Here is a 144,179-nt window from a genome sequence, read left to right on the forward strand (position 1 = left end):
CTTTGCTTCTTCCTGAGACTTTTCTACTGCTACTGTTGTTATCTTGCACGCCGTGTCGGAAGAGGTTCAGAGCGTGCATATACATGGAAGGAATGTGGAAAAGCGGAAAGTTGGCGCAAGAAAGGCGCTCAGACCTTGCCATCGTGTCACTTGTGCATAGTGCTCTCTGGACCTACTTGGACACCGTTACATTAGCCTCTTTACAGTTGTAATTATCCGTGAACCCCCGCGAAAACCATTGCAGAAACTCCAGCGCTCAAACGTATTCTAACATACAAATCCTGAAGAGAGGTAGACGGAACGGTTAAGAAGGGTGTTAGGAATGGCGAGCTGGAAAGCAAGATTGCCACACAGTTACGACAGGGCGACAGGATGCGCATCTCCCCCTCACCGTCGCTGCAGCTAGGAGGCGTTCGAAGAAGCGGCCTTTGTGGTGAAAACCGCTTCCTTCCTCCAGCCCCATCGACATTGTGACGGACTAGTTCGGTGTGTGAACAATGATTCCGGAGTTCCCCAACGCGGAGCTGATTTGACACGCATGGACAAGCTGCCGCGGGAACCACGTATTTTTGTGCTTCTCACGCATCGCCGTGGCGCAGAACAACGAGCGACTCTCGATCGGCACCGATAATTCCCGGAACGGCAACCCTCCAACGCCGTCGTTTGGGCTTCGGAATGTGTGTGCCTTTGTGTCTGTAAACTGATCTGCAGAGCAGCGGCGAGTTGGTGATGAGTAAACGAACAGTCGCCGCGTCGTATGACCGGCGGATCGAGTGTATAAAAACAGTGGTTGTGCGAATGCTGAGGACACTTCTCTTGAGCAGTCATGTTAGACTGAGTCACTTCTCTTGAGCAGTCATGTTAGACTGAGACACTACTCTTGAGCAGTCATGTTAGACTGAGTCACTTCTCTCATGCAGTCATGTTGGACTGTTACTCTTTTTCTCAAGCAGTCATGTTAGACTGATTGAATTTCTGTAAATAAACCCTTTTTCCTCGTTCTCGATGATAAGCAGTTCTTCACTTCATCAACGATCTCAGCGTAAATAAGTTGGACGACGGCATGGGCCAGCTACCTTCGAATTCATGCCGTACTCCAATCTTGGCAAAGGACCACGGACGATGGGATTGAGCCCCCAATCCTGACAACTGGCTGACAGCGGTGAGATGGACTTTGCGACATGGTGCTGTATCTGTGGTGAGTGCTTGGTTTTTGCTTTGACTCTCTAGGCTTCATTTTGTGGTTGTTCTGTTTAGAACAGTAGGGAAGCTAGATTGTTGTGTGTTAGCTAGGTTGTGTTTTCCTAGCTAGATTTAGAGAGCAGAATCAAGGCAGTAAAGCAGCGGTCATGGAGTTAAGGACACTGCTGAGAGACGAGTTGTTAATTGTTGGTGAGGAACTTGGCCTAGATGTACGCAAGGAAATGCTCAAATCGGAATTATTGGAGCTAATTTCCGAAAAGGCCAGTGAGGAAGAAATTGAAATGGGGTTTGAACTTCTGAAAAAGAGAGAAGAACGAGAGAGAAAAGAACAAGAGAGAGAGGAACGCGATAAAGATCGCGAGTTAAGAAAAATGCAACTGGAACTTGAAAGCAAACGTTTGGAGATGTCTCAAGGAAGTGAAGGCGCTCTGGGACGATCAAGTGAGGCAGAATCGTACCGCATGGACAGGCTATTAAAGCCATTTGAGGTCGGGTCCGACATAGGCTTGTTCCTAAGCAATTTTGAAAGGACTTGCGAGAAGATGAACTTCGGTCCGAGTACATGGCCACAGCGGTTGCTGTCTATGTTGCCGTGTGAGGCGGCGGAAGTAATCGCCAGATTGAGTATGCAGGATGCATATGATTATGCAAAAGTTAAGACTAGTCTCCTGAAGAAATACCGCCTTTCAGCCGAAGCTTTTCGGCAAAGGTTTAGGAGCACAGGCAAGAAAGATAGCGAGGGCTATCCGGAGTTTGCATATAGCTTAAAGGCCAACCTAGTCGAGTGGCTTAAAAGCGCGGAAGCGTACGATAGCAGAGACATGATAATTGAATGCATGTGTCTAGAGCAGTTTTACAAAACCATCCCTCAAGCTGTGAAACTGTGGGTGCAAGACAGAGGTAATGTAAACACTGTGGAAAGGGCGGCTGAATTAGCCGAAGAGTACGCAACCCGTAGAGAGTTGAACGCCGAGGAGGGAAACTGGGACGGTCGAAATGGACCGCGGAAACCATTTCCGTTCAAAAAGGGTGCGCAAACTAGACGATCAGAGCCTGTAGACATGGCGGAAAAGCCCACAGAAAAGAGCGAGCAGAAACTTAACGGAGAAACCGCACAAAAAGAACAGAAAAGAAAATTCGAATCTGTTAGACCAATTCGCTGTTACAAATGCCACAAACTGGGACATATAGCTGTAAACTGCGAGAAGTCTAGCGTAGTTTTTTCCTACGTGGAGGAAAAAGATGAGAATATGCAACTTTTAAGTCCATATCTCCACGACCTGCAAGTTAATGGAAAACCATGCCGAGTGCTAAGAGACAGTGCCGCCACGCTGGACATTGTCCATCCGTCTTACGTGATGGTAGATGACTTCACCGGAGAAGTAGCATGGATAAAACAGGTTGTAGAAGAACACAGCGTGTGTCTGCCCATGGCCAAAGTCAAAATCAGTGGACCATTCGGGGAGCTAGAGACTGAGGCTGCAGTTTCCAAATTTTTGTCGCGGCAGTATCCCTACATCTTTTCGAATCGTTCGAATCAGTTACTGCGTGACAGAGGGCTCAAACTGGGAGAGGGCATAGTACAGGCATTGACCCGAGGCCAAGCTCGTAAGATCGCGGCGCTTTCGGCTGAAAATGCTCAAGCTCCTCCAGCGGAAGCAGAAAAGGGGATAACTTCAATACCCGAATCCGAGCTAGGCCCGAGGGACAAAAGAACAGTTGAGGAGAACCTGCCAGCTGACCAGCTCAATGAGAGCGTAGCACTAGAGTGTCAGAGTTCTAGCCTGCAGGAAGAGCAAGCAGACGCGCTCCCAAGCGAGACAGGGTCGTTATTATCACCGGCCTCAAAGAACTTTGATCAACTCTTACGCGTGGATAGAGAGTCACTGGCAGCTGAGCAAAAGAATGATGAGAGCTTAGCTAGATTACGTGACACAGCTAAAGAAGGCATTGCTAGGCGCAACGTAACGATACATGAGAGAGGAGGATTGTTGTATCGGCACTACAGAGATCGAAAGGGTAGGATTTTAGATCAGTTAGTCATACCTACTAAGTATAGGCAGGACCTTTTGAGTCTTTGTCATGGAAATGGGTGGTCCGGCCACCTAGGCATAAACAAATCAAAGGAAAGATTGCTTATGGAATACTACTGGCCTGGCTGTTTCAAAGATGTAGAAAACTTTGTAAGATCATGCGACGCCTGCCAGCGTTCTGGTAAACCAGGAGAGACTTGGAAAGCTCCACTGAAGGTAGTGCCCTTAATAACAGAGCCTTTCAGACGACTTGTAAAAGACACGGTAGGGCCTCTTCCAAAAACAAAATCAGGCTACAGGTACTTGTTTACCATGCTGTGTCCGGCTACCAAGTTTCCAGAAGCAATCCCTTTGAAAGAGCTCAGCTCCACCGAAGTAGTAGACGCGCTTTTGACAGTGTTTGCACGAGTTGGGTTTCCAGCCGAAATTCAGGCAGATCAAGGGTCAGTATTCACGAGCGCACTGACTTCCACATTCTTGTAAAAGTGCGGGGTAGAGTTAATACACAGTTCTGTCTATCACCCTCAGTCAAACAGTGTAGAGAGGTGGCATTCGGTGCTTAAGCGAGTTTTGCGTGCGCTCTGTTACGAGCACAAGGAGGACTGGGAGAACTGTCTGCCGGCAACGTTGTTTGCTTTGCGAACGGTTCCACATGAGGCGACAGGGTTCTCACCAGCAGAACTAGTGTATGGGAGGACACTCCGGTCTCCACTTAGAATGTTAAGAGAGATGTGGGAGGAAAGAGGGGAGAGTCCAACCGTGGTTGAATACGTGCTAAATTTACTGGAACGGCTAAGCGCAACCCAGGAACTAGTCGGAAAGAACATGGCAATAGCTCAAAAGAACGCCAAAGTCTATTACGACAAGAATGCAAGGCTTCGTACGTTTAAGGTCGACTTAACGATGAAAGTGGAAAAGTGTAGGTTTTGTTGTTCGCAGGTTACTTATCTGGGCCATGTTGTCGGTCAGGACATGAGACGGCCGGCTGAGCTGAAAATAGCTACGATTGGAGAATTTTCTCAGCCGCGCACGAAAACGGACCTTCGTTCATTTTTGGGACTTGTGGGGTACTATCAACGGTACATTCCGAATTACTCGCAATTGGCAAGTCCATTAACAGACGCCCTCCGGAAGGGAGCACCGAGTAACGTACACTGGGATAAGGACAAAGAGAACGCTTTCCAAAGTTTGAAAACGCTATTGGTTTCTCGCCCTGTGCTTCGCGCGCCAGACTACACAAAGGAATTCATAGTTCAATGCGACGCAAGCGACAGAGGTATGGGCGTGGTACTTAGTCAGGTCGGCGACGATAACGAGGAGCATCCTATCCTCTATGCCAGCCGTAAACTAAATGTAAGGGAGGAAGCCTACAGCGCTCCAGAGAAGGAATGCGCTTGTTTGGTTTGGGCCGCCCAGAAGTTGTCGTGTTACTTGTACGGAGCGAAGTTCATCTTCGAGACCGACCACTGTCCTCTGACGTGGCTCAATCAAATGTCACACAAAAACGGCCGCTTACTCCGATGGAGCCTCACTCTCCAAGAGTACAACTTCTCTGTTAGATATAAGAAGGGAAAGTTGCATAGCAATGCGGATGGTTTGAGCAGGCTAATTTGAATTCTGCGTTTGGGGGTCCCGCCTAAATTTTAGGGTTACTAGTGTTAATTTTATTAAACGAAGAAGATCCCCTCTCATTTGGCAGGATTCCCTCCATGATTGCTGAATGTGTCAGCAGGAATTTGCTTCGGAAATTGGCATAGCGAAATGCAGCATTTTTTTTGTTTCTGCACTTATGTTGTTGTTTTTTTGAAGCCTAGCGAGTCTAAAGTGAGAGCCAATGCACGTCATCGCGGCGCAGAGCCGTGTTGTGGGGTTCATTTTGCAATTGCCTGTCCTTGTTGGATGTTTTGGGGCGGTTACATCAATGCACAAGTGGTCGCTGCGAGCCAAGACATCAATCCCCCCCCCCCCCCCCCCCCTGACCAGCAGCCGTTCTCTTCCTGCCTAGCGGTTGTCAGCGCTAGACTGTCGAGATTTTTCGGGCCATGGAGGCGCTGTTAGGAATGGCGAGCTGGAAGGCAAGATTGCCACACAGTTACGAAAGGGCGACAGGATGCGCATCTCCCCCTCACCGTCGCTGCAGCTAGGAGGCGTTCGAAGAAGCGGCCTTTGTGGTGAAAACCGCTTCCTTCCTCCAGCGCCATCGACATTGTGACGGAACTAGTTCGATGTGTGAACAATGATTCCGGAGTTCCCCAACGCGGAGCTGATTTGACACGCATGGACAAGCTGCCACGGGAACCACGTATTTTTGTGCTTCTCACGCTTCGGCGTGGCGCAGAACAACGAGCGACTCTCGATCGGCACCGATAATTCCCGGAACGGCAACCCTCCAACGCCGTCGTTTGGGCTTCGGAATGTGTGTGTCTTTGTGTCTGTAAACTGATCTACAGAGCAGCGGCGAGTTGGTGATGAGTAAACGAACAGTCGCCGCGTCGTATGACCGGCGGATCGAGTGTATAAAAACTGTGGTTGTGCGAATGCTGAGGACACTTCTCTTGAGCAGTCATGTTAGACTGAGTCACTTCTCTTGAGCAGTAATGTTAGACTGAGACACTTCTCTTGAGCAGTCATGTTAGACTGAGTCACTTCTCTCATGCAGTCATGTTGGACTGTTACTCTTTTTCTCAAGCAGTCATGTTAGACTGATTTAATTTCTGTAAATAAACCCTTTTTCCTCGTTCTCGATGAGAAGCAGTTCTTCACTTCATCAACGATCTCAGCGAAAATAAGTTGGACGACGGCATGGGCCAGCTACCTTCGAATTCATGCCGTACTCCAATCTTGGCAAAGGACCACGGACGATGGGATTGAGCCCCCAATCCTGACAAGGGGCAGGAAGAAGAGGCGAAGAATGGGTAGAACCGGGTTATCCGCGAAAAGACTGAATAACACTCACGCCAAGCTTCGCTCGCAGTTCCCCTAGAACGAGGAAGTGCGGTACAGGGAAATGACGACGTGAGAAGATAACGAAACTCTATTACTATAGACACGACAGTGGTTGAGGGCAAGCTAAAGGCACGGTACTGTACGTGTCTGCTATTTCTGAAAGATGAACACCATGCAAATTTGTCACGTGGACAACTTACACAGGGCATGCAGACTCAAAGCCACAAATAATTGCCGTAGGGTATAGGCGACACTACTGAAGCGCTCACACGCCAAATCAACACTTACGTGACCGACGCGGTAGCTTGACGGCTATGTCATTGCTCGAGGTCGCGAGTTCGGTCCCAGCTGCGGGGAGCTAGATTTTAACGGGAGCAAAACACAAAAATGGTCGTGCACTATGATTTAGGGGCCCGTTAAAGAGCACCAGGGCATGGAAGTTAATCCGGAGTACGCCACTACGGCGTGCTTCATAATCCGATAGGTGCTTTGCACGTAGATCACCATAATTGTGTCCACACGTCCGACTCGATGCGATATGTCATGCGAAGCAGTGACAATGCTCCCCCCTCTCACAGGTTAGAAACAATGGCGCACAACAACGACTCAAGCAAGGATGGCTCGCTGTATGTTGTGTTTTACGCATACAGAGAGCAGTAGTGCAGGCAAGGTAACATTTGGGCCATCAACTCATTATTCTCGTATGGCACTATACGCTGAAGAAATTACACATTCGCAGTCAGGATTACCACTAATTAACGTCAATAAAAACAAACAAGACAAAGCTTCGCTTACATCAATTTGCACAATGCGTGGGATCCTCATATCACTTTTTGGACTATGAATTTATATGCTTAAGAAAGGCGCTAAATAATGCAATATTTTCATCGCAGTGAGCAAACGCGGCCGTTGTGTACACGGTAGATTGATTTAAAGGGCTTCAATCCTATGGCCAGTACATCATTGCCAATGGGTTCGTAGTCATCAAAATGGTATATAAGTGACAGGGAAATCAGGACGTTGATGAACGGAAAGAAATCAGAAGCTTGCACAAGACCTCAGGAAAATCAGTAACTTTTTTGAGCAGTGTGGTCAGGGCGCGGTGCGATGGTTTCCACAGATATTAGAAACCTCCGAAATATGGACAGACCTTGGCCGAAAAGAATGCGGGCATCTTGGGAAAGGTGAAATCGCTGGAAATATCAGGACAGCGTTAGCTTAATTGTAATAGATGACCTGAAAATAAGTAACTATAACATTTGCAGGCTGACGAAATTTCGGCAAAAATAAATTGGGTGTTGAAGCACTTCAGCTGAAACCCGATGGTGCGAAATAGGGCGAGAACGTCGGTAAGTGTGGAGGAGAGGTATAGTACGTAGGTCCTATGGCCGACGCCAGCGCCCGGCAGCTGTCAGGCGACTGCACGTATAAGAGAGACGCGAGGTCGTCAGTCGTTACAGGGTGATTCCGGTCTGAAATGTTGGACGCGCACCCCATCATAATAAATACAGCGCACTCTACGGTGCCATTCTTCGATGGCTGGTACCAATTTTCGGTCAATGAAAATGAGAACTAATTGCCTCACGTGCCGATTTTCACTTTCCTCGAACTGCCAACATTCATAACCCGCCATAGTTCCTTAGCTTTTATTGGGTTCGACTGCTAATCACGAGGTCGCGGAATCGAATCCCAGCCACAGCAGCCCTATTTGATGGGTGTTAAATGCGAAAACGCCCATATACTTAGGGTTACGCGCACGTTAAAGTACCCCAAGTGGTCCACATTATTCCGGAATCCCCCACTGCGGCGTGACTCATAATGAGATAGTGATTTTGGCGCGTAAAACCACAGAATTTGTTATTCAACATTCGTTAAGGATGTCCTTGGCAGTCGCACAACTCTTGAACACAAGTGAGTGTCCGGAGTTAACAGCGAGGTCTTTGAGTATGTTGGTAGCTATATTATATATAATGCATAATATATTATAAACGCGGAACGTTAAACGCTATATTATAAACGCGGGATGGCAACATGGTAGAAAATATGGAGAACAGACAAATCCCGCATGTAATACTGTTCAATAGTAATAAATTTTGGTCTTCCTTCACGCTCGCGCATAACTTGACTGGAGAGTGCTTCGGGAAGTAATTGCAAGTACTGCATATGTCATACCCAAGGGTGTACCTGGCACGGTGCCCAGTAAATGTGACGTAATATTGCGAGCAGCATTGACCATAGCGTGCATGATAATGGACGACGACACAGACACAGTATGCTCAATTCTTGTGTCGTGAGTTTTGTGTCGAGGTGCAAAACAGACATATCCATGTATATGTCTGACTACATAAGCACACCTCGATTTTGAGCTGCTGCAGAAGCCCATGAGTGCGGATAGCAAAGCCGCTAGAGAAGTAATTTTGGGGTGCCTTAACAACATCGATAGGTCCAAATGAAAAGCCTGCCACGATGGCGTCTCTCGTGGACGCTGTGGGATGTTCGGAGGTTACGAATGTGTGCCGACTGAAGAAAGGCTGCTGCGGGGTGCTTCCAACGATTACCCTAGCTTGTTTGCTCCTTAGTGTAAAAAAACTGGAAGAAAAGAAAATAAGGAACCGTATCGAAAGCTCAGATTCCATCGTCGCTCGTCGCGACTAAACGCTCGTAGGATGCTAACTCATTTTCAGGCGACGAGCGGATACGCTTTATCAAGAACACTGATAACAACGGCTAGGCAAGCAATGTGGCGAAGTTTAATGCGCAGGGATAACTTTTCATTATTTTATTTTCGTTTTCTTGACGTCATGACGCGGAAAGTTCGAAAATTTCAAGGTCAGTAGGGCACGTGGTAGCACTCACGCAAACTAAACCCTCGTGTCCAGAAAGCCTGGATACGGTGGCAGATAGCACAATTCTAGTTCATGAGCTGGTCTACTCGAAGAGGTGGACTTTACTTGCACAGAAAACTGAAATGCCTAATCGACCAATTAACGAAAATTCACTAATTAGGTTTTAACTAACTGCCTCATGGCTCATATTGCAATTCACAAATTGCAAACTGGGAGTTCGCAAGGCGGATACACTTGGAACGAGTTCTCTGGATAACATCTGTTTCGAGATAATTCCCGAACTTTGCGGAGAGATGTATTGCCTGTACAGTTACTTTATAATTGAAATGTCGTTTTATGCACTGAAGGAAAAAGTAACTGGACGCCAATGCATTTCAACAGCGAATTCGGGAATCAATATCTCAAAAATGGTGCCATCCTGAGAATTTGTTCTAAATCGATCTGCCTTGCGAACTCCACGGCTAGAATTTGCAACTTGTATTTATTTATTTATTTTATTTATAGTACCCTCAGGGCTTACAATGAAGCATTACAGAGGGGAGGGGCTAATAAATACAGATAAGTATGCAAGAAACGAGAAAGGAAAACACGAATAATAATCAGATGACAATGCATGGTACAACGTAAAAATAACGCGAGAGTGACACGCACAAAAAAGCATATTACGGCAAAAAAATTATTATACAAAGAAACACGGAAAACTTCGGTAATACAGATTAAATATAAATACATGGTATATAGGATAAGTTAGAGTGAGACAATGAGCACAGAATGATAGAAAATAAATCATAATACAACATACACTGTTCGTAGATTAGGTAGATAATAAAAAAGAAAACTTATAAACAATACTGATCAGGAGAAAACGGAATTGCTTCGTTATACATCAAGGCATACTAGATAATATTAGTAAGTGCCTTACGGAAGTTATCTGTGTTAGTTATATAGACTAGTGGATCCGGTAGGTGATTCCATTCCTGGCAGGATTTTGGAAGAAATGAATTACCATAGGTAGACGTTTTGTGGAATGGGATGTTCAACGTATGACGATGGTCCAAGCGTCCAGAAGTAAAAGAGGCTGGCTCGATAAAGCGTGACTTGAGTGTAGGAATTAGGTGGTATATTTTATGGAACAGACAAAGGCGAGCGATTTTTCTGGGTTTGGATAGGAGAGATATGTTGAGGGCAAGTCTGATGTAACATTACAAGTTATATTATAATTTATATATTTGTATCTTGTAATATATGTAATGTATTGCCGCTTTGAGTAGACCACTTGATGGACTATAATAGTGTCTACAATATAGACCGCCTGACTCACCTATTGAATACTTACTAAAATTAAAGCTAGATATGTCGATATACCAGGAAAACAAAGTTCTTTTGATTGGCGATTTTAATATGTCTGGAGTAGACTGGGAACATCTTGAGACCTTTTCAACCAATACCAATCGTGCATATACTGTGTTTGACCTAATGCTCACACATAATTTGATACAATTACTTCATGAACCAACGCATTATCAAGGTGCCTCTAAATATGTTTTAGATTTGATGTTTATTCCTCGTAATTTCGGTACATCAACCGTTGTAATTGATCAAGGGCTGTCTGATCACTGCCTCGCCTCAGTTTCTATTCGCATGGTGCCGCTTTCGCAAGACTGCAAACCCGTCCTTTCATTATGTGAAACACTATACACGTGCCCTTGATGCACACATAATCGACCACCTAGAAACTTGTCTAACAGATTTTGTTAATACGTATGTTAGCAGTTTGTGGGACCAATTTAAACGCATATGCTTCTACTGCATTGAAAAAGTTATACCGTTTAAGCCTAAGAACGTGCGTAAACGTACACCATGGATGACGAGAAGCATCATTCACCTCAAGCGTAAAGCAAAAAGATTAAAGGAAAAGCATGCTGATCCCCAACTTATATCCGACACTCTAGATAACCTTGCACATGCAGTGCTTACCTCGAAAGGCTACTACTTCGATACGTCACCCCCAGACTTCATAAAAATTATCCAAGGAAGTTTTGGAACTATATGACCGAAAAAAAAGAAACCCATATCACAGGTTCTTGTCGATGGTTCATTGGTATCTGATCAGACCGCCATTGCTCAACACTTCAATGACTATTTCCATAGTGTATTTTCTGCCGCTAGTGATTCTCTACTCACCAGAAACATGGACCATGCTGTAAATGAAAACTTTATTTTTTATCGTTGCTATGTTGATTGACTCTAAGGCTAACGCTTCTTGTGGTCCCGGCAATATACCGAACATATTTCTTCGTCGCTTTGACGAGTCTGTTGCTAAATACTTAGTTATTGCTTTTCGTCTCAGCAGAATTGCAAGATGACTGGATGTCAGCCCAAGTTGTGCCTATATTCAATGAAGGCGACCGTCTATTACTACAAAATTATCGCCCGACCTCTTTAACATCTTCGTGTTGTAAACTTACCGAACACAAAATAGCTCACAAATTACACGAATTCTTAGAAAAAAACTGAGTTTTATCAAATCATCAACTTGGATTTCGAAAAGGATTTTCTGCCACAACACAATTGGTTACCATAGTTCACACCATTGCAGCATGTCTAGATACGAAGAGTCAAATTAATGTAATATTCCTAGATTATAGCAAATCATTCGATACAGTCCCACACGATAAACTAATTACTAAGCTTCGGATGAGTGGCATAGCAAAATTATTCACTTCCTGGATTTCAGCATATCTGAACAACCGCAACCAGTGCGTTCAGGTGGGAGAACAACTCTCTGGCTGCCTTCCGGTAACTTGTGGCTTTCCGCAGGGGAGCGTACTTGGCCCTCTACTTTTTTTAGTATATATTAATGATATTGCCAATGTCGTTACCTCCCCCCCAGTTCACATTTCTCTATTTGCTCATAATAGTGTTTTGTTTAGAGATCATGGGTGTATTGCGCTCAGTTTAACACAGACGATATTAAGGGAGCACAGGACCTGGGCGGACGTAGCGCAATTGCGCTACGTCCGTCCACGTCCTGTTCTTCCTTAATGTCGTCTGTGTAAAACTAAGCGCAATAGAGCCATGAACGTTCACCAACTAGCCCCCTTCATTGCTTTACTATTTGTTTAGAGAAGTTACCTGCATTAGTGACCAATATGACCTTAACTATAACTTTGACAATGTGTTGAAATATTGTGAGAAATGGGGAATGCTTCTTAATGCAACTAAGTGTGTCTATCTCCCCATAACGCGCAAGAAAGTTCCTTTAGACTACACTAACAATTTAGCTGCATCACCTTTACTGAAAGTAAACTGTTATAAATTTTTAGGCTAAACATTGACCAGTGACTTCTAATGGAACTTGCACATAAATAGCATCTGCTCTGCCGCTTTCCGGAAACTATGCCATCTGCGCCACAAACTCAAGACTGCTGCGTCTAGTGTTAAACTACTCTCTTACTTTTCCTTAATTAGGCCAAAACTAGAGTATGCTTCCATAGTTTGGGACCCTCACACACAAATTAACATTGAGAACCAAGAAACAATTCAAAGAAAAGCAGTGCGATTTATTTACCGTAAATTTAAGGCTACTGAATCCCCCACTGCATTACGAACCGATAACGGCAATGAACTATTACAAATTCGAAAAAAGAAAAGCCGACTAGAGTTTCTTTCAAATTTACTTAATCATAGGATAGCCTTAGACACCGCAAAATACATATCCCCTTTGATAAGCAGACCCACTCGACACCAATACCCTCATTCTCCAACACCTATTTCCGCAAGGACTGACAATTTTCGGTATTTTTTTTTCAACAAACAATAGATGATTGCAATAAACGGAAGCATACCCCCAGTGCCCGTGAGCTGTATATCATTTGTGTAAATAATGCTGTTATTTGGCGCATTAATTATAGTTGCATTGTAATGAAGTTAAAATTTTTCTTAATCGTCTGCCTGACGACCGAACAATTTGTGTGAAAAATGAGTTACACACTTGTTTAATCTTGTTCTTCTATGTATATCATCTTTGTTTTTGCTCACCCTGCTTGGACTTCTTGTCCACGGTATTACACAAATAAATAAATAAATAAATAAATAAATAATATATTGCCGCTTTGACTAGACCACCTCATGAACTACAATTGTGCTATCTGCCAAAGCGAACCCTTAAGAATTTTTTAAAGTGTTGGCTGAAACACCCAGTCTACTTGTACGTTTCATAGTGTGTGATTTATGACCATAAACTTGTAACGCATTGTTTTGGGTGTTGAGAAATCAAAACAAACACTCCTTCATGAAGCGTAGCTATGTCGAAAAAGACGACGTAGAGAAATCAAATACCAAGCTGTTTACATGCCTCGTGACATTAAGTCAAGTTCAAAGGAATGTGGCGATTATGTGTGTACGTCAATTCTCTGACAATTTGGAACACCTGGAGATCATGATAACCCATCGCATTTAATAGCACCTGGTACATGTAGGAAGTTTGTTTCGATGAAACGGGTCTTGCTCGACGAGAGCAAAAAGTCTGCTTTCTCTGTTGGGAGATCTCTACGCTGCGTAAGTCGTTACCTCTTCCACTATTTTAATATTGCTGGAGTGCGTAGCCATTTAGAATGGAATCTGGGTAAAATGGCACTTATGCCGAAGTTTTATTGTCGAAAACGTACGCTACTGCGTAAGGGTTATTACCAAGCCGGAGGCCGTAAAAAACGTCATGAATATATGCTGTTGCCGCGAAACCTCGTATTTACTTCAACCTAAGTGCTAGTAATAAATGATCTTCCCAGAATAAATGGCGAATAGACAACACTCTCATTCGTTAGACAAATTTATTCCCATGATCACAATTGGGTTTCATTTGGAGCAACAGATTTCGAGCAATATTCCGTGGTTGAAGGGCCATTGTGCTGTTGCCCTATTTCGTAGCTCCCTTGCTGGTGCTGCTTGGCGGACCACTTTCGTTTCTCAGCGGCGCTCCGAAGGGCGGCTACGACTGCTTGGTGCCGAGACACGGCAGCTTTTCGGAGTGCGCAGGCGTCTCCAGCCAAGCGACAACAGAGAAGCAGAACCATGGGGTTAAAGTCGCGCTCAATGGCAATCTCAAGACCTTGTTGATTTATGCGAGCTAGGCTGACGCCATCCACAGCTCGAGGCCGAGATAGTTGGGCCCTAAGGGCAACGCCAGCCGCATGGCCGACGGCGCGGGAGAGGACGGAATTACACTAACAGCGACGGCGAGATCAAGAGCCAGGTGATGACCATGTGGATACCACCGGACAATTCGGAAGGCAAGGTACAGAAAGCGAAGGCAAGGAAACTGAAAGGGTCTACGTACAGAATTTCCGTAGGCTACTCATCATCCACTCGGCCTGCCAGCAAGCAACCATTTGACTTTGCGTAAATACAGGGCGGACCTTTCAAGCTGTTTCGAGCAAGTTTAGTGTTGAAAGATCGGCGTAATTGTAAGACCACGCTTTTCTTAATGTTCTTCCTAGTCAACCGTACCTACAGGAAATTGCCTGTGCAAAAACCACACTAACTCTGTGCGTTTCCTTTATACCATTATATGGAGGGTTTCCATTACCATTATCATGATATGGGTTACCATTATAATATATATACCATTATATATTATACCATCATATTATATTATTATTATAAATGGTTACCATTCTATGGAGGCACTTCCAGTGCCTCACTACCTATGGAGAAGAGAAGTTAACGATTTGTAGCGAGGCATTCGGAGTGGTAAGGGAATACATCTACTTAGGGCAGGTTGTGGCCGGAGATCCGGCTCATGAGGTTGAAATAATCAGAAGAACGAGAATGGACTGGGGTGCGTTTGGCAGGCATTCTCAGGTCATGAACAGCAGGTTGCCACTGTCCCTCAAAAGAAAAGTGTATGACTGCTGTGTCTTACCAGTACCCACGTACGGGACAGAAACCTGGAGGCTTACGAAAAGGGTTCTACTTAAGTTTAGGATGACGCAACGAGCCATGGCAAGAAGAATGACAGGTGTAACGTTAACAGATAACAAAAGAGGAGATTGGGTGAGGGAACAAACGCGAGTTAATGACATCTTAGTTGAAATCAAGAAAAATAAATGGGCATGGGCAGGACATGTAATGAGGAGGGAAGATAACCGATGGTCATTAAGGGTTACGGACTGGATTCGAAGAGACGGGAAGCGTAGCAGGGGGAGGCACAAGGTTAGGTGGCCGGATGAGATTAAGAAGTTCGCAGCGACGACATGGCCACAATTAGTACATGACCGGGGTAGTTGGAGAAGTATGGGAGAGGCCTTTGCCCTGCAGTGGGCGTAACCGGGATGATGATGATGATGATGATGGTGGTGGAGGGTTTTCCCAAGACTTGGTTCTTTGGCTAACTTCACTGACACTACCGAGGGCAGAATAACACATGCTTTCGTTAACAAACCTGAAATGATTTCTTGTTTACCAATATTCGATATTTTCTGGCACGACCACGTTTACAGGCGGCGTAGGCACTTTATAAACGCAGCATACCACAGCTTACGGTATTATGAACTTGTCAACAAGGATGATCTAGAAGTTAAATTCATCAGTTCGTTAGCCTTGCAGCCATCCAGCCAGAGTCACCATCTGTCGGAAGCGCCTCCCTTGCGTAGGATGGGGGATCACGCGGCGCGCTCGCTTGCATCGCTTATAAGAACACCACGCGGCAGCCCTCCTGTTCATTTCTGTAAGTACTGTCAAAACAAGAGAACTTTATTACTGTCGAACTAATAATCTTGGGCAGACTGGAAGCACAGAATCTTTTACACATCTTATCTCTTTACCGAATACGTACAGGGAAAGCCACTGCACGCGGTCGCCCGAACTGGCTTCTTGCCTGAAAGGTCGGCAATCGCACAGCGCAAACCATGTGAAGTATTTTTTACAGTGGGTGGTCTGCATAACCAAATGGCGCATAAAAGAACGAAGCCTCAATGCATGCAGCGATCACACTGGTTTGCGGCGACCGACTGCGCATGTTCATGCATGTCCGCACACAATGTTTTGCTTTCACTGAGAGTGTTTTTGCACAGTGCTGTGAGCTTTAGGCCGCAGGATATGAGTATTTAACGGTCCACAAGCAACCATCGTTGCTCAGACGTTATCAGAACAGTTCAAGCACATTTTCGTTTTAACAAGGGCCTTTGACGCCTACTGCAACTGTGATTTGCGTCGCGACGATTCAGTATTTTTTCTTCTAAATTCTTGGACGTTTCGATATTATTTCTAAAGTTGCGTCGCACTGTATGCTGTCAGCGGGCGATTTCGCACTGCTTATATTTCATAATCTTGTGCATTAAAGGGAAGCTGAAAGCTTTTCCCGAAAAAATGAGTCAAGAGCAGTACGCCGTGGTTTTCAACCCTTTGAATTCGAATATCGCATCGAAAGTGAGCGAAAGAAAGCGCAAACATATTTTCTTTCGACGAAAAGTGCAGCAGCAGACACGCCCAGCTCGCGCGCCTCGTTTCCGCCTGTGATTGGTCGGGTGCCTCGTGACGTCAATAATGGTTTTCGTCCGGACCGACTGCTGCCGCTACCCAAGAAGCACGGTGAAAATTAGTTTGGTGGTGTTTGGCTGAGACGGTCACGGAAATTTTCGAGAGCTTGCGTTTCTCTGAGGAGTTCGGCGTTAAGCCCAAACTTCTTGCTTGCCCGTTGCGAATCTCGGAGGCTTCGCAAATCTTGTACAGCTGCTAATGCTGTGCGGAGATGGCACGGCAAGCGCCAAAACACAGCGAATCAAGTACGTCGCAGCTGCACTTGCAATCAAGAACCAACGAATCAGGGCCTTCGTCACCTTCACATGTTCAGCGTCTTTGCCTCGACAGTCTTCATCGGTTGTGCACCTCTGTTTTCAGCTTAGGAGGCATCGGCCGTCGCGATTCATTGTGATGGTGTTAAGCCTCGGCTAACGCTCGTTTCATTGGACATCGGTGGTGTGGCACAGTCGGACCCAGAGCTTCGACTCGTAGATGGCGTGTGCCCGCGGCACACGCCATCACTTTTTGACTCGCCAAATTTCTGACATGCCGTACTGCTTCCAAATCGCAGTGTACTGTTGCTCTCCTTCACTTTCGTTAGTTCGAACTTTCGGTAATTCGAACTGAAGCGGCTTCCCCTTGCGGTTCGAATTAACGAGCTTTTACTGTATATGCTTCTTTTGGCCTCCTAACTTCACTAAGCCCTATTATATCCCATTTACTGCCCTCTAATTCCTCCAATAGCACTGCTAGACTCGCCTCACTAGATACCGTTCTAGCGTTAAACGTTGCCAGGTTCATATTCCAATGGCGGCCTGTCCGGAGCCAGTGATTCTTAGCACCCTCTGCGGCATCGCAGGTCTGACCGCCGCTGTGGTCAGTTGCTTCACAGCTGCTGGGGACTGAGGGCTGGGGTTTGATTGTGTTGTTCATATAGGAGGTTGTGGCCAAGTACTGCACCAGGGTGGCCAATCCTGCTCTAGTGAGGGAGTGCGTTGCCGGTTCTGGTCACCGGGATCACGCCACACTCCATGCCTGTTCATGCATTTTTATGAACACACGGATTCTCTTTTTTTTATACCGATGGAAAATTGCGGGCACCAGGATTCGAACCACGGACCTCTTGCACGCGGGGCGGGTGTTCTACCTCTACGCCACCGCTGCACATTGGTGCTGCGGTGGTTCGCATTGGTGGTGCGTTAACATTGGTGGTGCGTTAAAGCAGTGTTTTGCTCGGGGATGGGCGGTTATGTAACACGACAGGAGCATGTGGTTTTGCACCCTCTCAGCAGATGGCATATTTACTTGAAGAAGCGCGAAATTTAAAAACCTAAAGCGATTTATTACCTCTGGGGTTTTTAACGCTAATTGGAGAGCGAGCGTCATTCAGATTGTTTTCACGTGCATGTTTTGTGAGGCAACAGGGAAGGAGAGGGAGCATATAGGGGGCGCACACCTTGAGTGTGTGTGCGTGTGCATCTGTATTTGCGTGAGCGCGCATGTTTGTGTCTCAGTATTTGAATACGCGTGCGTACGAAGGCGCGTTTGCGTGTGCGTGCACACGCGTCTTTGTGTGTGCATGCAATTCTGTGTACGCGCGTACATCTTTGTGCGTGTGTGCATGCGTGGGCGCATGTAACATGAATGCGGGCGGGCTTGTGTCGTATCTGCGTGTGTGTGTTTGTGTGTGTGTGTGTGTGTGTGTGTGTGTGTATGTGTGTGTGTGTGTGTGTGTTTTTGTTTGTGTGTGTGTGTGAGCGAGCTAGGGAGCATTTCCCCGCTTACACGAACTCTAGCGGATGAATGGAATAAAGAGGTTATTTAAACCCATATTTACATCTAAGAGACAATAACGAATGACCTTGCATTTAGGGTGTTATCTCTTTCTAAAAGTTACATAACTGGAAAAAAAATTATAATAAAACGCAGTTCCCTTCTACTCTGTGAAAGAGTTTGAAAAGCAAAGCTGTGTATTGGGCCCCTTAATGGGGAGCTGCACATCGGCCGCGGGTCGGTCCGGCATTTCACTATCTTCGGGATCGGCCCACGTTCTTCACGCCTTCGTCACTTCCACCGCGGGTCGGGCCAGCATTGCACTATCTTCGCGATTTTGTGATACACGCGGACACGATAGTGGGGAAAGAGCCCTTAAAGGAAGCTTTAGCTCAGGTGCTCCGATCTAAATAGATGTAAACGGAGAATTCGTTTTTATCGGCAACCACTGCACCAAATTTGACGATGATTGTTGCATTAAAAAAAAACTTGTAATCTAGCGACTTCTGCTTTCGATGATATGATTTAGGTCATACTTTGTTTATTAAAAATTTTCAAAAACGCAAATTTTCAGTAAACAGAACTATCAAGTTTACAACTCTATTTGGCAATAAAAAGTTATATCACACTTTTGTGCATTATATCTAATACTACATATAAAGCGAGCAAAATTGATTTAGTACACATGAATGTAAAAAAGTTAGTAATATCGAAGCACACCTTTTGCAGAAACCTTGCACACAACGTAACGAATTCACTGACATATGGAATTTATCAAGTTTGAATGATCTCGTGGATGACAATTAAAGAACTGCGGTATCTGTTCTTGATGCAGAGCTATTATTTTTTAACTGCATGCTTCTATTTCTTTGCACTTTCGAATTTTTGAAACTTCTTTAACAGAATCCAGCCCTAAATAGAAATTCCGCTTCCAACAGTCACTATAAATTACCTTTCTCTCTCAAATACAACAAATTTAATTGAAATCTGTCCAGGGCTTACCTCAGAAAAGTGTTTCTGCGTTTTACGTCTATTTGAATAGGCTGCGTTGGAGGTGGGCCCGAGCTAAAGCTTCCTCCTAACGGCTTCGCTGTTAAGAAAATAACAGGAATAAGGAGCCTCAGCCGTCAATTTCGCCGCCCCAGATTTCGTCACGATGACACCGTCACCTTCGGAACGGCTCCGTGAGCAGCTACCAAACCATTCACTTTCGTTCTTAATTCCCTTGGCGGCAGCGCATTGCCTTGATGCCAGCGACGCGCTAATTATGCACCATTATTGCGTCATGCATCGCTTCTGCGACCAAGTAAGCTTTCGGCGGCACACGTTCGCTGCTATTTTGACAATAAAAATTTTAACTGCTTGCCTTGGAAAGAACTGCGTGAACAGAAATTGAAAGCGGACTGGCCACAAGGAACATACTATTTATGAGAGCATCAAAAAAGGCAGGGTGCGGTCAGGTTGACTTTGCAGGTTTGAAAGGATCGACCGACGGGCTAGTTGGTTCGTTATCACAGAAAGAACAGCGCTTCAATTTGTTAGCGCAGTATGTATGTGGTTCCTCCTTTGTGTCCCCACTAGAAGCGCTGTTCTTTCTGTGACCACAGGCGTTCTTTCTCGGCGTCAGTTACATTTTCAAAGAACGTTTACTTGGCAAATTTTTGTTTGCATGGCTTTCACCGAAGCATGTTTGACCAGAATTTTTGCGCTCGGCTGTATAATCTGGAGGACGGACTGCAAACTGCTCAGTTTCTTCAGATCTATTATTGAAAACTGAATTAACGCCGTTTTGTTAATTACGCACACAACTTCTCAACTTGCTCTGCATCCAGAGGTTATCAACTGAAGACTCGAATGATAAAATGATGTCATCAATACTGGTATTAGTTCAATAGTTTTGTTTGGGGCAGTTAAAAGCAGTTGGCATATTAATGGTACTATACGCTTCTTATGAAGCAAGCGTGAAAACTTGGACAGGTTATCGTTGTGCCAATGAACTTAACGAGCTCAAGCACATGTGCCCAGCCGTGCACTCCTGCCTTTATAACCGATTCTCCTACATTATGCGAGAAGCACCTGAGCGCTACGGAACATCGTACATGGTGTGCGAGAACATTATGTGATATCCCAATTATATTTCTGAGCATTCGTAGTATCAGGCTCGGTTTCCTGCCGTCATCAGGAATAAAAACTGCTGCCTGGGGGATAGCATTGCATACATTTTCAGTATTTGATAACACATGAATCAGAGCAGATATGTACGTTAGAACAAAAAGTACTGAAATATTAAAACGAGAATTTTGTTGGATATGTTTCGCTGTCTAATGTTAAGATATAAAGAAAATGTACTGTGACTTTATGACAATTATTGCTCACATGAAATATGGGCTCCGACACAGTACCCGTGGTGGAATCGGCCCCAGGATTACAGGGCTGCATTAAACCAAGAAATGCTGGTTTAATGAATACCAGTAATTAGAACGTGTTTAGGTCTTGAAATTTTGGTATGTCGGCGCCTCGGTGTAGTCTTGGGGGCCCTTTTTACCACGAGCACTATGTTTCTGCCAATATTCAGAGCAACTGTACCCTATTTCTTTCTTTCCTTTTTTTTTGGGGGGGGGGGGTGGAGTGAACTTTCTTTAGCGTCTAACCACTGTTCCAAAGCTATCAGTTAGATCAAGACGCGCCTGCATGTGTTTCTAATATCCTGTTTGTTGTCACAGATTCAATAGCGAAAGAGCGTTATCTTATGGGATTGCCCACGTGAAGCGAATGCTGGCGTACATTCTCCATCTCATCTGAGGTCCCGAGATTACGCTGCAATGGACGAGCATTCGAATCTGATGAACCGGTGCCTTGATCCCCAGATCAGATTCAGGGGAAGCACTACTTTGCGTGCCGACATCGTTGTGCTCAGAGTGTTTTCTTTTCCAGCGCAAGCTCACCTTATAGTGAGGTATATCCGTGACTCACTCTTTTGAAACTGCCTTGTTCTTCACATCACTACAACTTGACGGTATCGATGTGTTACATCTTCATTGAGCGAATACTGTGAAATGGACTAGGCCTTCTGTTGGGCGTGTGCGTTTACACATTTACCGCAACAATTTATTTTTCATAACTTACTTTTTTATTTTAGGAGGCTGTAAAACAGAGCAACTTTATCTTAACAGGACGTCTTATTAATACAGAAAATTTAAATGCTTATTCGCTGGCTTTCACCTCATGGTAAGGAATTTCTATAAAGTCATCCTTATGATAATAAAAAAGCCTATCCGCTTGCCAAGGTTTCATATGAGATCCTCCTTTGAAAACTGATACCAACTTGAAGGTGGTTCGTATCGTGGGCTCTTGACATATCTCCAACCGTCAAACAAAGGGTTATTTCGAATGCTTCATTTCAGGAAGGCGTGTTACGCTCCTGCCTTTCACTCCCGTTCTCAAACACGCATAAGACGAAAGTTATGCGTGAAGAGCGTCGTTAGTCCAAATCCACGAGCTACCGTAACTCACCTCGCCTATATCGCTGTCATTCAGGCTTAGATGAGAAATACATATTTTAAACGATGCATAAAGAATCCGAAAAGAGCAAGCCGCCACCAGTCCAGCTAGGTTTCGTTCATTTCGTACTTTGTCCCAGCGGCTAATAGTAACTCACGGAGCAGAGCGATGAGTGTGGAAGTGGCAGAGAACGTTCTCAATACTGACTCGTCACCCTCTAAAAATTCAACGCTGCTCTGCTTGCCATTCCTAGAAAATTTTATATGCAACGCACAGCCATTTGCAGCACAGCAACATTGTTTTACGATGGCAGAGTCCAGGTGATAGACAGGGTGGTTATGGAGATGAAGACAAGCTATTGTCTGCAGGAATTTAGGAATGACTGGATGAATGACTTCTTTTATTGAGAAAAAGGAGGAGCAAACATCGGTGGAGGCACGCCTCAGCACATTGGGAAAGGAGCGGGGGACGAAGGGAGGAAAAGCTGGAGTCCGGGTGGCAGGTGAAGTTGCAGCTTAGGGTCTAGAGAATATAAGCGAGAGTTTGTGAAGCCGGTTGAATTCTAGTTTCGATGTCTGATACGGCGAGTAAGTGATTGGAGCCACCGCCCACCATCGGACTTTCGCTGTAGTATAAGTACCCGCCGTTCTTCGTAATAAACGTTGATTGAAAACCAATATTGGCAATTACTTATTCATCGGCCATAGCTTGACACGTGTTGACAGGGTCATTACAGCTGCGTTGTCGCGAGAAGTTACGACCATACCATGGCGCTTGCGGTCATGGTTGCCTTGTCTACCCACCGGTCGATTGAGGCACCACTGGCCTCTTTGAAGCCCCTAGTTTCAGCGGGAGCAGTGGAAAAATAAACATGTCCGCAATAGGCATTAGTAAGAAACGATTGGAGGATTGATGGAAGAAAATTATGGAAACGACAATAAACGGAGACGTACAAAAGCACAGTTCGCAATAGGCGATCAGAAAATTTGGGTGTGGTAGTTCGTAGCGTTTCTTTTTCCTTTTTATTGTTTAACCTAGGTAGGAAATTAGGCAGTATAATAGCAGAAGCTTGGTGGTGCAACCCACCGCCCCGTTCCAAAGGGGACGATCATAACATCCATTCATCCATCCAGCCATACTCGTGACTCTTTTTATAGCGGGAATACTATAAAAATCGTATTACTGCACAAGTTTGAGAACACAGATTCTATAACGGCGTTTCTTGACTTACATACGCTCAAAGCAAGCACCATTGACACATGTTACGGTGCGCGTCCCTTCGAGAGAGAGACCTGAACGCAAACTTAAGAACGCGTAAGAAGACGGAGTGCCATCTTGGGCTTCGTGCCAAACATATCAAAGCCAACAATACATTAGCACAACTATGCTGTCGTTTTTTTGCAAGGAGGTTATATACTTAAACTTCTCGAGTGCCTGTCCCAGCCGCCGCCTACGCAAGCGCGTGAAGCCGCTGGCGGCGATATTGCTGGAGGAATTGCTAGCAATGTATTGCTAACAATATTGCTAGCATCACAACGCTTGGCCTAATCAGGCAAAAATAAAAAGCATATCGTTAGAGGGTGCCTGGGTGATCTATGTAGATTACATACGACAATAATAGCCAGAATAGGGCATTATTAGAGAATACAATTCAAAAAGAAGTTCACCTATTAATGCACTATAGTGAAAAGGAAGTACTTCCACAGCATAGCTGTCGAGGGCGCAAATAATGAACAGGTTAAAAGCAGTCCTGTAGGTCTGAAGCAACTGGACAGACCATTCGTGTCTTGGCAACACGATAACGTTGCTCCTGAAGGCAGAAGTTTAGCGTGCAAGTCTGCCACTTTGCTCTCACAGCTTAGAAATCCCACAAAGGATGCGCTGACGCCACGACGCCACGCCACTGTACGCAAGGACAGCTATTTTAAAGTGAAGCTTTCTTTGCTTCTTCCTGAGACTTTTCTACTGCTACTGTTGTTATCTTGCACGCCGTGTCGGAAGAGGTTCAGAGCGTGCATATACATGGAAGGAATGTGGAAAAGCGGAAAGGTGGCGCAAGAAAGGCGCTCAGACCTTGCCATCGTGTCACTTGTGCATAGTGCTCTCTGGACCTACTTGGACACCGTTACATTAGCCTCTTTACAGTTGTAATTATCCGTGAACCCCCGCAAAAACCATTGCAGAAACTCCAGCGCTCAAACGTATTCTAACATGCAAATCCTGAAGAGAGGTAGACGGAACGGTTAAGAAGGGTGTTAGGAATGGCGAGCTGGAAAGCAAGATTGCCACACAGTTACGACAGGGCGACAGGATGCGCATCTCCCCCTCACCGTCGCTGCAGCTAGGAGGCGTTCGAAGAAGCGGCCTTTGTGGTGAAAACCGCTTCCTTCCTCCAGCCCCATCGACATTGTGACGGACTTGTTCGGTGTGTGAACAATGATTCCGGAGTTCCCCAACGCGGAGCTGATTTGACACGCATGGACAAGCTGCCGCGGGAACCACGTATTTTTGTGCTTCTCACGCTTCGCCGTGGCGCAGAACAACGAGCGACTCTCGATCGGCACCGATAATTCCCGGAACGGCAACCCTCCAACGCCGTCGTTTGGGCTTCGGAATGTGTGTGCCTTTGTGTCTGTAAACTGATCTGCAGAGCAGCGGCGAGTTGGTGATGAGTAAACGAACAGTCGCCGCGTCGTATGACCGGCGGATCGAGTGTATAAAAACTGTGGTTGTGCGAATGCTGAGGACACTTCTCTTGAGCAGTCATGTTAGACTGAGTCACTTCTCTTGAGCAGTCATGTTAGACTGAGACACTTCTCTTGAGCAGTCATGTTAGACTGAGTCACTTCTCTCATGCAGTCATGTTGGACTGTTACTCTTTTTCTCAAGCAGTCATGTTAGACTGATTTAATTTCTGTAAATAAACCCTTTTTCTTCGTTCTGGATGAGAAGCAGTTCTTCACTTCATCAACGATCTCAGCGTAAATAAGTTGGACGACGGCATGGGCCAGCTACCTTCGAATTCATGCCGTACTCCAATCTTGGCAAAGGACCACGGACGATGGGATTGAGCCCCCAATCCTGACAACTGGCTGACAGCGGTGAGATGGACTTTGCGACATGGTGCTGTATCTGTGGTGAGTGCTTGGTTTTTGCTTTGACTCTCTAGGCTTCATTTTGTGGTTGTTCTGTTTAGAACAGTAGGGAAGCTAGATTGTTGTGTGTTAGCTAGGTTGTGTTTTCCTAGCTAGATTTAGAGAGCAGAATCAAGGCAGTAAAGCAGCAGTCATGGAGTTAAGGACACTGCTGAGAGACGAGTTGTTGATTGTTGGTGAGGAACTTGGCCTAGATGTACGCAAGGAAATGCTCAAATCGGAATTATTGGAGCTAATTTCCGAAAAGGCCAGTGAGGAAGAAATTGAAATGGGGTTTGAACTTCTGAAAAAGAGAGAAGAACGAGAGAGAAAAGAACAAGAGAGAGAGGAACGCGATAAAGATCGCGAGTTAAGAAAAATGCAACTGGAACTTGAAAGCAAACGTTTGGAGATGTCTCAAGGAAGTGAAGGCGCTCTGGGACGATCAAGTGAGGCAGAATCGTACCGCATGGACAGGCTATTAAAGCCATTTGAGGTCGGGTCCGACATAGGCTTGTTCCTAAGCAATTTTGAAAGGACTTGCGAGAAGATGAACTTCGGTCCGAGTACATGGCCACAGCGGTTGCTGTCTATGTTGCCGTGTGAGGCGGCGGAAGTAATCGCCAGATTGAGTGTGCAGGATGCATATGATTATGCAAAAGTTAAGACTAGTCTCCTGAAGAAATACCGCCTTTCAGCCGAAGCTTTTCGGCAAAGGTTTAGGAGCACAGGCAAGAAAGATAGCGAGGGCTATCCGGAGTTTGCATATAGCTTAAAGGCCAACCTAGTCGAGTGGCTTAAAAGCGCGGAAGCGTACGATAGCAGAGACATGATCATTGAATGCATGTGTCTAGAGCAGTTTTACAAAACCATCCCTCAAGCTGTGAAACTGTGGGTGCAAGACAGAGGTAATGTAAACACTGTGGAAAGGGCGGCTGAATTAGCCGAAGAGTACGCAACCCGTAGAGAGTTGAACGCCGAGGAGGGAAACTGGGACGGTCGAAATGGACCGCGGAAACCATTTCCGTTCAAAAAGGGTGCGCAAACTAGACGATCAGAGCCTGTAGACATGGCGGAAAAGCCCACAGAAAAGAGCGAGCAGAAACTTAACGGAGAAACCGCAAAAAAGAACAGAAAAGAAAATTCGAATCTGTTAGACCAATTCGCTGTTACAAATGCCACAAACTGGGACATATAGCTGTAAAATGCGAGAAGTCTAGCGTAGTTTTTTCCTACGTGGAGGAAAAAGATGAGAATATGCAACTTTTAAGTCCATATCTCCACGACCTGCAAGTTAATGGAAAACCATGCCGAGTGCTAAGAGACAGTGCCGCCACGCTGGACATTGTCCATCCGTCTTACGTGATGGTAGATGACTTCACCGGAGAAGTAGCATGGATAAAACAGGTTGTAGAAGAACACAGCGTGTGTCTGCCCATGGCCAAAGTCAAAATCAGTGGACCATTCGGGGAGCTCGAGACTGAGGCTGCAGTTTCCAAATTTTTGTCGCGGCAGTATCCCTACATCTTTTCGAATCGTTCGAATCAGTTACTGCGTGACAGAGGGCTCAAACTGGGAGAGGGCATAGTACAGGCATTGACCCGAGGCCAAGCTCGTAAGATCGCGGCGCTTTCGGCTGAAAATGCTCAAGCTCCTCCAGCGGAAGCAGAAAAGGGGATAACTTCAATACCCGAATCCGAGCTAGGCCCGAGGGACAAAAGAACAGTTGAGGAGAACCTGCCAGCTGACCAGCTCAATGAGAGCGTAGCACTAGAGTGTCAGAGTTCTAGCCTGCAGGAAGAGCAAGCAGACGCGCTCCCAAGCGAGACAGGGTCGTTATTATCACCGGCCTCAAAGAACTTTGATCAACTCTTACGCGTGGATAGAGAGTCACTGGCAGCTGAGCAAAAGAATGATGAGAGCTTAGCTAGATTACGTGACACAGCTAAAGAAGGCATTGCTAGGCGCAACGTAACGATACATGAGAGAGGAGGATTGTTGTATCGGCATTACAGAGATCGAAAGGGTAGGATTTTAGATCAGTTAGTCATACCTACTAAGTATAGGCAGGACCTTTTGAGTCTTTGTCATGGAAATGGGTGGTCCGGCCACCTAGGCATAAACAAATCAAAGGAAAGATTGCTTATGGAATACTACTGGCCTGGCTGTTTCAAAGATGTAGAAAACTTTGTAAGATCATGCGACGCCTGCCAGCGTTCTGGTAAACCAGGAGAGACTTGGAAAGCTCCACTGAAGGTAGTGCCCTTAATAACAGAGCCTTTCAGACGACTTGTAAAAGACACGGTAGGGCCTCTTCCAAAAACAAAATCAGGCTACAGGTACTTGTTTACCATGCTGTGTCCGGCTACCAAGTTTCCAGAAGCAATCCCTTTGAAAGAGCTCAGCTCCACCGAAGTAGTAGACGCGCTTTTGACAGTGTTTGCACGAGTTGGGTTTCCAGCCGAAATTCAGGCAGATCAAGGGTCAGTATTCACGAGCGCACTGACTTCCACATTCTTGCAAAAGTGCGGGGTAGAGTTAATACACAGTTCTGTCTATCACCCTCAGTCAAACAGTGTAGAGAGGTGGCATTCGGTGCTTAAGCGAGTTTTGCGTGCGCTCTGTTACGAGCACAAGGAGGACTGGGAGAACTGTCTGCCGGCAACGTTGTTTGCTTTGCGAACGGTTCCACATGAGGCGACAGGGTTCTCACCAGCAGAACTAGTGTATGGGAGGACACTCCGGTCTCCACTTAGAATGTTAAGAGAGATGTGGGAGGAAAGAGGGGAGAGTCCAACCGTGGTTGAATACGTGCTAAATTTACTGGAACGGCTAAGCGCAACCCAGGAACTAGTCGGAAAGAACATGGCAATAGCTCAAAAGAACGCCAAAGTCTATTACGACAAGAATGCAAGGCTTCGTACGTTTAAGGTCGACTTAACGATGAAAGTGGAAAAGTGTAGGTTTTGTTGTTCGCAGGTTACTTATCTGGGCCATGTTGTCGGTCAGGACATGAGACGGCCGGCTGAGCTGAAAATAGCTACGATTGGAGAATTTTCTCAGCCGCGCACGAAAACGGACCTTCGTTCATTTTTGGGACTTGTGGGGTACTATCAACGGTACATTCCGAATTACTCGCAATTGGCAAGTCCATTAACAGACGCCCTCCGGAAGGGAGCACCGAGTAACGTACACTGGGATAAGGACAAAGAGAACGCTTTCCAAAGTTTGAAAACGCTATTGGTTTCTCGCCCTGTGCTTCGCGCGCCAGGCTACACAAAGGAATTCATAGTTCAATGCGACGCAAGCGACAGAGGTATGCGCGTGGTACTTAGTCAGGTCGGCGACGATAACGAGGAGCATCCTATCCTCTATGCCAGCCGTAAACTAAATGTAAGGGAGGAAGCCTACAGCGCTCCAGAGAAGGAATGCGCTTGTTTGGTTTGGGCCGCCCAGAAGTTGTCGTGTTACTTGTACGGAGCGAAGTTCATCTTCGAGACCGACCACTGTCCTCTGACGTGGCTCAATCAAATGTCACACAAAAACGGCCGCTTACTCCGATGGAGCCTCACTCTCCAAGAGTACAACTTCTCTGTTAGATATAAGAAGGGAAAGTTGCATAGCAATGCGGATGGTTTGAGCAGGCTAATTTGAATTCTGCGTTTGGGGGTCCCGCCTAAATTTTAGGGTTACTAGTGTTAATTTTATTAAACGAAGAAGATCCCCTCTCATTTGGCAGGATTCCCTCCACGATTGCTGAATGTGTCAGCAGGAATTTGCTTCGGAAATTGGCATAGCGAAATGCAGCATTTTTTTTTGTTTCTGCACTTTTGTTGTTGTTTTTTGAAGCCTAGCGAGTCTAAAGTGAGAGCCAATGCACGTCATCGCGGCGCAGAGCCGTGTTGTGGGGTTCATTTTGCAGTTGCCTGTCCTTGTTGGATGTTTTGGGGCGGTGACAACAATGCACAAGTGGTCGCTGCGAGCCAAGACTTCAATCTCCCCCCCCCCTGACCAGCAGCCGTTCTCTTCCTGCCTAGCGGTTGTCAGCGCTAGACTGTCGAGATTTTTCGGGCCATGGAGGCGCTGTTAGGAATGGCGAGCTGGAAAGCAAGATTGCCACACAGTTACGACAGGGCGACAGGATGCGCATCTCCCCCTCACCGTCGCTGCAGCTAGGAGGCGTTCGGTGAAGCGGCCTTTGTGGTGAAAACCGCTTCCTTCCTCCAGCCCCATCGACATTGTGACGGAACTAGTTCGGTGTGTGAACAATGATTCCGGAGTTCCCCAACGCGGAGCTGATTTGACACGCATGGACAAGCTGCCACGGGAACCACGTATTTTTGTGCTTCTCACGCTTCGGCGTGGCGCAGAACAACGAGCGACTCTCGATCGGCACCGATAATTCCCGGAACGGCAACCCTCCAACGCCGTCGTTTGGGCTTCGGAATGTGTGTGCCTTTGTGTCTGTAAACTGATCTGCAGAGCAGCGGCGAGTTGGTGATGAGTAAACGAACAGTCGCCGCGTCGTATGACCGGCAGATCGAGTGTATAAAAACTGTGGTTGTGCGAATGCTGAGGACACTTCTCTTGAGCAGTCATGTTAGACTGAGTCACTTCTCTTGAGCAGTAATGTTAGACTGAGACACTTCTCTTGAGCAGTCATGTTAGACTGAGTCACTTCTCTCATGCAGTCATGTTGGACTGTTACTCTTTTTCTCAAGCAGTCATGTTAGACTGATTTAATTTCTGTAAATAAACCCTTTTTCCTCGTTCTCGATGAGAAGCAGTTCTTCACTTCATCAACGATCTCAGCGTAAATAAGTTGGACGACGGCATGGGCCAGCTACCTTCGAATTCATGCCGTACTCCAATCTTGGCAAAGGACCACGGACGATGGGATTGAGCCCCCAATCCTGACAAGGGGCAGGAGGAAGAGGCGAAGAATGGGTAGAACCGGGTTATCCGCGAAAAGACTGAATAACACTCACGCCAAGCTTCGCTCGCAGTTCCCCTAGAACGAGGAAGTGCGGTACAGGGAAATGACGACGTGAGAAGATAACGAAACTCTATTACTATAGACACGACAGTGGTTGAGGGCAAGCTAAAGGCACGGTACTGTACGTGTCTGCTATTTCTGAAAGATGAACACCATGCAAATTTGTCACGTGGACAACTTACGCAGGGCATGCAGACTCAAAGCCACAAATAATTGCCGTAGGGTATAGGCGACACTACTGAAGCGCTCACACGCCAAATCAACACTTACGTGACCGACGCAGTAGCTTGACGGCTATGTCATTGCTCGAGGTCGCGAGTTCGGTCCCAGCTGCGGGGAGCTAGATTTATACGGGAGCAAAACACAAAAATGGTCGTGCACTATGATTTAGGGGCCCGTTAAAGAGCACCAGGGCATGGAAGTTAATCCGGAGTACGCCACTACGGCGTGCTTCATAATCCGAGAGGTGCTTTGCACGTAGATCACCATAATTGTGTCCACACGTCCGACTCGATGCGATATGTCATGCGAAGCAGTGAAAATGCTCCCCCCTCTCACAGGTTAGAAACAATGGCGCACAACAACGACTCAAGCAAGGATGGCTCGCTGTATGTTGTGTTCTACGCATACAGAGAGCAGTAGTGCAGGCAAGGTAACATTTGGGCCATCAACTCATTATTCTCGTATGGCACTATACGCTGAAGAAATTACACATTCGCAGTCAGGATTACCGCTAATTAACCTCAATAAAAACAAACAAGACAAAGCTTTGCTTACATCAATTTGCACAATGCGTGGGATCCTCATATCACTTTTTGGACTATGAATTTATATGCTTAAGAAAGGCGCTAAATAATGCAATATTTTCATCGCAGTGAGCAAACGCGGCCGTTGTGTACACGGTAGATTGATTTAAAGGGCTTCAATCCTATGGCCAGTACATCATTGCCAATGGGTTCGTAGTCATCAAAATGGTATATAAGTGATAGGGAAATCAGGACGTTGATGAACGGAAAGAAATCAGAAGCTTGCACAAGACCTCAGGAAAATCAGTAACTTTTTTGAGCAGTGTGGTCAGGGCGCGGTGCGATGGTTTCCACAGATATTAGAAACCTCCGAAATATGGACAGAGCTTGGCCGAAAAGAATGCGGGCATCTTGGGAAAGGTGAAATCGCTGGAAATATCAGGACAGCGTTAGCTTAATTGTAATAGATGACCTGAAAATAAGTAACTATAACATTTGCAGGCTGACGAAATTTCGGCAAAAATAAATTGGGTGTTGAAGCACTTCAGCTGAAACCCGATGGTGCGAAATAGGGCGAGAACGTCGGTAAGGGTGGAGGAGAGGTATAGTACGTAGGTCCTATGGCCGACGCCAGCGCCCGGCAGCTGTCAGGCGACTGCACGTATAAGAGAGACGCGAGGTCGTCAGTCGTTACAGGGTGATTCCGGTCTGAAATGTTGGACGCGCACCCCATCATAATAAATACAGCGCACTCTACGGTGCCATTCTTCGATGGCTGGTACCAATTTTCGGTCAAAGAAAATGAGAAATAATTGCCTCACGTGCCGATTTTCACTTTCCTCGAACTGCCAACATTCATAACCCGCCATAGTTCCTTAGCTTTTATTGGGTTCGACTGCTAATCACGAGGTCGCGGAATCGAATCCCAGCCACAGCAGCCCTATTTGATGGGTGTGAAATGCGAAAACGCCCATATACTTAGGGTTAGGTGCACGTTAAAGTACCCCAAGTGGTCCACATTATTCCGGAATCCCCCACTGCGGCGTGACTCATAATGAGATAGTGATTTTGGCGCGTAAAACCACAGAATTTGTTATTCAACATTCGTTAAGGATGTCCTTGGCAGTCGCACAACTCTTGAACACAAGTGAGTGTCCGGAGTTAACAGCGAGGTCTTTGAGTATGTTGGTAGCTATATTATATATAATGCATAATATATTATAAACGCGGAACGTTAAACGCTATATTATAAACGCGGGCTGGCAACATGGTAGAAAATATGGAGAACAGACAAATCCCGCATGTAATACTGCTCAATAGTATTAAATTTTGGTCTTCCTTCACGCTCGCGCATAACTTGACTGGAGAGTGCTTTGGGAAGTAATTGCAAGTACTGCATATGTCATACCCAAGGGTGTACCTAGCACGGTGCCCAGTAAATGTGACGTAATATTGCGAGCAGCATTGACCATAGCGTGCATGATAATGGACGACGACACAGACACAGTATGCTCAATTCTTGTGTCGTGACTTTTGTGTCGAGGTGCAAAACAGACATATCCATGAATATGTCTGACTACATAAGCACACCTCGATTTTGAGCTGCTGCAGAAGCCCATGAGTGCGGATAGCAAAGCCGCTAGAGAAGTAATTTTGGGGTGCCTTAACAACATCGATAGGTCCAAATGAAAAGCCTGCCACGATGGCGTCTCTCGTGGACGCTGTGGGATGTTCGGAGGTTACGAATGTGTGCCGACTGAAGAAAGGCTGCTGCGGGGTGCTTCCAACGATTACCCTAGCTTGTTTGCTCCTTAGTGTAAAAAAACTGGAAGAAAAGAAAATAAGGAACCGTATCGAAAGCTCAGATTCCATCGTCGCTCGTCGCGACTAAACGCTCGTAGGATGCTAACTCATTTTCAGGCGACGAGCGGATACGCTTTATCAAGAACACTGATAACAACGGCTAGGCAAGCAATGTGGCGAAGTTTAATGCGCAGGGATAACTTTTCATTATTTTATTTTCGTTTTCTTGACGTCATGACGCGGAACGCTCGAAAATTTCAAGGTCAGTAGGGCACGTGGTAGCACTCACGCAAACTAAACCCTCGTGTCCAGAAAGCCTGGATACGGTGGCAGATAGCACAATTCTAGTTCATGAGCTGGTCTACTCGAAGAGGTGGACTTTACTTGCACAGAAAACTGAAATGCCTAATCGACCAATTAACGAAAATTCACTAATTAGGTTTTAACTAACTGCCTCATGGCTCATATTGCAATTCACAAATTGCAAACTGGGAGTTCGCAAGGCGGATACACTTGGAACGAGTTCTCTGGATAACACCTGTTTCGAGATAATTCCCGAACTTTGCGGAGAGATGTATTGCCTGTACAGTTACTTTATAATTGAAATGTCGTTTTATGCACTGAAGGAAAAAGTAACTGGACGCCAATGCATTTCAACAGCGAATTCGGGAATCAATATCTCAAAAATGGTGCCATCCTGAGAATTTGTTCTAAATCGATCTGCCTTGCGAACTCCACGGCTAGAATTTGCAACTTGTATTTATTTATTTATTTTATTTATAGTACCCTCAGGGCTTACAATGAAGCATTACAGAGGGGAGGGGCTAATAAATACAGATAAGTATGCAAGAAACGAGAAAGGAAAACACGAATAATAATCAGATGACAATGCATGGTACAACGTAAAAATAACGCGAGAGTGACACGCACAAAAAAGCATATTACGGCAAAAAAATTATTATACAAAGAAACACGGAAAACTTCGGTAATACAGATTAAATATAAATACATGGTATATAGGATAAGTTAGAGTGAGACAATGAGCACAGAATGATAGAAAATAAATCATAATACAACATACACTGTTCGTAGATTAGGTAGATAATAAAAAAGAAAACTTATAAACAATACTGATCAGGAGAAAACGGAATTGCTTCGTTATACATCAAGGCATACTAGATAATATTAGTAAGTGCCTTACGGAAGTTATCTGTGTTAGTTATATAGACTAGTGGATCCGGTAGGTGATTCCATTCCTGGCAGGATTTTGGAAGAAATGAATTACCATAGGTAGACTTTTGTGGAATGGGAATGGAATGGGAATGGAATGTTCAACGTATGACGATGGTCCAAGCGTGCAGAAGTAAAAGAGGCTGGCTCGATAAAGCGTGACTTGAGTGTAGGAATTAGGTGGTATATTTTATGGAACAGACAAAGGCGAGCGATTTTTCTGGGTTTGGATAGGAGAGATATGTTGAGGGCAAGTCTGATGTAACATTACAAGTTATATTATAATTTATATATTTGTATCTTGTAATATATGTATTGTATTGCCGCTTTGAGTAGACCACTTGATGGACTATAATAGTGTCTACAATATAGACCGCCTGACTCACCTATTGAATACTTACTAAAATTAAAGCTAGATATGTCGATATACCAGGAAAACAAAGTTCTTTTGATTGGCGATTTTAATATGTCTGGAGTAGACTGGGAACGTCTTGAGACCTTTTCAACCAATACCAATCGTGCATATACTGTGTTTGACCTAATGCTCACACATAAGTTGATACAATTACTTCATGAACCAACGCATTATTTAGAGGCAAGGTGCCTCTAAATATGTTTTAGATTTGATGTTTATTCCTCGTAATTTCAGTACATCAACCGTTGTAATTGATCAAGGGCTGTCTGATCACTGCCTCGCCTCAGTTTCTATTCGCATGGTGCCGCTTTCGCAAGACTGCAAACCCGTCCTTTCATTATGTGAAACACTATACACGTGCCCTTGATGCACACATAATCGACCACCTAGAAACTTGTCTAACAGATTTTGTTAATACGTATGTTAGCAGTTTGTGGGACCAATTTAAACGCATATGCTTCTACTGCATTGAAAAATTTATACCGTTTAAGCCTAAGAACGTGCGTAAACGTACACCATGGATGACGAGAAGCATCATTCACCTCAAGCGTAAAGCAAAAAGATTAAAGGAAAAGCATGCTGATCCCCAACTTATATCCGACACTCTAGATAACCTTGCACATGCAGTGCTTACCTCGAAAGGCTACTACTTCGATACGTCACCCCCAGACTTCATAAAAATTATCCAAGGAAGTTTTGGAACTATATGAGCGAAAAAAAAGAAACCCATATCACAGGTTCTTGTCGATGGTTCATTGGTATCTGATCAGACCGCCATTGCTCAACACTTCAATGACTATTTCCATAGTGTATTTTCTGCCGCTAGTGATTCTCTACTCACCAGAAACATGGACCATGCTGTAAATGAAAACTTTATTTTTTATCGTTGCCATGTTGATTGACTCTAAGGCTAACGCTTCTTGTGGTCCCGGCAATATACCGAACATATTTCTTCGTCGCTTTGACGAGTCTGTTGCTAAATACTTAGTTATTGCTTTTCGTGTCAGCAGAATTGCCAGATGACTGGATGTCAGCCCAAGTTGTGCCTATATTCAATGAAGGCGACCGTCTATTACTACAAAATTATCGCCCGACCTCTTTAACATCTTCGTGTTGTAAACTTACCGAACACAAAATAGCTCACAAATTACACGAATTCTTAGAAAAAAACTGAGTTTTATCAAATCATCAACTTGGATTTCGAAAAGGATTTTCTGCCACAACACAATTGCTTACCATAGTTCACACCATTGCAGCTTGTCTAGATACGAAGAGTCAAATTAATGTAATATTCCTAGATTATAGCAAATCATTCGATACAGTCCCACACGATAAACTAATTACTAAGCTTCGGATGAGTGGCATACCAAAATTATTCACTTCCTGGATTTCAGCATATCTGAACAACCGCAACCAGTGCGTTCAGGTGGGAGAACAACTCTCTGGCTGCCTTCCGGTAACTTGTGGCTTTCCGCAGGGGAGCGTACTTGGCCCTCTACTTTTTTTAGTATATATTAATGATATTGCTAATGTCGTTACCCCCCCCCCCAGTTCACATTTCTCTATTTGCTCATAATTGTGTTTTGTTTAGAGATCATGGGTGTATTGCGCTCAGTTTAACACAGACGATATTAAGGGAGCACAGGACGTAGGCGGACGTAGCGCCATTGCGCTACGTCCGTCCACGTCCTGTTCTTCCTTAATGTCGTCTGTGTAAAACTAAGCGCAATAGAGCCATGAACGTTCACCAACTAGCCCCCTTCATTGCTTTACTATTTGTTTAGAGAAGTTACCTGCATTAGTGACCAATATGACCTTAACTATAACTTTGACAATGTGTTGAAATATTGTGAGAAATGGGGAATGCTTCTTAATGCAACTAAGTGTGTCTATCTCCCCATAACGCGCAAGAAAGTTCCTTTAGACTATACTAACAATTTAGCTGCATCACCTTTACTGAAAGTAAACTGTTATAAATTTTTAGGCTAAACATTGACCAGTGACTTCTAATGGAACTTGCACATAAATAGCATCTGCTCTGCCGCTTTCCGGAAACTATGCCATCTGCGCCACAAACTCAAGACTGCTGCGTCTAGTGTTAAACTACTCTCTTACTTTTCCTTAATTAGGCCAAAACTAGAGTATGCTTCCATAGTTTGGGATCCTCACACACAAATTAACATTGAGAACCAAGAAACAATTCAAAGAAAAGCAGTGCGATTTATTTACCGTAAATTTAAGGCTACTGAATCCCCCACTGCATTACGAACCGATAACGGCATTGAACTATTACAAATTCGAAAAAAGAAAAGCCGACTAGAGTTTCTTTCAAATTTACTTAATCATAGGATAGCCTTAGACACCGCAAAATACATATCCCCTTTGATAAGCATTCCCACTCGTCACCAATACCCTCATTCTCCAACACCTATTTCCGCAAGGACTGACAATTTTCGGTATTTTTTTTTCAACAAACAATAGATGACTGCAATAAACGGAAGCATACCCCCAGTGCCCGTGAGCTGTATATCATTTGTGTAAATAATGCTGTTATTTGGCGCATTAATTATAGTTGCATTGTAATGAAGTTAAAATTTTTCTTAATCGTCTGCCTGACGACCGAACAATTTGTGTGAAAAATGAGTTACACACTTGTTTAATCTTGTTCTTCTATGTATATCGTCTTTGTTTTTGCTCACCCTGCTTGGACTTCTTGTCCGCAGTATTACACAAATAAATAAATAAATAAATAATATATTGCCGCTTTGACTAGACCACCTCATGAACTACAATTGTGCTATCTGCCACAGCGAACCCTTAAGAATTTTTTAAAGTGTTGGCTGAAACACCCAGTCTACTTGTACGTTTCATAGTGTGTGATTTATGACCATAAACTTGTAACGCATTGTTTTCGGAGTTGAGAAATCAAAACAAACACTCCTTCATGAAGCGTAGCTATGTCGAAAAAGACGACGTAGAGAAATCAAATACCAAGCTGTTTACATGCCTCGTGACATTAAGTCAAGTTCAAAGGAATGTGGCGATTATGTGTGTACGTCAATTCTCTGACAATTTGGAACACCTGGAGATCATGATAACCCATCGCATTTAATAGCACCTGGTACATGTAGGAAGTTTGTTTCGATGAAACGGGTCTTGCTCGACGAGAGCAAAAAGTCTGCTTTCTCTGTTGGGAGATCTCTACGCTGCGTAAGTCGTTACCTCTTCCACTATTTTAATATTGCTGGAGTGCGTAGCCATTTAGAATGGAATCTGGGTAAAATGGCGCTTATGCCGAAGTATTATTGTCGAAAACGTACGCTACTGCGTAAGGGTTATTACCAAGCCGGAGGCCGTAAAAAACGTCATGAATATATGCTGTTGCCGCGAAACCTCGTATTTACTTCAACCTAAGTGCTAGTAATAAATGATCTTCCCAGAATAAATGGCGAATAGACAACACTCTCATTCGTTAGACAAATTTATTCCCATGATCACAATTGGGTTTCATTTGGAGCAACAGATTTCGAGCAATATTCCGTGGTTGAAGGGCCATTGTGCTGTTGCCCTATTTCGTAGCTCCCTTGCTGGTGCTGCTTGGCGGACCACTTTCGTTTCTCAGCGGCGCTCCGAAGGGCGGCTACGACTGCTTGGTGCCGAGACACGGCAGCTTTTCGGAGTGCGCAGGCGTCTCCAGCCAAGCGACAACAGAGAAGCAGAACCATGGGGTTAAAGTCGCGCTCAATGGCAATCTCAAGACCTTGTTGATTTATGCGAGCTACGCTGACGCCATCCACAGCTCGAGGCCGAGATAGTTGGGCGCTAAGGGCAACGCCAGCCGCATGGCCGACGGCGCGGGAGAGGACGGAATTACACTAACAGCGACGGCGAGATCAAGAGCCAGGTGATGACCATGTGGATACCACCGGACAATTCGGAAGGCAAGGTACAGAAAGCGAAGGCAAGGAAACTGAAAGGGTCTACGTACAGAATTTCCGTAGGCTACTCATCATCCACTCGGCCTGCCAGCAAGCAACCATTTGACTTTGCGTAAATACAGGGCGGACCTTTCAAGCTGTTTCGAGCAAGTTTAGTGTTGAAAGATCGGCGTAATTGTAAGACCACGCTTTTCTTAATGTTCTTCCTAGTCAACCGTACCTACAGGAAATTGCCTGTGCAAAAACCACACTAACTCTGTGCGTTTCCTTTATACCATTATATGGAGGGTTTCCATTACCATTATCATGATATGGGTTACCATTATAATATATATACCATTATATATTATACCATCATATTATATTATTATTATAAATGGTTACCATTATATGGAGGCACTTCCAGTGCCTCACTACCTATGGAGAAGAGAAGTTAACGATTTGTAGCGAGGCATTCGGAGTGGTAAGGGAATACATCTACTTAGGGCAGGTTGTGGCCGGAGATCCGGCTCATGAGGTTGAAATAATCAGAAGAACGAGAATGGACTGGGGTGCGTTTGGCATGCATTCTCAGGTCATGAACAGCAGGTTGCCACTGTCCCTCAAAAGAAAAGTGTATGACTGCTGTGTCTTACCAGTACCCACGTACGGGACAGAAACCTGGAGGCTTACGAAAAGGGTTCTACTTAAGTTTAGGATGACGCAACGAGCCATGGCAAGAAGAATGACAGGTGTAACGTTAACAGATAACAAAAGAGGAGATTGGGTGAGGGAACAAACGCGAGTTAATGACATCTTAGTTGAAATCAAGAAAAATAAATGGGCATGGGCAGGACATGTAATGAGGAGGGAAGATAACCGATGGTCATTAAGGGTTACGGACTGGATTCGAAGAGACGGGAAGCGTAGCAGGGGGAGGCACAAGGTTAGGTGGCCGGATGAGATTAAGAAGTTCGCAGCGACGACATGGCCACAATTAGTACATGACCGGGGTAGTTGGAGAAGTATGGGAGAGGCCTTTGCCCTGCAGTGGGCGTAACCGGGATGATGATGATGATGGTGGTGGTGGAGGGTTTTCCCAAGACTTGGTTCTTTGGCTAACTTCACTGACACTACCGAGGGCAGAATAACACATGCTTTCGTTAACAAACCTGAAATGATTTCTTGTTTACCAATATTCGATATTTTCTGGCACGACCACGTTTACAGGTGGCGTAGGCACTTTATAAATGCAGCATACCACAGCTTACGGTATTATGAACTTGTCAACAAGGATGATCTAGAAGTTAAATTCATCAGTTCGTTAGCCTTGCAGCCATCCAGCCAGAGTCACCATCTGTCGGAAGCGCCTCCCTTGCGTAGGATGGGGGATCACGCGGCGCGCTCGCTTGCATCGCTTATAAGAACACCACGCGGCAGCCCTCCTGTTCATTTCTGTAAGTACTGTCAAAACAAGAGAACTTTATTACTGTCGAACTAATAATCTTGGGCAGACTGGAAGCACAGAATCTTTTACACATCTTATCTCTTTACCGAATACGTACAGGGAAAGCCACTGCACGCGGTCGCCCGAACTGGCTTCTTGCCTGAAAGGTCGGCAATCGCACAGCGCAAACCATGTGAAGTATTTTTTACAGTGGGTGGTCTGCATAACCAAATGGCGCATAAAAGAACGAAGCCTCAATGCATGCAGCGATCACACTGGTTTGCGGCGACCGACTGCGCATGTTCATGCATGTCCGCACACAATGTTTTGCTTTCACTGAGAGTGTTTTTGCACAGTGCTGTGAGCTTTAGGCCGCAGGATATGAGCATTTAACGGTCCACAAGCAACCATCGTTGCTTAGACGTTATCAGAACAGTTCAAGCACATTTTCGTTTTAACAAGGGCCTTTGACGCCTACTGCAACTGTGATTTGCGTCGCGACGATTCAGTATTTTTTCTTCTAAATTCTTGGACGTTTCGATATTATTTCTAAAGTTGCGTCGCACTGTATGCTGTCAGCGGGCGATTTCGCACTGCTTATTTTTCATAATCTTGTGCATTAAAGGGAAGCTGAAAGCTTTTCCAGAAAAAATGAGTCAAGAGCAGTACGCCGTGGTTTTCAACCCTCTGAATTCGAATATCGCATCGAAAGTGAGCGAAAGAAAGCGCAAACTTATTTTCTTTCGACGAAACGTGCAGCAGCAGACACGCCCAGCTCGCGCGCCTGGTTTCCGCCTGTGATTGGTCGGGTTCCTCGTGACGTCAATAATGGTGTTCGTCCGGACCGACTGCTGCCGCTACCCAAGAAGCACGGTGAAAATTAGTTTGGTGGTGTTTGGCTGAGACGGTCACGGAAATTTTCGAGAGCTTACGTTTCTCTGAGGAGTTCGGCGTTAAGCCCAAACTCTACGAGGGCTATATTGCGCGCGACGGTAACGGGCGACGGCTTCGAGCGGCAAAACGGGCCGTCGCTTGAACAAATCGCTCGGTGTTGTCACTCGATCGCTCGTTTCTAGAAATTTAGAACTCGTCGCTCGTCGCCCGGAAATGCTATGAGCGAGTAGCCAATTGTGCGAAGCCGAAACTGGATGTACATAACTCAAATACTACTGTTTGTCGCACGGAACGAGCAAACTATTGAATTTTACACATGCAAGAATAAGAACCTAGTGCAAGACTTTCAGATATATTTTATGCTCCTTCTTCAGTAAAATACATCAACTTAAATTGATAAAGCATGCGTCACACTAGTTTCGGCGCGTATATCGCTGCCCTCATACAGAGAAATCGTCGCTCAAAGCCGTCGCTCGCGTGGAGTTCGGCTTGCAGACGACGAGTGAATGCGACAGCCATCGCCTCGCTTGTAGCGCTGTCGCTGTCGCGTGCAAGATGATTGGAAGGGGTTTATACTTGTACATACTGCACGTACGTACATACTTGTACATACTACATGTACGAGCCGATTGCGAAGAGTCGGCCTTTCCAAGAAGCAAAAAATGCTGGTGCAAGCATTGCTTTCCACGCGAACGAAGGCGAAGTGTTAGCATCTCCTTGAGTGGGAAATGTTCTTTTGCTAGTATGCTTTTTGCTAAGCTGCATTCAACGTTCCAGTGAGTACGTTTCTGGGCAAACAACTGTAGTGTTATGTTCCTGCATGCCTCCTCGTAGAAAGTAAGTGGTGATGCGATCTTCAGCGTTTTTGTGCGCTGCCCCAAAGCTGTCGGCAATCTACACAGACGGTTTAAACGCGGGAAAAGTTTACCGGCTGTTGTAGCACGTGTATTATAAAACCTTCATCAGCGCGCCATCCGCACGCTACTCGTAACCGGCGAATTCCGTCGGCTACGTGAGATGGTCGGTTTCTTATGTGTGCGAGAGAAGGGGGAGCGCAGCGTCTTGGCGTGAGCAGGCTTTCTAACACATGCAAACTTTACGCTTGCACTGCGTTATGGTAGCTGCATGCAGACTGTTTAACAACACACGTGCGAATGGAAAATTCGCGCCGCTTGGCGTTGAAACCTGCGTCAAGGGTGGCCGATAAACATGCACCTTCCATTCAGTGTGCTAACAATCTTTTTTTGGGAGAATCCAAAGCACGCATTATTCATAAACTCCGGTAGTAATCGTCACGGAAGTGGTTAGAGCACAACACTTGTTCTTGAGCGCTTGAAGTTGTTTCGCTTCACACCAGCCTCCCACTTAGCTGAAAGCTTCTTCTCTTGCAGGAACTAATGGAACATCAGAACATCGTCGCGGCCACTGGTGTTCGTGTAAGCGCAGGCTGCACAAAACGCCGGCATGATCGGCCTATAAGTTCAATTGATGCTGCGCACGTAAACTACCACTCCTATATACACACTAATAAGGGAATGTAGGGTCGAGCGAACGCACGCAGAAATAGGCCCGGTCAGGCACGGTCGCGGAGACAGCGAAGGAGCGGAACACCAGTGTTGAGGTCATTAAGCCGCGGTTTCCGGTCTCCGCTCGCATCGTCAGCGTCAGCAGCAGCGCGCGGCGCTCGATGGGGGGTGGAGCTACAGCGCAATTTTAACCTACGATTGCGTCGCTCCTAAGTGAAAAATCTCCCCCAAAATTTTACGTTCATGGTTTATAAGGTTCCCGCATCCATATATGAGCGTCTTATTGAATTCGACAGAACCTTCAGTTTCCCTTTAATTCATAACACAAGCAGGACCATATACCATGCCTTTTTTATTGTGGTTCGTACCACTTCCTTTCCATTCCAGTGAACTAGCCAGTGTCTAGCATCAACAAGCTCATAGGTGAAACCCTCTTGACATAAGCCGGCCAGGGAGCGCGGGCGAACTTCTCAGTGCGCGTTTTATGCTACTCACCGAACATCGTAGTCCCGGCGCCGTCGCAGAAATACTGTATTCCTCGCGACTGTGCTTGCTGCATATCCGAGTTGTAGCAGATGGCTGTTTCGCGGTTCTAAGTTTCGCTAGCCAAGTTTCATGGAGCTTCTTGTCCTGCGGCCACGTGTGAATAAGGCTCACACCGGGCTCCGCAGCGAACGTCTGGCACTGCGGCACCGAGCAGTAGCCTACCATGCTGCACGCCTCCAAAGGCAGCGAATACATATTATAATTATTTCAAATGTTGCCAAGCAAACATTCAAGGCGGGAAAGCCTCATCCCATTATAAGAACCGCACCGCAGGTAGGACTTCGAACTTTCGATTTCAGCTCGCTTCGGGACTTCCGAAGCAGACGACGCGGCCGCTGTGTCCACGTGATCCCTCATGCTTCGTGAGGCCGATGGTGGCGCCAGCTTTCCCAGCGGTGGAGCTCGCCCCCAATAGGCACGTGTTATGGGCTTCCGGAGGCGGCTGCTGTTTACCAAGTATGCACATGATGTCCTCCATTCTGTGCTCGTATATAACACGGCCGCGTAACGCAAAACTCTAAGTGCATGGCATGTTTCACTCATCAAAAAACGGCCTGTGGCGTACGCCCGAATTCACGCGCTGGCACAGGCTTGAGCACTGCGGGCCCGCTGCGCCCTGCATGCCGGCTGCTCCGTGTTTGCCGTGTGTTCCGCCGAGCTTTTCCGCCAAGACGCGCAGAGGGCAACACTATCTGGTGGTGTTTAGGGAAGTAAAGCGTGACTATAGCGTGGCGTAGCACTTGCGCTGCATTCTCATTGCTGGACGCGGGCGAGGTAACGCGACTCGACGCGTGCTTTTCGGCTACGCGATTTCCGTAGGCGTGTTCGCCGTAACGACGCCCGCATCCCGTCGCCACGCGTCAATCGCGCTAAAGATTGCGCCATGCGGATCCAGATTTAACCTTGCTCGGTGATTTCAACCTTCCCTCTATAACCACTAACGATCGTCTCCTGACAGCGCTTAATTCTACCGTCGAAAGTGGTCCTGACTAACACGTGCTTCAAGTTTACCTCATCTCAGCTTGCCACACAGCTTACAGTCGAATGCGTCCATTCTTCTATCACATTTTACCTCGTGCCCACAACTCATCATGACAACCATGTGTCACGCGGCTGCGCCATTTCCGCACGCGCATTCAGCTGGAACCGCATGGCGTGATTTTTGCACGAGTGTCGTGCGACTGAAGGGCCGGGGAAGCGTTTCGATGAAGGCGTGCACGAAATTCGCGTAGCAACATGCACGTCCCTCCGCCGCCCGGCAATCGCGCTAAACATTGCGGCATGCTTTTCCGTCTTTGATCTTGCTGGGCGATTTCAACCTTCCTCCAATAACGTCTAACCATCGTTTCCTCACAGCGTTGAACTGTACCTTAGAAAGTGATCCTCAAGTTTAACCCATCTCAGCTTACCACGTAGCCTACGACCCGATGCCGTCATTCATCTATCAAATTAGACCTCATGCCCAGAACTCATCATGACAACATTACTCCGTTTACGCGCCTACCTAGCCGCAATGAGCACGCAGTAGATCACGGTATTTATCTTTCTGAACTATCACACCGTAGTAAAGTTTAACATAAGGGTGAATACGATATCATCACCAAATAATCAAGTTACATTTGTGCATTCTTTTCGAAGAATTTTGACAGCGCTCAATCAACACGCAGTGCTCATTGTTTCAAGATAGATTGAGAGGATTAGCATACGTACACATCTCCATCATCACCCTTACAAAACTCGCTTCAGCACCATGGTTTACCAGCACTTCAAAACAAGAAGACTACTTTGCTTTGAAAAGCAATCGCCACACATTACACATGGAGTAGGTTCTGCATCATTGACAAGGAATTTCTACCTAATGGTGCCAAGACTGAACCCACCTTGTATTTACCCACACTAAAGACTATGCTACAAATATAAAGCTGACAAGTTCTGGCAAATTATCAATCCTAGACCTCTTCTACTGCTATCACTCGGTGATCATCTGAACTTCCCTGTACGCAACGACGACGTCGCTGAACCATAAAATTCGACTTTTTGATCTGTATTTACTAAGGAACCTGTAAGCGTTCTCCGAAATTATCCCCGACTCTGAACACTATGAAGCCCCTGGTATCGCATTTGAAGCTAAAGGTGAATTAAAGATAATTGAGTATCTGAAACTAACATTGGCTGAAATCAACACTGGCTGGAATCAATGTAGAAATACTAAAGAACACCAGCGTGCTTTCGGGTGTTGTTCTATATAACATTCTTCAACAGACCCTCGAGAGCGCCATTCTGCATTACGGCTGGAATGTTGGCAAAGGCACTCCTGTGCAGAAATGGAGCCTCACGCAATAGCGCAAAACTTTCATCCATGTGCAAATTCCCAGTGTTAGTTCTAAAGTAACGGAACAAACAATTTATTCACATGTCATGAAGTTTTTGCTACCTCTCATCTTTTTACCCCAGCCAACAACAACAAAAGAGATGGCCTTTTAGGTGCCAAAAAACACAAATTTATTATGAGGCACGTGGCGTGGGGGGCTTCAGAATAATTTGGACCGGCTGCGGTGCTTTAGCGTGCAGCTAAGTCTAAGTACACGGGTGTTTTCGCATTTTGTCCCCATCGAAATACGGCCGCCGCAGTCAGGATTGAATCCCGCGACCTCGTGCCTAGCAGCCCAACACCTCAGCCAACACGCATTCCTTACCCCTCTAGCCTAATTCAGTAGTAATATCAGCTCCAGGCTTCATATCAACGTACTGTACCCGTCGACGCACTCATTTGAGTGCGTCCACGGGTACGGTACTCATTTTTATGTGACTTCCTTACTAATCGACAACATTTCTTGTGAGCCAACAACCATGCATATCGTAATACTCTGGTTTCACAGGCGCGCCCCCAAGCACGGTTGTGGGTCCCTTACTTCTTCTAGTTTATAGAAATGAGCTACAAGATTACACATTCGTTTATTCACAGACGACTGAAGTTTTAACGAAAGCATCAATACCAACAACGATACCACAGTGTTGCAATGGGATCTTCGTCTCATCGAACACTGGTGTGACAGGTGGTTGAAATCACGTAACACAAAGGAAACTGCGCTTATTTATTTCCATCATCGTTCATCTTATTCCGCATCATCATGCTTTACCACTTGGGGATTACTAATGTCCTCCTTGCCCTTATGCATATATCTTGCCGTGTGCTTGTCTAATGATTGGAGGGTGCGGTCACACATACTTAACATTAGGAATGATGCTAATTGCACCCTTGCTTATTTGCAGGCTATCTTGTTTCACATGCTATCCCCTGAAAAATATACTTACCAAGCGCTCGTACGGTCGGAGCTCTATTCCACCTGCTTGATTTGAAATCATAACCAGATGAACCTTACAAACATGTTGGAATCAACACAATATTGCGCTGCATTCCTAATATTGAGGCGAACGCTTTAAGTGGTTCATCCGTTGTCGGGTGTCCACTGTTGTAAAACAATTGACCACCTGGCGTTGCGACACCACAATTTAAAGGAACTAAAACTGAGGGTAATCGAACCCACGGCCAACCCACGATCTTTGGTGTTAATTAAAGAAAAGTAAATTCAAGCACTCGAACCCACGACCATTGGTGGCAGTCGAACCCACGACCTTTGGTGATCATTTAGGCAAAGTTAATTACGGCACTTCAACCCACGGCCACTATAACCCATGAATTTGGTGACAATTTAGGCAAAGGTAATCGAGCCTACGACCATTGGTGTGAGTCTAAGCGACATTTGGTGTTAAGACGATGTTAACTAAGGCTCTTGAACCCACGACTTTAGGTGGAAGCTAAATCCGCGATCTTTGGTGATAATTTAGGCATAGTTAATTAGGGCACTCGAACCCACGGCCTTTGATGGGAGTCGCACCCGCGATCTTTGGTGTTGATTACGGCGAAGTTATCTAAGACACTTGAACCTGCTACAATTGCTGGGGCTCACACCCAAGACTGTTCGTGTTAAGGCGATGTTAACTAAGGTGCTAGAACACGCGAAGATTGGTTGGAGTGAGATCCTCGACCTTTAAGGGATATTGAGGCAAAGCTAATTAAAGCACTCGGACCCACGACAATTATTGCGCGTCTAACCCCTGACCTTTGGTGTAGGTTGATATGGCTTCGCCTGCTCGCCGTTGGCATGGAGCGGACGCGTTTCTCCGGTGCTCTGTAAATGTTTCATCTTATACGGGTTTATTTGGTGTTGGACCCTCCAGTTTTCGCAAGGATATTCCAAACGCTGATCGACACACGTTGAGTAGGGCCTCTGACCATTGTAGGGTGATGAAATCGATGTATTCACCACTTTCTGCGTAGCCGAGTTTAGGCCTCTTCGCCGGCTCCGCCACGTCGGCTACAGAGCACGACGCCAAGGCGGCGATGCCAGCTGGGACTGAATTTTAGGGAGGAAAGCTCACGATGGAAGTGACATGTCTGCATTTGCGCCTGAGAACAAGCGAAGACCATTTTATCTGTTTTTATCTTTAGTAGTATACGCAGGCGGACCAGCACTGAGCTAACCTAGCACGAGTTCGAGGAAGGAAGCAATATCGAGGTGACGTTTGGACTTTATTCATCATTGCAATGGCCCTGCAACAGAAGATTCGTCATTGTGGCGTCTCACGGTGGCGAGTCGATAATGGGATTGTAGGATGGTTTAAGACGGCTTATATGCACGGTCTCGTGATTGGTACACCGGAAGTCGCCGAAGGGCGTCAAGGGCTCCACAACATAGTTTCCCGGAAGTTTATCGCCGACGTTGCCATAAGAGATCGGTAAAGAGGCACAAGGTTAGTCGAACGACCTGGAACGTATGGCGAAATTTGACAAACAAACGAGGGAGCAAGGGGTGCAATGCAGGATGCCCAGAGTTTGGCGAAACTCGGGATCTTCACGAGCTCTGGCGACACCCCAAGATGAAAGCACAAATGGCACCGAGGCACAGTTTTTCTTTCGACAAGCTACCATTTTCATTAGTTTATATAAATTCACTCTGCGTGGCTATCATTGCTTGGGCGTTGCCTTCTGGGCGGTCGACAAACTGGGGCTCACGTGATCATACCGTCGGTGCATGTTCGTGCCTTCTTTCACTTGTTTGTCGTTCCACCGAAGGCATTACATGCACAAGCGAGTTATAAAACAAATTCGTTATTACTGAGTTAGCATGAGTTAGTACTACATTATTAGTTACTTTAACGTGGTTTAGAAGCACTTTAAAGCTTACAAGATGTACACTGAATGTGTATTAGACTAGTCTTTAATTTAGTAGGCTTCGCGTTATACCATAAGGGAATGCTGTGGTGGCGAAATCACATCCATTCACCGGGCGAGCATGGCATCTAAACATCGAAGAAGCCCAGAGTAAACAAACTCGTACAACGAGCTTGCAATGGGTGACATAGTTATCAGGCTCGATGACGATCACTATTTCTTGGATAGTTCTGTTCCTCCGTGAGCAATCTTTCTGTGCACCCCGTGAGACTGCAACTAGCTTCGGCAATTTTACGGATCTTAACGCGCACCTACTGCTCACGGCGTAATGCTGAAGAAACGACCTGTCCTGTGCTGCTTCTGAGCGCGCTAAGCTGCTCCACCCTACCTGACTGCTAGCGTCACGAATATTACATAGTGTGTGCAGAAGGAAGACAGCCTATATAGCTACGATGCGACAAAGAGGTGGTGCCGATGATAGATCTCGCAACCAGCAAAGTGAAGGAGACATCGACAAACTGCAGATAAGTGTATTTCTACTGTGTCGTATTTAGCATAATAATACTGCACGGATTAAGTCATTTTCGTAGTAACGAAGTGAATGACCAGCAGTTTAAAATGCATTGAGAAGCAGTTAGGGCTCGTGCTTTAACATGCACGTGGGCCCGCGAAAATATGGAAAGGATAAAGGTAACGTTCGCTAACTTGCTGAGATAACAGAAATCCATGAGTGACATTCAGCCCACACAGTCTATGGAAGGGTATATGAATAGCAGGTACTGATATAAAGCAGGAAACTTATACAAAAATTTCGCGGGTTGAACAGCACATGGCAGGCCTTACTGAATCGTGATCGCCACGTTACCGATACCTTTGAAAAAAGTGCACAATCATTCCATTCTACGGGTTATGCAATATGGGACATAAACCTGGAGGTTCCTAAAGAAACTTGAGAAGTCGCTGAGTGTGTAGAAAGGGAAGTAACAAAAATTGTTGAAGATAGCAGTAAGGCAGGAAGGCAGTGGCGTAGAAAACCGTGGCAACTGATATGCTAGATGAGATTAAGAAAAAAAAATGGAATCTGTTCCTTGTTGCCACTTCATAACAGGTGATTACATAAGCGTGACAGAATGGATGTCAAGGAGAAAAGACTGCAGCCAAGGATGGTAGAAAATTGCTTAATGGGACAAAAATATGATATTTGTAGGCATAGGATGCAATCAGCTCGCATAAGACGGGATTGTAGGGAAAGGCTTTTGTTTTGCAGTGAACAAAAATAGGTTTGTGGTACTGACAGTAAACTCGTGAAGGTGTGGGACACCTCAGCTGCTGGCACACTAATCAACGTGACGACTGGCTCTGAAAAAGACAACCCCAGTTATGAAAAATAAAGCAACGTTGTCCCGCCACATTGTTTTATTATGCATACTACACGAGACTTCCACAGTTCAGGACGCTTAGTACCAATAGTGCAGCGAACATATTTATTTGTAAAGAATGGTTTATATGCGGTTGATTCACTCCAAAAATACACTTTTTTTGCAGCAAAACATTCTGTTGCTGGAGGCACTTAACCGCCTGGTGGCAGTAGGCGAGCACCAGGCACGTGCTCTTGAGTGTGGCAGAGGTGCGGAGGGCTGCTCTGCAACAGTAGTATCGGTGCCCTCACTGCTCTCCAGTCGAGCCCCCAGAAGACACCTTATTAGGAACTTTCAGTTCACTATTTTGTTTATTATTCAAGAGCATGAATAAAATTATTGCAGTGGACATTATGCTGTGCATATTAGGACGATTGTAACATGCAGTTGGTATCTCTTCAATATGACCAATAACGTAAGAGAACCTGTGCCACTCTTGGACCATGCAAATGAAAAATACACTAATGCAGCACACATGTGATTGTGCTCTTTGTTCTTTCTATGCGCAACAATACAGTGCGTGTTAATTAGCGCCAATATGAAGGGTGTGTGTAATTCACAATGAAAAGACAGGAAACAGCAGGAGCCTAATAATGCTATCACCGGTAGACTGTGCATATGGATGCAACACTCCCCGATTCAAATATGCCATTACATGCATATTTGGTTCCAAATATTCTTTAACAATGTCATATATTTGCATGTACTAATTTTCACACAGCTTAAACCCTTGCAAAGCTCACTTGCGATGTGTCCATTTCATAGGACAAATAATTGTATACTTTGTCCCTTTCTGTTGCATGAAAAGCGCCATCCACTACAGTCGTATACAACTTCCGAAGACAGATGAGGGCCTTCCAAGATGACCAAAGCGCAGCAGCCGATTGCCTCCACGTCTAAAGAAATGGTCCCTCTCCAACGAGCGGGTATTAGTGTGTCTGGCAGCACGACGTCAGTCTAGAGTGCATGTCCATTCATGCAGGCTTGTGTTCACCTGCCTTTGAAGTGCAGATTCCGCGGCCTCCTAAAGTTGTACCCGACTATCATCATCATCATCATCATCATCATCATCATCATCATCACAAATGCCTCTCCCATACTTCTCCAACAAGCCCGGTCATGTACTAATTGTGCCCATGTCGTCCCTGCAAACCTCTTAATCTCATCAGCCCACCTAACTGTCTGCCGCCCCTTCCTACGCCTCCCTTCCCTTGGGATCCAGTCCATAACCCTTAATGACCATCGGTTATCTTCCCTCCTCATTACACGTCCTGCCCATGCCCATTTATTTTTCTTGATTTCAACTAAGATGTCATAAACTTGCGTTTGTTCCCTCCCCCAATCTGCTCGTTTCTTGTCCCTTAACGTTACAACCATCATTCTTCTTTCCATTGCTTGTTGCGTCGTCCTAAACTTAAGCAGGACCCTTTTCGTAAGCCTCCAGGTTTCTGCCCCGTACGTGAGTACTGGTAAGACACAGCTGTTATACACTTTTCTGTTGAGGACTAATGGCAACCTGCTGTTCATGACCTGCGAATGCCTGCAAACGCACCCCAGCCCATTCTTATTCTTCTATTTATTTCAGTCTCATTATCCGGATCCGCGGTCAATATTGCCCTAAGTAGATACATTCCTTTACAACTTCCAGTGCCTCACCACCTATCGTAAACTGCTGTTTACTTCCGAGGCTGTTATACATTACTTTAGTTTTCTGCAGATTAATGTTTAGACCAACCCTTCTGCTTTGCCTCTCCAGGTCCGTGAGCATACATTTCAATTCGTCCCCTGAGTAACTAAGCAAGGAAATATCATCAGCGAATCGCAAGTTATAAACGTATTCTCCATTAGATCTTATCCTCAATTCTTTCCAACCCAGGTCTCTGAATACCTCCTGTAAACACGCTGCGAATACCATTAGAGAGATCGTATCTCCCTGCCTGACTCCTTTCTTTATCGGAATGTTGTTGCTTTCTTTATGGAGGACTACGGTGGCTGTGGAGCCGCTATAGATATATTTCAGTATTTTTACATACGGCTCGTCTGCACCCTGATTCCGTAATGCCTCCATGACTGCTGAGGTTTCGACTGAATCATACGCTTTCTCGTAATCAATCAAAGCTATTTATAAGGGTTGGTTACACTCCGCGCATTTCTATATCACCTGAATGATAGTGTGAATATGGTGTACTGTTGAGTAGCCTTTACGGAATCTTGCCTGTTCCTGTGGTTAACCGAAGTCTAAGGTGTTCCTGATTTTATTTGCGATTACCTTTGCAAATACTTTGTAGGCAACGGATAGTAAGCTGATCGGTCTATAATTTTTCAAGTCTTTGGATAATGTTAGTGTTCTTCCAAGATTCCGGTACACTCGAGGTCCTGAGGCATTGCGTATATAGGTTGGCCAGTTTTTCTGGAACAATCTGCCCACCATCCATCAACAAATCTGCTGTTACCTGAGCCTCCCCAGCTGCCTTCCCCCTTCACATAGCTCCCAAGGCTTTCCTTACTTCTTCCGGCATAACTTGTGGGATGTCAAATTGCTCTAGACTATTTTCTCTTCCATTATCGTCGTGGGTGCCACTGGTACTGTATAAATATCTATAGAACTCCTCACCCATTTGAACTATCTAATCCATATTAGTAATGATATTGCCGGCTTTGTCTCTTAATGCATACATCTGATCCTTGCCAATTCCTAGTTTCTTCTTCACTGCTTTTAGACTTCCTCCATTCGAGCGAGCGTGTTCGATTCTATGCATAATATAGTTCCTTATGGCAGCTGTCTTACGCTTGTTGATTAACTTCGAAAGTTCTGCTAGTTCTATTCTTGCTGTAGAGTTAGAGGCATTCATACATTGGCGTTATCCGATATCCGACTATGTAATCACGTAAGGTCTTGCACCAGTTGCATAGACTTTAGCAACTCGATTGCACGCAATGATTAGGAACAGAAATGTCTGAATGCATCCAAGCAAAGCTGGCTGGCGACACTTCCACTACGAGGGGCTGTAAAAAGGTCTCGCCAAATATTCCCAAGACGTCCTTGAAAAAGAGGTGGTGTTTTACACTTCTTCAGAATCAAAAACAGACTACAATGAATGTCGTCTAGCACGTCTAAATAAACTGAGCTTGGTTATCTTTACAGCATGTAATGGAAGCTTGTGCTTCACAAAGGAAACAAACTGCTCAGTCTAGTACAATTGTTGAGTCTGGTGTGGCACCGATTACGTCAACAGTGTCGATATACAAATTACGCTTTTCCCAGGCCATTCATTTCACCATTATTTTTGTATGAAGGTTCTTTCAATCAGTGCTTGTATTACATGAGCAGGTGGATTTGAAAAAAAAGGTTTCCTTGTAAACCTTCAGACTTCCATAATTGTGTGGCAAGGCACTGGCATGTTGACGAATAACTCACAGTTCCTCGGTCCTGCACCAAAGAAGCCCAATGCTCTATTTGAAGTTGGATTGCGCAAATTTCGACGGCACACAAAGAAGAGTTACACACACAACAGAGCGTTCTGCTGTGCGTATATCTCTTCTTTGTGTCCCGTCGAATTGTTGTACAATTCAACATCAAGTGTCCCATCGATTGTTGTACAATTCAACTACAAGCTTCTATACCAATACACCCAGTCTTCAACCTCTCCAATACTCTAGTTATTAGGCCACCATGGCGCACATCTTTGACATGTCCCAACACAAATTAGTTCGCCAAAAACTCTGCACAAGTGTTAAATTTTGCAGCACAGGTGTATGTACATGCCATATTCTTTACCACTACACTAACAGGAATCAAAGCGGCATTCCCAGCCTTACTGCTGCCGTTACCATCATCAACATGACACCAATCGAAAGACAATTTCACGTTTCAGTAAAGGGAGTGCCGGAGGGAAAGGCGTGACAGCGAGGCTTACAGTAAAAATAGCAGTTACAAGACACGTTCAATGCCAAAATATGCTGCATGTCGGTTATCCTACTTTTTGCCACTGCGGCAAGCTTTTACACGTTTGAGTATATCACATCCTAAAAGGGATCGCCGAATCCTTCCTCACGGCAGTTCGGCAGCGGTGCACCTGTGTTCAACGTCACTGAGATTCATATCTGCTCTTTGCAGGTAAGCATTGTCCTTTGCTATTCCAAAACAATACCAGTGCACCGCTGCCGAACGCACCTGCCGAATGTACATGTGGCCTAGTCTGCTGCTGATTTACTTGTTGTAAATCTTTGTTTACTTTTGCATCGATTTATTATGCCAGGGGAAACGGCTAAAGCGATTGAGGACTTGCGGCGGGAGCTGAGAGCTGAGCTCAGGGCAATCAAAGATAGCTTGCAAGATGTAAAGACACTGAAAGAAGACATTCAGGACCTAAGGACACTAAGAGATGACATTCATAATTTGCTTCAAGAAAATAAAGATCTTAAAGCTGACAACGCGCGACTGTCACGCCGCATCGAGGAGCTGGAGCAATACCAGAGGGGAAATAACCTCGAAATTAAGGGAGTGCCACTTGATGGCGAGCCAGTGATCATAATTAAAAAGATTGGTGCGCTTGTGGACGAAGAAATTACCGATGCCGACATTGATGCATGCCACAGAGTGCCGACTGCAAGACATGATGAGACAAATATCATCGTTCGTTTTGTCCGACGCACAAAACGCAATGCTGTCCTTCAGAAGGCCAGAAAAATCCGGATTAACACTACAAAACTGGGTTTTGAAGAATCTAAGCCAGTCTACGTGAATGAGCATCTTACCCGTCATGGTAAGCAGCTTCTCGGTGCGGCGACAAAGAAAAAGCGTGAAGTAGGCTGGAAGTTTGTGTGGACAAACGGTGGCAAAATCTTTGCTCGAAGGGACGAACAGTCTGCAACTTTGCGGATAAACGCTACGAGTGACCTGGAAAAAATGTCCCGCGAAACTAAGTGAAGTGATTAACCACATGCCAGAAATAGCAACAAGTAAGAATATGGCAACTTTAAACTCTTCTCACTACTATACTATAAACGCCTTCAATTCTTTGGCAGAGACTACTCAGAACCAATTGCGAGTGTTCCACTTGAACGTGCGCAGTATAAGAAACAAACAAGAAGAATTACGCGACTTCTTCACTTCATTGACCGTTGAATTTAATTTGATGTTATTCACAGAAACGTGGTTAAGAGTTGAAGAACAACCCCCATTCTTTCAAAACTATGCTTATCAAGGTGCTGTTAGGTCGCATGGAAGGGGCGGTGGCGTAGCCGCGTACATCAAACGACCTATGTCTCATGAAGTTTTGCGTGATTTTTCGGTCGTTAACAATGATGTTGAGTGCCTTACCATACATGTGGAAAATAATGTAGCTGCCGTTATCTATAGGCCACCCGCAGGTAACAAAACAAATTTCTTCGAGTTCCTAGACAATCTACTGCGACACCTTACTTGTACTGGTCTGTCTTTCGTGATAATGGGTGACGTCAACATAGATATGCTATCGCATGATGCCCCTTCAAGACAACTGACAGAATTAGTCACATCTTACGCATGCGTAAACACTATCGTCGAAGCAACAAGAGTGACACCCAATACTGCAACTTTGCTTGATGTATGTATTACGAACATACACCCACCGAATTGTGCTGCTGGATTGTTGACGCTAGGAATTAGTGATCACCTTCCAGCTTTTTGTCTTATCCCCTCTTTGTGTGGTAAACGTAGTCATGTACCAAAGAAGATCATCCGCAGGATAAATGATCAGTCATTGAAACTCTTTTGCGTTCTGGTTGCTACCGTTGATTGGGCATGCGTATTAAAAGAAGACGACCCTAGTAAGGCGTACAATATTTTTCTTGATAAACTTATTGCATGCTACAATCAAGCATTTCCAACGGAACTGAGTAGGCCAAGATGTAAAAGAATACGGAAGCCCTGGATTAACAACTCCTTATTAAAGAAAATAACAAAAAAGAACCGTTTGTTCCATATGTTTTTAAAAACGCGAGGAGAAGATGCCCTAATCACTTTCAAACAGTATAGAAATAAACTGAGCAGTGAAATTAAAAATGCTAAGGTAGAATATTATGAACAGGTTTTTGCCAAAATAGGTAAGGATCCTAGGAAAATATGGAATGAAGTAAAAAATCTAACTGGGAAGAAAGAACAATGTACCGTACTAAAAATAGTCACACCTACAGGCACACTAACCGGTCTTGAAGCGGCCACCGCCCTTAACGCCTATTTTGCCACGAGCGCAGTGTACGAGCAGGAAAATGATGAAGAGCATAACTTGGTTGATAACAGCGTTACGATAGTGAACTCTATGGTTCTCGCACCAGTAACTCCTCACGAAATCAACAAACTTATCAATGGGATTAGAAATGATGTTGCTTCTGGTTCTGATGAAATTAAAGCAATGCCAATTAAACATGTGTCTGAAATCCTATCCCCCATCCTAGCAGACATAATAAATAAAATGTTTGAGACTGGAATCTTCCCTGACTCGCTCAAGATAGCCCGTATCTGTCCTATTCACAAGGGTGGTGCTGAAGGAGACATAAGCAACTATAGGCCAATCTCGGTCCTGCCTGTTCTATCGAAAGTATTTGAAGGGGCCATAAATATAAGACTAGAAAAATTCTTTGCGAAATATGGGGTAATAAGTGACATGCAGTTCGGATTTCAAAAAGGAAAATCTACCGAGGACGCACTTCTCAGTATCAAGCATGATATTATACATAACTTTGAGCACAGGCTTTACACGCTAGGACTGTTTGTAGATCTACGAAAAGCTTTTGACTCAGTGTGTCATGATGTGCTATTAATTAAACTAAAAAGATACGGTGTTCGCGGCGTCGTCCTTAAACTGATAGAGAGTTACTTAAGCAATAGGCTTCAATATGTAAGTGTCCACCAAGGAACGACTACAAAAATAGTAATTAAACAAGGTGTTCCTCAAGGCTCTATTCTTGGACCGCTATTATTCTTAGTCTATATTAATGATCTCTGTAGCATCTATAATTCCCCTAAACTAATAATGTACGCAGATGACACGAATATTTTCTTCACTGCACGTACCCTTACAGAGCTTCAGGAGATTGTTAATAAGTATATGGAGTCACTTTCTGACTGGTTACATGCCAACAGGTTACAGTTGAATACTAATAAAACCAAATATATTATATTCGCTCCGATTAACAAGCCAATGAAGAATGATATTCATATTACCTTTCGGGGCACTCCGTTAAAACAAGAGGTGAAGCAAAAATTTCTGGGAGTATGGTTCCAAGAAAATTTGTCTTGGAACACCCACATTGATAATCTTGCTTTGGAGCTCAGTAGATCGCTCGGCTGCTTGTATAGAATAAGCTCACTTATACCTTTGTGGCTTAAAGTTTCTCTTTATTATACTCTCTTTTATTCCAGACTTTCCTACTGTATTTTGGTTTGGGGTACAACCTCTAGTAGAAACTACCTCCGAATACTAAAGTTTCAGAAGCGTGTACTTCGCCTACTCGAAAGATATGCAGGACACCCACAAGACTTGCCAACAGGTCCACTGTTTGTAAAGTATTCTCTGCTAAGAGCTGATGAAATTTATTGCTTCAAGTTATTGCAGTATGTACAAAAACATAAACTACACGCATTTAGCAATCCCGCTGAAACACACACGCTCGCCCTTCGAAGGCAAGAGCGCAGAAAGCCTCGAACACGCACGAATTATGGAAAACAACATTTAAATTACCAAATTCCGGTGCTTCTAAATAAACTTCCAGATGATGTCGACCTCAATAAATCGATTAAGAAAAAAACATTCAAAACAATGGTTATCGAGAAAGAAATTCGCTACCAGTGACATCTCATTTAAAACCATATGTAGCGTTTGTCTGTAAAACAGTGCTCTTTTACTGTGTGTTGGATGTCGCCTTTTTTTTCTCTTTTTTTCATATGTTCGCTACGATGATTGACATTTTGCATTTGCGTTCATATGTTTTTTTTTCCCGTTCTGTCACATCTATGACAAGAAATCTGTTTTATATATTTGTGTGCAGTGAAATGAACTAGATCCTCTATGACATAGAACTGTGTAGAGTGTAACTACAAATGTGTGTGCTGTTTTTCTCAAATCTCTTTTGTAATGTTGTCGAAACTGTATACGGAGGGAGGGCCTCGTCAGGCTAGTAGCCTTTAGCTCTCCCTTCGCTTTTTCCTTGTATTGGAAAGAAACCAATAAACAAACACCAAACACCAAACATCTTGTGTAATCATTGCTCTAAAGCTGTACAAAATGTCTATAATTTTTGCAATTTTTATTTTTATGATGACGGGTAAAAGACCCAGTTTTCATTGGCATCTGCACCAGATTTATCCCGATAGGTAATTTTACCTTGGTGGTTCATACCATCTTCACGCACACCGAATTCTGCAGAGCATTGGACCTGCATTTTTCTACTGCTTAAGAATTAGAGCCCCATTTTGAGACGGAAAACTATGATTTGTCCAAACAGAAAAACAGTGCCCCCCCCCCAAATAAACAAGATACAATGAACCTCTGGCACATGTATCAACAGTGAACAGAGCAAACGATCTGAAGTATTTTCTTCATGCAAACCAACACACTAAGATTCTCAATGCGTTTTCATTTCGCCAAAAATGCATAGGCACAACAGGCTTGGCACAACATCCGCATCTCGTGCTGCAACGAATCGTGGAATGCCTCGCTGTTTCTTAGAGCGGCCGGTAGATGACGCCTGACCAAAATTCATATTATACGAAGTAACTTCACCAATGAAGAACCCCAAGTTCTTTATGAGATTAACATTCATAGTAACTTCACACAATTTGTGATATCCATTTATCTGTTGATACTTAATTAACCTCTTTCCCGAGAATGTGAGCCATTTGGAAGGCGCTTTGACAGATAAGTAGAACAATCGGCAAAAAGTCTCCAACCAGTGAAGAGGTCACTATCATAGGCAACCGCATGTGAGATGTCGGTAACACAAAATTTCAGTCGGCTGCACAGGAGTGACAAATTTGGCAATATGGCGTGTCTAGACATTACTTCAATGCTAATCACAGTAACGCTGACATTGAACACGCCTTAATTCCTACGTACGTTCTGTCGACACACCAGCCTACGCCCGTAATGTTCCGGCGAAGTACGAAGCGTTCTTTTATATATGCCCGCTCAGCCGCAGTCTCCGGGAAAGCCAGCCACCGCTTATGCACTGCCGAATCGATAAGCGCGTCAGACACATCTCTGACACAGCGGCTAAGAGCAGTTTGATGACGTCCAATGTAACGCTCGGCGTCGACGCTTCCCGGAAAACTCCCAGTCCCGTAGAAACAGAGGGCGCAGAGGACTTGTTTTTCGACGGTGAGCCAATGAAGCCCGGCACGCAGTCTCCACAGACGAATCTTCGCCTAGCTCGTCACACATCCAGCCCATTGATGTCTCCGACAGGCGTAAATGACACTGAAACTTCGCGTCGATCATGTACGTGAACGGGTCGAGACGGTCATACTGATGCTTGCTGCCGCTGGATGCAATGACACAGGCTGCTGCAGCCGCCGCCATGTTCCCGAGTTGAACTCGGAGGGGGTTTCCCGATGTACGAGTTTAGCACGAGTTCGCCTGTCAATCAAAACCAGAGGTCACGCCCCGCGCGAGGCACGTAATTCTTGTGCACCGAGTCACCATGGTTGGCCACGCCCAAATTATTCTTCGGCAACAGCGACGTGGTGCCGAGCTGAGGGGCATCAACAATTTTGACCGCCGACATAAAAACATGCACAACGCACTGTTATCGGTGATGTAGTGAGCACCGCTACCAAAAACAAAGCGTTGACTGTCGCTGGCTTATGCATATTTCTCGGGCTGAGATGACCCCACAACACGGTTTCCTTGTCTGAATTGCGGCGACGTAGCGCACAGTAAATAATCATCGGCACATAACTGTAGCTGGTTGCAAATCGTCGATGCGCCGAGGGGGACGACGATGCTGAGGAGTGCGCATCGCAGCAGTCGTTTGAGATGGCTGCACTGTCGCCGGTGATGTATCGGAGCCACAGCGTCGTAAACAAAATCAGCGTCCGAGAATCGCTCGCTTTCCTAGACACAGTGCAATGGCATTTCTTCATCACAAGCACTGCGCACTCAGCAGTTCCAACACCTTCCTCCGTTCGAAGTCTCATTTCATAACTGCACATAAGAGCCCTGACCTGCCAAAATGCTATTGCTGTGGTGTTGTTACGATATCCATCTGCGATTGCTGCAGGCTCCAGCAAAGGTAGTCTGCAGGCACCCTGGAGTCCACAACACACTCAAATAATGCGTGCATGCGCTCAGAAGCACCTCAACTGGGCCAGCGATGACAAGCGATGAATTGCGTCGCTGGGAAGCATGCACTTCTTCGCAATGCATCGCAGAGGCGTCGCGCACAAAGATAAACTGGCACATTTTCACTGAACTACGACACTACGGGCCCTAAATAAGGTACCGCCATTTTGTAGCGACAGCCGTTGCTCCCGTATCTATGACTAGTGTGTTGTTTTTAGTTGGTAAAGTGGGGGCCTTAATAACCTAGTGAAGCGCCTGCGATGAACAGCCGTGCCCGGCGTTGCGATTCAATTCCCCTAATAGACAAGCAGTGGTCATAATTGACTTTATTGAGAATAGCACTGCAGCGCCTCTAGGTGGCATATCCCCCTATGAACTCCTTCATGCGTGCGACCCTCTTAAATGCATACAGTTACTATACTAACTCTAGCGGACAAGCTACCCATGGGGCCCATGGATTGAAATCGGCAACCCCAAGAGCGCCACCATGTTGCTACGCGCCGAGGTTGCCAGTTCCTGAGATGCTTGCTATACTTAGTTACAGCAGTCAGCTTTAATCTGGCATCCGTAGCAGCGTAGGAGCATGGCGTCTCGCTCGTTGTGTGGTGATGTGTGTGCGTGCAGCCGTGTGTTTGGGGCGTTATAAGTTGGTTTTTATTCTATGTGGCGGATGGTGTGGGTGTGGTCCAAGTTGGCCGTGCAGGTGGCAGTCCTGTAACCACAGGATGATCCTGTTGAAGTTACCGGCGGTATGCCGTTTTCAGTGGTCACGCCTTTTGCAGGAGTGTCACTCGATGAGGTTATGAGTTACGAGCTGTGGTCATAGTCCTCGTTTGTGTTCCGTAATTCTCTTCGCATGGGTGCGGTATGTTGCAGAAGCTACTGTCGCGATCTGTCATCGCGACGATAGAGTGTTCTTTTTTATTTTACATTATTACAACTACTGATCCAGCTGTAGCGCATATGTGACCCACAAACGGAAATCTCGGGAGAGCACCTTAGATTATTATAAAGCAGGTGGCGCAGGAACTCCAGGGCACCCAAGGGACAGTGGGGGGATCAAAGCTCGAAGCAGAACGCAGAACGGTACGTAGGTGGCGGCTACCGAGGCAGGTGTGTGCCAAGGAGCGTTCGCACGGACAGCTCATCTGGCACGCGCAGCGGAGCCTCGCAAGGTCGAGTTACTTTAAAGGCACCCGCGCCCATGATCTTTCTTTTGCCTCGGTGTTGTGAGCAGGATTAAGCAGAATAATAAGGAGGGCAGGGCATCCGGTGCAGTCGCAAATGCGAGTCATGGCGAATGTAGCTCGCGTCGCCGGGCGTGTCTAGTAATATCACAGTTAGTTGTATGAACTTTATGCATACTACGCTTTGTTACAGTACCTCAAAGGAACTGGGCTAGACGGCGTTGCAGGTACGTGTTTTCGCACCGCCCTAATCATGTACCCCCCTACAAACACACAAACACACACACAGACACACACACACGCACGCACGCACACACACACACACACACACACACACACCCTTCCACATACACATACCCCCTTTCCATGACGTCTTTACCAGTTCAAGTTGTCAATAACTGCCATAGCAATTACTGTAATAAACACAATTCCACGATCGGATTGTTTACCTTTATTTTTTATTGTAACACTGAGAGCTACATAGAACCTTATTTTGTATATGTGAGAGAAGTATGGGCCTTTTGCGCGTGTGAATATCACAAGCTTAATCCAATGTTCAATACGGAGACAAAGCAGCTGCTACAACATGAACTGCATTGAGGGCCATAGAACACATGCGCAATTAAAGGTGCAAAATATAGAGGGAAGCTTCAAATACTCTCTGTAGCACTGCAAAGTATAACATATGTTGTACGTGTACTCTAAATGTTCAAAAAAAGCAATAGATCAATGTCCCATTTGCCTTCAAGTTTAAATTATCAAGTTCAAGTTTACTGAAGTTTATTGTGAGCATATGTACAACAGGAATCTGCTGACACACCTGCAGTCAAGGTGGCTGTTCAAGATCTTCTGGCTGCCTCAGTGTAAGAAAAAGAAAGAAATTGGGTGAATGTCGACACCACTCCCACTGCTTCTTGCCTCTGACCTGCACGTGCCCACACGGTATCTTTGTTCGGGGAGTCTGAACATATGAGCTGGCGAGGTGAGGCGTAGGAGTCATCCGAGAGAAAGAGTATCGTTTACATCGAAAAGTGGCTGTTGGCATTGCCTGTCGCTTTCCCTCAAATGTTTCCTTGGTGACTAGGTTGACACCCGCAGTCAAGGTGGCTGTTCGAGGTGTGCTGGCTGCCTAAATGTCAGGAAAAGAAATTACATAAATGTCAATACCAGTGCTATTGCTTCTTGCCTCTTATCTGCATTTGCCTCCACGGCCTCTTGGCTTGCGGAGTCTGCATGATGGAGCTGCTGTGGCTAGGCGTAGGCATTTTCTAAGCAAAAAGAAAAGGCCAGTCAAATGGGGAATTATGGAAATAAATGCAGTTCTTATGTCTGCTTCTTGCACTCTTTTTGCCTACAATTTTTCAGACATAGTGTCCAGAAGCCCTGCGACAGCGCGGCCGCCTTGTGCGACCAGATGCGATCAGACTTGGATGCATTCGGGGAGCTCACCCGTCGACTGTCGGTAAACAGAACGTACCAGATACGTTTCAAAGACCTCACAGCAGACCCCCTAAACGTGACGATGCGCGTGTTCGGGAGCCTAGGTCTAAACTATGCACCAACCGTGTCGAAATACATTGAAACCCACACGGCAGCAGCTGCAGCAGCGGAAATGAGGAACTCTCATTCGACGAAGAGAAACTCGAAAGCGGTTGCGCACATGCGGAAGCGGAAGTTGTCAATGCAAAAGATACGGGAAACAGAAACGACGTGCAGTGATGTCCTTCACAGGCTTGGTTACAAGAGCGTGCCGAAACAAGCGAAATGTGCAAAAGCCTAGCGAAACAGCGCTGATTTCGCCACCCCAAACTTTTGATACATTCGCCACGCTGTGCTTGAAATACCAACGAATGTGTATTCTAATAATTCAACCACAATGTGCAAGCCTAAACTTTGGCTACGTCCTCTAGCTAGTGGTGATGGCGTCTGTGCAAGAGTGATCAAAGTGCTAAGTGAAAAATGTCTCTTCGCAGTATAATAAAAGTCGAAGAGGCTACGCTTTGATCTGTACAGCGTTCGACGTACACTCCAGGGACTGCCGCACAATTAGATCCAAGGCATGTGTAAAATGAGCAGTGATGCGCCATCGACACGCTAAGGTAAGCATTACATCAGCACAGATAAACCAGTTTCTTTTGATCCGAACGATAAAAAAAGCTCACATCCAGGCACTTGTTTTCGGCGACCAGCTACGCGGTTAAGTGAACCCTAGCAGCAAAAAGATCTGAGCAATAATTTTGTAATTAACTAAAATTTGCTACTCAACGTTTTTTTTGCTAACTTAGGGCACCTGTTCTAATTAAAGGTAGAAGCCGAGGAGAATTAACGTAATGTCTGCTGAGCAGATATCTTTAGGCTAGCACTACTTTCGAGATATGTGAGCTTAAAATGTCTTGCTATGAAACCGGCGTCCCATTTCAGAGTTTCCCAAAAGTGTGCCTCTAATATTTCGGGAGGATCGTAACTGATACTTCGAGGCATTTTTGAGGATATTTCGGAGATAAATATCCCGAAAGTCCTCGTATTTCTGTTGAGCCCACGTAAGCTTTAATTTCGCCCTTATGTGTGCCCTGAGGTTAGTTAATAGAAGTTGTATGATTAGCACACTCAGTCATGAGAGAAAATTGCCTCAAGGTACTTCTCACTGCTAATGACCCTTAGCCACATAGTACGTCTGAAAAAATAGGAGGGGACTATGTATGGTAATTTTTTACAGGAAAATATTCTCTATAAAAAGAAACACCTGACGTAAGCGGCCTGCGTGACGTAGGGCTGGGAGAATGTTCGGCACCTGTAGCAACAGCGGCACCAACTGTCGGGTTATTTTCCGGGAGTGCTATAGGCTCAATAAGTGTGTTTTTACATTATAATAAATAGTGGTGTGTGTGTGTATGTATGTGTGTGTGTGTGTGTGTTCGTGTGTGTGTGTTTGTTTGTGTGTGTGTGTTTTAGGCTTTGGTTCTCGTTATTTGTCGATGGAAGGTGGTTAACAGTAAGGCCTTGTACTCTCGACGGCGCATCACTGGGTGTATCTCGCCGTACTAATCCCTTATGCCACGTTTATATTTGTTAATATCTTCTTCCGAATGTGGTTGCTGACACCTGGCTCTGGCCTTGCAAACTATCCCATTATAAACCGTGTGGACGTGCAAACTATCTCGGTTAGTTTGGATGCAAGAAGAGGAATAGCCTCGACGGGGCAAGAAATTCTAAATAAAATGTATAGGTTGATGTAAACCTTACAAAACCGCATTGAAAAAAGATGGCTGTAATTGCGAAATAGTGCGGACTCGATAAGCCAGAAGACGAACTGATCTTGCGAATTAAGTGAAAGCCGTACATTGGATGGAGACGGTGAGCGGAGTTTTTGCTGAGCAGACTCGGGCTGAGAACTATGTGTCATCACGAGCTTCGGGAAATGACAATAAATAGGCATCTGTATTTCATTTGAAAGGGTGCGAAATTCATTTCGGAAATAATCAGTGTACACTTCTCCAAGGGGACTCCCCCCACTAGCTTTTCAAAAAATCTGAGGCGATTTCTTAGGTTATGTAAGTTCCCAATTAATATTCTTGCGTAAGCCTGTCCATTTCCTTTTGCATTGGTCACTCAATATGTATAGAATTTTAAGCTTAGTTCTTGCTTTTTTCTACAAGCTAGGCTTTGGTACTAGTGTTAGCTAAACTTGTTTAAGCTGGAATAATTTATAAGACATTTTTTCCTCCACTGCTTCCCTCTGTATTGTTTGATTTTGGGCGTATGATACATAAGTATGAAATAAATGACAAAGTTAGCTAACTCGCGTTGTCATCTGTGCATTGCCTTGACATTGGCTGCACACCAAGATGCGGAGGAATGAATGTTGGCACTTAGCGGAATATCTACGATTATCAATTTATCTCGAGGGTAGGAGTGATATGCCGTGACAATTCGGCGATGATTAACTTCGATGAAGTTGCTCACTACATCTCATTCGCAGCTTTCTCCGCGGCTGCGTGCTCCCTCAGCGCGGGAAGGAGAACTTGTCTAATAATACTGAAATAATGATATTATAATAATAATATTTCAATATAATAATATTGAGATAATACTGATCAATTCTGGCAAATCATCAATGCTACACCTCTTCTACTTATATCACTCCGTGATGACCTGAACTTCCCTGTACGCAACGAGGACGTCGCTGAACCATAAAATTCGACTTTTTGATCTGTATTTGCTAAGAAACCTTTAAGCGCCCTCCGAATTTATCCTCCGCTCTGAACACTATGTGACCCCTGGCATCGAATTTGAAGCTAAAAGCGTAATAAAGATGATTGAGTATCTGAAACTAACGTTGGCTGGAATCATCTCCACCAATGTAGAAATACTAAAGAGCAACAATGTGCTTTCGGGTGTTGTTCTATATACCACTTTTCAACAGACCCTTGCGGCCGCCATTCTGCATCACGACTGGAATGTTGGCAAAGGCATTCCTGTGCAGAAATGGAGCCCCACGTCATAGTGCGAAACCTACTTCCCTGTGTACATTCCCAGTGTTAGTTGGAGTGTAACGGAAGATATAATTTATTCACATGTCACGACGTTTTTACTATCTCTAATCATTTTAGCCGAGCCAACAACAAAAAATGGTGGTGTTTTACGTGCCAAAAACCCTTAAATTTATTATGAGCCAAGCGGGGTGGGGGGCTTCGGAACAATTTGGAGCACCTGCGGTTCTTTAACGTGCACCTATATCTAAGTACAAGAGTGTTTCGCATTTTGTGCCTATCGAAATGCGGCTGCCGTGGTCAGGATTGAGTCCCGCGACATCTTGCTTAGCAACCTAACACCCCAGCCAACACGCGTTCCTTACCCCTCTAGCCTAATTCAGTAGTAATGTCAGCTCCATGATTCATATTAACGTACCATAACTGTCGGCGCACTCATTTGAGTGCGTCCACGGGTACGTTGCTCATTTTTATGTGACTTCTTTACTAATCGATAACATTTCATCTTAGCGAACTACCGTGCTCCTCGTAATACTCTGATTGTCCCAGGCGCGCCCCAAAGCACAGTTATGGGTCCTCTACATTTTCTAATTTATACAAATGATCTTCAAGATCACATATTAATTTATTCGCCGACGACTGCAGTTTTACCAAAGGATGAATACCAACAACGATACCACAGTGGTGCAAAGTGATCTTCGTCTCATCGAACACTGGTGTGACAGGTGGTTGAAATTCCTTAACACAAAGGAAACTGCGCTCATTTAATTCTATCATAGCCATCGTATTCCGCATCATGCTTATACCGTTTGCGGTTCACGAATATCCTCCTTGCCCTCATGTATATATCTTGGCCTGTGCTTGTCTTATTAACGGACGTTGCGATCACAAATAATTAGCATTACGAATAATGCTAATTGCACCCTTGATAATTTGCAGGATAACTTGCGTCAAATCCCATCCTCTGAAAAATATACTTACTTACCAAATGCTCCTACGATCGAAGCTCTATTACGCCTGCGTCATTTGGAACCCCAACGAGATCAACCTTACAAACATATTGGAATCAACACAATATTGCGCTACATTGCTATATTAAAGCGAACGCTTTACGTGGCTCATCCGTTGCCGGGTGTCCCGTGTTGTAAAAAAATTGACCACCTGGCGTTGTGACATCAAAATTCAATGGGACCAAAATTAATGGTAATCGAACCCATGTCCATTCGTGGGAGTCGAACCGACGATCTTTGGTGTTAATTGAGGAAAAGTTAATTCAGGCACTCGAAAAGATGACCAATGGTGGGACTCAAACCCACGACTTTAAGTGATCATTTAGGCAAAGTTAATTACGGCACTTGAACCCGCGGCCATTAATTGGAGTCTAACCGAAGAACATTGGTGACAACTTAGGCAAAGGTAAGGGACTGGAGCGCACGACCACTGGTTGCAGTCTGAGCGACATTTGGTGCTAAGGCGAAATTAACTAAGGCTCTTGAACCAACGACCTTTGGTGGGAGCCGAACCAGCGACCTTTCGTGTTGATTACGGAGAAGTTACCTAAGACACTCGAACCAGTGACTATTGGTGGGGCTCGCCCCTGGAAAAATTAGTGTTACGGCAATGTTAAGGTATTATAACACACGACTATTGGGCAAGAACATTCTAAACGCTAATCGACACACGTTGAGCAGGACCTCCGACCATTCGCGGGCCATGAAACTGATTTATTCACCACTTTCTTCGTGGCCGAGCTTAGACCACGTCGGCGGCTACAGCACTTCGGCGAATGAGCACGACGCCAAGGCAGCGATGCCAGCGGGGTCTAAGTTTGAAGAAGAGCTCATGGTGGATGCGACATGTCTGCATTTGCACCTGAGAAGAAGCTAAAACCGTTTCACGTGTACTTATTTGTAGACGCAGCCGAACCAGCGCTGAGCTAACCTATCGCGAGTTCGAGGAAGGCAGCAATAGCGAGGCGACACTTCGGCTTTATTCATCATTGCAATGACCCTGCAAGAGAAGAGTAGTCATTGTGGCGTGTCACGGTGACGAGACGATAATGGGATTGTGGGATGTTTTTAAACGGCTTATATGCGCAGTATCGCGATTGGTACCCCGTAAGTCGTCGAAAGGTGTCCAGGGCTCTACAATTTAACGGAAATTTATCGCCGGCGTTGCCATAGCGGCTCGGTAAAGAGACAGAAGCTTAGTCGAACGACGTGGATCATGCGACGGAATTTCACAAACAAATGAGGGAGCCAATACGAAATTTTGTAATTCTCTAGCTATCCTTACATGAGTAGCACTAGTGAGCTTGGCCGTAAGGCTCAATGCCCACGCGGTGGGAAATATGTGAAGGGCAAGGTAGTGGTCTTAGCGCACCGGTCTCGCGTTAGGGAGTCAATTTGTGTGGACGGCATGGGATCCAAGCGTGGGTATACTTGCGGTCGCACCTGTACATGCCGCGCCAGTAAACGCTATGACGTAGCTTTGCGCAGTTGATTCCTCAGCACAGCTGCGTGCTCACTCCATGGCTCTCCATGAAAAGCAGCGCAAATGTCAGAGCGCTTGTGATGGGTTATTAGGAAAAACCACTTGCGACCAAATGTTGACACTTCGATGGCGGTATAGCACTGCAGTGGGGCAGAAGATAAAGAGAAAATATCCACGGATCCCTCCGCAGCTGTGAACGCATAGAGCATACGTTGAGCGCTTAGCCAGCGGCTTACTGGTTAGAGAGACACAGATTCAGGTGAGAGCGCAGAGCGAGAACGGCATCTGCGTGAGAATGCTTGCGCCCAGATCTGTACTCGTCTTAGACGCCATACTTTTGCAGTCGAGTTTCTCAGCGGCCAAGGCACCCCGAGGAGGTTTTGCATTGACAACAGCGAGCAAGGAGTGTGGTGGTCCGTAACGACATAAAACGACGGTAACGGGACGACCATAAAGTTAGGCTCAGAACTTCACAAATGCCCAGACGATGATCAAGCAGTATTTCTCGAATTTTCGGTTGTTTTTCTGGTCCATTGTGAGGGTCTGAATTTTGTAACTGACACCATACATGTCATGGCCCAATTTTCACGGCAAAAGCACAGCGTCAAGGCCTACGCCACTGGCGTTCATGAACATCCGTAGGTGCCCTCGCATCCTATTGGCGGTGTACTTGAGATGGCGGCAGGTGGCGTAGTGTCTAGAATGCGTAATTACATTACACTCAGGAGACTAGGCGAATGTTTCGGTGCCCGTGATGAAAACCTCCGACAAAGGCGTAATAATGGCAGCGGACTTGTGGACAAAGCAACGAAACTAGTGTATTAGATAATGAAACTCCAGAGGAGTCTCAGTGATAATATTTCGGGGAATTGGTCGACAGCTCGATATATCGGAGGTTGGGGAATACACTGTCGCTGGGCACAACTGTGCACATTTCAGGAACATTTGCACCCTCTCCGTGGTTACGCTGTATAAAAAAACAGTTGCCAAGGAACGTGAAAACTGGTCAACCGTTGGATGACGTCTTTTCATAGAACCACAAGTAACCGTTATGATGGTTCTCGGTCTTTAGATTGTGTGCTTCTTCTACTTTAATATAATTTAGAACATCCTTGTGGCCAGGAGAATCAAAACTGACTACATGGCAACAAGCCTGACTAAACGGCACTCCGTGATTTTGAAATACACAGTTGCTTTCTGTGACTGGTGGTTGAGAGTGCTACAATCTTCAACGGCATTTTATCACCCTATGCGTATAATCAGAGCTCCCTCATTGTACAAACCTCAGTAGTAACGCGTTGTTTCACATCGTTCTGCAATACATTTGTAGTGCTCTATGCATCAGGAGTAGCAGTATGGTTGGTTTCTGTATATTTGTTTCAGCTGTATTTCGCTGTTCCTCCTTAGTGACTACCGCCAACACGAATGTGGCCTCTCTTCTCCTCCAGAATTTGTCTGTTTTGGCCGCAACCAGAGTTTGTAGCAAAGCCTCTTTCTAAGAGAAATACATCTATTACGGCGTAGGCAAGTTTCTACATATTCCTCCCTCTCCTGTACTCACTCTCCTCTTTCTTGTCGTACTTCCGGTACATTGTTATCGAGATGTGTTTCGTTTTTTCTAAACTTCCTTTGTAGCCGCCATCAAGAACCGCATATTTGTTCCATGTGGACTCTACAATTGTTCATGTCATAAGCATTGCAGAATATTCGTGAGAAACTGATATTTTGTCGCTGTAGTCGTAAATATCAGTTGCAGCGTCGTGAACAAACTAGTTTTATTCTGGCGCGTTTCCTAGAGGTAAATTCTGCTTCCACTGCCACCAGATCGAGTACTTTTTCTAAGAAATTTGAAAGGACTGGGGGGTGGACATTTCCTGAATATATGGTTGCGCTTTTCTTTTTGGAAACAAAGTTCAAAGTTGTTTTCTTTTTTGATGCGCGTAATCGGAGGTGCTTGTTTACTTGACACCTATTATTCCACAACCGTTTTTCTTTTTTTGTTTTCAGAGATGATATCATTCCTTCAATTCTCAAGCTAAGTTGAACTTTGGCGCTTATAAGAACTGCTTCGTAGTTCAAGGCACTGCACATTTCCTCGTGTGACAACTCCAGCTTGATCACGTTTTCTACTTGAATGTGAGGTCACAGTAAAATGCCTATGTTTTAGAGCAATCGCCTCTGTAAGCCACACAGCTTTCCGAGAGGTTAACTTCTAAAGGATGTCATGGATGTCGGATATAAACGAAATAACCTCTGTCGCTCTGCGGTGGCCTAAATTACTGAATATTGTGTCCATTAATTTATCTAAATATATTAAGGCAGTTTTCCTAGTCTCTAAAGCTGGTCGCCTTACTCTGCTCCTCTGGCGGCCATTTTTTTCAAGAAATTATGCCTTATGCGGACAACATCAGTCCCTCTCCACATAAGTATGAGGCTCGGAGCAGGAGCTATGGCGCTTGAATGTAACCGGTGGCTTGACGAACTAACCGACTGAGCTACCTTCCCGGGCAACATTGAAGGGTCACGAGTTCAAATCACATGCTGTGTTCCTTTTTTTCCCCTGTTTCTTTTTTTTCTTTCCTTTTAATGTATTTTCCTTAATTTTATCACTGTACGGGCACCCCCCTAAAAAAATTATATATCCTCAATTATGTGTGGCCACATATGTGCACGTCGTAAATACCAGGTTCTCTTGCCGAATGCCATCCATGCGGTTTAACCGAGCTCAGATTGGTCCACCTTGACTGATCAAATAGGGCACCACTGTAGGTTAAATGAGGCGTACAACTCCTGCGGGACCCGCCGTGGTTGCTCAGTGGTCATGGTGTTTGACTGCTGAGCACGAGGTCGCGGGATCGGACCCTGGCCACGGTGGCCGCATCTCGATGGGGGCGAAATGTGAAAACACCCGTGTACTTAGAATTAGGTGCACGTTAAAGAACCCCAGGTCGTCGAAATTTTCGGAGTCCTCCACTACGGCGTGCTTCATAACCAGAAAGTGGTTTTGTCACGTAAAACCCCATAATTTAATTTTTAATTTAACTCCTGCGGGGACGGTAGAGTATCCGTCTCCAGTCCAAGAGGACCGTGATTAAAATCCCGGTGCCGCGCAATTCTCCACCGGAAAATACAAAAAAAACCTTGTGTTGAGAAAATTGCACAAACAGGCCTGGAATGCGGCTTGATCCCGGTGACCAGAACCGGTAACGCACTCTCTCACCTGAGCAGGATTGGCCACCCTGGTGCAGTACATGGCCACACACTACTATATGAATACAACAATCAAACCCCGGCCCTCAGTCCCCAGCAGCCGCGAAGCAACTGACCACGGCGGCGGTCAGATCTGTGACGCTGCAGAGGGTGCTAAGAATACCTGGCTCCGAACAGGCCGCCATTGGAATCTCAACCTGGCAACGTTTAACGTTAGAACGCTATCTAGTGAGGCGAGTCTAGCAGTGTTATTGGAGGAATTGGAGGGCAGTTAATGGGATATAATAGGGCTCAGTGAGGCTAGGAGGACAAAAGAAGCATATACAGTGCTAAAAAGCGGGCATGTACTGTGTTACCGGGGCTTAATGGAGAGACGAGAACTAGGCGTCGGATTCCTGATTAATAAGGAAATAGCTGGCAACATACAGGAATTCTATAGCATTAACGAGAGGGTGGCAGGTCTTGTTGTGAACCTAATAAGAGGTACAAATTGAAGGTGGTACAAGTCTATGCCCCTACATGCAGTCATGATGACCAGGAAGTCGAAAGCTTTTATGAAGACGTAGAATCGGCGATGGGTAAAGTCAAAACAAAATACACTATACTGATGGGCGACTTCAATGCCAGGGTAGGCAAGAAGCAGGCTGGGAACAAGTCAGTGGGGGAATATGGCATAGGCTCTAGGAATAGCAGAGGATAATTATGAGTAGAGTTTGCAGAACAGAATAATATGCGGATAAGGAATACCTTTTTCCGCAAGCGGGTTAGTCGAAAGTGGACGTGGAGGAGCCCGAATGGTGAGACTAGAAATGAAATCGACTTCATACTCTGCGCGAACCCTGGCATCATACAAGATGTAGACGTGCTCGGCAAGGTACGCTGCAGTGACCATAGGATGGTCAGAACTCGAATTAGCCTAGACTTGAGGAGGGAACGGAAGAAACTGGTACACAAGAAGCCAATCAATGAGTTAGCGGTAAGAGGGAAACTAGAGGAATTCCGGATCAAGCTACAGAACAGGTATTCGGCTTTAACTCAGGAGGAGGACCTTAGTGTTGAAGCAATGAACGACAATCTTATGGGCATCATTAAGGAGTGCGCAATAGAAGTCGGTGGTAACGCCGTTAGACAGGAAACCAGTAAGCTATCGCAGGAGACGAAAGATCTGATCAAGAAACGCCAATGTATGAAAGCCTCTAACCCTACAGCTAGAATAGAACTGGCAGAACTTTCTAAGTTAATCAACAAGCGTAAGACAGCGGATATCAGGAACTATAATATGGATAGAATTGAACAGGCTCTCAAGAACGGAGGAAGCCTAAAAACAGTCAAGAAGAAACTAGGAATAGGCAATGTGTGTGCGTGTGTGTGTGTGTGACATGTGTGCGTTAAGAGACAGAGCCGACAATATCGTTACTAATATTGATGAGATAGTTCAATTGGCTGAGGAGTTCTATAGAGATTTATACAGTACCAGTGGCACCCACGACGATAGTGGAAGAGAGAATAGCCTAGAAGAATTCGAAATCCCACAGGTAACGCCAGAAGAAGTAAAGAAAGCCTTAGGAGCTATGCAAAGGGGGAAGGCAGCTGGGGAGGATCAGGTAACAGCAGATTTGTTGAAGGATAGTGGTCAGATTGTTCTAGAGAAACTGGCCATACTGTATACGCAATGCCTCATAACCTCGAGCGTACCGGAATCTTGGAAGAACGCTAACATAATCCTAATCCATAAGAAAGGGGACGCCAAAGACTTGAAAAATTATAGACCGATCAGCTTACTGTCCGTTGCCTACAAAGTATTTACTAAGGTAATCGCAACTAAAATCAGGAACACCTTAGACTTCGGTCAACCAAAGGACCAGGCAGGGTTTGGTAAAGGCTACTCAACAGTACACCATATTCACACTATCATTCAGGTGATAAAGAAATGTGCGGAGTGTAACCAACCCTTATAAATAGCTTTCATTGATTACGAGAAAGCGTTTGATTCAGTCGAAACCTTTGCAGTCATGTAGGCATTACGGAATCAGGGTGCAGACGAGCCGTATGTAAAAATACTGAAAAATATATACAGCGGCTCCACAGCCACCGTAGGTCCTCCACAAAGAAAGCAACAAAATTTCTATAAAGAAAGGCGTCAGACAGGGAGATACGATATCTCCAATGCTATTCACAGCATGTTTACAGGAGGTATTCAGAGGCTTGGAGTGGGAAGAATTGGGGATAAAAGTTGATGGAGAATACCTTAGCAACTTGCGATTCGCTGATGATATTGCCTTGCTTAGTAACTCAGGAGACCAATTGCAATGCATGCTCACTGACCTGGAGAGGCAAAGCAGAAGGGTGGGTCTGAAAATTAATCTGCAGAAAACTAAAGTATAGTTTAACAGTCTCGGAAGAGAACAGCAGTTTACGATAGGTAGCGAAGCACTGGAAGTGGTAAGGGAATACATCTACTTAGGGCAGGTAGTGACCACGGATCCGGATCATGAGACTGAAATAACCAGAAGAGTAAAAATGGGTTGGGGTGCGTTTGGCAGACATTCTCAAATCATGAACAGCAGGTTGCCACTATCCCTCAAAAGGAAATTGTATAACAGCTGTGTTTTACCAGTACTCACATATGGGGCAGAAACCTGGAGGCTTACGAAAAGGGCTCTGCTGAAATTGAGGACGACGCAATGAGCTATGGAAAGAAGAATGATGGGTGTAACGTTAAGGGATAAGAAAAGAGCAGATTGTGTGAGGCAACAAACGCGGGTAAACGACATCTTAGTTGAAATCAAGAAAAAGAAATGGGCATGGGCCGGACATGTAATGAGGAGGGAAGATAACCGATGGTCACTAAGTGTTACGGACTGGATTCCAAGGGAAGGGAAGCGTAGCAGGGGGCGGCAGAAAGTTAGGTGGGCGGATGACATTAAGACGTTTGCAGGGACAACATGGCCAGAATTAGTACATGAACGGGGTAGTTGGAGAAGTACGGGAGAGGCATTTGCCCTGCAGTGGGCGTAATTAGGCTGATGATGATGAATTTGTTAAAAGTCTCCGAGTCACACATGTGACAAAGTACGATTTGTGCTGAATTGAAGATCCCTTCTCTAAACCAGGGACCGCAGAGTAATTATGTCACACAAACCAATTGACCTGTCAGTACCAATACGTCCACTAAAGGAAACTTCCGGTTCTTATTGAACTATGTTCTTTGGCTCCTTGTCAATGGATAAGAATAATGTGGTGAACGGAGAAGTAAACATCGTTCAGTTTTTATGCGAAGCATATTACGAGACCTCAACCCAGCTCCTCAGGCGCGGCGGTGTCGCCTTCAATGACCTTTGACCCCATGCCATACCATGTGACACCGTGACGTCACGACAGAAGAGAAACGGGGCTCCAACTCGCGCCGTCGCTCGCGGCGTCGCTCAACTCTCGCAAGATGGGCTGGGTGGGAATCGAGCCAGGGTCTCCGGAGTGTGAGACGAAGACGCTACCACTGAGCCACGAGTACGATGCTTGAAAGCGGTACAAAAGCGCCTCTAGTGAATGCGGTGTTGCCTTAGAAACGAGCTGTTTCTAACCCCCGTATGCAGAAATGCAAGTTAAGTCGAAGCCCATGCTTGACTTGATCTGAGTCACGCCTATCGGGAACGCGCCGAAGGAAACGCAGTGAGCGTCTTTGGGCACGTTAACGCCAGGCGTCATATAAATCAAGTCAAGCATGGGCTTCGACTTAAGTTGCATTTCTGCATACGGGGGTAAGGCTCAGGTGTGCGTCGCTTGCTCAGGCGCACATTTCGTTGCCGCGCCGAACGCTGCGTTGCTCGACGCTCACCGCGTCCAATGCGGGGCGCGTAGTCGCTGGCATGTCGACGGGAACGCTGTCGCGTTCCACTCTTGAAGGCGAAGCAGAGTAACGCATGAGTTGTTTCTTCGTCTAGCCGAAGCAAATATAGCCAAGCAACACCAGTTCACCAGGCTAAACAGTGGTTCAACAACTAAAATAAAGGCTAGTATGCTTCGCATCCTGGGCTTAAGCTTAGCTAAGCCACAGCCATTTTCTTTTTCACTTCGCAATCCATTCTTCCTTAATTGGTGATAGCCTATTGGTACGGAAATAGTGTAGATTTGCTACTTATCACTATTAGAACAGCCGCATGCAGCAGCGACAAATGCAAGGCACTCACATGCCTCTGCCCACTTCGTCGCTGTTGTCGTCTGAGCGACAGTGGCATCCACTTCACTGTGTCGTGGCACTACCCCCTCCCTCTGGGCGAGAGTGCCGACCCCGCTCTTGTTAGGACAGGAAAGAGAGGCCCGTCGCGTGCGGCTTAAGCCCCACAACCTGCACGACAGCAGAGCGTGGCCGCGTAGATGGCGCTGGCTCAATGACTAGCTCAATTTCCTATGTAACCTCGGTGATTTGACGCAACACGCTCTAAGGATCGTCGTACAGGATAATAATTTTTTCGAGAGACCAATATAGCGATACAGAGACCACAGTAGCACGAGAGAACCTGGGGAGTAACAAACGCTTGTGTGACGATGGTCATACCCGGCTTCTTGGGAAGCGTGGGACACTGTGAGTCGTTTATGACCGAACTAGCGAGCTGTACAGGCGCACACTATGGCATTGCGAACGAACGTACTGGATGAGCTTTGAGAAGCAGGAAGTAAAATATCGAGAGGCAGAGGAGATTTGCCTCCACAGAAGATATAAATTGGTGAGTAGCCTGTGCTACCATACTTGCACAATAGATAAGTGAAAGTAACGTACGGCAAGGTAACTTGTAACTTGCAATGTAACTTCCCAATCACGGTGGTCAGCGGAAACGTACATTTATAGCATATCGGTGAGTGTTTGGTTCAGGCGCTCTGTGGGTGCACTCGTTTGGGGGGTGATAACCAGTTGTGAGCTTGTGGCATGCAGAGCATGAACGAAGGATGTTCTCCATGACGCGAGACATAAAGTATCAGCTTTGATTGGTCATGAGCTGTCGAGCAACACCATGATGTAAGTTGATGTGAGATGATGTAAGAGCTTGTTGGCAAGACACAGGTAGTGGCCAATCGCGCAGCGTAGTCGTTCGCGACGGTGACGCACTTCTTCCCTGATGTCGAACTTGCAAGAGGCATGTCTGTAGATGTGATTTTTTTTCCATATCGAAACAAAATTGTGCGACGGCTGTGAGAGAGCCTGAACCACTCCGAAGGTCGTCGAAGGTGACACCAAGATATCGCATTCCAGCTACAACGAAACGGTGGCAACTGGGATACCGGCAGATAGCACATGGGTACCTAGTCCAGAGTTCAAAAGAGACAGGCAGGCTTTGTTTCCGCGTACGGTGACCATAGTGCGCAGGAGGACGGCAGAGTGCATCAGGACCAAATCGCGAACAGGGGAAACAGCGTATTCACCTTCGCGGAGCGGATGGGAGGGACTTATCGGGACGTACGTTGCGGCTTGTGGTGGGCTATTGAGGAACTGTACCGAATATAAGCGGCGGGGAGTGTCGGATATTCCGTGGGCGTCAAAAGGGAGTTCCAGTTGAATAACACCTTTCGAGAAGTATATAAGGACTGAGGGCGTCTAGAGAAAGTCTAGGCCGAGGACCACGTCGGGAAGACACTGCGCGAGCACGGCAAAAAAGACAGTCGTCTGATGGCCAGCGATATATACTCGGGTCACAGACATCGACGGTCTATGGCGATTGGGTAAACGTGCAGTGTGGAATGGAGGCATCGGAATCCTGTGGATCAGATCAAGGAGAAAAGCGTCGAATGTGGTCTTCAGAACGGCGTCAAGATCCAGCGCTCTTGTTTGAAGGCGATGGCCAGCGACTGTGGCATTGACGGGCAATGTGTTCAACGCGAGAGTGGTTGAAACATATGGGTAGGTCACCTGCCATCCTCCAGTCAGCCGCGTTTTGCAGTGTGGAAGGGGGACCTGGTTTTAAGTGGCATTTACAGAAGTACCTTGGGGTGCACGCTTAGACCAGGCTGCGGAATATAAACCCAGGTTTGCAAATTCATTGCGGACGACTACTTGCATGAGAGACGTGGTAGGCAAGTCCGCTGATTGAACGTCTGGAAGAACAGCCGTAGGAACTAATGCTTCTTGTTAGCGACGGACAATGCGAGTTACACCTTCCGACATTGTCATAGACTGCGTAGAGATTGGCTCGTTCTCGCATGATGATGTGGCGGCGGTGTAGGCAGCCGAAGGTACTGGTGGGTGATGCGGCGAGTCTTCGCTTGTTCAAAGCGCTGGCACATTTTAACTATGGCGTCGATACAAGCACATTTCTTGAGGTGAAGCAGAGGAAACGCGTCGTCGGCTATTCCCTTCAAACTGTGCGAAAACTTGTAAGATTCATACATATACATTGACGGCTACGTCCTGCCGAATAGTACTACTGCACCTGTCGCCTTTCCGTCAAAAGGTACCACTATCAAGTTGAAAACATCTCCCTCGACAACATTGACAGCAGCAGAACTCGCAGCGCTCCGGGTCCCACTACACTATTCTGATGATTAACCAAGTGACAAATAGCCCGAGTTTCAGCGAATCGAAGACGGCACTACAGGGTTTATTGTCACCCTTAGGACGTGGTCGGCATGAATAGTTGGTATTAGAAATCGCGTAGGCCATACACCACCCAAGAAACTATATCAATTAATTTTTCACTGCTACCAATTAACTGTGCGAATGAAACTTCTGGTTCAGGTATTGTAGGAGACAACGGCGTATCGTTCCCGCTGTCTAGGACAGATGCTGCGAAGGTGCTCCTCCTACTTCCCCACAGAAGCCCTACATTAGAGTGGAATGAATCACATTTTATGCACGTCGTTTATACATCTGGGATTCACATTTAAGAATGTGTGATGCAGCGCAAAACGGGGCAGGCGACATAAGAAAAACGAGAACAAGGGCTTACTGCCAAAAGAAACTTTATTGCCTGATGCAATGTCTTATACAGATGCCACAGAGCAAAAGCGACATGAAAAATACATATGTAAAAATAATAAAACAAAGATTGAAGAGTAAAAATTCAAAAATAGGCAATCACCGGTGAGCGGGTGGGTGTACGTGTAGTGTTTCCTGCCCCACACAAACTTTGTTCGGTATCAAAAAGAGGCAATCCTATGAAGAGAAAAAGAAAACAGTGTGAAGTCAAGCAGCGCAACCGTTACGTGGTCTGTGTGTAGGGGGTTGGGTACAGAATCCCCTTAAAATATGGCGGTTGCTACGTAGGTCACACAGGCAGGTGTCTGAAGGATCGTCTGCGTGAGCATACTAATAATGTTATGAATAGAAAGGAAGGTTTTTACCCTGCATTGCAGCGCATGTGGATGTACCCTTCTGTTTGGAAAAAAACAAAGGTAACTTCACACACAGGGACGATCGAACGTGCAACAGCGTTGAGTCGGCTAGCATGGCACGTGAAGTATTCCCATGTAAATTAATCCATCCTCGGCCTTAAGAAGGTAGTTGGCATTCTTAGGCAATGTCAGAGCGAACAGTGAGGGTGATGGCATCCTTATAATGCTCTTGTTTTCCATTTTTCGTCTTTATCGTTAATTTTATTCTTTTACATATATTATTCTTATGTCATTTTTCCTTTGTTTTAACTATGTAACACCTTGTATCCGACAATTAAATTTCATTTGGCAGTAAGCACACGTCCATCTTTTCCCTGTGTCCCCCGTGCTGCATGGCGCTGCGCCGCAAAGTCTAACTTTGCAAACCGGCTTACCCAAACCATGAACCTTCCAACCTCGAGCCTCCGACTTTCACCAAAACTTCCCCGAAGAGAGGCGACCCGCCTGTGTAGGACATGGTTGCGCGTCGCGTTTACCAATGCATACGCTTTGTGCATAAGGGATGGCCTACACTGGAGCGTGTGTTCATTGTCAATGCCCGCAGTACAGGTTGCAGAGACAATCGTTTTCCGTCACGCTGAACTAGTTGGACGACCAGCCTCTGTCACGAGAAGGAATTTTGAAACATCAACGCGACTTAACATCTCATCAGAATGCCGTGCAAACAGTAATGCGCATCCTGAGATAGATTCGCCTCTGTGAACGCCTGTGAATAGAACGCCTTTTCTGTTGCCTGTATTTCTGTTCTTTTCCCTTCTTTTTCTTTCTTAATCCTTTCTTTTTCTTCTCGCTTTTTGTCCTCTTCACAACTCCTATTTCCCCTCTCCAGTGCAGGGCAGCAAACCGGAAACGCGCCTCTGTTTAACCTCCCTGCCTTTACTTTCTCTCTCTCTCTCTCTCTCGTAAGATTCGCTCATTTTTAGTCAGCTTTTCGAAAAACACCCAGCACGACCTATATGTTAGAAACGTACGATTCAGTGGCCCTGTGCACGCGAGATCCCAAGCACTTTTTAGCGGCCTGCTGACAAACAAATGGTCGGGCGAAAACTCGGGCAGCTTCGCCATGCAAGCGTCCTAACTTGTAAGATCTTCATGCGTCTGGGGCCACATGCGTGCCCTTCTTTTCAGGAAGAATATCACGTTGACTAACATCAGCGTGGGGTCCCAGTTGCAGTGGTTGCTTACGTGCTCGTGCATGCAGATCCGGTCTTCTAAATCCAAACCGTTTGTGCCAGAACAGTTTGTGCCAGGTTCCCGTGTCTCGTGGTTAAAAATGTATAACATGAGCCTGTGGCTGCTGCGCCGTCGTCAAAACGTAGTTCATCGCAGAGCGACAAAGATGGAGTGGGCACGCAGGTGCAGGTATACCCCTTATTTCTACCAAAAAGTTGTTGCGAACTGAGCGTGTATTCACAAATTACTGCTATATGCAAGGTTACAACATCCACAAGGTGCGGTGACTGAAACAAAGCTCTCGCATGCCTCTGGCCACTTCACCGCTGTCGCCGTCGTTGGACTGAGCTTAGTAGCCCCTTCGCTGTGTCGTGGAAATATGTAATAAAAAAAAATCTGGGACTTCTTGCAACGTAAAGATAACTATTGGTGGTGACATGTGCCGGTTCGGACGATGTGGGCCTTGTCTACTTCAATACAGTTTTCGAAACAAGGCGCTAGCGACAACTTCAGAAGTACAAGCACACGATGGACAATGTGAGCCCCAGTGCCTTATGAATTGCTGTGTTTCTTTTTTTTCGTTTCAGAGCCTCAATGCGAAAGAAAACACGTTTCGCTTTACTATTAGCCAGCATATTCCTCCTGAGCTCCAGCGTATTATATACATGGAAAGTTTTCCAGCTACGTAAGTAATGCGATAACCCGGTAGATTATCACTTTATGGCGAAAACACAGCCCGATGAGTATGTTCTCATGAGTATAGTCAAAAACCACTCTACCGACTGAAAATGGATTGGACTTCTTAAGCCAAATCCCTTATCGGCTCTTTGCTAACTGACGTCTATCATATAATCACAGAAACAATAATGTGGTGAAAAAAGCCTAAGCTATGTTAATTGCAATGTCTAGAAAAAATGTAGCTGAGCATGACAACGCCATACATATTAGGTCACTGCACTCGCATCGTCCTTTTGTTTTACGTGAGATTGTAAGATTTGCTTTATTCTTTTAGCAGATTTGCCAAAAAGCAGTTTCCTCACGGAAGGTGTACGTACGACAGTATCTCCCGTTGTGGTCAACGAACATACAATGGCGTCAGCAGATACCAGTGATTCTTCTTTAGAAAGACTTCTACCCGCTGCGTTCAGAGCCGCGCTCGAAAGATATCCCGTCGTCGCTGCGGCGGATGTGAAAATAGTGATGATCGTCGCCTATTACCGGTCTGGGTCATCCTTTGTTGGCGAATTGCTGTCTTCTGCGCCAAGGACATTTTTCCACTTTGAGCCTCTTATTCCGTTCACTGTCAGCGGCAGCATACGACCAGGAAGACAGAGCCACGCCTTCCGTCTCATCGACGAGCTTGTCAGGTGCCGCTTCGAGCCGCTCTACACAGTGTGGCTGGAGAACAACCCTTACTACAAGTTCAACCACTTCCTGGCCGACGTCTGCGAAGGTGGAGAGTCTTGCTCTTCCCCAGGCCACCTCTCTGCTCTCTGTTCAAGAGCTGAAACGCAAGTTTTCAAGTTCACAAGACTGCGCGTCAGTCAGGTAAGAGTTTTCACATACCAGATGTTTATTTATTTATTTATTTATTTATTTATTTATTTATTCATTCATTTATTTACTTTTTATTTGTTGACTTCTTTATTCATTTACTTATACTATAATACCAGCCTTCGTCAGCCCTAGGCAGAATGGGCATTACAAGTGAAGTATTTCAATCAAAACCTTTAGCACAGGAAAGCATGAACAACCATAATGTCATCATTATTATCATCGGTCACCTAATCATGTCAACTGCAGAATTAAGACCTCTTCTAGCAATCCACAATTACCCCACTCTTGCATAGCTGATTCCAAGGTGTGCCAAGAAATTTTCTAGTTTCATCACCCCACTTGGTTCTGTAACCCTAATAGACCACCGTACAGATAATAGGCAACTTTACCTTCAATAGACCTGCCCTACGCGATACTTCTGACCCCCAGCTTCGTTTTTGCTCTTAAGGTCAGGGATGAGAGGGATATCGATTAAAACATTTGAAGAAGATCAAAGCAACCTCTAAAGGAGCAGTCGTAGCTTTTTGCAAGAACACGAGCTCATGTCTCGCGTCAAAATGATGGCAGTGCCCACAGATCCCCACCATCTTTTCTACTAGAATTCTCCGGCAGCTAAAATGAGCCGTTCTGTCGACTTGAGGTAATGACTTGATGAGAGGATCATGGTACGGCTTTTGGCGGCTGATGTGAACCGTCTCGCAGCCACGATAGCGTTATTCCGACGATGAGGTCACCGGTTCGACCACATAGTTCGCAGGCGCTGTAAGCTCAGTGAATCGCTATGGACCCAGATATTTCGGAGGAAGCTTTGGAGTGAGTTCTGGAGAGTGGAATGGCAGTCGAAGTCAGATAGTATAATACACGGTGAAGGTCTCTGCAAGCTGAGCGTGGTCACGACATCTTTTTTGATGCCTTCGGTATGGGTCGCGAATGAGTGAGCTAGTTGACGGCAATATTCTGCATGTAGAGCATTATCTTAAAGGCGTAAATTTAGGGACGTCTGGCAGATACGGAACTATGGTGTCAAAGTAGAGGTTGCTTCACGTCCATCGAAAAACAGAGAAATGTGACAAACACTGGGTATTCTGAGTGGTGATGTTATACCCGTACGTGACCAAACGGAGGATTTCTTCCCAACTGAAACGGTCGGATGCGTCGCACAGTGTGAGAATGTCACCGAGAATGCACTTCAACCGCACCGTTAGACCATTAGTCTATGGGTGATACGCCGCTAATGATGCAGTCTGTAGAGCCGCACGCTGCTAGTCGCTCATTAATAGCGCCATAGAGGAGGACATGGTCCAATTCCGTGAGAGTTTCTCGCGGTGGGCCCTGTTGTTGCATGAAAGGCCGTAGGTTGAGTGGGGCGACTGCCCGAGCTGTGGCGGAAGGCTGTGCCGCTGTATCACTGTATTTTTCAAGTGCTTTACTGTGAAGAGGAGTATATTATTCACATTGACATTGTTATGGCACTTTATTCTAGCTAATTCTGCGTGCTTGCAGATGTACGTTAAGGACCTCCAAAAAATTATAGTCCCGCATTTAGAAATTTATTGGTTTAAATTGTTTCCCCCGTAGTAAAGCGTACATAAATATTATCGGTGTGTTGAATGATTAAAAGCACGCTTCATGTGTCTGCTTTATGTGGAGATATTTCTTTGGCATGAAGGAGTGGTGCTTGTTCTTTGAGCAACGCTTTGGCAGCGTACCAAAAAGAGCACCAGCTGCAGGGTCCTGAGTATTTGCAGGCTATTGCAAGTCTTCCTGTCTCCCTTAAACCCTAACTTTTGCAGGAAGTTCCAGAAAGCTAAACTGGAAGTGTTTTGGGAACTGGCTGTTTAAACAACAAACGTTCATATACCCTGGGCTCCTTCAGCCGTTAAAAATACAAGAAAGGCGACGCAGTGATCCCGTCATGTCACATTAGGAGCGTTAAGTTACCAGGCAGCTGACCCCTATGTCACGCGCACGGGGATGCCTGAGGAGCGTAGCTTCACGACGATGTTAAACGACTGCGCCTGGGAACACGGACGCGCCATCTCACCAGCGTTATGTCGCTTGCGCATGCGCTATCTGTTTCTCGTGCTTCGTGAAGATGGCGCCGTTTACAACCTGCCGCAATTCTTTATCGACGATGTCGAGCTCGAGGAATTTTACGCGGAGCGACAGAGGGAGCAACAACTGTTTACCTTTGTGATGCAATGCGTTCGCACGGCTACCAGATGTACCGCACAACACGAATTCTTTCTGCTCGTTGGTGCGCCGACTGTAGTAATTCGTAGTAGTTGGAAGGAAATTATAATGATTGGAGGCGTCCAGATTTACGCACTAAACGAAATGTGCGACCCACCAGTCACGAAGAAAAGCTATTAGATTGCGCGGCAACGAGTGGTACAAGAAGAGATCATGTAGGTATTTGCACGGAACACCACTGCGAATGAGAAACCAAAAAGCGCGTATTGAAGGGGTGAAAGTGAGTGGAGGGAGGAAATACGTCTCCATGCCGGAAGCTGTAGCACGCGCGAGCTCGCGCGCACGATCTCCGAAGCTGGAGCGGTTAGTGGGCGCTCCCTCAATGCACACCGGAAGTTGCTTTCGGCCGTTAAGTACGTTAAGTTTACTTAGAGTCCGCTCTGCCGACCAGAGTGCGCTCGAGATCTTTAACTTGAGGCGCCCATTGTGAAACCTACGTTTGTTCTCGTGTAGCTTACATAACTTTATTTGTCGCAGGTGGGATCTTGGATTGAGCGTAACCCTGACATTTCGCAGTCTGTTCGCGTGGTCCACCTGGTGCGTGACCCGCGGGCCATCTACTCTTCTAGAAGAGGTCTTCGCTGGTGCACGGACTACAAGCCGTGCGACAGCGCGGCCACCTTGTGCGACCAGATGCGGTCAGACTTGGATGCATTCGAGGAGCTCACCCGTCGACTGGACATAAACAGAACGTACCAGATACGTTTTGAAGACCTCGCCGCGGACCCCCTGAACGAGACGATGCGCGTGTTCAGCAGCCTAGGTCTAAACTATGCACCATCCGTTTTGAAATACATTGAAACCCACACGGCAGCAGCTGCAGCGGAAATGAAGAACGCTCACTCGACGAAGAGAAACTCTAAAGTGGTTGCGCACATGTGGAAGCGGAAGTTGCCAATGCAAAAGATACGGGAAATAGAAACCACGTGCAGTGATGTTCTTCAAAGGCTTGGCTACGTGAGCGGGCCGACAAGCACGAAACATGTAAATGCATAACGAAAAAGCGCAGATATCACCATCCCAAACTTTTCACACGTTCGCCACGCTGTGCTTGAAATACCAATGAATGTGTATTCTAATAATTCAACCATAATCTTCAAGACAAAACGGCGACTACGTCATCTGGCCAGTGGTGATGGCCTCAGTGCAAGAGAGTGACCAAAGTGCTAAGTGCACAATGTGTCTTGGCAATGTAATAAAGCTCTGAGATGCTATACTTTGATCTGTAACGCGTTCGATGTACACTGCAGGGACGGTCGCAGAGTAACACATTAAGTATGTGCAATACGAGCAGTGATGCGCCAACGACGCACTAAGGTAAACATTGAAGATTATGGGGTTTAACGTGCCAAAAGCACTTTCTGATCATGAGGCACGCCGTAGGGGGGTTCTTTAACATGCACGTAAACGTAAGTACAAGGGTGTTTTCGCATTTTGCCCCCATTGAAATGCCACTGAGGTAACCATTGTACCAGCGCAAATAAACCAGGTGTTTCTTTTGAAAAAAAAAACTAATAAAGAGAGCTCACATCTAGGCACCTGTTTTTGCTGACACGCTACGCGGTCAGGTGGACACTAGCAGCAAAACGATCTGAGCAATAGTTTTGATAATTACCTAAAGCATGCTACTTAATTTTTTTTTTTTGGGGGGGGGGGTAATTTAGTGCACATGCTCTAATTAAAGATAGAAGCCGAAGAGAAATAACGCAATATCTGCTGAGCAAAATCTTTAGGCTAGCACTACTTTCGAGAAATGTGACTTTACCATGTGTTGTTGTAACACCGGCGTCCCATTTCAGACTTTCCCAAATGTCTGCCTCTCACATTTCTGGAGAATCGTAACTGTTACTTCGAGGCATTTTTGAGGCGATTTGGGGACAAATATCCCGAACGTCTTTGGGGGAAATATCCCGAACATCTGTTGAGCTCACGTTGAGCTGTTGAGCTCACTCCCTCTCGGCTTTAATTTCGTACTTACGTGTGCCCTGAGGTTAGTCAATAAAAGTTGTATGATTAGCACACTTTTTCATGACGGATAATCGCCGTCAAAGTACTTCTTGCTGCTAATAAGCCTCAGCCACCTAGTGCATCTGTAAAAGCAGCAGGGGCCTATGCACGATAATTTTTTTATAATAAAGTTTTCCCTCTAATAAGAAACACGTGACGTAAGCGGCCTCCATGACGCATGTTTGGGAGAATATTCGGTACCTGTATCCACAGCGATACCAACTGTCGGACTAGTCTGCGCTGTTGCTGGAGGCTTATATTTCTTGGTATTCACATTATAATAAAAAGTTCTCTCTTGTAATTGCGAAATAGTAGCGACTCGATAAGCCAGAAGACGAAGTGAACTTCCGAATTAAGTGGAAGCCGTACATTGGAAACGGTGAGCGGAGTTTTCGCTGAGGAATTTCGGGCTGACAACTATTCGTCATTTCGAGCTTCGGGAAATCACAATAAATAGGCAGTTGTATTTCATTTGAAAGGGCGCGAACTGCATTTCGGAAATAATCATTGCATACGGCTCCAAGGGGACTCCCCCTTCTAGCCTTTCACAATATCTGAGGCGGATTTCTAAGGATCTGTGAGTTTCCAACAATTATTCTTGCGTGAGCCTGTCTATTTTCTTTTGCATCTGTCATTCCATATATATATATATACATATATATATATATATTCTAAAGGTGTTTATTTGGCAGAGCTCGGGAGCAGCGCGACGTCGACGGGCAGGGCAGTCAGAGCTTCCAAGCACGAGAGCCGTTGCTGAGCAGGAGCGCTCGACCCACTAGCGTTTAGAGCCAGTAGCGCTGAACCCACTAGCGTCTCTTCTACAAACTCTTCGCTACAACCACCCCCCGGGAGCGAGAAGGGAGCCGTCCGGCGACCTAAGAGCTCGTCACGAGGAGCGGGTCGTAATAAGGCTTTAAACGGTTGACATGGACAATGTCTCGTCCCCGGCGGCGCATGTCTTCAGATGGCTCAACTGGTTCGATGACATAGTTTACAGGAGATGCGCGTTCGAGAACACGATAAGGGCCTTCATACTTAGGGACCAGTTTTGATGAGAGGCCAGGGGCAGTTAAAGGGACTGAGAGCCACACGAGCGCTCCCGGATCGAAGGTGACCGTGGCAGTGGCCTCACCGCGAGTGCTCCTCTGGCGCTCTTGAACATCGGAAGTAAAGGCCCGTGCGAGGTCACGGCACTCTTCTGCATATCGGACCGTGTCAGAAATAGGGACGTACTCGGATGCATCCGGCCGGTACGGAAGAATGGTGTCGATGGTGTGCGAAGGGTGTCGACCATACAGCAAGAAATAGGGTGAAAATCCAGTGGTGCTCTGCGTAGCGGTATTATACGCGTAGGTGACGAATGGCAGAATGGCGTCCCAGTTCGTGTGGTCGGAGGCAACGTACAATGAAAGCATATCGCCGAGCGTACGGTTGAAGCGTTCTGTGAGGCCATTCGTTTGAGGGTGGTACGCCGTAGTCGTACGATGAACAACGTGGCACTCTTTGAGAATCGCTTCAACTACTTCCGACAGGAAGACGCGTCCGCGATCGCTGAGCAATTCTTGAGGTGGACCATGCCGCAGAATAAATCGGCGAAGCAGGAATGATGCAACATCGCGCGCTGTAGCTGCTGGGAGAGCGGCGGTTTCAGCGTATCGTGTAAGGTGATCTACTGCCACAATGGCCCAGCGGTTACCAGCCGACGTCAGGGGAAGTGGTCCATACAAATCGATGCCAACGCGCCCGAACGGTTGGGTAGGGCAGGGTAGAGGCTGCAGGCCAGCTGGCGAGAGGTGGGGTGAAGATTTTCGGCGCTGGCAGTCGGGGCATGAACGAACAAACTTTTGAATGTAGTTGTACATTCCTCGCCAGTAGTAGCGTCGTCGGAGGCGCTGGTAGGTTTTGAAAAGTCCCGAATGCGCACACTGTGGATCAGAGTGGAACGATGCGCAGATTTCAGAACGCAGGCTTCGAGGTACAACTAATAACCACTGGCGGCCGTCAGAGGTGTAATTGCGTCGATGAAGCAGGTCGTCGCGAATGGCGAAATGGCGAGCTTGACGGCACAATGCACGAGTGGTTGGCTGCGATGACGGATCAGCAAGGCAGTCTATGATGGAGGCAATCCAGGGGTCCTTGCGCTGCTCAGAAGCGATGGTCCCAATGTCGACGGAAGAAACGTCAAGCTGGGATATTGCGCAACAGGCATTGTCGTCTGTCAAGGGAGAACGTGAGAGGGCGTCAGCATCAGCATGCTGGCGTCCGTTGCGGTACAGTACGCGGATATCGTAATCCTGTAAGCGAAGCGCCCAGCGGGCGAGACGGCCAGAGGGATCCTTCAATGACGACAGCCAGCATAGTGCATGGTGGTCCGTGACGACATCAAATTGGCGACCATACAAATAGGGCCGGAACTTGGTAAGCGCCCAGAAGATCGCCAGGCATACTTTTTCTGTGACGGTGTAATTGGTCTCGGCTTTAGTAAGCATACGGCTTGCGTATGCCACAACATATTCAGGAAACCCTTCTTTGCGCTGTGCTAAGACAGCGCCGAGGCCAACACCGCTGGCATCTGTGTGTACCTCAATAGGTGCCGTTGGATCGTAGTGGCGCAAAATGGGAGGAGACGTCAGCAAACGACGGAGCTTAGTGAACGCCTCGTCGCACTCGGACGACCACGAATGGAGAGGTCCGTTGCTGCCAAGGAGCTGCGTCAGGGGTGATATGACGGCGGCGAAATTGCGAATGAAGCGCCGGAAGTAGGAAGACAAACCTACAAAACTGCGCAATTCTTTGACGGACGTCGGTTTAGGAAATTCAGCTACGGCACGAAGTTTGGCTGGATCGGGGAGGATTCCATCCTTCGAGACGACATAGCCTCGTATCATAAGCTGCCGCGCTGCAAATCGGCACTTCTTTAGGTTCAATTGAAGGCCAGCGTTCGCTAAGCAAGTCAAAACATGCCGTAGGCGTTGAAGGTGCGTGGTGAAGTCAGAGGCAAAAACAACAACGTCGTCGAGATAACGCAAGCACGTGTGCCACTTCAAACCGCGGAGGACTGTGTCCATCATGCGTTCAAAAGTTGCTGGCGCATGACAAAGTCCAAACGGCATGACGTTAAATTCGTATAAGCCGTCGGGTGTGACAAAGGCTGTCTTCGGCCTATCGACGTCAGCCATGGGTACTTGCCAATAGCCGGAGCGTAAATCTAGAGATGAAAAGAATTCTGCTCCTTGTAGGCTATCGATGGCGTCATCAATTCGCGGCAGCGGGTATACATCTTTGCGAGTGATCTTGTTCAGGCGGCGATAGTCTACACAGAACCGTATCGAGCCGTCTTTTTTCGTAACAAGGACGACAGGGGATGTCCATGGACTGTTCGAGGGTCGGATCACTTCGCGGCGAAGCATATCGTCCACTTGCCCATTAATCACACGACGTTCCGTCGCAGAGACGCGATATGGTCGTTGCCGCAATGGTGGTTGGGAGCCAGTGTCAATATGGTGCGTGACAGCAGACGCCCGGCCCAAGGAAGGTTGCTGGACATCAAAAGAAGAACGAAATTCTTCTAAGATGCGCAAAAGCTCCGAACGCTGAGGTGGGGTGAGGCCATCGGCAATAGATGAATCGAACACACCTGTGGGCAAAGGGTCGGACGTCGACAGAGAACCGAGCGTTTTGTAACTGGCGCAGGACGTGTCTTCGGGAACATCCGTAATTTGTACGGCGTCGAGTACTTCTACGTGGCCAAGACATTCGCCTTGAAGCAGCATCACAGGGTATGAGAAGGGGTTACATACAAAAATAGCTGTGGAGCCCTGTTTGACGTTCACAGTCGCAAAAGGCAGCAGCAGACGTTTTCGAGTGTAAAAGCGGCCCGACGGAGAAAGTAGTGCGATGGCGTCAGAGAGGCTGCTGCACTGCATTGACACAATCACTGACGAGTGGGCAGGAACGTTTGTGTCGTGCCTGACGAGTAGTTTGTTCGCAAAAGGAGCATTATCGGCAAGCGTCATATCTGCTATCGGCGACAGTTCTAGTTCGGCCCGTGCGCAATGAATGACGGCATCGTGGCGGGCGAGGAAGTCCCACCCCAGGATAACTTCGTGGGAGGACGAGGAAATCACAATAAATTCGACGGCGTATACAACGTCCTCGATGAGAACACGAGCGGTGCACGCCGCAATCGGGTGAATACGCTGTGCGCCTGCTGTGCGGAGGGCGAATCCACCAATGGGCGTCGTAACCTTTCGAAGGAAGCGACAAAGCTTTGCGTCCATAACTGATACAGCGGCTCCGGTATCCACGAGGGCAGATGTGCGCACACCGTCAACTAACACGTCTATCACATTGGTAGGGCTACGTTGAGGACTTCTGCGTTTCGACGGCGTCGCAGCCCTTGCCTCATGGACTGTGACGATTAGTTTTCCTCATCCCGAGCTTCGGGACGAGGCCGCATCGGTGATGGGGAGCGTCGGCGTGGAGAAGTTGAGCGGCGGATGTTAGCGGACCGGCGGAATGGTGGTGACGCAGCCCGAGGTTCGTCATCGTAATAAGGGCGCGGAGAACTCGCCATAGAACTTGGCCCATAAGGTGTAGCGCTAGGCGACTGCACGCGACTACAGTAGCGTGCGACGTGGCCTGCATAGCCGCACGCAAAACATATTGGTCGATTGTCCGCTGTACGCCACCGAGTCGTTGCGGCAGGTCCCATCCATGTGGAAGGACGCGTTAGACGTGGCGCCTGGTGAAGTGATTGCATAGCCGGCTGTTGTCGGGGCATAGCGAGGACTTCGGCGTACGTGAGAGGTCCCCGTTGAGGGAGTTGTTGAGGCTGGGTGACGACTTCCGCGTAGCTGAGTGGCACAGCCGTCGGCATCTGTTGGGGCCTGGCCATGACTTCGGCGCAGCTGTGAGGCGCAGCCGCAGGAACACGCTGGTGGTGCTCAGGCAAAACCTTGTGCAGTTCTTGCGCTATGACGCGGCGAAGCGGAAGCGCAAAACTTCGCGTAGGCGCATGTACCGAATGCGGCTGTGCAAAATCCATCAACGAGAGTTGCCGGGCAACTTCCTCGCGGACGAACGCCTTCATTTCTGCGAGCAACGCTGCCTGGTTGGACATGGCAGACAAACCAGCGAGGTGTTCGTCACGCGGTAGAGATCGACGGGTCAGTGACCGCTGCCTGCGGAGTTCTTCATAGCTCTGGCACAGTGTGACAATTTCAGCCACAGGACGTGGACTTTTGGCCAGCAACATGTTAAAGGCGTCGTCTTCTATGCCCTTCAGTATGTTTCGGATGCGATCAGACTCCGCCATGGTCGAATCGACTTTCCTGCATAGATCCAGGACATATTCGATATAGCTGGTGAACGTTTCGCCTGGCTGTTGAGCTCGTTCTCGCAAACGTTGCTCGGCCCGCAGCTTGCGAACAGCAGGGCGCCCAAACACATCGGCGAGGGAAGTCTTAAATTCCGACCATGTCTGGAACTCTGCTTGGTGGTTGTTATACCACAGGCTGGCCACTCCAGCGAGGTAGAACAGAACATGGCTCAATTTGGCTGCTTCATCCCACTTGTTATGGTCGCCTACTCTGTCGTACGCCATGAGCCATTCGTCCACGTCAGTGTCATCCGCTCCAGTGTAGATAGGAGGGTCGCGATGACGAGGCACCCCGGGACACGCAGTGGGTGCAGGAGGAGGCGTTTGCTGGGAGGCGTCTTGGGGCATGGTAGATGGTAGGGTACGGGACCGGAGTTCCAGGATGATCGTCTGAGGTTACCCCGCACCTGCACCAATTCTAAAGGTGTTTATTTGGCAGAGCTCGGGAGCAGCGCGACGTCGACGGGCAGGGCAGTCAGAGCTTCCAAGCACGAGAGCCGTTGCTGAGCAGGAGCGCTCGACCCACTAGCGTTTAGAGCCAGTAGCGCTGAACCCACTAGCGTCTCTTCTACAAACTCTTCGCTACGATATATATATATATATATATATATATATATATATATATATATATATATATATATATAAATGTTTCAGCTTGGTTCTTGTTTTTTTTTACAAGCGAGGCTTTGGTACGTGCCTTAGCTAAACTTCTATAAGCTGGAATAGTTGCTAACGCAGTTTTTCCTGCACTGCTCCCCTTGGTATTGTTTGATTTTGGGGGTAATATACATAAATATGAAACAAATGGCAACGTTGGCGAGCTCGCATTGGCCTGTCTGCATTGTCTTGACATTGGCTGCACACCACGATGCGGAGCAATGTTGGTGCTTAACGAAATGTCTACGATGATCAATTTATCTCGAGGGCACGAGCAATGTGCCCTGCCAGTTCGGCAACAATTAACATTGACGAAGTTGCTCGCGACACCTCATTCGCGGCTTTCTCCGCGGCTGCGTGCTCACTTAGCGAGGGAACGAGAACTTGTCTAGTTTTAATTGGTGCAATGCGTCACGTCGATTAGTGCTCACCGCCGGTGCCATTCCACCCACCGCAATGTGCTTCTTACCTGTACAAGTTAGGGTTAACCCAATTACGCCCCGTGCAGCGGGCGCACTCATCGGTGAAGTCGTGCCACAACGCCAGGGATTTCACCCAATGCATCGTTCGTTCAGCGCACCGAGCATGGGCCGCGGCTGAGTGGTGATCGGCAATGCGGAAAACGGTGCGGCAACCGAGCGCTTTTTCGGTTCACGCAGGTGTACGGTCACCGCTTTCTCTCTGTGCAGTGGAAAGTGTCGGTTCGCGACCGTCTCTTGTCTATCGCGCCGCTGCTGCCAACGGCCACGGGAAAAAAGAAAAATAATTATAGTAAAAAGTGGGCCCGTCCTGAAGCCTAGTCTTGAATATATGTGCTCGTGAAACGCACTATTCTAAATCTATGTGAACCGATGCTTTAGCGAAATTGGTAAATTATTGTTACACAGCTGAAAGCGACGCGCAAAATGTTCACAACATGCAACGCCTAACATCGTGCAACGTCTCAGTTAATGCGTTCACAGCTTTCTTCTCATTGAGAACCTTCGTTCTCAATGAGAAGCTATGAGCTATGCCGAAATACAAAATCATGCGCCTACGCGCACCGTGAGAATCGGCGTGAGCGAAGCTTCGGTGAATCGACAAGACTTGTGCGGCGTATCTTTGTAAGAGACGCGCCGCTTCCAATTAAGGCTTCGCTTATTGAAAAAGGACAGCAGACTCGTGCGACCTTGTCAAATCTCAATCCAATTTGTAGGAAAATTTGCTGTTTCTTTCGAGAATTCACATTACCACTTTTGACTACCAGAAATGAAATCAAAATCTTTACAACGATGTCCGTATATGATTGGCCCCTTTAAAGCGTTGCCCACCCATAAAATTTTCGAGCCCTTGCTAAGGCTATTGCGCACAAGTACTTATTTATCAGCAGGCATTTACTCCGAGAACATATTCACCATAATTGCTCCCTCCCCTCATTTATTTTTGCTACTGTCACGGTTTATTAACGGAAAAGAACACAGTACAGCAAAACCGTGAGTTTTCTCTTTGGTCAACCTGTGCCCACAAAAGCAAGCTCAGTCGAAGCAAAATAATGGCGGCGTGCACAGTCGGCGCTCGTCGAAATCTCACCCGCGAGTCAAACGCGTCTTCTTTTACACGTGAGCCTTCAAAGGTTCTAGCGTAAACAATGGTGTCCGAGTGCCTTCCGCAAAGTACTACACAACTGGCGTTGCGTATACCATCTGATTACACAAGGCTCGGCGAGAACGCACACTACAGATAGAATCAACGATAAAATTAGAATAAGTTCCAATAGTGGAACCGAGTCTTGACCTAAGCGATAATTTCAAGTTGCTAGCGGGTGAAGTGCAGTCATCGAGAAAAGGATAAATAAGTACACGTGTCACTATATTTGACTTCAATTGCGTTCATAGTTCTTCCTGGGTAACAGGATCAAGTCCAGGGATTCTGGACATTCTCCTTCGGAACTTCAGTGCTACGCAGAAGTTTAGCTCAATGGGGATTTTTTTTTTCAAAATTATTTTTCAGAATATCGGCCGAGGGTCACACAGTTTCAACTGACTACAACAAGAGGGTAGCCCTCTCTAACAACATATGCATTTTGGCACTTAGTCGGAACATTGCTGGTGCATTAAAGCAGGTAAAGCAGGTCAGATAGGGGCGGTGAAGTACCACGACAGGAGGAAATCGTTTTGCACCCTCCCGGCAGAGGGCAGATTCACTAGAAGAAGCGCCAAATTTAAAATATAAAGATATTTATTACAGTTGGCATTGAGAAGGTAATGGTAGAGGCGCTGTTATGCTGCCTGTTAGCACGCCCAGGATTTTGAGAAGCAGCCGAGATGGTAGCGAGTGGTTACTCGTGTGCATGTCTTGAGCGTGCCTGGGTATGGTTGTATGCGCGTGTGCGCACTGTGTATGAGTGTGCGGGCGTGTACATCCGTATTTGAGTTTGCATGCGCACGCTTGCGGTGCAAGCGTGGGCGCGTGGGCGCGTGTGAACGTGTGCGCATGCCAACGTGTGCTTTCGAGTTTCAGCATACAGGATTGCGCACAAATGTGTGCGTGTTTGTGTGCGCTGAACACCTGTGCGTGCGTATAGTGTGTGTGTGTGTGTGTGTCTACATGACAGATGGAGAGAGAGTACGTGCGTGTGATGAAGAGTGCGCTTGTGTGCGAGGGAGACCAAAGAGCGTGTGTATGCGCGAGGGAGAGAGAGAGTGTATATGCGTGTGCCTGCGTGCAAGGGGAGAGTGTGTGCGCGTGCGAGTGCCTGCGTACTTGCATATGCTCACACGCGAGTGCGTGTGTGCGTCTGTGAGCGTTTACGGCGTGCGCACATTCCTGCATTTGCGTGTTGGTGCATGTGTGTGGGCGCTTGCGTGCTTTCCGCGCATGTGGCACGTGCGTGGCGGCGTGTGAACGTGCACGTGTGTGACCGTGCGTATTCGTATTTCGGCATGCTTGCCTTGTGTTTGTGTGCGCATGGATATCTGCACGTGGGATGATGAGAGCCTGTAAGTGCTTGTGGGGAAGAAAGTCTGTGCTGGTGCGAGGGAGAGAGTGCGTGTGTGTGCGTGCGAGGGTGTTTCGGTGTGTGCTGGTGTGATCGAGCATTTTCCTGCTTTCACCTAGCCTTGGAAACAAACACGATGTTGAGGCCAATAAAAGCCGTGTTTCAATCTTTGAGACGAGAACGAATGACACTACATTTGTAGCATTATAGCTTTCTGAAAGCGAAACCGACAAAAAGAAAGAACCGGTGACGTCAGTATTGCCGCCCTCTGCTGGCACCGCTCCGCAAGAAGCTACCCATCAGTTGAACTCCGTTATCTTGCTTTTGTTGGTGTTAGCGCAATGTCTTGATGGCAATGACGCGTTAATTATTCACTATCATTGAATCGCGTATCGTTTGTACCACGCAACCTTTCGGCAGCGACCTATATTTATTTATTTAGGACAATATAAAGATTGTTTTCGGGGACACGGCTAAAGGCAAACATTTGCCTCACTAGCCGTGCCACCCGTACATTGGCAGCAAAATAGCAGTGGAAGGCCTTGAGAAGGTCACACATAAATTAAAGCAGTACACATTTTCCAACACTTGAGTACACAATTACCGTTAAAAGCAAGAAAAAAGGTTACTGTTTGCACAGTTTTCTAAGCACTTGAAACACAAGAACAACAACAAAAAAACATCTACGAAAATGTTTTATACCTGTAGTTGAACGTTTCTATTAGTCTTCGGATAGTAACAATTCTTTTACCGTTTTCTTAAAGCTTTGCTTCGAAATTCCAGAATTTAGCAGGTCCAATACCAAGGGGTAGTCGTTTAGAAGGCTAGGAAGTTGAACTGCTAGTTTTTGATCTCCGTATTTTCTTCTGCAACCAGGTTTTTCTACCAGAGGTTTTCTGATGTTATAGCTTGTCATTCTGCCATGGTATTTGCATTGGAAGAAACATTTGTTTTCCCAGAATTGCGTGAAATTTCGAGGAATGATTTGTAAGTGTGAAGTTTTGTTGCTGTTGATATATTTGTTATAGTATGGTTTAGTGGTATCAGTACGTTCTAAGTTACCTATCGCGCGCAGTGCGTGGTTTCGGAGTACTTGAATTGATCTTAAGTTAGCTTGTGTAGTGGTTGACAAAACTAGAAAACAATAAGTTAATCGAGAATGTAACGCGCGTTGTAAATATTGCGCTTCACATTTATCGGTAGCAAATATCGCAACATGTTTAGCACACCGACAGCACGAGCAATCTTTTTCTTTCAGTACATCTACGTGCGGTGACCAGGACATATTTTCATGGAATATAATTCCTAAAACTCTAGCTATTGGTGCCTGTTCGATGTTCACCTTCTGAAATTGGAATGTTAGCGGAGGGTGGTTTATTGTTCCTTTCGATTTAAACACTAGATACTTAGTTTTAGTTATGCTTAATTGGAGTTTATTTGCATTTAGCCAGAAGCTTAGTTGCTGTAACGAGATGTTACCTTGCTCAAAAAGATTTCCGATTTCTCTTCCTGAGAAGGACACGTTAGTATCATCCGCGTAAAATATAATATTGAAACAGCCTTGAATAATGACAATATCATTAATATAGAGTAAAAATAAAACAGGCCCTACGACGGATCTTTGCGGCACGCCGTACTTATTGTGCTGAATTTCGGAACTAATTCCATTTATTGTTGTGTACTGTGTTCTAGAGGTGAGATAGCTTTTTATTAAGGATAATGCTACACCACGAATTCCATAAAGAGGTAGCTTTTTCAAAAAGTCTATGCCACTTGCACAAATGCTGCTTGCACAAGTGGTCTATTACCAGCCGAATTGCTGATATCTATGTAATTAGGAGATATTTGTTTAAATACCCTTAATTTAAAGATTATAGATTACATTTATGATGCGTACTTAAATGCAATTGTAGTTCATTAAAGCCTCATTTTGCTAAGTACTTCTAGAGTACTTGTTTTCCGAGACATTCATCAATAAATGTGGAACCCAATGAAATAATATCGCACTCAAAGTTCGATAGAGTGAAAGAAGTCCCCCGTCAATAACTCAGGGTCTTTCCATTCTGTGAGGAAAGATGACCATCGAAGCTTTGCATGTAGGTTGCTTAATGGGAACTGCACCTCTACCGCGTGTCGGCCTGGTACTGCACTGCAGGTCAACCCTGTATTGCACCATCTTCGGGATCAGGCCCCTTATGGGAAGTGCTTAACCCCGGCTTCACCTCCGCCGCGGGTCGGCCCTGTATTGCACTACCTTCGTGATCGCCCCACGTATAAGGAGTGCGTAATGTCTGCCTCACCTCGACCGTGTGTCCGCGCGGCATTGCACTATCTACGAGATATCGTGTCTACACACGGACACGAACCTGGGGGACCTAGCCCTTTACAGCCTCGCTGTAAAACGTCAGTCTAAAAGGTTGGTCGAGCATTTGACAGTCCCAACTACCCTCTCAGATAGAACAATAACGAAAGAAATAAGATTTTTCCTCTATCTCATAAAACAGCTGCGTCATGTGGGCAGTTTTTCTTGGTCAAGATACTGCCGCCTCTGAATTTACAATGAACGTACCGAGTGTTGAATACCATTATAAATTTCTCTGAGCACAACAGCTCTAGAATTATTAAAGGAAATTGGAGATGTCTTATGATACGAATGTCAAATATTTATGATAAAAATGTAATAATTGCTAAATGACAAATCTTGGCACATGGTTTTCAATTTTACAATCACCTGTTGGGCTGCTAAGAAAGAAGTCGCGGGATTAAATCTTGGCCATTGCGGCTGCATTTCGATGGAGACGAAACGCGAAAACACCCATGTACTTAGATGTAGGTCCCTCGCTACGGCGTGCCTGAAAATCGGATGGTGGCTTTGGCACGTAAAATCCCACAATTAATGTTAAAGTTCTTTTTTTATTCTCATCGCTTATTTAGCTAGTGGAGACAGCTTTCACAACTGGAGAAGAAGCCTAGGAAGCATGAAACACTTCACAAAACCAGCTTCAATATATCGTGTCTGCATCACATAATTTCATGGCTGCATGAGTGAACCCTCTGGTTAACATGTAACAGTGTTCATGATGTTTGCCATGCATTATGCACTTTATCTACAGGTAAACCCTATCTTGAGATGTAAGCTGATGTGGCGTTTAGAGAAAATATGACCGAGAGCCAGCTCTTGAAAATGCAGACTGAGCTCGACAGATTAAACGCCAGAACAAGTCGATGAGGATTTCAGATCAAGAATCTAAGCCTGGGGTGTACGCTGCCCTCTAGTCTCATCAGCAAGTTTCTGGAACTCATCTACATGGTTTCCTATGATGAATCTAAAGGCCAGTTCATTTAGTGGTGTTAATATTCTGCTCAAAGCTGTTGATTGTTACGTTCATATGGTACCCAAGCATTGCGGTAACAACTTCACTTGAGGTCATAGCAAGGGTGTACTCAATGTAAGCTGGTGGCTTTTTTCGGCGTTTTCAAAAACTGGTTTCTTGTTCAGTTGAGATTTTCAAATTTTGTGTTATTTTTTAGGTGTTGTGTCCTGTTTCCTTTTCCTGCAGCTTCTTCGTTAAACATCTGAATAGTGAAGAAACCTTGATCTTTTGCTTGATTTTCTAGATTACACGCCCTTGATGCAAAACAATCTTATTCAAAACTGCTTGTACCGTACTCAAAGAATAACTTGAAGCAGCCATAGCCACGAATAACACGCAAGAGATGATTATGAAAATTGTAATATTGTTTTTTGATCTACAGGGTGTCCTAACTATCGTGCACGAAGATTTAGAATTATGTAAAGGCGATGTAACTAGAGAGAACGAACGTAATGTTGTTTGCCATCGCTTGGAGATACTCGGATTTTTTTTGCATTCTGCCTCATTACATAAATCTTTATTAACTATAGTTTAGATGTTTATAGATAGATATAGATAGATGTTTCACTATAGTTAAACATCTCAAATAATTAAATAAAAAGCGTCAATGAAAATTTGTAGAGCAATATGAAAGCCTCCCGATACACTTTTTGGTCGCTGTTACTCATTGTGTGCTACATAAAAGTGTTTTTCCAAGGAATAAGTTAGCGGATACACGCAAAGTGTCTTGAGTGGCTAGTCATGTGTCACTTTTGTGGTTCAAAGCCACGAATACAACTTAAATTGGTTCTTTTAAGAAAAAGACTTAGCTCAGAAAATTATCCTTCTTTATGCAGCCTGTGGAGACAACGTTACTTAGACATGGCCATGGCCCTCAAGGAAGATGCCGAGGCCACATGCAGTATCTCCAGTGAACGTGAAAAGATCCCCTGGGGCACAAGTCTAATTTGGCACCCCCACCTTTCTCCTGCAGCTTTTCTGCCTATTTAGCTAACCAGGTAGGTCAAAGATGGAAAAAAGAAAAAAGAATCAACAGCTTCAAACATAGAACTTGCTCAGGCTCAATGCATTTTAGTGCGAAATTTTTCCCTCATCATTTATCAAGAAACGGGTAATAAGTATATGATTTGGTCTTCATACGGACACTTCTTTCCCACAGAGAATTACCAGTAAAAAAAGTAGCTTACGAAGGCTTGAATTTGGCTAGGATGATGTCATCATCATCATCAGCCTGGTTACGCCCACTACAGGGCAAAGGCCTCTCCCATACTTCTCCAACAACCCCGGTCATGTACTAATTGTGGCCATGCCGTGCCTGCAAGCTTCTTAATCTCATCCGCCCACCTAACTTTCTGCCACCCTTTGCTACGGTTCCCTTCCCTTGGAATCCATTCCGTAACCCTTAATGACCATCGGTTATCTTCCCTCCTCATTACATGTCCTGCCCATGCCCATTTCGTTTTCTTGATTTCAACTAGGATGTCATTAACTCGCGTTTGTTCCCTCACCCAATCTGCTCTTTTCTTAGCCCTTAACGTTACACCTATCATTCTTCTGTCCATAGCTCGTTGTGTCGTTCTCAATTTGAGTAGAATCCTTTTCGTAAGCCTCCAGGTTTCTGCCCCGTAGGTGAGTACTGGTAAGACACAGCTCTTATATACTTTTCTCTTGAGGGATAGTGGCAACGTGCTATTCATGATCTGAGCATGCCTGCCAAACGCACCCCAGCCCATTCTTATTCTTCTGATTATTTCCGTCTCATGATCCCGATCCGCCGTCACTACCTGCCCTAAGTAGATGTATTCTCTTACGACTTCCAGTGCCTTGCTGCCTATTGTAAATTGCTGTTCTCTTCCGAGACTGTTAAGCATTACTTTAGTTTTCTGCAGATTAATTTTTAGACCCACTCTTCTGCTTTGCCTCTCCAGGTCAGTGAGCATGCATTGCAATTGGTCCCCTGAGTTACTAAGCAAGGCAATATCATCAGCGAATCGCAAGTTACTAAGGTATTCTCCAGTAACATTTATCCCCAATTCTTCCCAATCCAGGTCTCTGAATACCTCCTGTAAACACGCTGTGAATAGCATTGGAGAGATAGTATCTCCCTGTCTGACGCCTTCCTTTATTGGGATTTTGTTGCTTGCTTTATGGAGGACTACGTTGGCTGTGGAGCCGCTATAGATATCTTTCAGTATTTTTACATACGGCTCGTCTACACACTGATTCTGTAACGCCTCCATTTCTGCTGAGGTTTCGACAGAATCAAACGCTTTCTCGTAATCAATGAGAGCTATATATAAGGGTTGGTTATATTCCGCACATTTCTCTATCACCTGATTGACAATGTGAATATGATCTATTGTTGAATAGCCTTTACGGAATCCTGCCTGGTCCTTTGCTTGACAGAAGTCTAAGGTGTTCCTGATTCTATTTGCGATTACCTTAGTAAATAGTTTGTAGGCAACTGACAGTAAGCTGATCGGTCTATAATTTTTCAAGTCTTTAGCGTCCCCTTTCTTATGGATTAGCATTATGTTAGCGTTCTTCCAAGATTCCGGTACGCTCGAGGTCATGAGGCATTGCGTATACAGGGTGGCCAGTTTCTCTAGAACAATGTGTCCACCATCCTTCAACAAATCTACTGTTACCTGATCCTCCCCAGCTGCCTTCCCCCTTTGCATATCTCCCAAGGCTTTCTTTACTTCTTCCGGCGTTACCTTTGGGATTTCGAATACCTCTAGACTATTCTCTCTTCCATTATCGTCGTGGGTGCCACTGGTACTGTATAAATCTCTATAGAACTCCTCAGCCACTTGAACTATCTCATCCAAATGAGTAATGATATTGCCGGCTTTGTCTCTTAACGCATACATGTGATTCTTGCGAATTCCTAGTTTTTTCTTCACTGCTTTTAGGCTTCCTCTGTTCCTGAGATCACGTTCAATTCTATCCATATTATGCTTCCTTATGTCCGCTGTATTACGCTTGTTGATTAACTGCGAAAGTTCTGCCAGTTCTATTCTAGCTGTAGGGTTAGATGCTTTTATACAATGGCGTTTCTTGATCAGATCTTTCGTCTCCTGCGATAGTTTTCTAGTATCCTGCCTAACAGAGTTACTACCGACTTCCATTGCACACTCCTTAATAATGCCCACGAGATTGTCGTTCATTTCTTCAACACTAAGGTCCTCTTCCTGAGTTAAAGCCGAATACCTGTCCTGTAGCTTGATCTGGAATTCCTCTATTTTCCCTCTTACCACTAACTCAACAATTGGCTTCTTATGTACCAGTTTATTCCGTTCCCTCCTCAGGTCTAGACTAATTCGAGTTCTTACCTTCCTGTGGTCACTGCAGCACACCTTGCCGAGCACGTCCACATCTTGTATGATGCCAGGGTTAGCGCAGAGTATGAAGTCTATTTCATTTCTAGTCTCGCCGTTCGGGCTCCTCCATGTCCACTTTCGGCTATCCCGCTTGCGGAAGAAGGTATTCATTACCTCATTTTATTCTATTCCGCAAACTCTACTAATAACTCTCCCCTGCTATTAATATTGCCTATGTCATATTCCCCCACTGCCTTGTCTGCAGCCTGCTTCTTATCTACCTTGGCATTAAAGTCACCCATTAGTATAGTGCATTTAGTTCTCACTCTACCCATCGCTGATTACACGTCTTCATAGAAGCTTTCGACTTCCTGGTCATCATGACTGAATGTAGGGGCGTAGACCTGTACAATCTTCATATTGTGCCTGTTATTAAGTTTCACAACAAGACCTGCCACACTCTCGGTAATGCTATGGAATTCTTGTATATTACCAGCTATACTCTTATTAATCAGGAATCCGACCCCTAGGTCTCTTCTCTCCGCTAAGTCCCGGTAGCCGAGGACGTGGCCGCTTTTTAGCACTGTATATGCTTCTTTTGGCCTCCTAACTTCACTGAGCCTTATTATATCCCATTTACTGCCCTCTAATTCCTCCAATAGCACTGCTATGCTCGCCTCTCTAGATAACGTTCTAGCGTTAAACGTTGCGAGGTTCATATTCCAATGGCGGCCTGTCCGGAGCCACCGATTCTTAGCACGCTCTGCTGCGTCGCAGGTCTGACCACCGTCGTGGTCAGTTGCTTCGCAGCTGCTGGGGAGTGAGGGCCGGGGTGTGATTGTTGTGTTCATATAGGAGGTTGTGGCCAAGTACTGCACCAGGGTGGCCAATCCTGCTCTGGTGAGGGAGTGCGTTACCGGTTCTGGTCACCGGGATCAGGCCACACTCCAGGCCTGTTTGTGCAATTTTATCAACACGCGGATTCTTTTTTTTTATTCCGGTGGAAAATTGCAGGCACCGGGATTCAAACCCCGGACCTCTTGCATGCGAGGCGGGTGTTCTACCTCTATGCCGCCGCTGCACCACCTATATAATAATATAGATATAATATAATAAGATATTATAATATGATAGTATAATATAAGATATAATGATTCTGAATGTATCTGGTGAAGGTAGTGCTAATAGAGTGAATAATCAGAGTTTATATATAGATTAAAATACACTTCGTTCCAGTGCCACAATTTTAAAGCGTCCCAAATAATTCTTGTGTTTTATAGTCTATGCGCATTGAATGACAGTGCTTCTTGATGCTTGCTTTTTGCTGACATCATTCTTATGCTGCATAATTCACCTGTTTAAATTCCCTATTTCTCCCATTCAAGCAACTTTACATTCATCATAAGAAACCTTGTACATGAGTTCCAGAAACTTGCTGATGATATTAGTGGGCGGCGTGCACCCCAGGCTTAGATATGCATTCAAGAGCCTCATATCTTGCAAATGTTAGAAATACTCCTGCTAAGCGAGTTCTTGGCGCCATACAAGGTTATTTGCGAATGCAAATTTGCCTGAATTGGGAAACAGTAAATGTAAAACATGTCAAGCGATATCGCTGACAATGCACACACATTCCAACTCAACTAAATACAAATAAATATAGCACCAAATGCAGAATCATTGGCATGATGCCATTCTTTCAGTGGGATAAAATCTGTCCTGCATTGTCAATCTGGAATCCTTTATAAATCCAGACTACTAAATACCTCATGAGTGTTGTGATGTAAAATATACATGTATTCAATCCTCATTTTTTTTACTTTAAGACCAGATAATGCTTAAACAGCACTGAAAAAACTGAGATCACAGTACTTAATACTTTATAGTGCTCCAGAAATCTATTTTTCTGCCACTCGCAGCATCCGACACTAACACTTTTTGACAGAAAATGTGAGACAGAAGGCACATGACACTTAGGGTGCTGCTATTCACTTTGATGGTTTGGGAACGAAACCCATAATGGTACATGTTATGGCTCTACATGTCATTACCTTTGAACAACAAAAAGATAGTGGGTTTGCGTTTTGCAAAACTGCATGGAGGTTTTTACTGTGTGCAAATAAAATAAGAAACTTTCACAGCTCTTACTAAATGCATTGTCCACAGCTTTAGGCTGTACAGGTGCACTACTTTACACACAACACACTCTTTTACCTCGTCACTGCCCAGGTGGTGATTCAGATTCTTCAAAGGTGTTTCATTGTATGGGATGGTACATCATGCTTCACTTATTTGCAGAATACTACATTCCAATTGCGTCATACGAGATAAATCCATTAGAGAGCTTTAACTTGCCCTAAATGTATTACAGCTGTTTACTGGTAAACTGGCAGCAGCTTGCAGTGCTTGGGGAAAAACAATTGTAACTGCCATATTATATGTAACTGCTAGTGCACAGGCATCGGCAACAGCAGTGGTTAGGGCACACTTGTTTCTTCTACTCTGGGGTATGCATCCTCCACCAGAAAATGTTTTTTTTTCCGTCTTCCTCGTCTACCACATTGAAATGTAAAATCAGGCGTAATTTGTAGGGTACACTCTTGCATAAACTTCATGAGCATTTCTTCTTGTCTGTGCCACATATCATTGGCGCTACAACTAAAACCAGGGGACTTGTTTACAGTACCCGTAGGGAACAGTCTGTGAATCTTTAACGAACAGTATGGATAATGAATAATCGAATAATTTTTAGTAATCTTAAACAAATTTAGCACTCTTTGCTTTCCACTGTGGTGTTTATCAAAGTCAAATGTTGGCGCAAGGTTTGACTGCAGGAAGTCATTTTGTGTGAAAAAATGCATCTGTGCGCACAACACCTCATCGGCAACATTCTGCTGCATGTCATTAGCTTTCGTATGCATTGGTCACTATCTCACAAACCAGCTGCTCCTCTGTTAGTTGGAATATAGCAATAATGTGAAGCACATATGATGTTCTAACCAAAAGAATCGTGCCCTCTTAGACCCTAATTCTCCTCACTTGATGCCTAGAGTTATAATAGCATGGTTGACACCATGAGAGTCAGTGTGGTCTATAATTGTGTCTATGCTGGGGTGGGGGGTGTACAATAACTTAAGGAACTTTTCCAGACGACTTGAATCAGCATTGCGGAATGCTGGTTTTTTTGCACTCACTGTTACCAAGTTTCACTTTGGTTGTGACAACAAGTATTATGTAGTTCGCTAGCGCTCTTGCCAACACATATAACGTGCAGGCATAAGATTTGAAAGAAAGACCAGCTAATGGTTTGCCGGGAGCTAAGGTCCATTTAGACCATTAAATTTTGCGTTGCACTGGTGGAAATAACTGGTGAATGAAAGCACACTCAGGAGAACTGCGCATAATATTTCCTTTCATTTTAATAATGCTGAAGCTTTGAACACCATTTGAACTGACTTGTTTAAAAAATGACCGATTTCCTTGTTCAAATAAGACAAAGGTTCCACAGGAAGACAGAAACTTGAAGCCGTCAACAGCACCATGAATATAAACAGCCCTCGACGTTTTGCATTCTCGCACTTGCTTATCGTAGTGTCCATCCTATTTTTTTCCACAGATTGTTCGTTACTGTTTTATGGTCATATCATAGTTTAATTTTAATGTCCCTATTTTTTAATATTTGCTTTATATATCTTTTCTTCATCGGCTTTCAATAAAATATGTATTCATAATGTGTCTTCATTTACCATTTATAGTGATCTTAACCCGCGGCAACTTGATAAAAAATTTATTTTCCTTAATTCTTCGTTTCTTTTTTCCAAAACTGCAAACTGTTTTTCTTAATACCTATTTAGTCTGCAGGGAAGATTAGGTCTACTGGATTAATGACTGCTTACATGTGTGCATCGTTTTCTGTTTTGGTCACCCCTACTCTTAGCAAGAACTGACAGCATGCTCATGCCCACTGCATCACAATGACCACTGCTAAGCATACCCTTCCTTTCTTTATTTTAACACTTTGGCTTCTCTTGAGCAATTATATGCGCCGGCTTTCTCTCCACCAATGAGGCTAGGGGCCAGTGAGCTATGCACAATCCAAAACAACACAGCCAAGGAAAGCATTTGCTACCTTGATGACAAGCACCCATGTCGAAATGTTGGCTACAGCAACATCCCTTGTTCCAAGAATGTTGGTCTACTTACATGTTTTTCTAACATAGAAGCTACTGCTTTGTCGTGTTCTGTGATTATACTTTCTTGCCGCTTTCGTTAGGATGGATTTGACGAATACTATTTGTTTTTCCTAACAGCAGGAAGTTTATCCTTGCAAGCCTATGGGGTCAAGAACAACTTTCACCACGAAAAAGTGCAAGACGAGTGATTGAAGAAAATAAAGTTGCTTATGTGATCTAAGAACTTGAGGACTGAAACGTTGCACCTTTTTGTGTATATGCTATGCAATGAATTCATATCACAAAGTGCAAAGTGTTTTGTCTCTGCAGCCATGTCAGTGTGTTGGCAAGACGATTTTCACAATGGTCACCTTCTGCTTCGGCTATGAGCTGCCTTCATGACATTTGCATTAAATGATATGCACTGTCGGGGACAAGAGTACCCTGGAAGTGCTAGCATTGACCAAATTGCATTTCTATGCAAGGCCGCTGAAAACAGTGGGCCACGTATGAACATTCCGAACGCAGATGTTGGCACGGCTGATCCCAGCAAATAGTGCACCATAAAATTCGGTCGACTCTCGCACGTCCTCGGCAATTTTGTCCCCCATGGCACATTCTCCAAACAACGGATATGCTCTGCAAGTGGAAATACAGGAAGCACCTCTACGTTAACGGATATAGTACAGATTTAGCATACGGAGTCTCGTTTTCTGAATACGGTAAGCACCTGTATCTTAGTGGTTATAGTACAGATTCAGCATACAGTGTGTTCCGTTTTCTGATTACGAGAAGCACCGTACTTTAACGGTTATAGTACAGATTCAGAATACAGAGTCTTCCGTTTTCTAGATACAGAAGCACTCGTATCTTGTATTACGATCTCTCCTTTACAGTTGTCCGTTCTACGGAAATGACCGTTCTTAAATTACGGAAAAGTGTTCGGTCACAAATTACCAGCAAATTTTCTGTAAAGTAAGGAAAATCTTTTTACAGTGTATAGTACAACAAAGTGATCGATGAAGCGTCTATAAAGCCCAGACCGGGAGGCTAAGCGAACACTTTAAAAAATCATTAAGTTTGCCTCATATCCAGCTTTTCTGGACACGTACTCACTAGCGCCCGAAGCGGCCCCAGCACGAAGCTAGGGCGTTTTCAAAGGAACGAGCGGGGTTTTGGTGAATAACAAAAGCTGCAGGTCGATTACTGAATAAAGGCAGGTGAAAGACATGTTCTGGAAGACGATCCGCACGAGCAAAATGCAGTGATCATTCTCTAGAAAGCAAGAATTCTGTTCCAAGACCGTTTAAAATTCTGTAATGAAAGCCTACGGAAACGACCAAAATTTGCGCTCGATTTTCTAGACAAAACGGCTTCTGTGATAAAACTAAGGCGCCTATCGTAAACGTCGTTGCAGAGTGTGTAGCCCGGAGATTCAGCTTTCGATTTACGTCTATCGTGACTCTCTACACATGCCGTAACACTGTTTCCAAAAGCGATTTTTGAAACACAGTTGTGCAAGTTCACATGGTATCTATAAAAACCGGAGCGTATCACTCGCTGAATCGTTGGAAGCCGTGGCCGAGTATTTTAATCGCTCGCCCCTGTCATTTCACGTCTTGTTGGCAGCAGTTCAATGCCGTGCTGCGTGATGCCACGTAGGACTCAATTCGACAGTGTCCCACCAGATGGCCGAAACATAAAACTGAAGTTTTGGTTTTTCAGGAGTGCGCTTCAAATATTATAGTCTTTTTCGCTTCCTTAAACTTACTAATGGGTTCCTTATTTGTTAAGTCATCACTTTTATTATCAGATTTTATTCCGTCGACAACATAACAACAACAAGCATGTGCATGTATTTGTGTTACGTTAAGAAAATACTATCGTGCCTTGTAGCATGGACATACTCAGGAAATCTGGACATTGCATCTTCACCATCCTGTGGAACTTCACGGCAATGCACAAGGCTAACTAGATGTGCAAAAGCTTGAACAATTTTATTTGTAGATAATATTCGAGCATCAACAAGCTTCAACTTTCTGCGCCAATAGGTTGTCGTTTGTAACAACGAATGCATTTTTGGCACTTACTCGGAACATTGGTGGCGCGTTAAAGCAGTGTTTTGCTCGGGGATGGGCGGTTTATTGAACACGACAGGAACACATGGTTTTGCACCCTCTCAGCAGAGGGCATACTGACTTGAAGAAGCGCGAAATTTAAAAACCTAAAGCGACTTATTATAGCTGGGGTTTTTAACGGTAATACGAGAACGAGCGTCACTAAATCTGTTTGCACGTGCATGTTTTTGTGAGGCAACAGGGAAGGAGAGGGAGCATATAGGGGGCGCACACCTTGAGTGTGTGTGCGTGTGCATCTGTATTTGCGTGAGCGCGCATGTTTGTGTCTCAGTATTTGAATACGCGTGCGTACGAAGGCGCGTTTGCGTGTGCGTGCACACGCGTCTTTGTGTGTGCATGCAATTCTGTGTGCGCGCGTACATCTTTGTGCGTGTGTGCATGCGTGGGCACATGTAACATGAATGCGGGCGGGCTTGTGTCGTATCTGTGTATGTGTGTTTGTGTGTGTGTGTGTGTGTGTGCGTGTGTGTGTGTGTGTGTGTGTGTGTGTGTGCGGGCATGCGGGCGGGCGGGAGCGCGCATGTGTGTGTGGTGCGTGTGTGGGCGTGCGTGTGTGTGCATGCGTCTGTGTGTGTGTTTGTGTGTGTGTGTGTGTGTTTGTTTGTGTGTGAGTGAGCTAGGGAGCATTTCCCCACTTGCAGCTACTCTTGCGGATTAATGGAATAAAGAGTTTATTTAAACCCATATTTACATCTAAGAGCCAATAAAGAATGACCTTGCATTTAGAGTGTTATCTCTTTCTAAAAGTGACATAAATGCAAAAAACATTAAAATAAAACGCAGTTCCCTTCTACTCTGTGCAAGAGTATGAAAAGCAAAGCTGTGTATTTGGGCCCCAATAGGAAGCTGCACATCGGCCGCAGGTCGGTCCGGCATTTCACTATCTTCGGGATCGGCCCACGTTCTTCACGCCTGTGTCACTTCCACCGTGGGTCGGGCCAGCATTGCACTATCTTCGCGATTTTGTTATACACGCGGACACGGTAGTGGGGAAAGAGCCCTTAAAGGAAGCTTTAGCTCAGGTGCTCCGATCTAAATACATGTAAACAGAGAATTCGTTTTTATCGGCAACCACTGCACCAAATTTGACGATGATTGTTGCATTAAAAAAACTTGCAATCTAGCGACTTCTGCTTTCGATGATATGATTTAGGTCATAATTTGTTTAGTAAAAATTTTCAAAAACGCAAATTTTCAGTAAACAGAACTATCATGTTTACAACTCTATTTGGCAATAAAAATTTATATCACACTTATGTGCATTATATCTAATAGTACATATAAAGCGAGCAAAATTGATTTAGTACGCATGAATGTAAAAAAGTTAGTAATATGGAAACACACCTTTTGCAGAAACCTTGCACACAACGTAAGGAATTCACTGACATATGGAATTTATCCAGTTTGAATGATCTCGTGGATGACATTTAAAGAACTGCGATATCTGTTCTGGATGCAGAGCTATTATTCTTTAACTTCATGCTTCCATTTCTTTGCACTTTCGAATTTTTGAAACGTCTTTAACAGAATTCAGCCCTAAATAGAAATTCCGCTTCCAACAGTCACTATAAATTACCTTTCTCTCTCAAATACAACAAATTTAATTGAAATCTATCCACGGCTTACCTCAGAAAAGTGTTTCTGCGTTTTACATCTATTTGAATAGGCTGCGTTGGAGGTGGGTCCGAGCTAAAGCTTCCTCCTAGCGGCTTCGCTGTTAAGAAAATAACAGGAATAAATAGCCTCAGCCGTCAATATCGCTGCCCCAGATTTCGTCACGATGACAACGTCACCTTCGGCACGGCTCCGTGAGCAGCTACCAAACTATTCACTTTCGTTATCTTACTTCCCTTGGCGGCAGCGCATTGCCTTGATGCCAGCGACGCGCTAATTATGCACCATTATTGCGTCATGCATCGCTTCTGCGACCAAGTAAGCTTTCGGCGGCACACGTTCGCTGCTATTTTGAGAATAAAAATTTTAACTGCTTGCCTTGGAAAGAACTGCGTGAACAGAAATTGAAAGCGGACTGGCCACAAGGAACATAATATTGATGACAGCATCAAAAAAGGCAGGGTGCGGTGAGGTTGACTTTACAGGTTTGCAAGGATCGACTGACGGGCTAGTTGGTTCGTTATCACAGAAAGAACAGCGCTTCAAGTTGTTCGCGCAGTATGTGTGTAGTTCCTCCTTTGTGTCCCGAGTAGAAGCGCTGTTCTTTCTGTGACTACAGACGTTCTTTCTCGGCGTCAGTTACGTTTTCCAAAAACGTTTACTTGGCAAATTTTTGTTTGCATGGCTGTCACCGAAGCATGTATGACCAGAATTTCTGCGCTCGGCTGGATAATCTGGAGGACGGGCTCCAAACTGCTCATTTTCTTCAGATCTATTATTGAAAGCTGAATTAACGCAGTTTTCTTAATTACGCACACAACTTCTCAACTTGCTCTGCATCCAGAGGTTATCAGCTGAAGACTCGAATGATAAAATGATGTCATCAATACTGGTATTAGTTCAATAGTTTTGTTTGGGGCAGTTAAAAGCAGGTGGCATATTAATGGTACTGTACGCTTGTTATCAAGCAAGCCTGAAAACTTGGACAGGTTATCTTTGTGCCAATCAACTTAACGAGCTCAAGCACATGTGGCCAGCCGTGCACTCCTGCCTTTATAACCGATTCTCCTACATTATGCGAGAAGCACCTCAGCGCTACGGAACATCGTACAAGGTGTGTGAGAACATTATGTGCTATCCCAATTATATTTCTGAGCATTGGTCGTATCAGGCTCGGTTTGCTGCCGTAATCAGGAATAAAAACTGCTGCTTGGGGGATAGCATTGCATACATTTTCAGTATTTAATAATATATGGATCAGAGCAGATATGTACGTTAGAACGAAAAGTACTGAAATATTAAAACGAGAATTTTGCTGTATATGTTTCGTTGTCTAATGTTAAGATATAAAGAAAATGTACTGTGACTTTATGACAATTAATGCTGACATGAAATATGGGCTCCGACACAGTACCCGTGGTTGAACCGGCCCCAGGATTATAGGGCTGCATTGAGCCAAGAAATTTTTTTTTATTCACATACCCTAACGGCCCTTTACAGGCATTACATAGGGGGTTAAAGAATACAATAAAGTGATCATATTGCATAAGACAGTGAACAATTAGAAAAGCATAAACCAACATGCGCTCAGGAAAACAGGGAACATATCTGTATAAAAGCAAGTGTTTGAGAAGACGCACACATGTGGACCACAATTCTCAAGACAATGAAAAAAAATACACTTCTGATAATCTATTAAGGACCAGCACAGAATAAGCACTTCAGTTTGCTCACAAATGCGTCGTAATTATTTTCGGAAACGATTTCTGCAGGTAGTTTATTCCAATGATAAATGGCAAGGAACAATGGTGAATGACGCATAAGTTTGGTGTGAGCTATCTTGGGTTGCACTTTGAGGCGGTGGTCTAATCAGGGGAAAATGCGATGTGCTGGTTTGATAGATTCTGTGAACGTTGAAGGATTGTGATAAAGCTTGTGAAAGTGATATAGCAGGGTGACAAGTCTTCGCTTTTCAAGTGAGCTTAAATTTAGAGATGATTTATTATCTGTGATGCTGGAGTAGCGAGCGTATGTCCTTGTCATAAACCTAGAAGCCTTATTTTGAAGTGATTCCAGTTTATCGGCAAGATAAGTTTGATGCGGGTTCCAGATGAAACTGGCATATTCTAGTTGAGATCTGACTAAAGTTGTGTATGCTAAGAGTTTGGTTGCCTGATTTGCAAAGTACAAGTTACGCCTAATTAAACCGAGGGTTTGGATGCTTTGGTGGTTATATATTCAATGCGTTTGTGCCATGTCAAATCAGAAGTAATGTGGACACCTAGGTATTTGATTGCAGGAACTTTTTCAATCGCCACGTTACCGATAGAATAAAAGATGGGTTCCGTGACTCTAGCCGTCGTAAATGTTACAAGTTTAGTTTTTGAAACGTTTATTTCCATATGCCATTGTTCGCACCACTTAGCGATTTTGTCAAGATCTGATTGCAAAGCATTAGTACCATGAGGGTCAGTAATCTTTCTGTAAATGACACAGTCGTCCGCAAATAGTCTAATTGTAGAAGTGAGGTTGCTGCTTATGTCATTATTGTAAATAAGGAAGAGGATCGGCCCGAGCACCGAACCTTGAGGCACACCAGACTTTACATGGGTTAGTGCGGAGCAAAATTCATTGGCAGATACGAACTGCTGTCTGTTAGTTAAAAAGTTAACTATCCAGTGCAAGACATGTTATTTATGTTTAGATTTCCAAGTTTAAATATAGGACGATTGTGAGCAACTTTGTCGAACGCTTTGGCAAAGTCGATGAATACGGCATCAATTCTCATTAAATGGTGTATAGCTTCGTGCAGGCCGGCCACGAGTTCAAATAACTGTGACTCGCAGGAACGGCCACACAAGAATCCGTGCTGGTTTCCAAAAAAAAAAAGTTCTGCTGACTGAGGTACTTCATTATTGCTGATGATATGATGTGTTCCAAAATTTTGCAATGCTGGTTTAATCAATACCAGTAATTAGAACGTGTTTAGGTCTTGAATTTTTGGTATGTCGGCGCCTCTGTGTAGTCAGGGGGCCCTTTTTACCACGAGCACTATGTTTCTGCCAATATTCAAAGCAACTGTACCCTATTTATTTCTTTCCTTTTTTTGGGGGGTGGGGGGTGAACATTCTTTAGCGTCTAACGAATGTTCCAAAGCTAAGTTAGTTTAAGACGCGCCTGCATGTGTTTCTAATATCCTGTTTGTTGTCACAGATTCAATAGCGAAAGAGCGTTATCTTATCGGATTGCCCACGTGAAGCGAATATTGGCGTGCATTCCTTTCCATTCCAGTGAACTTGCCAGTGTCTAGCATCAACAAGTTTATAGACGAGACAGTCGTGACACTTGCCGGCTAGAGAGCGCTGGCAAACGTCTCAGTGCCCGTTTTCTGCTACTAACCGAACATACCGGTCCCGGCGCCTAGCAGAATTATTCCTCGCGTCTGTGCTTGCTGCACATCCCAGTTGTAGCCGATGGCTGTTTGCCGGTTCTAAGTTTCGCGAGAGCCATGCTTCACGGAGCTTCTTGTCCTGCGGCTACCTGTGAATAAGGCTCCCACCATGCTCCGTTGCGAACGCCTGGCACTGCGGCACCGAGCAGTAGCCTACCATGCTGCACGCCTCGAAAGGCACCCAATACATATTATAGTTATTTCAAATGTTGTCAAGCAGACGCCCAAGGCGGGAAAGCTTCACCCCTTAATAAGAACCACAGCGCAAGTGGGACTTTAAACTTTCGTTTTCAGCCTGCTTTGGCGCTTTCCAAGCAGACGATGCGGCCGCTGTGCCCACGTGATCCCTCATGCTATGTCAGGCCGACGGTGGTGCCAGCTTTTCCAGCGGTGGAGCTCGCCGCCATTAGGCACGTGTTATTGGCCTCCGTAGGCAGCTGCTGTCTACCAACTATTCACATGATGCGCTCCATTCTGTGCTCGTATATAACACGGACGCGCAGCGTAAAGCTCGAAGTGCATGGCACGTTTCGCTCATAAAAAAAAACGGCCTTCGGCGAACGCCCGAATTCACGCACTGGCACAGGCTTGAGCACTGCGGGCCCGGTGCACCCTGCATGCCACCTGCTCCGCGCTTGCCGGGTGTTACGCCGAGCTTTTCTGCCAAAATTCGCGGAGGGCCACACTATCTGGTGGTGTCTAGGGAAGTAAAGCGTGACCTATTGGCGGCGAGGATTTACGGAGTCGCCATGTATCGGAAGCGCTTCGCTGGCGTAGAATGAGGGATCACGCGGCGCGCTCCTCATAGGTTTTGCTGTCAGCGCTCACTGAAAACACCACGCGCGAGCTCACCCGCACATTTTTGTAAGTACTTTCGAAACGAGAGAAGTTTTTTACTGTCTAAAAAATTTCACAAGGTTTGCTGCATTTAAAACAAAAGCTTCAATCCAGTGACTGTTGGTTTCGAATTTTTGAGATAGGTCGTCAATTTTTTATTAAAAATTGCCAAAAATCGAAAATTTTCAAGAAACGTTACTATCAAGTTATAAACTCTCTAACTCAACACCGAAAAATTATAATACAATTCTGTGAATAGACTCTAACAGTACATCTAAAGCGGACAGAAGTGATATGTTACACATGAAAAAAAAAAGTAATACGGAAATGCAGTTTTTGCAGAACCCTTATAACCAAGGCAACAAATTCACGTAAGATGTAAAATGACATATCAGATTTGTCCGCTTTGAATCATCTAATGGATGCCGTTTACAGGACCACGATATCTATTCTTGATGCACAGCTATGAATTTGTAAAATTCATGCTTCTATTTTTTTTCAAACGGTCGAATATTTGAAAATCCTTTAAGGAAAAATCAAGACATAAATGGAATTTCCGCTTCCAACAGTCACTACAGTTTAACTTTGTCTCTGAAATGCCACAAAATTTCATTAAAATCAGCCCAAGGGTTACCTCAGAAAAACGTTCTTGCGTTTTACATGTATTTGAATAGGCAGCGCTGGAGTTGGGCCCGAGCTAAAGCTTCCTGTTAATAGTCTAGTGAAACGCCTGCGATGAACAGGCGTACCGCGGTGCTGCGATTCCATACCCCTAATTGACCAAGAGTGGTTATGATTGACTTTATTGAGAATTGCACTGCAGTGCCCATAGGCGACTTATCTCCATATGAACGCCCTCGTGCGTGAGACCGTCTTTATTGCATCGGCTTCTAAGCTTTCATCTCACTGTCGCCACTCGCGGCAAGAAATTAAAAAAATCATAATTTGCTCGATCTCAGTTTGTCACTAGAAATTTCTAACATTCAAAATGAAAAAGAGACACTTAAAGAATAAAAATGTTTATTTTATTTGTTGTATCTTAACGAATTCGTTTGAGCGAAAGTGTAGGTGCAAGAATGCGCCGCATGTAGCCTGTTCGCATTACATAGAGGATAGAAAGATAGTGTCCGAAAGAGGAGGCACGCCCTTGACACGCCCGGGAAAGGAGTGGGAAGCGGCTCACGGCAAGTGTGCAAACAGATACCGGGACAGTCACGGTATTGGTAAGTTGCGGTAATCCGTTGATAAGAATACGCGGTGCTGGCGCGTATCGTTGTCCAGCCTTCTGCGCTTGAAACTTGGAAGCAGCGACCCGCGCACGGTGCGCTCATTTTCTCATACGCGGCTTCTTGTCTACATATTTTTTTGCCTGTAGCATTTGCGCGTTCCACGCTATCTCCGTTCACTGACTGCCGTCGAGCAAACTCGGGAAAAACTCGGGTGAACGAGAAACTCGGCGCATGCTGCATAGCACCCCAGTAGGGAATTTTGTAATTATCTAGCTCTTCTTTCATCAGTACCGCTGGTGAGCTTCGCCATAAGGGCCAATGCCAACGTGATGGAAAAATGTGAAGGGCAAGGTAGTGCTCTTAGCGCACCGAACTTGCGTCAGGGAGGCAACTTGTGTTCGACAGCATGGGATACAAGCGCGGGTGTACTTGCGATCGCAGCTGTACACGCCGCGCTAGTAAAAGTTATGATGTAGGTCTGGGCAGGTAATTCCTCAACACAACTGCGCGGTCGCTCCATGACACTGCAGGAAAAGCAGCGCACATGATAGAGCCTAACCTACGTGACGGTTTATTTTGAAAACCATTCTTCGACGGCGGGATATTGGTGCAATCAGGCTGAAGATAAAGAGAAAATATCCACGGATCCCTCCGCAGCTGTGAACGCATAGAGCATACTTTGAGCGCTCTGCCAGCGGCTTACTGGTTAGAGGGACACAGATTCAGGTGAGAGAGCAGAGCGAGAACGTCATCTGCGTTACAATGCCTGTATCGAGACCTGTTATCGACTTAGACGCCATAATTTTGCACTCGACTTTCTCAGCGGCCAAGGCAGCCCGAGGAGTTTTTCATTGTCGACAGCGAGCAAGGAGTGTGGTGGTCCGTGACGACTTAAACGACGGTAACGGGACGACCGCAAACGTAGGCTCAGAACTTCACAAATGCCCTGACGATGATCAAGCAGTATTTCTCGATTTTTCGATTGCTCTTCTGGTCCATTTTGAGGGCCTGAATTTCGTAGGTGACACCATACATGTCATGGCCCAATTTTCACGGCGAAAGCACAGCGTCAGGGCCTATGCCACTGGCGCTCATGCATATCCGTAGGTACCCACGGATCCTATTGGCGGTGTACTTGAGATGTCGGCAGCTGGCGTAGTGTCTAGAATGCGTAATTACATTAAACTCACTGGAGAAGGCGACAGTGGCGTAGCTAGGTCGTCTGGCACCCGAGGCCCTTAGCTCTTATGTCACCCCCTCCCCTCCCGGGTGTAGCCGAGGAAGGCCAGGATATCGAGAATTCTCGGGTGTCTTCAGGCGTATATGACACCTCCCCCCCCTACTGGCCCCGTGCACCCCCCCCCCCCTCCTTTTGCTACGCCACTGCAAGGGGAATATTTCGGTGGCCGTGGTGAAAACCTCCGACAAGGACGTAATAATGGCAGCGAACTTGTGGACAAAGCAACGAAAATGGCGTAATATATAATGAAACGCCAGAGGAGTCTCAGTGATATTATTTTGGGGAATTCATCTACAGCTCGAAGTATCGCAGCTTGGCGAATACACCGTCTCAGGACACAAATTCGCACATCTCAAAAACGCTTCGAAAATCTCCGTGATTACGCTATATTAAAAGAAACAGTTGCCAAGGAACGTCAAAACTGGTCAACCGTTGGTTCACTTCTTTTGATAGAACCAAGAGTAACCATTATGATGGTTGTCGGTTTTCAGAATGTATGTTTTGACTACCTTATTATAATTTTGAACATCCTTCTGGCCAGGAAAATCAAAACTTGAAGGGGTGTAATGTAGGCAACAAGCCTGACTACATGGCACTCCGTGGTTTTGAAATACATAGTCACTTTCTGTGGCTGGCAGTTGAAAGTGCTATAATCTCCAACGGCGTTTCAACGCCCTATCCATACAATTAGTGCTCCCTTATTGTACAATCCTTTCACTAGTAACGCGATGTTTCACATCGTTCTGCAATAAATTTGTAGTGCTCTATGCATTGTTATGACATCCCACCGCTGCCACCACTGTCACGACTTTGCACCGCTGCACCACGATTACGACTTTGTGGTCCCGTAGCGCTCGTCACCCGTTTCGTGACAGAGCGTTGGTTGCGAAGACTCCGAGCCAGGCGTCGATGAGAATAACGAAAGGGATTTTATACATTATATACAGGTCATTGTACAGGACAAGATCGGATCGGCACTGGGGCCGAGAGCCCACACAAACGCGACTGTTCCCGCTCGGCGACGTCCGGCGAAAACGCGTGACACATCTCACCCCAGTCGGGAGCGACACTGTCTCCCGGTGGGTCGGCGGATCCGGTTTTCGAGGCGGCCGCTTCGCAGCTTTATACTCCCCGAGAACCATTGTCGCTCAAACGCCCCAATACAAAGTCAGCACTGGACGGTCGTCCGAGGGGTACAACCAGCGACCGCGCTGGCCACCCGGTTCAAAGTTCGCGCGCGCGGTGACCTCCAGGCAAAAGGAGGTGCGGCGCCGGGCTGTCTGGCACTAGCTGACACGTCTCAACACGTTGCCTGCCGATGCTTCTCGCGCAGCACACCGCTGCCTGACGGCTCAGCACCTTGACTTTTCAAGGGAGAATTTGGGCGCTCGCAGGATAAATTCTGCATCTTGCAGATTCGGTATCCGGGCTTGTGGTAATGGCAAAACAGCATCCCCGCCCTCAGATAAGGCGCCGGGAAGACGAGCTGCCTCCACGTGGCTCGGATGCCAGGCGCGCACGTTCGTCAGGCTCGTCCAAGTTCACGTCCAGTGTCGGGACGCCAGGTAACTTCACGTGCCCAGGTCCGACTCGCCAGGACAGGAGCTCTGCTCACCGCGTTGTCGCCAAGGCACCTTGACCAGCTCCGCTCGGGTCGTTCCTAAGCCCTTGCTTCTCGCCACTGGTCCCGGTTGGTCGTTCTGCAGCTTGCAAAACTGACCGGAAAAAGGCAATACCCAACACGAACAAGTGCCCTCTGTCTCCCGTCAAACACCAGACAAGGCCATAATCCAAATCAACCTAACTAAATTGCTATCCCTCTTTTTGCTCCCGCTGCAACAAGAGGCAGGTGTACGATCTGGTACACAAGGATCAAACAACCAGTTTTCAAATCAACAACACACAATATATCATGAACAATTAATAATCAGCAATACTAACGTCAAATAGAATGGTCCCCTTGAAATCGCTTGGACCGAAAACATACTACTGAGGAAAGAAGCAAATGAGGTCATTCATTTTTCCCGGCGATATTTTCGCGGAATCCGGAGCTGCTTATATTTACGACCCTGCTTATCCGTGTAGCGGCGGTACAATAAGCCAGATTCCTTGTAACATGAAACCCTCTTTTTTTTTCACTCCCCGTTTGACGCTCTTCCTCAGATAGGCTATTGAACAGTCTTCCTGTTGTTCGCGAATTAGAGTTTCCCTTTCAACTGCAGCCTGCTCCTGCCAGCTGGCGGAAACCGGAGCGAGTGCGGAGCCCGCGTCGCCTAATTGCGGTGTCGCGTCTATATCGCGGCTAGCACTGCACGTGTCACTCCCACTCACTTCCAGGACCCGCTCGTCTAGGCCAGCCTCCGAGCTCTGCCTCTCCCGTGACTGCTCGCCACTCAAGTTACCTTGATCAGTCCGTGCGCCGCACCGCCTTTCGCTCACCGACGCAAAGTGAAGTTCCCTCGACAGCGGGCGCGCTTTCGATCGCGTGAGCGCCATGTACGCCACGTCGGCAAAGAATGATTTGCCCTGATCCTTCAGCAGCTGCTCCGAGTTATTTGAGAAGAGGTAGGAAAAGTGCTCTGGGAGGGCGGCTGACACAGCGGCTTCGGTGTTAAGTTTCCCAAACTCTCCTTCAATGATAACCGTTGCGATCGGTAAACAGACACTTTCCTCCTCGGCCACTTGCCGTATCCTAGCACACTCTCCCGTAAAATCACTCGAGGAGACGAAAGACGGGTGAACAACGTCCATAGTTGCTGCAGAGTCCCGAAGTGCACGGCACTTCTTACCGTTTACCTTAACTTCCTGCACATATGGCTCCAATAGTCGTATGCTTTTGTGAGTTTCCTGTATTGTTGCAAAAGCAATTTTCTCTGGGCAGTTCGCAGCGATGTGCCCTTGCTTTTTGCAATTGTAACAGGTTAACGGTTTCCGTTTTTCAAAAGAACGCGTCGTATCGTTTCGCTGTTTTGTCGCAAAAGCAATTTTCTCTGGGCAGTTCGCAGCGATGTGCCCTTGCCTTTTACAACTGTAGCAAGTTAATGGCTTCCGTTTTTCGGGCTCCCCGGAAAACCCATCTCTCCTATCTGCTTTTTCTACGCGCACTGCCTTGCTGTGCAAGCTGCGGCAGGTGTAATACTCTTCCGCTAACTCTGCTGCCTTGTTTAGCTTAACCTCCTTTAGCCTATCTTGCAGCCAGAGCCTGACATCCTCATCAATGCAACGGTAGAACTGCTCCAACGCGATGCATTCGACGATTTTGTCGCGGTCGTCGTATACCTCTTCGCCCTTCAGCCATTCCACCAGGTCGGCTTTTAGACGAAACGCGAAGTCAACATTCGACTCCTTGCCCTTTTTTGCATACGGGAACCTCTGCCGGAACGCTTCGGGCGACAATTTGTGCTTCCGCAGTAGCGCTTCCTTCACATCACTGTAGCTCTGAAATGCCTCTTTCCATAAACAAGTTATTACGTCTGATGCCTCCCCAGGAAGCAAGGCTAACAGATTCTGTGCCCAGAGGGATCGCTCAATGCTATTCCGTTCGCACACGTGCTCAAATTTCACGAGGTATTTGGCCATATCCTCTCCGACGACAAAGGGCGGAAGTTGATCGCGTATTCTTGGAACGTTAGACGTGAGACTAGGCGCCGGCGAGCTATTTCGGGTCTCTAACTCTTTCATTTTAAGCTCGTGCTCGCGACGTTCCCTCTCTCTCCTTTCCTCCATTTCCTCCTCGCGACGTTACTTTTCTGCCTGCCACACCCGATGTTCCTTTTCTTTCCTTTCCTCCTCGCAATGTTCCTTCTCCCTCTTTTCCTCCTCGCGACGTTCATTGATATGCGCCCAGGCCTCTGCGGCTTCCTCAGCCGTTACGTTCCCAGTCCGCATGACCTCAAGGATCGCATTCTTTCTTTTAGTTGAGCCCAACGCAATGCCCAACTCCTCACAAATTTGAACAAGTTCCTTGACCTTGTACTTCTCCATCGTTCACACTGTCCTCCTGCTGTTTACCCTTTTTGCAATATACCTGCCGTACGCTACTATAACACTACTAGTAAGACATATGCAAGTATTTCACACACTGCCCTGTTTACCCCTTCAGCATCCCCTGGTTTTCAAAACACTCTCACTAGGCTTGAAACACACAAGGTTAACACAGTGCAACACCAAATTCTTCCCTAAGCTACTATAACCTGTGTCAGAGAAAGTCTGGTGTTTGAGGTAAACTTCGGGCACTCACCGCGCCGAGGTAGCTGATGCCGGTCAATCCCACCGCTACCACCACTGTTATGACATCCCACCGCTGCCACAACTGTTACGACTTTGCACCGCTGCACCACGATTACAACTTTGTGGTCCCGTAGCGCTCGTCACCCGTTTCGTGACAGAGCGTTGGTAGCGAAGACTCCGAGCCAGGCGTCGATGAGAATAACGAAAGGGATTTTATACATTATATACAGGTCATTGTACAGGACAAGATCGGATCGGCACTGGGGCCGAGAGCTCACACAAACGCGACTGTTCCCGCTCGGCGACGTCCGGCGAAAACGCGTGACACATGTCACCCCAGTCGGGAGCGACACTGTCTCCCGGTGGGTCGGCGGATCCGGTTTTCGAGGCGGCCGCTTCGCAGCTTTATACTCCACGAGAACCATTGTCACTCAAACGGCCCAATACAAAGTCAGCACTGGACGGTCGTCCGAGGGGTCCAACCAGCGACCGCGCTGGCCACCCGGTTCAAAGTTCGCGCGCGCGGTGACCTCCAGGCAAAAGGAGGTGCGGCGCCGAGCTGTCTGGCACTAGCTGACACGTCTGAACACGTTGCCTGCCAATGCTTCTCCCGCAGGACACCGCTGCCTGACGGCTCAGCATCTTGACTTTTCAAGGGAGAATTTGGGCGCTCGCAGGATAAATTCTGCGTCTTGCAGATTCGGTATCCGGGCTTTTGGTAATGGCACAACAGCATCAGGAGTAGCAGTATGGTTGGTTTCTGTATATTCTTTTCAGCTATATTTCGCTGTTCCTCCTTAGTGTCTACCCCCTCGCGAATATGGCCTCTCTTCTCCGCCAGAATTTGTCTGTTTTGGCCGCAGCCAGAGTTTCCTGCAAAGCTTCTTCCTAGGAGAAATACATTTATTGCGGCCTCGCCATATTGCTAGCAATTCGTCCCTCTCCTGTGCTGACTCTCCTCTTTCTTGTCATACTTCCAGTACATTTTTATCGAGATGGGTTTTGTTTTCATAAACTTTCCTTGTTGCCCCCATAAAGAACCACATATGTGTTCCCTGTGGACTCCCCAAATGTTGATGCCATAAGCATTGCAGAAGATTCCTGAGCAACTTCGACTTAGTCGTTGTAGTCGTCAATATCTGTTGCAGAGGCGTGAACAAACTAGATTTAATGTGGCGCGTTTCCTAGAGGTAAGGTCTTCTTCGACTACTACCAGTTCGCGTACTTTTGCTAATCAATTTGAAAGGACTGGGGAGATGGACACCTCACGAAAATATGGTTTCGCCTTTTCTTTTTGGAAAAAACCTTCAATATTGTTTCTTTTTTCGATGCGCGTAATCCGACGCGCTTGTTCATTTGACACGTATTATTTCAAAACTGTTTTTCTTTAGTTTTAGACGATGCTGTCATCCCTTTAACTCTCAAGCTAACTTTAACATTAGCGTTGATAACAACTGCTTCGTAGTTCAAGGTACTGCACCTTTCCTCGTGTGACAACTCCAGCTCGATCACGTTTTCTACTTCAAATTGAGGTCTTAGTGAAATGCCTATGTTTTAGAGCAGTCCCCTCTCTCAGCCAAACAGCTTGCCGAGAGGTTGACTTCTAAAGGATATAATCGGATGTCGGATATTAGCTTGGTCGCTTTGTTACGAAGTAAGCTATGGCTTTCTGCGATGCCTTAAAAGACTAAATGTTGTGTCCATTAATTTATTAAAAGCCTCCGAGTCACTCACCAGACAAAGTACGATTTATGCTGAATTGAAGATCCCTTCTCCAAACCAGGGACCGCAAAATAATTACGTCACACAAAACAATTAACCTGTGGGTGTTGTGCGTCCACTCAGGAAAACTGCTTGTTCTTTGGCTCCCAGTGAACGGAAGATTATTGCAGCGGACGGAAAAGTAAGGTCCGCTCAGTTTTTTTTCACTTCGCAATCCATTTTTCCTTAATTGATGGTAACCTATCGGTACGGAAATAGTTTATATTTGCAACTTATTACTATGTACAAGGTTAGAACAGCCCCATACAGCGCCTACGAATGCAAGGCACTCACAGGCCTCTAGCCACTTCGTCCCTGTTGTCGTCCGACCGACAGTAGCAGCCCCTTCATTGTGCCGTGGCACTACCCCCTCCCTCTGGGCGAGAGTGCCAACCCGGCTCTTGTTAGGGCAGCACAGAGGGGCCCGTCTCTACGGCTTAAGCCACACAACCTGCCCGACAGTAGAGCGCGGCCGCGTCGACGGCGCTGGCTCGACAATTGGCTCAATTTTCTATGTACCTCGGTGATTTGACGTAACACGCTGTAAGAATGGCCGTATCGGGATCATAACTTTTAGGAGAGACTGATACGGCGGGACGGAGACAGCAGTAGCACCAGGGAGCCTGAAGAGTAACAAACGCCGGTGTGACGATGGTCATACACGGCTTCTTGGGAAGCTTGGGACACTGTAAGTCGTTCATGACCGATCTGGCGAGATGTACCGGCGCACACTATGGCATTGCGAACGAACGCAGCGGATTAGCTTCGAGAAGCGGGAAGTAAGATATTGAGAGGCAGAGGGGGTTTGCGTCCACAGAGGATATAAAATAGCGTGTAGCCAGTGCTATCATGCTTGGACAATTTGTAGGCGTAAGTAACGTGCCGCAAATTAACGTCCCAATCGCGGTGGTCAGCGGAAGGGTACATTTAAAACATATCGGTGACAGTTTTGTTCAGGCGCTCTGTGAGTCCAGCCGTGTGTGGGTGATAACCGGTTGTGAGCTTGTGGCAGGCAGAGTATGAACGAATGATGTCCTCGATGACGCGACACACAAAGTATCAGATTTGATCTGTCAGGAGCTGTCGAGGAGCACCATGATGTAAGATGAAGTCATAAAGAAGAATGTCGGCAACATCCGTAGCGTAGCTCGTTGGCAAGACACGGGGTAATGGCCTATCGCGCAGCGTACTCGGTCGCGACGGTGACGCAGTTCTTCCCTGATGTCGAATTTGCAAGAGGGATGTCTGCAGATGTCATTTCTTTTCAAAATCAACACATAGCGTCCTGACGGCTGTGAGAGAGCCTGATCCACACCGAGGGCCGTCGAAGGCTAAAACCGAAATATCGCATTCCTGCATCAATGACACGATGGCAACCGAGATTCCGGCAGGTAACCCATGGATACATAGTCCAGAGTTAAAAAGAGGCAGGCAGGCTTTGTTTGCGCGTATGGTGACCACAGTGCGCGGGTAGACGACCGACTGCGTCAGGACCAAGTAGAGAACAGGGGAAACAGCGTATTCACCATCGCGGACCGGAGCAGAGCGACTTAACGGGACGTACGTTGCGGCTTGTGGTGGTAGATTAAGGAGCTCTACCGAACATAAGCGGCTGGGAGTGCCGGATATTATATGGGTGTCAAAATGGAGTTCCTGCTGAAAACACCTTTCGAGAAGTATATAAGAGATGAGGGCGCCTAGAGAAAGTCAAGGCCGAGGACCACGTCATGGGGACACTGCACAAGCACGGCAAACAAAAGAGTGGTCTGATGGCTAGCAATATATACTCGTGTGATAGAGATCGACGGTCTTGTAGGATGGTGAACGTGTAAACCTGCAGTGTGGAATGGAGGCATCGGAAGCCAGTGGATGAGATCAAGGAGAAAATCGACGAATGTTGCCTTCAGAACGGCGTCAAGATCCAGTGCGCTAGTTTGAAGGCGACGACCAGCGACTATGGCATTGGCGGGCAATGTGGCCAAAGCGAGAGCAGTAGAACCGTATGTGTAGGTAGCCTGCCATCCTCCAGTCAGCCGCGTTTTGTAGCGCTTAGGGTGTACCTGGTTGTAAGTGGCATTGGCAGAAGTACCTTTGGGTGCATGGTTTGACAAGGCTGCAGATTATAAACTCAGGTTTGCGAACTCGTTGCGAAAGACAACTTGTATGAGAGACACAGTGGGCAGGTCCGCTTCCGCTGATTGAACGTCTGGAAGAACAGCTGTAGGAACTCTTGCTTCTTCTTAGCGACGGGCAATGTGAGTTACATCTTCCGACGTGGTTGTAGACAGCGTAGAGATTGGCTCGTTCTCCCATGATGATGTGGCGGTGGTGTAGGCAGCCGAAGGAACTGGCGGGTGATGCGGCGACTCTTCGCTTGTTCAAAGTGCTGGCACTCCTTAACTACGGCGTCCATCCTCGCACATTCTTTGAGGTGTAGTAGATGAAACGCGTCATCGGCTATTTCATTGTAAGATTCATCCATATACATGACGGCTGCGTCCTGCCGAAGAGTACTACTGCAGCTGTCGTCTTACCATCGAAAGGTACCGCTATCAAGTTGAAAACATCTAACTCGACAACGTTGATGGCAGCAGGACCAGCGCTCCAGGTCTCACTACACTTTATTGATGATGAACGAAGACACAAATTGTCCGATTTTCTGCGACTCGAAGACGGCACTACATGGTTTACGATCACCCTTAGGAATCCGGTCCGCATGAAGAGTTGGTATTTCAAATCGCGTAGGCCATACACCACCTAAGAAACTACGTCAAATAATTTTTCAGTGGCTACCCATTCACTGTGGCATATTTGGCAATTAACGTGCCAATCAAACTGCTCGTCTTACGCGTCTTACGGTAGAGGCATGGCATATCTATAATGGTGGAAGTGCCTGCGTGAGTGAGCCTTCGATTATTTTACATAAGGAAGAGATCAAGTGTCTTAACAGTTATCTCTCACGTAGACCGGCACGTGTACACGACTGACACGTGGTGTTATAATTCCTGAGCATGCGCAGATGAGTTTCGCGTCTTCTTTGTTCGCCTCAGTGCTCCCTTCAGCTGATATATATATATATATATATATATATATATATATATATATATATATATATATATATATATATATATATATATATATATATATATGTATATATATATATATATATATATATATATATATATATATATAGGCGTTTGTGTTGTCCACTTCTCTACTTTTGTGTCCTGTCTGCACGCCTCACTTCTTTTTTGCATAATGGTACTTCTTGCAATGTAAGGATGACTAGTGTTGACGATATTTGCCGGTTTGGAAGATGTGTGCTTTGTCTACTTCAATACAGTTTTCGAAACAGGACGCTAGCGACAACTTCAGAAGTACAAACACACGATGGTCAATGTGAGCTCCAGTGCCTGATGAATTACTCTGGTTTTTTTTCTTTGCAGAGCCAAAATGCGAACGAAAACATGTTTCGCTTTACTATTAGCCAGCACATTCCTCCTGAGCTACAGCGCATTATATTCATGGATAGATTTCCAGCTACGTAAGTAATACGAGAACTCGGTATATTATCACTTTATGGCGAAAACACAGCCCGATGAGTGTGTTCTCATGATTACAGTCGAAAACTAAACTACCGACCTAAAATTGAATCAACTTCTTAAGCCATATGTCCTGTAGACTCTTTGCTAACTCACGCCTTTCATATAATCGTGGAGACAATAATGCGGTGAAAAGAGCCTAAGCTATGGTAAGCGCAATGTCTAGAAAAAAATGTAGTTGAGAATGAAAACGTCATATATATCAGGTCAATGCACTCACATCTTCATTCTGCTTTACGTGAGAATGGAAGACTTGCTTCCTTCATTTAGCAGATTTGCCACATAGAAGTTTTCGCACGGAAGGTGTATGTACAACAGAATCTCCCGCTGTGGTCAACGAACACACAATGGCGCCAGTAGATACTAATGATTCTTCTATAGAAACACTTCTCCCCGCTGAGTTTAGAGCGGCGCTCGAAAGATATCCCGTCGTCCCCGCAGCGGATGTGAAAATAGTGGTGATCGTCGCCTATTACCGGTCTGGGTCATCCTTTGTTGGCGAATTGCTGTCTTCAGCGCCACGGACATTTTTTTCCACTTTGAGCCTCTTATTCCGTTCACTGTCAGCGGCAGCATACGACCAGGAAGACAGAGCCACGCTTTCCGTCTGATCGACGAGCTTGTCAGGTGCCGCTTCGAGCAGCTCTACACAGTGTGGCTGGAGAACAACCCTTACTACAAGTTCAACCACTTCCTGGCCGACCTCTGCGAAGATGGAGAGTCTTGCTCCTCCCCACCTCACCTGTCTGCTCTCTGTTCAAGAGCCGAAACGCAAGTTTTCAAGTTCACCAGACTTCGCGTCAGTCAGCTCAGAGTTTTCACATACCAGATATTTATTTATTTATTTATTTTAATGCTGATTTATATATACAGCAATACCAGCCTTCGTCAGGTCTAGGCAGAATGGGCAATACAAGTGAAATTATTCTATAAAAACATTTAGCACACGAAAGAAAGAACAATATTCATGTCATTGTTTATTATAATCGGCAACCTATTCGTGTCAACTGCAGTACTAAGACCTCCCCTGGCGATCCACAATTACCCGAGTCTTGCGACACCTGATTCAAAGTTATGCCAACAAATTTTCTAATTTCATCGCACCACCTGGTTATGTAACGCTAATAGACCAACGTAAAGTTTATAGGCAACTTTACTTTTAATAAACCTGCTCTACGCGCAACTTGTGCTTCCGAGCTTCGTTTTTGCTCTTAATGTCAGTTCAGAGAGGGAGATCGATAAAAACACCTAAAGAAGATCGAATCAACCTCTGAAGCAGCAGTCATAGCTTTTTGCAGCAAGAACACGAGCTCATGTTTCGCGCCAAAATGATGGCAGTGCCCGGAGATTCCCCCCCCCCCCCATCTCTTCTACTACAATTTGTCGGCGGCTAAAATGAGCCATTCTGGCGATTTAATGTGATAACATAATGATAGGATCATGGTACGGCTTTTGGCGGCTGATGTGAACCGTCTCTCAGTCACGACAGCGTTTGCCCGACGTTGAGGTCACCGGTTCGACCACATAGTTCAAGGGCGCTGTAAGTTCAATGAATCGCAACGGAGCCATATATTTCGGAGGAGGCTCTGGAGTGAGTTCTGGAGAGTGGAATGGCAGCCGAAGCCAGATAGTAGAATCAATGGCGAACGTCTCTACAGGCTGAGCGTGGTCGCCGGCGATTTTTTTGGATGCCTTCAGTATGGGTGGTGAATGAGTGAGGTAGTTGACGGCAAGATTCTGCATGTTGAGAATTATCTGAACGGCGTAAATTTACGGACGTCCGGCTGATACCGAACAATGTTGTCGATGTTTCTCGTCCATCGAAAAAACATAAGAACGTCAGAAACACCTGGTGTTCTGAGTGGCGGTGTTATACACGTACGCGACAAAACGGAGGATTTCTTCCCAATTGAAATGGTCGGATGCGCCGTACAGCATGAGCATGTTACCGAAAATGTGCTTCAACCGCTCCGTTAGACCATAAGTCTATGGGTGATACACCGCTAATGATGCAGTCAAAAAAGCCGCACGCTGCTAGGCGCTCATTAATAGCGTCATAGAGGAGGAAATGGCTTAGTTCTGTGAGACGTTTTCGCGGTGGGCCGTGTAGTTGCATGAAAGGTCGTAGGTTGAATGCGCTGACTTCGCGAGCCGCGGTGGCATGATGTGCAGCAGTTTCAGTGTATTTTTCAGGTACTTTACTGTGAAAAGGATGGCTTGCTGCGAAAAGCAGTAATTTATTCACATTGACATTGTCATGGCACTTTATTCTAGCTTCCCCTGCGTGCTGTCAGATTTACGTTCGGGACTCCAAAACATATAGAACGACGCGTTTCAAAATTTAATGCTGTTACTATTTTCTCTCGTAGTAAACTGTAAATACATATTCTCGGTGTGTCGAACAATTAAAAACACGCTTCATGTCTCCGCCATATGTGTATATATTTCTTTTGCATGAAGGAGTGGAGCTTGTCCGTAAAAAAAAGAAACACTTTGAAAGCTTACCAAGACCGGTACCAGCTGTAGGGTTCTGAGTATTTGCTGGCTATTGCAAGTCTTAGTGGTTCCGTTAAACGCTAAATGTTCCTGGAAGTTCGACCGAGCTAAACCGGGAGTGTTTTGAAAACTGCTTGTTTAAAGAACTAACGTGCGTATACCCTGGCTTCGCGCAGCCGCAGGAAATGAAAGGCAAAGCAGTGGTTCTGTCACATCAAATTGGGTTCGTTAGGTTACCAGGCACCTAACTCCAAAGTTACGCACTCGAGTGCACTCGGGGACGCCTGTGGAGCGTAGCTTCACGACGATAATAAACGACCGCGCCCGGGAACACCAACGCGTCATCTGACCAGTGTTATGTCACTTGCATATGCGCTATCACGTTTCTCGTGCTTCGTGAAGATGGCACCGCTTGTAACCTGCCACAGTTCTTGATCGACGATGCCGAGCTCGAGAAATTTTACGTGGGGCGACAGAGGCAGCAACAGCGGTCGACGTTTGTGATACAATGCGTTCGCACTGCTACCAGAGGTACCGCACAACGCGAATTGTTTCTACTCTGTGGTATGACGACTGTAGGAATTCATTGCACATTGTAGTTGGACAGAAATTATTATGATTACAGGCGTTAAGAATTACGCACTAAACTAAATGTGTGGCCAACCAGTCACGAAGAAAAACTGCTAGAATGCGCGTGAACGAGTCGTACGACCGGAGATCACGCAGGGATTTGCACGAAGCACCACTGCGAATGAGAAACCAAAGAGCGCGTGCAACGCGGCAACTGCGCATTGAAGGGGTAAAAGTGCAAGGAGGGCGGAAATACGTCACCATGCCGAAAGCCCTAGCACACGCGAGCTCGCGCACACGATCTCCCTAGCTGAAGCGGTTAGTGCGCGCTCCCTCATCGCGCACCGGAAGTCGCTTTTGGCCGTTAAGTACGTTAAGTTTACTTAGAGTGCGCTCTGCCGCCCAGAGTGCGCTCGAGCTCTTTAACTTGAGGTGCCCATTGTGAAAGCTACGTTTGTTCACGTATAGCTTACGTAACTTTATTTGTCGCAGGTGGGATCTTGGATTGAGCGAAACCCGGACATTGCGCATTCTGTTCGCGTGGCCCACCTGGTGCGTGACCCGCGGGCCATCTACTCTTCTAGAAGAGGTCTTCGCTGGTGCACGGACTACAAGCCGTGCGACAGTGCGGCCACCTTGTGCGACCAGATGCGATCAGACTTGGATGCATTCGGGGAGCTCACCCGTCGACTGCAGATAAACAGAACCTACCAGATATGTTTCGAAGACCTCGCCGCGGACCCCCTGAACGAGGCGATGCGCGTGTTCGGGAGCCTAGGTCTAAACTATGCACCATCCGTTTCGGAATACATTCAAACCCACACGGCAGCAGCTGCAGCAGCGGAAATGAGGAACGCTCATTCGACGAAGAGAAACTCGAAAGCGGTTGCGCACATGTGGAAGCGGAAGTTGTCAAGGCAAAAGATACGGGAAATAGAGACGACGTGCGGTGATGTTCTTCAAAGACTTGGCTACACGAGCGGGCCGACAAGCGCGAAAGGTGCAAAAGCCTAACGAAGCAGGGCTGATTTCGCCACCCCAAACTTTTCACACATTCGCCACACTTTGCTCTCAATACCAACGAAAGTGTATTCTAATATTTCAACCACAATGTGCGAGGCCAAACTGCCACTGTATCCTCTGGCCAGTGGTGATGGCGTCAGTACAAGAGAGTCACCAAGGTGCTATGTGCGCAATGTCTCTTCGCAATGTAATAAAGGTCTAAGAGGCTATGCTGTGATCTGTAACACGTTCGATCTACACTGCAGGGACGCTAGCAGAATTACACATTAAGCACGTGCAATACGAGAAGTGATGCGCCAACGACGCCCTAAGGTAAGCATTGCATGAGCGCAAATAAACCAGGTGTGTCTTTTGATACAAACATTAAAGAAAGCTCACATCCAGGCACTTGTTTTTGCTGACAGGCTACGCGGTTTAGGGCACACTAGTAGCAACAAGATCTGAGCAATAATTTTGATAATTAACTAAAATATGCTACTTAATGTTTTTGGCTAACTTAGGGCACCTGCTCTAATTAAAAGTAGACGCTGAGGAGAATTAACCTATTGTCTGCTGAGCACAAATCTTTAGGCTAGCACTACTTTCGAGATATGCGACTTTAAGATGTCTTGCTATAAAACCGGCGTCCCATTTCAGAGTTTCCCTAAAGTGTGCCTATAACATTTCGGGAGGGTTGTAACTGATACTTCCAATCATTTCTGAGGAGGTTTCGGAGACGAATATCCCGAAAGTCCTCGTATTTCTTTGGAGCCCTTGTGGGCTTTACTATTCACTCCTTCTCGGCTTTAATTTCGCACTGACATGTGCCCTGAGGTTAGTTAATAGAGGTTGTATTATTAGCACACCCAGGCATGAGACAAAATTGCCTTAAGGTGCTTCTTACGGCTAATGACGCTTAGCCACGTAGTGTTTCTGCAAAAATAGCAGGGACCTATATATGCATGGTAATTTTTTAGAAGGAAATGTACCGCATAAAAAGAAACGCCTGACATAAGCGGCAGGCGTGACGTGGGGCTGTGAGGATGTTCGACACGTTTAGCCACCGCGGCACGAACTGTTAGTTTGCGGGAGTGCGGGGGGCTCAATATTTCTTGGTATAAGTTTGCACATTGCGATAAACAGTGGTGTGTGTGTGTTTGTGTGTGTGTGTGTGTGTGTGCGTGCGTGCGTGTGTGTGTGTGTGTGGTGTGTGTGTGTGTGTGTGTGCGCGCGTGCGTGTGTGTGTGTGTGTGTGTGTGTGTGTGTGTGTGTATTTGTGTGTGCTTTGAGCTTTCGTTCTCTTTACTTAGCTAGCTCTGGTCTTGGAAACTATCGCATTACATACCGTGTGGACGTGCAAACTATATCGGTTAGCCTGGGAGCGAGAAGAGGAATAGCCTCGAAGGGGCAAGAAATTCTAAATAAAATGTATAGGTTGATGCAAACATTACAATACCGCATTGAAAACAATTGGGTGTAATTGCGAAATAATAGGGATTCGCTAAGCCAGAAGACGAAGTAAACTTGAGAATTAAGTGGAAGAGGTACATCGGAAGCGGTGAACGGAATTGTTGCTGAGGAAACTCGGGCTGATTTGTCATCTCTGGCTTCGGGAAATGACAATAAATAGGCAGCTGCATTTCATTTGAAAGAGTGTGAAATTCATTATGAAAACAACCAGTGTATACGCCTTGAAGGGCACTCCACCCACTAGCTTTTGAAAAATTTGAGGCGATTTCTAAGGTTTTGTAAGTTCCCAATTATTATTCTTGCGTAAGCCTGTCCATTTTGTCTTGCATCTGTCATTCCACATATATAAATTTTTCAACTTATTTCTTGCTTTTTTCTACAAGCGAGGCTTTAGTACTTGCGTTAGCTAAACTTATATAAGCTGGAATAATTGATAACGCATTTTTTCCTCCGCTGCTCCCCTTGGTATTGTTTGATTTTGGGGTTATGGTACATAAATATGATAGAAATGGCAACGTTGCCTAGCTCGCGTTGTTATCTCTGCATTGTCTTGACATTGGCGGCACACCACGATGCGGAGCAATGTAGGCACTCAGCGGAATATCTATTATCAATTTACCTGAGGGTAGGAGCGATACGCCCTGCCATTTCGCCGGCAATTAAAATCGATGATGTTGCACACTATATCTCATTCGCGACTTTCTGCGGGGGTGCGTGCTCACTCAGCGAGGTAACGAGTACTTGCCAATTGTTTTAAGCGGTGGAACGTGTCACGTCGATTAGTGCTCGCCGCCGGTGCCATTCCACCTACCCCAATAAGCCTTGTCTCTGTGACACTCAAGGTTAAGGCAATTACATTGTGTGCTCACTGCGAGCCTTGCAGTGGGCGCAATATTGGTGAAGTCAGGCCGCAGCTCCAGGAATTTCGCCCTGCGCCGCACCGAGCATGGCCTGTGGCAGAGTGGTGATCAGCGGTGGGCAAAATGGCTCGGCAACCGAGCATGTTTTCGCTTGACGCAGCTGCAAGATAACCGCTCTCTGTCGCTCTGCAGTGGAGAGTGTCGGTTGGAGCTCGCCCCTTGTCTACCGTGCCGCTGCTGCCGAAGGCCATAGAAAACAGAGGAAAAGAACAATACTAGGGAGTGGGCCCATCCTGAAGCCTAGTTTTGAAACTTTATGCGCGCGAAACGCGCTTCTCGAAACCTACGGCAACCGATGTTTAGCGAAATGGGTAGTGTTACGCAGCTGAAAGCGACGCGCAAAACTTTGTTTGTGTTGATTATATGCAACGCCTAACATCGTGCGACGTCTCAGCTAATGAGTAAGCTGCGCTTTTCTCATTGAGAACGTTTGTTTATGCAATTTATTGTTCAAAAGCTATGCCGAAATGCAAAAGCATGCAGCTGCACGCACTGTGAGAATAGGCGTAAGCGAAGCTTCGCTGAGTCGACAAGACTTGTGCGGCGTATCTTTGTAAAAGACACGGCGCTTGTAATGAAGGTTTCGCCTCTCAAGAAAGACAGTACACTCGTGCGACCTTCTGAAATCACAACCCAATTTGTAGGAAAGCTAGCCGTTCTTTCGAGAATCTGCATTACCACTTTCGACTACCAGAAGTGAAATCAAAAATTTTACAGAAATGTCCGCATATAATTGGGTCCTTTGAAGCCTTGCCCGCACATAAAACTCTCGAGCCCTTGCTAAGTACTAGTTCATCAAAGCCGTTTACTTCAAGAACACATTCGCCACAATTAGCCCCCTCATATATTTCTACTACTGTCATGTTTTATTGACGGTGAAGAAAACAGTATAGCAAAACTGTGAATCAGAAACGAGCTTTGTTTTTGGCCAACCTGTGCCCACAAAAGCAAGTGCACTCAAAGCAAAATAATGGCGGCGAGCACAGTCGGCGATCGTCGAAATCTCACCCGCGAGCCAAACGCGTCGTCTTTTATACATGACCCTTCAAAGGTTCTAGCATAAGCGCTGGGGCCTGCGTGCCTTCCGCAAAGTACTGCACAATTCGTGTTGCGCATACAATCTGATCATCATCAATGCAATTATAAACAGCTGGTTGCCATTTTCCCTCAAGAGAGAAGTGTTTTTGTGCCATTACCACAAGCCCGGATTCCGAATCTACAAGATGCAGAATTTATCCTGCGAACGCCCTTTGGACAAACCCGGGGCTGCGCCGAAAGCCACAGCGCCCTAATTCTCCTTTGACAAGTCAAGATGCTGAGCCGTCTGGCAACGGTGTCCTGCGGAGTAGCATGGGCGAGCGACATGTCCAAACGTGCAACCAAGTGCCAGGCAGCCCGGCGCCGTACCTCATTTTGCCTGGAGGTCACCGCGCGGGCCAACTTTGAACCGGGTGACCAGCGCGGTCGCTGGTTGGACCTCTCGGACGACCGTCGAGTGCTGGCTTTGTGTTGTGTCGTTTGAGTGACAATGGTTTCTCGGGGAATTATAAGCTGCGACGCCGCCGCCTGGAAAACCGGATCCGCCGACCCACCGGGAGCTGAGTGCCGCTCTCGACTGGAGTGAGATGTGTCACGCGTTGCAATCTCGCCGGACGTCGCCGTGTGGGAACAGTCGCGTTTCCTGTGAGCTCTCGGCCCCAGTGCCGATCCGATCTTGTCCTGTATAATGACCTGTATATAGTGTATAAAATCTCTTTCGTTATTCTCACCGACGTCTGACTCGGAGTCTTCGCTACCAACGCTCTGTCACGAAACGGGTGACGAGCGCTACGGGACCACCTCAAAGTCGTAATAGTGGTGGCAGCGGTGCCAAGACGTAACAGCGGATGGCAGCTACGGGATTGACCGGCATCGGCTACCTTGGAGCGGTGAGTGCCTGAAGTTTACCTCGAACACCAGACTTTCTCTGACACGAGTTATAGTAACTTAGGGAAGGATTTGATGTCGCACTGTGTTAACCTTGTGTGTTTCAAGCCTAGTAAGAGTGTTTTGAAAACCAGGGATGCTGAAGGGGTAAACAGGGCAGTGTGTGAAATACTTGCATTTTTTTTACTAGTAGCATTATAGTAGCGTACGGCAGGTATATTCAAAAAGGGTAAACAGGAGGAGGACAGTGTGAATTATGGAGAACTACAAGGTCAAGGAACTTCTCCAAATTTGTGAGGCGTTGGGCATTGAGTTGGGCTCAACCAAAAGAAAGAATGGGATCCTTGAGGTCATGAGGACTGGGGAGGTAACGGCTGAGGAAGCCGAAGAGGCATGGGTGGATATCAATGAACGTCGAGAAAGGGAGGAAAGGAGAGAAAAGGAACTGCGCGAGGAGGAAAAGAGGGAGAAGGAACGTTGCGAGGAGGAAAGGAGAGAAAAGGAACGTCGCGAGGAAAGGAGAGAGAGGGAACGTCGCGAGCACGAGCTTAAAATGAAAGAGTTGGAGACCCGCAATAGCTCGCCGGCGCCTAGTCTCACTTCTAACGGTCCAAGAATACGCGATCAACTTCCACCCTTTGTCATCGGAGAGGATATGGCCAAATACCTCGTGAAATTTGAGCACGTGTGCGAATGGAATAGCATTGAGCGATCCCTCTGGGCACAGAATCTGTTAGCCTTGCTTCCTGGGGAGGCAAGGCTTCCCCAGAGGCGTTTGAGAGCTACAGTGATGTGAAGGATGCGCTACTGCGGAAGTACAAACTGTCGCCCGAAGCTTTTCGGCAGAGGTTTCGGTATGCAAAAAAGGGCAGGGAGTCGAATGTTGACTTCGCGTTTCATCTAAAAGCCGGCCTGGTGGAATAGCTGAAGGGCGAAGAGGTTTACGACGACCGCGACAAAATCGTCGAATGCATCGTGTTGGAGCAGTTCTACCGTTGCATTGATGAGGATGTCAGGCTCTGGCTGCAAGATAGGCTAAAGGAGGTTAAGCTTAACAAGGCAGCAGAGTTAGCGGAAGAGTATTACACCCGCCGTAGCTTGCACAGCAAGGCAGTGCGTGTAGAAAAAGCAGATAGGAGAAATGGGTTTTGCGGGAAGCCCGAAAAACGGAAGCCATTAACTTGTTACAGTTGTAAAAAGCAAGGGCACATCGCTGCGATCTGCCCAGAGAAAATTGCCTTTGCAACGAAACCGCGAAACGATACGACGCGTTATTTTGAAAAACGGAAACCGTTAACCTGCTACAATTGCAAAAGGCAAGGGCACATCGCTGCGAACTGCGAAGAGAAAATTGCTTTTCCAACAATACAGGAAACTCACAAAAACATACGACTATTGGAGCCATATGTGCAGGAAATTAAGGTAAATGGTAAGAAGTGCCGAGCACTTCGGGGCTCTGCAGCAACTGTGGACGTTGTCGACCCGTTTTTCGTCTCCTCGAGTGATTTTACGGGAGAGTGCGCTAGAATACGGCAAGTGGCTGAGGAGGAGAGTGTTTACCCATCGCAACGGTTATCATTGAAGGAGAGTTTGGGAAACTTAACACAGACGCCGCTGTGTCTGCCGCCCTCCCAGAGCGCTTTCCCTAGCTCTTCTCAAATAGCTCAGAGCAGCTGCTGAATGATCAGGGCAAATCATTCTTTGCCGACGTGGCGTACATGCCCCTCAAGCGATCCAAAGCAAGCCCGCTCTCGAGTGAACTTCACTTTGCGTCGGTGAGCGAACAGTGGTGCGGCACACGGACCGATCAAGGTAACTTGAGTGGCGAGCAGGCACGGGAGAGGCAGAGCTCGGAGGCTAGCCTGGGCGAGCATGTCCTGGAAGTAAGTGAGAGTGACACGTGCAGTGCGAGTCGCGATATGGACGCGACGCCGCAGTTAGGCGACGCGGGCTCCACACTCGCTCCGGTTTCCGCCAGCTGGCAGGAGCAGGCTGCAGTTGAAAGGGAAACTCTAATTCGCGAACAACAGGAAGACTGTTCATAGCCGATCTGAGGAAGAGCGTCAAACGGGGAGTGAAAAAAAGAGGGTTTCATTTTACGAGTAATCTGGCTTATTGCACCGCCGCTACACGGATGAACAGGGTCGCAAATATAAGCAGTTTCTGATTCCTCGAAAATGTCACTGGGAAAAATGAATTACCTCACTTGCTTCCTCAGTAGTGTGTTTTCGGCCCAAGTGATTTCAAGGGGACCATTCTAATTTTAATTATCATTGCTAATTATTAATTGTTCTTGATATTTTGGTGTGTTGGTAATTTGAAAACTGGTTGTTTGAGCCTTGTGTACCAGATCGTACACCTGCCTCGTGTTGCAGCGGGAGCAATAAGGGGGATATCAATTTACTTAGGTTGATTTGGATTATGGCCTTGTCTGGTGTTTGACGGCAGACAGAGGACACTTGTTCGTGTTGGGTGTTGCCCTTTTGCCGGTCGGTTTTGCAAGCTGCAGAACGACCCACCGGGACCAGTGGCGAGAAGCAAGGGCTTAGGAACGACCCGAGCGGAGCTGTTCGAGGTGCCGTGGCGACAACACGGTGAGCAGAGCTCCTGTCCTGGGGAGTGTGACCTGGGCACGTGAAGTTCCCTGGCGTCCAGACACTGTACATGAACTTGGACGAGCCTGCCGAACGTGCGCGCCTGGCATCCAAGCCACGTGGAGGCAGCTCGTCTTCCCGGCGCCTTGTCTGATGGCGGGGATGCGGTTCTGCCATTACCACAAGCCCGGATTCCAAATCTACAAGATGCAGAATTTATCCTGCGAACGCACTTTGGGCAAACCCGGGGCTGCGCCGAAAGGCACAGCGCGCTAATTCTCCCTTGACAAGTCAAGATGCTGAGCCGTCAGGCAGCGTTGTCCTGCGAAGAAGCACGAGTACCAGACAGCCTGGCGCTGTACCTTCTTTTGCCTGGAGGTCACCGCGCGCGCCAGCTTTGAACCGGGCGGCCAGCGCGGCCACTGGTCGGACCTCTCGGAAGACCGTCGAGTGCTGGCTTTGTATTGGGCCGTTTGAGTGACAATGGTTTCTCGGGGCATTATAAGCAGCGACGCCGCCGCCTGGAAAACCGGAGCCGCCGACGCACCGGGAGCGGAGTGCCGCACTCGACTGGATTGAGATGTGTCACGCGTTGCAATCTCGCCGGACGTCGCCGTGCGGGAACAGTCGCGTTTGCTGTGAGCTCTCTGCCCCAGTGCCGATCCGATCTTGTCCTGTATAATGACCTGTATATAGTGTATAAAATCCCTTTCGTTATTCTCACCGACGCCTGACTCGGAGTCTTCGCTACCAACGTTCTGTCACGAAACGGGTGACGAGCGCTACGGGACCACCTCAAAGTCGTAATAGTGGTGGCAGCGGTGCAAAGACATAACAGTGTATAACAGCTGTGTCTTACCAGTAGTCACGTACGGGGTAGAAACCTGGAGGCTTACGAAAAGGGTTCTATTTAAATTGAGGACGACGCAATGAGCTATGGAAGAATGATGGGTGTAACGTTAAGGGATAAGAAAAGAGCACATTGGGTGAGGGAACAAACGGGAGTTAATGACATCTCAGTGTAAATTAAGAAAAAGAAATGGGCATGGACAGGACATGTAATGAGGAGGCAAGATCACCGATGGTCATTAAGGGTTACGGACTTGATTCCAAGGGAAGGGAAGCGTAGCAAGGGGGGCAGAAAGTTAGGTGGGCGGTTGAGATGAAGTTTGCAGGTACAACATGGCCACAATTAGGACATGACCGGGGTAGTTCGAGAAGTATGGGAGAAGCCTTTGCCCTGCAGTGGCCGTAACCAGGATGATGATGATGATACACTCTGATTGCACAAGGTGTGATGAGAACGTACACTACAGATATAATCAACGATAACATTCGAGTAAGTCCCCAATAATGCAACCACTTCTTGTGCTGAGCGATAACTTTAATTAGTTAGCGGGTGAAATGCTGTCACCGAGAAAAGGATAAATAAGTACACGTGTCACTAAATTTGACTGAAATTTTGGTCCTAGTTCTTTCTGGGCAACAGAATAAATTCTGCATTGTTCTTAACACCAAATTATAACGCTCCGCATTGCATTACTAATTTTTTGCTAAAGCTTCGAACTTCACTGATGCGTTATCCACACTCTTCCTGTCATTTTTACGAATTTAAACAAGTTGTCGTGTTTAGATTACTGAGCACACCGAGGAAAGCTTCTACGAATCTCGCATAATGCATAAATTACAGAACGATCAAGATTTGTCTAATTGTTTCCCACGCTGCTAAGGAGGCGAGTAATATTCAAGTTTGGGAAAACATTAAAGATAACATGATCCTAATTTCGGCCTGATATTATATTTCTGTAACCTAGACTGCTCTCGGGACACCGGAAAGCGGTTAACAGCCATATGATATTTTCAAACATTTGTTTAAGGACTTTTTTAAGAAGAGCTGTATTTGATCAAAACGCATTTATTTCGCAGACAGATTAATTATGTAGTTCGCTTCCCTGCTGACAAATCATACCTCAGTGGCGTTTGGTATTTCTGCCAGGCCACCAGGCTAAATATTGCGGCACTCGTAAAGCCCAGGCACAATGCTATGGAGCACTTGCGTTCGTAATTTATTGCAAAGGTTGAAAGAAAAACCCGCGCAACACAAAATTTTACCGGCGCGTCCGCTATAACCTGGAGCTCATTCTCATTAAACATAAGCAATGTGCCTAATTTAGTCCATCCAAGGCGCCAGGGCAACTTACTACAAGACTTCTACACAGCATAAGTATACCGTAATAACGTGGCTTCGGTAATTACTTACCACGCTTCAAATTGAGCCAAGAATGTTAAAAGTTTGCTCCAGATTATGGTCATGATGCCCATATTTCACCAAATCAAAGCTTGGTGTAAAACAGTGTTACTGGGATGCTGGGAGTATAAGACTGTATTTACAATGTATACACAAGCAGAGTCAATGGGGTTGGAATGGCTGACTAGTAAGAACACGCAGCAGCCAGCGTCTCGCGATCTTCTTCCTCGCTCTCTTCTTTTATCCTTCCGCAGCAGAACCGCCCCGTGGTGAGCGAAGAAGTGGGAGCGAAGTATTGCTTCAGTCGCGAAATGTGCAGGACGTCAACAGGCGGCGGACTTGAGGATGAATGAAACTGTAACGGCGCGATCTCGTAATTGAAGTCATTAACTAGAAGTAGGACTTCATAACGCCCTGTGTAGCGAGAGAGAAGCTTCTGCGAGAGCCCGACGACATGGCGACCAAAGCAGCAACCAAGCACCTTGGGCCAAATGAACATCGCGATGGCACCGGTCGCAACGCTCTTTTTGCAAATGCTGCGAGGCTGATACGGGAGATAGGGGGACTTGACGCGCCATGTGAGCGCGATCGATGACTTCACGAGCTTACTCAGTTGCAACGCAGGGCACAGAAGGTAGGATGGTGTCAAAGGACAAAATGGGGTCGCGACCATACAACAGATAAAAGGGTGGATATTCAGCGGTGTCATGTCGGGACGACATATACGCAAATGTCACGTAGGCCAGCGTGGCGTCCCAGTCGCTGCGATCGTTGGAAAAGTACGTCGACAGCATCGCTGTGAGTGTTCTGTTGAAACTCTCCGTAGGACCTTTCGTTTGTGGGTGGTAGGCGGTGGACAGCTTGTGCTCAGTGGCACGAGAGCGCAGGAGGTCGTCCACAACTCGAGACAAGAATGAGGGGCCGCGGTCTGTATGTAACTGTCGAAGTGCACCATGCTTGATAATGACGTCGTGGAGGAGAAAATCGGCTACGTCAGTTGCGAAACTAGTCGGCAACGCCTTTTTTTTCGCTTAGTGTGTCGCGTAATTAGTGGTGAAAGCGATCCCCTTATTCCCTGTAGTCGTCGGAAAAGGCCAAGCAGGTCAAGGGCTCCGCGAAAGAATGGTTCGAAGGGAACTACAATTGGATGGATTTACCCGACAGGTGACAGGGGAGGTTTCTTCCGACGCTGACCGAATTCACAAGTTGCGACATAATGACGCACAGAGTGGCACAGACCCGGCCACAAGAACCGGCCTCGTACACCGTCACAGGTACGCAAAACTCCAAAGTGTCCCTCCGTGGGTGCATCGTTAAGTTGTTGGACAACTCGCAAATGATGAGGAAGGACAAGGAGCAACCCAGGGCCGTCGTGTTAATATTGCGGCGGTAGAGGATGCCGTCATGCAGCACGAACATGCGGCACGTGCCGTCGATGCTGCCAGATTGCACTCCACCGATGATGGACTGTAAGGATGCGTTGCGTTGTTCAGTGCGGATGTCGGTCATGTGAGTCAAAGCGATCACGCTGGTCACAATACCATGCGCAACAGGATCGGGAGGATCCACAAGGTGAGACAAGAGGCAGTCAGCGTCCTTGTGCAGACGTTCAGACTTATCATTAACATCATCATCATCATTATCATCACCATCATCACCAGTCTAGGTACCCCCACTCCAGGGCAAAGGCCTCTCCCATACTTCTCCAACTACCCCGGTCATTTACTAACTGTGGCCATGTTGTCCCTGCAAACTTCTTAATCTCATCCGCACACCTAACTTTGTGCCGCCCCTGCTACTCTTCCCTTCCCTTGGAATCCAGTCCGCAACCCTTAATGACCATCGGTTATATTCCCTCCTCATTACATGTCCTGACCATGCCCATTCCTTTTTCTTGATTTCAACTATGGTTGTTGTCAACTTATAGTTGACAACAAATGAAAATTCCTGCAGCCGCAAAGCCCAGCGATCAAGCCGTCCTGTCGGGTCGCGGAGGGAAGACAGCCAGCAGGGGGCATGGTGGTCTGTAACGACCGAAAACGTGCGGCCCTACAAATATGGCCGGAACTTGGCGACAGCCCAAACTAAAGTCAAGCACTCCCGCTCGCTGATGGAGTAATTTCTCTCATCAAGTTACAGCAGGCGGCTGGCGTAAGCTGTCACACACTCGGTACCATTCTGCTGTTGGGCGAGAAAAGCGCCGCTGCCATGGCCGCTTCCGTCAGTGTGGACTTCGGTTGGGGCAGATGGATCAAAGTGGGCAAGTATGGGAGGGTTGGTCAGAAACCCGATAAGAGTCGCGAACGCGTGAGCTTTCTCAGGGTGTGTTCTTCTTTATAAGATCTGTCAAAGACCGAGAAACATGGGCGAAGTTTTTGACGAAACGGCGAAAGTAAAAACAAATGCCGACGAAGCAGCGCACGTCAGGAGGAGAACGTGGCGCAGGGAAACTGTGTATGGCGCGAAATTTTGCTGATCTGGTTGGACACCGGATGCGTCAACGAGGTGTCGCCAACAGTAATCTGACGGCGCCCGAATTGACAGTTCGTGGAGTTCAATTGGAGGCCGGCTTTTCGGAAGACTTCAAGAATGACAGCGAGTCGGGTAAGGTGACTTCCGACCATGGTAGAAAAATAATAACGTCGTCAAAGTAACAAAGTCAGGTGGTCCATTTGTATCCTCGCAGAAGAGAGTCCATCATACGTGTGGGAGAGTCGGGGGTTAGGCAATGAAAAACTTTACTGGAAGAATGAACGGGATATACAGTAAAAGCTCGTTAATTCGAACCGCAAGGGGAAGCCGCTTCAGTTCGAGTTAATGAAAGTTCGAACTAACGAAAGTGAAGGAGAGCAACAGTACACTGCGATTTGGAAGCAGTAGGGCATGTCAGAAAGTGATGGCGTTTGCCGCGGGCACGCGCCATCATCAAGTCGAAGCTCTGGGTCCGACTGTGCCCCACCACCGATGTCCACCGAAACGAACGTTAGCCGAGGCTTAACACCATCACAATGAATCGCGACGGCCGATACCTCCTAATCTGAAAACAGAGGTGCACAAATGATGAAGACTGCCGAGACAAAGACGCTGAACATGTGAAGGTGGAGAAGGCCCTGATTCGTTGGTTCTTGATTGCAAGCACTGCTGCGACGTACTTGATTCGCTGTGTTTTGGTGCTTGCCGTGCCATCTCCGCGCGACATTAGTAGCTGTATAAGATTTGTAAAGCCTCCGAGATTCGCAACGGGCAAGAAGTCTCGGAGGTTACGTAGAACGGAGAGGCGGCAGCCGCCGCTGCCTTCTGGCTCACTGCGCGCAGGTTAGATTTTTTTCCGATTTTGCCTTCTCTCGCCGTTCTCTCCGTTTCGGAGGGAATACAGCCTTGTGTGTAGGCTGTAGGCGTGTTTCTCTGGCCGTGTGCCAGGCGAGCGTAGTTCGAATTATCCGTGAGGGAACCTTCTCGCGTTCGAATTAACGGACTTTTTTATACATAGACTTCTGTGGAGCTTGGCCGGACCAAATCGTACAGTTCGAATTATCCATAAATTGGAATTATTGAAGTTCGAATTAACGAGCTTTCACTGTATATACAAAGTAGTATCGCAGTGGGTCATGCGCAGTTCATGCATGTAAGCGTGACGTTGCATTTTTGCAGCCTTGCTACATCTTCCCTTTCGCAGTGGAACTAAGACATGGTTACCTTCTCCCGTGTTGAGGGTATTGACAGGGCTCGCATCGAAGTCTTGTGCTTCTCCGTAGTTCTTGAGGGGGCCCCGTGGAAGATACGTCTTCGGACACGAGGCTCGCTTCTGGTTGTGGGTCCATCAGGCGGAGGTGCTCTCGTGTGTGCCGAAGTTCCCAGCCCTCTTCAGTCTTGACGATCGTCAAGCGGTGTTCATCGGCTGGTCGGAGAAAGACGGTGGAAGACCCGGTGCACTGGTTTATATCGTACACTGTGACCTGTTGACCTGGCATCACAGGCGGCAAGTTCCTGCTGCCACGGTTGTAGTAGGTCCTCTGTCGATGGCGTATTTCTTGAAGGCGGCCCTGGGCCACCTCAAGTGGAATTGCCCGTGGTTCTGTCTTCTCGGTACTGTTAGAAGCGTCCTAGTCTGGCGTCCCATCAGCCTCTGCACGGGTGACTGGAGCACATCATCACGTGCGGTACTGCGCCATTCATGTAATGCAATTTGAAACACGGGGATTTTGAAGGAACACTTCTTTAAAAGCTTTTCTACTTCCTGAAGCGTTCTCTCCATCATACCATTGGAACGCGCATGATAGGGGCTTGAGGTGATCTGATCAACGCCCAAGGTGTGGAGAAAGTCCTTAAACTCACGGCTGTTAAAAGGCGAACCATCGTCAGTGCACAACTTCCTGGGCAAGCCATGGACCGAAAAAATTTGAGAACACCACGTGTTAAGAGAGCTTGCAGTTGTACTAAACTCTCGAATTTCTAAGAAGGAGTAAAAGTCGATAATAAGGGCGAACTCGTGGCCTTCAAAGGAGAACAAGGCCATGCCGACAACTTCCCATGGCAGTGAGGGTACATCATGACTCAGGAGTGGCATTTTAGGGTTTCGAGGCTGATGCTTTTGGCACACGTTGCAGGCTTTGCAGAACTGCTCCATGTTGCTCGAAATAATGGGCCAGAACATCACATTCCTTGCGATCGCCTTCATTTTATCCACTCCCACGTGCGCCGCGTGAAGAAGACTCATTTCCCATATCTTTGGTTGCGGTATGATCACCTTATTGCTTGGAAACACAAGGCCGTCCTGTGCATATATCTCGTCCCGGTGCGCCCAGTATGACCTAAGTGGCTCCGGGACTTCTTGCTTGTGAAGCCGCCACGTTGTATTCGCGTACTCCCGTAGCTTCACGAGGGTGTCGTCATCATTAGTTGCTGCTAGTAAATCTTGCATGGAGAGTTGAGAGGCTGAAACACATTCAAGAACATTGACTTGAAACTGCTCGTTTTCTTCCATAAATCTTATACTAGGAAACATTGATAAGGCGTCAGCGAGGAACAGCTCTTTGCCAGGCTTCTACGTCACATTGATAGGAGAACGCTGTAGAGTTAGGCGCATGCGTTGCAGACGTAGCGGGCACTGGCATAGCGGCTTACTGAATATCGCCACTAAGGGGCGGTGGTCAGTTTAAACAGTTACCGCATGGTGCCCAAATACGTAGTCATGAGATTTGGTGCATCCATGAACAATAGCTGAAGTTTCTTTTTCGATTCGAGCGTATCTGGTTTGTGCCTCTGTGAGTTTCCGTGAGGAAAAGGCAACGGGCTGCGCATCCTGTATAAGCACAGCGCCTACCCTCAGCTAGCTTGCATCAACTGACAGCGTTACGGGTTGGCTTGGGTTAAAATAGCGGAGCGCAGGTGCTTGAATCGGAGCCTCACGGAATCTGAGGAAGCTTTCTTGTTATTTTTCCGTCCGAACCCATGCAATATTTTTTCGCAACAAAGCTCGTAGTGGTGCTGCTACTACATACATGTTTGGGATAAAGCGCTGTACAAAATTCATAGTGCCCAAAAACACTTGAAGTGTCTTACAGTTTCTTGGTGTTGGCAGTTCCAGAATGTCTTGAACACGTTGGGCGTTCACACACAGGCCATCGGCGCTGAGCACGTGTCCAAGGTAGCGCACCTCTCGTTGCAAAAAGAAGCATTTATTCAAATTTAGTCGAAGATTCTGTTCACGGCAGAGCGTCAGAAGAAGCTGTAGATTGTGGTTGTGCTCTTGCTTAGTC

General features: G+C 46.3%; 2 protein-coding genes across 11 annotated transcripts; both read left to right on the forward strand.

The window, feature by feature from the left end:
* Positions 1–37,267: 37,267 nt before the first annotated feature.
* On the forward strand, positions 37,268–84,725 carry LOC139059331 (carbohydrate sulfotransferase 4-like). Of its 10 annotated transcripts, none has more exons than XM_070537597.1 (6): positions 37,269–37,357; positions 62,614–62,739; positions 67,967–68,077; positions 79,975–80,074; positions 80,402–80,937; positions 83,677–84,723. In XM_070537597.1, the coding sequence occupies exons 4-6, from the start codon at positions 79,984–79,986 to the stop codon at positions 84,193–84,195; spliced, it is 1,146 nt and encodes a 381-aa protein (XP_070393698.1). In that variant the 5' UTR covers positions 37,269–37,357; positions 62,614–62,739; positions 67,967–68,077; positions 79,975–79,983; the 3' UTR covers positions 84,196–84,723. The 10 variants fall into 10 exon arrangements, with proteins under 10 accessions (XP_070393706.1, XP_070393703.1, XP_070393698.1 ...); XM_070537604.1 differs by having other exon boundaries at positions 80,405–80,937; XM_070537594.1 differs by lacking the exon at positions 67,967–68,077 and having other exon boundaries at positions 79,977–80,074.
* A 38,823-nt stretch (positions 84,726–123,548) lies between these two features.
* On the forward strand, positions 123,549–129,274 carry LOC139054383 (carbohydrate sulfotransferase 1-like). Its single transcript, XM_070531301.1, has 3 exons — positions 123,549–123,592; positions 125,762–125,993; positions 128,753–129,274. Exons 1-3 carry the CDS (start codon positions 123,549–123,551, stop codon positions 129,272–129,274), a joined length of 798 nt encoding a protein of 265 aa, XP_070387402.1.
* The last annotated feature ends 14,905 nt before the right edge of the window (positions 129,275–144,179 follow it).

The sequence above is a fragment of the Dermacentor albipictus genome, chromosome 1 (assembly GCF_038994185.2).
Source record: "Dermacentor albipictus isolate Rhodes 1998 colony chromosome 1, USDA_Dalb.pri_finalv2, whole genome shotgun sequence".
NCBI lineage: Eukaryota > Metazoa > Arthropoda > Arachnida > Ixodida > Ixodidae > Dermacentor > Dermacentor albipictus.

Coding starts and splice junctions, on each gene's coding strand:
- LOC139059331 (XM_070537597.1), top strand. CDS start 79,984: ATGCGAAAGAAAACACGTTTCGCTTTACTATTAGCCAGCATATTCCTC. Junction 80,075..80,401: donor ATGGAAAGTTTTCCAGCTAC/GTAAGTAATGCG, acceptor TTATTCTTTTAG/CAGATTTGCCAAAAAGCAGT. Junction 80,938..83,676: donor CAAGACTGCGCGTCAGTCAG/GTAAGAGTTTTC, acceptor TATTTGTCGCAG/GTGGGATCTTGGATTGAGCG.
- LOC139054383 (XM_070531301.1), top strand. CDS start 123,549: ATGGCATTGGCGGGCAATGTGGCCAAAGCGAGAGCAGTAGAACC. Junction 123,593..125,761: donor AAAGCGAGAGCAGTAGAACC/GTATGTGTAGGT, acceptor GTTCACTGTCAG/CGGCAGCATACGACCAGGAA. Junction 125,994..128,752: donor TCAAGTTCACCAGACTTCGC/GTCAGTCAGCTC, acceptor TATTTGTCGCAG/GTGGGATCTTGGATTGAGCG.